Here is a 124095-nt window from a genome sequence, read left to right as displayed (position 1 = left end):
CATTGCTGTAAATCTCCCTGGGGCCAAGTTTTATTCATGTTCTGAAGCTATTATATAGCTTGGACATGTAGGAGGAAAGGCTATTTCCCTTAAATCATCAGGAAACATAATTCTAACCTAAAGTGTCCCGAGTGAGACATATCCTTTGCTTTTCAGGCTGTAGAACCTGATGTGTTTTCCTCATGAATAGTATTAATACTAAAGTGGCTTTGATCCTAAGTTCTGTAGTTATAGGACTCTCAATCTTTTTTATTTTTTCTCTCTCTAGGTTTCTAGATTATTATTGTCATTGAAACCACAAATATTGATTGAACACCTACTATGTGCCAGGCACTGTTCCAGGTGTTGGCCATACAGCAGTAAATAAATCAAAGTTAGAATTCATTACCCCTCAGATTTGAAGACTGTCAAATTTACAAGCAAAGCCAGTTTAACCTGACACAGCAGCTGCAGCACAACACGGCAGAGCAAGGAGTGGGTATGGCTAGATTTAGGTCAATGGCTGATTTTAATTGCTATTTGATTAAAATATGAAATCATGGTAAGACCAATACAGTGTTTTCAACTTCAAAAAGTGTTCGTTTTTTGAATTGTTGAAATTGATGGAGGCCTTACCCATCTCACGGTGGAAAGAGTGTTAGTTTGCAAATCACAAGATAGGAAGTTCTAATCCTGACTGCATCACCAACTACGTCTTTAGATGAGATCTGAACTAAAAGGTTATTAAGGTCTACTCTAGCTAAAAAATTCCTGTAAACTATGATTCGAATCTCATTACAATTTTTATTACCACTGCATGTGTAGCAACTTCAGCATTTAGGAAAATTATACTTTAACAAATACCATTGATAGCAGTACTCTGAGCAAAGATAAGTCAGAATTTAATCTGTGATAAATATCTTTTGTGTGTGTGCGTAAAGAAGAGCTGGGAAATATGTTACTGGTGGGGCTAAGTTAAGAAAACCATAAGTTATTTTCATGTTTAAATTACATCTAAAAGTGATCAAGATTTGAGATGGGTAAGGCCTCCATGAATTTCAACAAAAGTGCTTTTGTTAAACTTGGTTAAATCACATATACTTACAGAGTCACATACAAGAACACTAGTTTGACTTTCAGCACAGTCTGCTGTCAGCCCAGAACCTGTGAGCTGTGTAGCTACTACTCCCTAGTGGTGGGCAAAGATAAGTTCAAGACAAGACATTTTTAATTTTTTTTTTTTTAATAGGGAGTCTCATTCAGTATCCCAGGCTGGAGTGCAGCGGCGTGTTCTTGGCTCACTGCAACCTCCGGGGTTCAAGCGATTCTCCTGCCTCAGCCTCCCGAGTAACTGGGATTACAGGCACGCACCACTATGGCCAGCTAGTTTTTGTATTTTTAGTAAAGACAGGGTTTCAACATGTTAGCCAGGCTGGTCTTGAACTCCTGACCTCAAGTGATCTGCCTGCCTCGGCCTCCCAAGGTGCTGAGGTTACAGGCATGAGCTACTGTGCAGGCCCAAGACATTTTTTTTTTTTTTTGAGACGGAGTCTCGCTCTGTCGCCCAGGGTGGAGTGCAGTGGCCGGATCTCAGCTCACTGCAAGCTCCGCCTCCCAGGTTCACGCCATTCTCCTGCCTCAGCCTCCCGAGTAGCTGGGACTACAGGCGCCCACCACCTCGCCCGGCTAGTTTTTTGTATTTTTTTTTTTAGTAGAGATTGGGTTTCACCGTGTTAGCCAGGATGGTCTCCATCTCCTGACCTCGTGATCTGCCCGTCTGGGCCTCCCAAAGTGCTGGGATTACAGGCTTGAGCCACCGCGCCCGGCCGTAGGCCCAAGACATTTTTAATTATTTTGATTGGGAAAGAACAAATCATCCCTGTGAAGGCTGGCTGAAATGATCACTCATTTAGCAAATATACAGAGTTCTTACTATAGTCTGAAAACTGTGCTAGATGCTGGGAAAACACAAACCTGTTTCTTTCCCTTGGAAAACAGATATGCCAACAAGCAGTTGAATGCAATGTGATAAGAACTAAAACAGGTATAAAAATGTGGGCGCATAGAGGAGGCACTTGCCAGTTCTATATAGAGAAGTTGAGGAAAACTTCTCAGATAAATTGATATTTGGATTAGATCTAAAGGCATCTTACCAAGGAATGAATGGGAAGGGCATTTCAGTCTGTGCAAATATGTTCAGCATGAATAAAAATGGCATGTATGGAAAATTATGGCAATGTGATCAGTTAAGCTAGAGAGGACATTGTGGGTGAGAGTGAGGAAGACTGTATTTTTTTCTGTTTTTGTTGAGATGAAGCAAGATAAGGGAAATTTAAATTTATATAAAGAAAAAACATGGTTAAGTTTTTTTGTGTGTGAAAGGACTTGAATATACTTATATGCTGAGGGAAAGGGGTGAATGGAAAATGAGTTTTAAGATACAGGAAAGAAAGGAGATAACTGATTAAGCCAGGTCCCTGAGGAGATTGGGGAGTAGAGAATCCAGGGCACACACAAGTGGACAGGAAAAAGAATAGGTGAAGATGCAGATATGACTATGAATAGGGTGTCATTAAGTTGAGAGAGTTCGCATAAACTTTCTTTTCTCAGGGAAGTAGTAAGATATTTCACCTGTCAAGAAAGAAAAGGAGAAGACTTAGAGTTGAAGGCCTGAAAGGGCAGCAAAATTTGGAACAATCATTAAAGGGAATTAAAATAAAAACTAGCAATGGCAAATCTGGGTGTTAAAGGCAAAGCTGAGACTCAAACCCATAAACTTTTAGGGACACCAATCTTTATACTTGCGTGATTTGCTTTTGGAGAATGATGGAGGAAGATGGTTGGAATACCTATGACTGGAGTCTTTTGGGTTGGCTGTGATGGAAAGACAAAGAGGAAAGGAAGCTTAAGGATGCTGTCAAGAGAACTGTTGAAACAAGGAGAGGGGAGGAATAAAGAGGAGAAGGCTAACAATGTGCAGAACATGAAGAATAACAGGTGAGGTAGAAAAGAGAGGTAAAGATGGTTAGATTTATGTCAGGAGATTGTATAGCTAGGAAGAGTTAACTATATGGACTTCGAAATCTCTAAAAGATTTGGGAGAAGAGGAAGAGTGTAAACCAGTAAGAAGGTGAACCAGAAGCCACAATCCTCCAAAAATGATTGCCAGTGATAACACAGAAGAGAGAGAAAAAAAGAGGTACAATGTGGTGTAGTCATATGACCTAGGCTTCAGATGAGATCATAGGGTCAGAAATATGGAACAACAAGTAATAAACCACTTTTTTGTCTTTATTTTTAACATGTATTCAGTGAAGATAATAGCTATATAAATCTTAACAGAGAAATATATGGAGGAGAAAATAAATTTCTTTTCCCCACTTAGCCCTATATCCTTTGAAAGCCTTTTCAATGCATTTACATGCATACATATATAATTTTGGGGTGTTTTGACAAAAGTTGATAATGCTGTATGTTTTTTGCAGTTGGCTTTAAAAAATCTTGATCTCTTTCAATGGCTCTTTAGTTCAAAACATCTCATAGTAATAGATGTGCCATTAACCATTTTCCATTGATAGATGGTCATGTTGTTTCCATTTTTTTACTACTACAAACAATGCTGTAGTATTGTTGTACCTTTTTTGTGCGTATAAGGATTTCTCTACAATACTTATTAGTGAAACTGCTAAATGGAAGATTACGTCCAATTAATATTTTGATAAATTCTGTTAATTTCCCTTTTAAAAATGCTGTGCCAATTTACATTCCTGCCAACAGTGTATGAGATTAGACTATTCCTCACGTCCTCGCCGGGGATAAATATTGTAATTCTTTTTGAAATTTAAGATTTCACTTTCCAAGGTGGAGTAGACAAATTAGAGGCAGGTTTTCAACCAGTCAACAAAGTGATGAAGACTGCTGCTGTTGTAATGAGGAAGGCTTGAGTTCCTATCTCGGTTTTGCCACTTGCTATTTTTTTTTTTTTTTTTTGAGACGGAGTCTCGCTCTGTCACCCAGGCTGGAGTGCAGTGGCCAGATCTCAGCTCACTGCAAGCTCCGCCTCCCGGGTTTACGCCATTCTCCTGCCTCAGCCTCCCGAGTAGCTGGGACTACAGGCGCCCGCCACCTCGCCCGGCTAGTTTTTTGTATTTTTAGTAGAGACGGGGTTTCACTGTGTTAGCCAGGATGGTCTCGATCTCCTGACCTCGTGATCCGCCCGTCTCGGCCTCCCAAAGTGCTGGGATTACAGGCTTGAGCCACCGCGCCCGGCATCTGTACTAAGGTTGTGGTTAAGTTTACTTTTGGGGCGCAGAAAGATCATATTTATGGTGCGAGTTCGGTAGCATTTATCATCATAATAGAACTGGGAGCTAATAGCGGCCATTAGATAGTTCATTATGCTTCCAATTTTATCAGGAATTGGGTTGATCGCATTTAGAGTCTATTTAACAGGATTAAATTTTCCAAAAAGATAATCGAAATACACGCTGAAAGTGTGGCAAAACATTTTAACAGGTGTCGTCCTGAAAAATCGGAGATAAAGAGTGTAAGGCACTAAATCAAGTTGGGTGTTTTCAGCGTTTAGATTCTGGAGAGTTGAAATTCACCGTGTCTATGACCAGCTCATACATCATTCTCTGTAGGTATCTCGTCTGGCATTACCGGCTGGCGGATGCCTCTTTTCTGCCAGGAGACTACAGTTAGGAAGTGACTCCTGGAAGAAACTCCGTCAGGATTCAATACGGTCCTCGTCCTCGTGGGGCACTGCAGGAACCTGCCTAGAGTAAGATGGCGCTTTTCCTAAGCACCTCTCCGGGAGAGAGATTTCCATAACGAGAGTCATGCACTTGGAGGCATCTTTGCCATTACCCAAGATGGTGAGCCGCGTAGCCTCATCGTTTCCAGGTTTCAATATGGCTCCCCGCGTCACCGAAGAGGTTAATATCAGAAACGAACTTGAACTCGCGCGGAAGTGACGCAAGCAGAAGTTGTCGCGCTTTGCATCTCCGCCTCCCGTGCTCCGCCCCCGGTCTTACGTTTCGCCCCCGGCAGCGCGGACAACGGAGCCAAGATGGCGGCCGAGTTGGAGTACGAGTCTGTGCTGTGTGTGAAGCCGGACGTCAGCGTCTACCGGATTCCGCCCCGGGCCTCCAACCGCGGTTACAGGTACTAACCCCGAGGCGCTGCCGCACACGCGTACTTTGTCGCAGATGACAGCTTCCTCCTCAGCTAGCACGCTGCCTGTCCCTGCCACTACTACCTCTGTATTGTCACCTTGCTAGCCTCCCTACCTGGGTTGTCATCTCCCTGACCTCCTGCTCCATCTCCACTCTGGACTGTCATCACCATATTTCTGCCGTGTTGTTGTTGTTTTTTTTTTTAAATGACCACTCTGCATTATTCCACTCCGCCTCCCCCGTAACCCGCTGGGACACCCATCTGCTCCCCATCATCCACTTTCAGTCGTGCCTGCTCCGTCGCCAGTCCCCTTTCATTCGCTCTTCCCTGCGTCCTTCAGCTTATCATCCTCATCCTCTCTCCAGTTCCCCTTTCCAGTTCCCCATGCACATTTCCAGGTCACACACGTTTCCAGTTCCCCATGCACATTTATGGGTAATCGTGTTGCTTGCCACTCTCTGGATGATCCGATTTATTTTTTGTACTATTGTCAATTTCGTCACCAACTGTCATCATTCACCATTCGGTTTTTCCTTCAGCTGTTTTACCAGTGAGCAAAGGTTATGATCATAAGCTTTACAATGGTTGTTCATTCTGTTTCTTCTCATTGTATTTTCTTGATGATTAGATAGTATTTTCTGTCTTCCTTCACTACCTCCCTTCTTAACCTCTCCTACACCTTTTCCCTCCAAAGTTGAGGCAGCATTTTTCTCTGTAGGGCTTAACTAACCACCTTGTAATCCAATGACTGTGAGGTTCTGAGGATGCTGTAGGACATTATGTAGTTGAAAGACAGTTCACTGGTTTCATGTTAAACAATATGAGTGTGAGCCCTTTCCAAGCCTCAGTTTTCTCATCTGTAAAACAGAAAAAAAAAAACCTGTTAGTGATGATACCTGCGCTCTCCTGATAATGTACTTAACAAGGGTTTTTGGGAGAGTAAAATTAAGTCATATAATGGATATGAAAGAATGTAGGAAATGCAGTAAAGCAGTTATAAATACTATTTGTTAGTTTTTTTTTTTTTTTTTTTTTTTTGAGATGGAGTCTCGCTTTGTTGCCCAGGCTGGAGTGCAATGGCTCAGTCTCAGCTCACTGCAACCTCTGCCTCCCGGGTTCAAGCGATTCTCCTGCTTCTGGGATTACAGGCACGCACCATCACACCTAGCTAATTTTTGTATTTTGAGTAGAGATGGGGTTTCACCAAGTTGGCCAGGCTGGTCTTGAACTCCTGACCTTGTGATCAGCCCACCTTGGCCTCCTAAAGTGCTGGGATTACAGGTGTGATACTGCACCCAGCCGTCGGTTTTTTTTTTTTTTTAAGAGAGGTGGGGTCTCATTCTATCATCCAGGCTGGAGTGCAGTGGTGTGACCATAGCTCACTGCAGCTGCATACTCCTGGGCACAAGGGATCCTCCTACCTCAGCCTCCCAAGTTGCTAGGGCTACAGGCATTGCCTCACCATGCCTGGCTAATTTTTAAATTTTTTTTTGTAGACAGGATCTTGATATATTGCGCAGGCTGGTCTCGAATTCCTGGCCTCAAGTGATTCTCCTGCCACAGCCTCCCAAAATGTTGAAATTACAGGTGTGGGCCACTGCACCTGGCCAAGATACTGTTCTTATTCTTCTCTCTGACCCACATCATCATTGCGATTTTTCCTCCTGGCATTTATCATTACCTTGGCTGAAAAATTACCCTCTCCTTATGTCTATTATTTTTGCCCCTTACTGGAGTTTTATTAATCATGAATTGATATTTTTATGCTTGCTGACCTGTGCACTGGGCCCTGTGGGTTGCACCTTTGGCAAAGAAGTAGCAGTTCTGTTTTTAATAAGTTTTTAGTTGGACCCCAAACTGACCCTGAGTAGAAATCAACATGCTTTTATTTTTTATTTATTTTTATTTTTATTTTTTTATTTTTTATTTATTTTTTGAGACGGAGTCTCGCTCTGTCGCCCGGCCTGGAGTGCAGTGGCCGGATCTCAGCTCACTGCAAGCTCCGCCTCCCGGGTTTACGCCATTCTCCTGCCTCAGCCTCCCGAGTAGCTGGGACTACAGGCGCCAGCCACCTCGCCCGGCTAGCTTTTTGTATTTTTTAGTAGAGACAGGGTTTCACCATGTTAGCCAGGATGGTCTCGAACTCCTGACCTCGTGATTCGCCCGTCTCGGCCTCCCAAAGTGCTGGGATTACAGGCTTGAGCCACCGTGCCCGGCCAACATGCTTTTAGATGGTAGTTACAGGTACTATATGAGTCACTTAAACATCACCTTCTTTGGGGAGCCCTATGTGACCCTTCCATTCTGGTTTAGGTATGCACCCTGTGTGCTTCCATAGCACCTTATTCTTTTTTCTTTTTTTTAACTTTAAGTTCTGGGATATATGTGCAGAATGTGCAGTTTTGTTACATAGGTATGCATGTGCCATGGTGGTTTGCTGCATTTGTCAACCTGTCACCCTCGCTCCTACCCTGAGAGGCCCCAGTGCATGTTTTTCCCCTCCCTGTGTCCATACACTCTCATTGTTCAACTCCCACTTGTGAGTGAAAACGTGTGGTGTTTGGTTTTCTGTTCCTGCATAGCACTTTGTTCTTGTCTCTATTCCAGGGCTCTTCATTTTGTATTGTAATGGATTGTTTAGTCTCCTTTTTTCTCCAGACTGGACTGTGAACAACTTGAGATCTTTTTAACTTTATATTCCCAGGGTCTAGTACAGTATCTGGTACACTTTGGGCACTCTGTAAATGTTGACTGAAAGAAGAAATCAGCAGATTACACGGAGAAACCTAATCACATAAATTGGCATTAATTGAACTGTTAAATAAGGTGAAATAGCTCATTACTTCCAACTTTAGGAGTTAAGGATATGATACACATTGAAGTGGGATTATATTCTTTTTCTTCAAGTTTTTTTTTTTTTTTTTTTTGAGATGGAGTCTCGCTCTGTTGCCCAGGCTGGAGTGCAGTGGCACAATCTCAGCTTGCCACAACCTCCACCTCCCCGGTTCAAGTGATTTTCCTGCCTCAGCCTCCCAAGTAGCTGGGACTACAGGTGCACACCACCATACCTGGCTAATTTTTGTATTTTTAGTAGAGACGGGGTTTCGCTATGTTGGCCAGGCTTGTCTCAAACTTTTGACCTTGTGATCCGCCCGCCTTGGCCTCCCAGAGTGCTGGGATTACAGGCATGAGCCACTGTGCCTGGCCTACTTCAAGCTTTTTAAAACACCTCCCCTGTCTCACCCATATGCATTCTCTATCTTCACTTCCTAGTTTTCCACAACCTTTATACTTACATCAGTTAACTGCACTGAGCCATTAAAGCGGTTTCTTAGTTTTCCTCTTTTTCCTGTTATACTTCTGTGTTTTTCATGCCTATTGGCATTTTTTTATCCTCCAAGAGACATGTTATCATCAGTCACTTTTTAAGTATAGTACATGAAGAGAGCAAAATTAAGTTTGAATAACAATATTTATTTGCTGGGTTGCTTTTGGCAAATCACTTACCACTTTTGAATGTTAGTTTCTTCATTTGTAAAAATGACTGTAACAATACTTACCTTGTAGGATCCTCTCACTTAATTTTCTTTCTTTCTTTCCTTCTTTCCTCCTTCCTTCCTTCCTTCCTTCCTTCCTTCCTTCCTTCCTTCCTTCCTTCCTTCCTTCCTTCCTTCCTTCCTTCCTTCCCTTTCCTTTCCTTTCCTTTCCTTTCCTTTTTCCTGTCCTTTCCTGTCCTTTCCTTTCTTTTTTTGTTGAGACAGAGTCTTGCTGTGTCACCCAGGCTGGAGTGCAATGGTGTGATCACGGCTCACTGCCATCTCTGCCTCCCAGATTCAAGCGATTCTTATGGCCTCAGCCTCCTGAATAGCTGAGATTACAGATATGCGTCGCCATACTCGGCTAATTTTTTGTATTTTTAGTAGAGATGGGGTTTCACCATGTTGGCCAGGCTGGTCTTGAACTGCTGGCCCTCAGGCAATCCACCTACCTCAACCTCCCGAAGTGCTGGGATTACAAGTATAAGCCACTGTGCTGGGCCCTCTAACTTAATTTTCACAGGAATGGACATGATGCCTGGCACATAATAAATGCTTGATAAATGGTAGTTTTCTTTTTGTCTGTATAATCTTTCTTGTTTACCAGAACCCACTTATATTATAAGCAGGATTTATTCTCTAGGCCGACATTAAAGGACAAACTGGGCTTTTCAGAAAGTAGGAGGAATTTTTCCTTTGAGTGACTGATAAGATTAAGTAGAATAATTGACTTTAATTCACCTAGTGTAAGGTGTTCGTTCCCGGACTTTCACTGACCAGACTTCTAGACTATGAGAAGGAAAACTGGGGTTGAGAAGAAACTTACTAGGCCGAGTGTGGTGGCTCACGCCTGTAATCCCAGGACTTTGGGAGGCCTAGGCACACGCATCACTTGAGGTCAGTAGTTCCAGACCAGCCTGGCCAACATGGTGAAACCCTGTCTCTACAAAAATACAAAAAAATTAGCCAGGCATGGTGGCGCACGCCCCTAGTGCCAGCTGTTTGGGAAGCTGAGGCAGGAGAATCGCCGAAACCCGGGAGGCGGAGGTTGTAGTGAGCTGAGATCATGCCACTGCTCTCCAGCCTGGGCGACAGAGCACGACTCCGTCTCAAAACAAACAAAAAAACTTACAAATGCTTAGAAAACAGTCTGGGCGCGGTGGCTCACTCCTGTAATTCCAGCATTTTGGGAGGCCAAGGCGGGCGGATTACCTGAAGTCAGGAATTTGAGACCAGTCTGGCCCACATGGTGGAACCCCGCCTTTCCTAAAAATACAAAAGAAATTAGCTGGGCATGGTGGCCCAGGCCTGTAATCTCAGCTACTCGGGAGGCTGAGGCAACAGAATCGCTTGAACGCGGGAGGCGGAGGTTGCAGTGAGCCAAGATCGCGCCAGTGCACTCCAGCCTGGGTGGAAGAGTGAGACTCTATTACACACACACACACACACACACACACACACACACACACACACACACACACAAATAAATAAATGGTTAGAAAACAGTTCCAAGCCGGGCGCGGTGGCTCAAGCCTGTAATCCCAGCACTTTGGGAGGCTGAGACGGGCGGATCACGAGGTCAGGAGATCGAGACCATCCTGGCTAACACGGTGAAACCCCATCTCTACTAAAAATACAAAAACTAGCCGGGCGAGGTGGCGGGCGCCTGTAGTCCCAGCTACTCCGGAGGCTGAGGCAGGAGAATGGTGTAAACCCGGGAGGCGGAGCTTGCAGTGAGCTGAGATCCGGCCACTGCACTCCAGTCCGGGCGACAGAGCGAGACTCCGCCTCAAAAAAAAAAAAAAAAAAAAAAAAAAAAAAAAAAAAAAAACAGTTCCAACCTGTAAAACTATTTTTTAAAAATATTCTTCACTACCCTCTTCCCTTAGCTAAATCAATATTAACCTCTATAATGTGTTTCAGTGTAATGAAAGAATAATGGACTTTGAAGTTAGGCATTATTACTGTGTTTTCCTTTCCATCATTTAGAGAGAGAGAGGTATGATAGGCTTTTCATGCCTACTTCACATAGCTACTATAAGGACGTAATAAAATGTACATGTGGAATCTTACTGTGAATCATCGTAATGGTTTTTTATTTATATATATAAAGTTTTATTACTAAGGTAAATGAAAATTTGTGAGGTGAGTTTAAAGTATTGTCAGAGGACCAGCAAAATCAAAAGTTCTTTAGATTAGGTCTTGGAGTAGGAAAGGAATTAAGTCTCAAGGCTGAGGGAATCTGCTGCCACGACTATCCATTTATTTACAGAATTTGTTAAATATTGGGCACTAGATACACAAGGTAAATAAGGAACTCATCCAAGAAAAACACATTTAATAGGCTTGTTCCTAATTCTTTTTTTTTAGAGACAGGGTCTCACCTCAGCTCAGACTGGAGTGCAGTGGGGTGATCATAGCTCACTGCAACCTCAAATTCTTGGGCTCAAGCAGTCCTCCTGCCTTGGCCTCCCAAAGTGCTGGTGTTATAGGTGTGAGCCACCGTGCCTGGCTCTTCCTAATATTTTTAAGTAGCCCATTTACATTAGCTTTTGGTGGCATGATTATAATAAGTAATGACTCATTAAAAAAGTATGATAGATGAGGAACTTTAGAGCTCTGTAATCTGGATCAGATTTAGGTACTGGAGGGTTTTTGAGGGCAGGGAATCAAGAGGGAAGAGAATAGGAAGGGTTTATTTTACAGATCCTGTTCAAAACCTGTGCTAATTTTCACTTTCATTTTCTTCCTTTCAGCTTTTTACCTCATCTTGTTGAACTCATTCTTGTTCAGATATACCTTATTGTTGCTTTTCTAGCCTTTAAGTATTAGTCATTGGTTTCCTAAAAGATGAATTATTGCCGGGCACGGTGGCTCAAGCGTGTAATCCCAGCACTTTGGGAGGCCTAGACGGGTGGATCACGAGGTCAGGAGATCGAGACCATCCTGGCTAACACAGTGAAACCCCGTCTCTACTAAAAAATACAAAAAAAACTAGCCAGGCGAGGTGGCAGGTGCCTGTAGTCCCAGCTGCTCGGGAGGCTGAGGCAGGAGAATGGCATAAACCCAGGAGGCGGAGCTTGCAGTGAGCTAGATCCAGCCACTGCATTCCAGCCTGGGCAACAGAGCCAGACTCCGTCTCAAAAAAAAAAAAAAAAAAAAAAAAAAGATGAATTATTAATAACTTTTACTTTGCTAATCTCTTTTCCATACTCCTGGCAAAACAAATCACAAATACAATGTTTTGTAAAATTCATCATAAATAATCTTAGTTGTTGTTCAAGTTGATTATACCACATTTTATAATTTCTAATGTTTTCATGGACATTTGTATCTCCAGCCCAGATGTCTTTCTTGAACTCATCTCATGTATTTTACTACCTACTCTACATCTCTTGAAAATCTACTAGACATCTCAAACTCAGCATATTTAAAACTGAATCCCTGATCCTTCTTCCTAGACGTGTTCCACCTCATCTCAATAATTGGCAACTCCTTTGCTCAGGCTGAACACCTTGGAGTTGTCCTTGACTTCTCTTTGTGTCCTCTATCCCATATCTAATCCATTAGAAAATCCTGCTGCTTGTACCCTAAATATATCCAGAATCTAGCCACTTCTGCTACCATTGTGACTTTTCTAGATTACTGTAGTAGTCTCTTAGCTAATCCCACTGCTTCAGTCCTCTTATCCCTACAGCTTTTCTCCAGACAGCAGATGTAGTAATCTTTTTAGAATATAAGGGAGATCATGTCACACCTCTGCTTAAAATTTGTAATAGCTCTTTTTTCACTCAGAGTGAAAGCTAAAGTTGTTACTATGGCCCACAAGGCCCTGCATGATCTGGCCCTCTGTTACCTCTCCTACCTTGTCTCTTACTCTGTTCTAACCACAATGGCTTCCTTGCTGTCTCTCAAACATGCCAGACATGCCCCCACCTTAGCACCTTTGGGCTAGCTGTTCCCTATATCTAGAATGCTTTTCCCCCTAGATATCTGTATGGGTAACACTTGCTTCACATTTTAGTTCACATTTCACCTTAATGAGACCTACCCTAACCACCCTCTTGAATGCTACAACCTGTTCATTCTCCCACTGTCTTCTCAACCTTCCTAATTTGCCTCTACATTTTCTTTTTACCTTAGAACTTACCACTTTCTAAGATACTAATTATGCTGTTTATTTTGTTTCTTTTTTATTTTCTATCTTCTATTAAAATGTAAGCCTCATGAGGGTAGAAATCTTTGTTTTGGTTGCTGTTGTATCCCAAGCATCTAAAACAGTGGTGCCTCTGTCTTAATAAGTATTGTATAAATATTGATTGAATTCAGTGAAAGATAGTATATTTAGTGATTTGGGAGGGCGCCCATTATCTAGGATATTTAATTTAGTAGACTTTGTTGTTATCTGATTAGTAAAGCATTGTTATCTAGTATACCATCTATAGTTTGAAAATAGCATCGTTATGAGAAATTTTATTTATTTATTTATATGAGACCAAGTCTTGTTGTGTCACCCAGGCTGGAGTGCAGCAGCGCAATCTCGGCTCACCGCAACTTCCACTTCCCAGGTTCAACTGATTCTGCCTCAGCTTCCCAAGGGATTACAGGTGTACGCCACCATACCCAGCAAATTTTTGTATTTTTAGAAGACACGGTTTCACCATGTTGGCCAGGCTGGTCTCAAACTCCTGACTTAAGTGATCCATCCACCTTGGCCTCCCAAAGTGCTGGGATTACAGACTTGAGCCACCACACTCAGCCAGAATTTTATTTTTTATTGCTTGTATTCGTGCTTTTACATCTTTTTAATGATGCTTATTGGACTCCAAAGTCCTCAAGTAGTAGCATTGTCTTTTACTTGCTTTGGACTATATGTAACATGAAGCATCTAAATATATCATGAATTATTCTTGTTGATTAATAGGTAGAAAGAATAGGTAATCCAGGACAGGGAAATAGAAATACAGTAAAAGATTCTGAGTAGGCTTTAGTAAATTAAGCCTGAGCCTTCTTCTTTTCCTCTCCTAGGGCATCTGACTGGAAATTAGACCAGCCTGATTGGACTGGTCGCCTCCGAATCACTTCAAAAGGGAAGATTGCCTATATCAAACTCGAGGATAAAGTTTCAGGTAATCTTCACAGGTGACCTTCTAACATTAAGGATATTAATTTGGTGTGCTTTTATAAGTACCTTCAATTTGGGGACTGGAATGGAAATACTTGTTAATTGGAGTTCTGGATTTTGGCTTCCTTTGCTCAAAAAAGTCTTTCTCTTATCTGTCAGGGGAGCTTTTTGCTCAGGCTCCAGTAGAACAATATCCTGGTATTGCTGTGGAGACAGTGACAGATTCCAGCCGCTACTTTGTAATCCGGATCCAGGATGGTACTGGTAAGAGAACTGGGATTGTGAATGGAACGAAGTTAGGAAAACAGGTGAATGCGTGGCCGTGAAAAGTGGGTCCGATTGCATTTGTCTTTCTTTGGTTTGCTTCATTTTTTTCTTCCCTTTCTCTAAAGTTACTATAGTTGCTAAAGGAAAAGTATTCACATGTTATTTGTAATAGATATGAGCACAAGTTCAAGATGTGGTAATTCATATGTAGACTTAAATCAATCAAAATGCCACATCTAACAAAAGAATTAACACATTTTGCACTTTGGGAGGCCAAGGCGGGTGGATCACTTGAGGTCAGGAGTTCAAGGCCAGCCTGACCAATATGATGAAACCCCGTCTCTACTAAAAATACAAAAATTAGCCAGGTGTGGTGGCACATGCCTGTAATCCCAGCTACTCGGGAGGCTGAGACAGGAGAATCACTTGAATTCAGGAAGCAGAGGTTGCAGTGAGCTGAGCTCATGCCATTGCACTCCAGCCTGGGCGACAAGAGCGAAATTCCATCTCAAAAAAAAAGAAGAATGAACACTTTTTGCCCATTTATTGTTTGTGGTAGTTTTTGGTGGGGCAAAACTTGAATCGTATTATGTGTGGGGCAGTTATTCTCACTCTTCTCCATGGTCTATAACAAAGATTGGCAAACAGACAAATAATAAATATTTTAGGTTTTGCAGGTCAAGTGGCCTCTGTTGCAACTACTCAGTTTTGCTGTTGCAGTGTGAAAGCACTGTAAAAAAATAAATGAACACATTGATATTGACTATGTTCCAATGAAACTTTTTCTAGAAAACCAAGCTATGGCAGGATAAAGCGCATGGGCTCTATGTAGTTTATCAACTCTTGGTCTGTGAGAAGATGTTTCACAATCAGACTTTGTCTAGTTAGGGTGACTGTTATATTTTCATTGGGCAGAATTTGCCATAGAGCAGCAGTCCTCAACCTTTTTGGCACCAGGGACCCATTTTGTGGAAGACAGTTTTCCAGAGACCGGCATTAGGGGACGGTTTCAGGATGATTCAAGTGCATCACGTCTATTGTACATTTTATTTCTATTATTACATTGTAATGTATAATGAAATAATTATACAACTCACTATAATGTAGAATCAGTGGGATCCTTGAGCTTGTTTTCCTGCCACTAGACGGGGGTAAGGGGAGACCCCCATCTAGGGGTGATGGGAGATAGTGACAGATCACTAGGCAGCAGATTCTCATAGGAAGCACATAACCTAGATCCCTCACATGTGCAGTTCACAGTAGGGTTCACACCCCTCTGAGAATCTAATGCTGCCACTGATCTGACAGGAGGCAGAGCTCAGGTGGTAATGCAAGCAACGGGGAGTGGCTGTAAATACAATGAAGCTTTGCTGTCTTGTGTACAACTCACCTCCTGCAGTATGGCCTGGTTTCTACCGGGCCACGGACTGGTCCCGGGGGCTGGGGACTCCTGCCGTAGAGGGTACTTCCTATTCGAGTCTTCCTACCTTTTCACAGGGCGCAGTGCTTTCATTGGCATTGGCTTCACAGATCGGGGAGATGCCTTCGACTTTAATGTCTCCTTGCAGGATCACTTCAAGTGAGTGAAGCTTGTCCTTGGTTCCCAGGTTGAATGTTTATAGGTCTGCTGCTTCTCACATGAATGGGCAGTGTCTCTTTTCCTCCTGGTTTCTTTATTTCTTAAACTCTTTCATTATGGTTATAAATCTCCCCATTCACTTTTGTTTCCTTCGGTCATCTTTGCATCTATTCTGTGTTTCCTTTCCTTATAGCCTGCAGTATGTTTTAGATCCCTTGTGCAGTAGTCTGAAATGATGCTCTGTCGAATTTGCCCCATCTTTTTTCTTTTTTCTTTTTTTAAACTTTTAATTAAAAAGTAAACTTTAACGTCGAAAATGCAAACTTGGGGAAGGCAGAAAGGTGACACACAAGGCTGTCACTTCACACTTGGAAGATTGCACAGCAGCCGGGCAGAGGCGCTCCTCACTTCCCAGATGGGGCAGCGGCTGGGCAGAGGCGCTTTTCACTTCCCAGACAGTGGGCAGCTGGACAGAGGCACTCCTCACATCCGAGACGGGGCGGTGGCTGGACAGAGGCGCTCCTCACTTCCCAGATGGGGCGGCAGTCGGGCAGAGGCGCTCCTCGCTTCCCAGACAGTGGGCAGCTGGACAGAGGCACTCCTCACATCCCAGACGGGGCGGTGGCTGGGCAGAGGCGCTCCTCACTTCCCAGACAAGAATTTGCCCCGTCTTTTAGGTGGTAGAGGGAGGTCTACAGTAACAGCAGAGCTTTATGTGGGGAGTTATGTGCCACTCTTTTTACCTTATGTAGCTGATGTGTTTTGTGACTTTTGCAGTATTTCTTTAGCCCGCTTGATTTTGGTGCCGCTGTAGTTGACAGCACTGTGCACAGTCAGCTTCCTACCTCAAGAGCAAGCATATCCTTTTCTGCCTCAGGACTCTTTGAAGTTGTAGAAGGCTAAGAGCAAGGTTTAACTTGGAAAGACTAAGAAACTAACACCCCCTCAGGAGCAGCCCCCAACTGTGGGGAATGGGAATTGGTGGCTAAATGCCATCCTTTTGGAAGGGGCAAGTCTAATATGTATTCTGTGAGATTTCTCAGAGAGCCCCCAGTGGGACTGAACTCCAGTTGTTTTCTTTCTTGGCTTTTTTTCCTTTCTTTTCTCACTCTTTTTTATCTCTCACTGTGCTTTCTGGAATCCCATTTCATAAAAGTAAATACACCCAAATTTGTATGTCAGACTCTGCTTTCAGGAAATCTCAAACTAAGATAACTTGCTCTGTTCCCAAAGGTGGGTAAAGCAGGAATCTGAGATTTCCAAGGAATCGCAAGAAATGGACGCCCGTCCTAAGTTGGATCTGGGCTTCAAGGAAGGACAAACCATCAAGTTGAGTATCGGGGTGAGTATGGTTTTTAAAAATTTTGTTTTCCTGTGCTTCCATAAGCCTATCACATCTTTCTCTTGCTCTCCCTTTTTTCTTTTGTAGAACATTACAACCAAGAAAGGAGGTGCTTCTAAGCCCAGGACTGCAAGGGGTGGGGGCCTGAGCTTACTCCCACCCCCGCCAGGAGGCAAAGTCACTATTCCCCCACCGTCCTCCTCAGTCGCCATCAGCAATCATGTCACCCCACCACCCATTCCGAAATCTAACCATGGAGGCAGTGATGCAGGTAAATCTGATACTTCTAATTTTGAGAAATCCAATCTTATATTTTAATTAAGTAACACCTGTTTGTCAAAGAGAGTTAATGTTTTTGCTATGAAATAGCTCATGGTACTGACAAGGTGATTCTGGCAGCTTCTAGCAAGGAATCAAAGCTTTTATGGTAAACTGAGAGTCGTAGTATCTCATAGGTTCTTTGGCAGAAAATATATGCTTATTAAAAAGACAATTTCCTTCACTTTTTTCTTGGTTAGACGTTTATAAGCTTTTGAGTCAGATGGACCAAGATTTTGGTCATGGCTCTGCTACTTTATATTTGAATGTGCTTGGTAAACATTACTTAAGTTTTTTAAGTCTCAGTTTCCTTATCTACAAACTGGAGATGTAAAATCACCCCTACGGGAACCTTGGCTCACGCCTGTAATCCCAGCACTTTGGGAGGCTGAGATGGGTGGATTGCTTGAGCTTAGGAGTTTGAGATCAGCCTGGGCAACATGACGAAACCCCATCTCTACAGAAATATACAAACATTAATTGGATGTGGTGGTGCACGCCTGTAGACCCAGCTATTTGGGAGGCTGAAATGGGAGGATGGCTTGAGCCTGGGAGGCTGCGATGAACCATTATTGCGCCACTGTATTCCAGCCTGGGTGACAGAGTGAGACCTTGTCTCATAAAAAAGAAACAAAAATAAATAAATAAATAAATAAATAAGTAGATAAAATAAAAAAATTGCCATCCCAATGCTGTGAGGGTTAAATGATTTGACAGCACCTAGCATAGCACTTGGAACATGGTAACCATTTAGTAAATGTTATTTCTTAAACCTTCCCATTTCTTCACAAGAGCAATTGGGAGAAAAGGAGAAGAAATCTAGGTTTGTCCATACATTTTCATTCTTTTTTTCTGTCTGGTGGGAGAAAGAATAAATATAGTTACATCTTCTCATTTGAAAAGTGAGAGCATTGGAACTGAGAAAAGAAATTTTCTAAGATTAGGGAACTGTGTCTTACAATCTGAGAATTTTAACTTAATGTATTGGACAATACATTAAGGGCAAATACAGATAATTTGTTGAATTGATTACTAAGGCTAAGCTTTCTCTTTCTGGAATTTTTGAGGTGAAAATGTTACAGCCTGCTTCTTTTGGTAAGTGTTGCCAGAAGGCACTGGGGATAGTATCTAAGATTTTTTTTAAATTAAATTATTATTTTGAGATAATTGTAGATTAACATGCAGTTGTAAGAAACAATATGAAGAGATCCTGTTTGCCCTTTTCCCAGTTTCCCTCAATTGGTAATATTTTGTGAAACTATTGTCAATTATCACAAATCAAAAATTGACATTATACCACTTTCTCATCTTACTCGGCTTACACCATTTTACATGTTCTCATCTGTGTATATTTGTGTGGATCTGTATATTTAGTTCTATGCAGGTTTTTTTGTTTGTTTGTTTATTTTTTGAGACAGGGTCTTGCACTGTTGCCCAGGCTAGCGGTGCAGTCATAGCTCACTGCAGCCTCAAACTCCTGAGCTCAAGAGATCCTTCTGCGTCAGTCTCCCAAACATCTGGGACTATAGGTGCACACTGCCACACCAAGCTAATTTTTAAATTTTTTGTAACAACAGAGTCTCACTATATTGCCCAGGCTGGCCTCAAACTTCTGGGCTTCAGTGATCCTGTCTTGGCCCCCCAAAATGCTGGGATTACAGGTGTGAGCCACTGCATCTGGCCAGTTCTTTGCAGTTTTGTTGTGTGTAGGTCCATGGATCCACCATCATTTCAGGCTATAGAACAGTTTAATCACTACAAAGATCCCCTGTGTCAACCTTACACAACCACACCCATCTCCCTCTCATCCTTTCTTCCCCCATTCCTAACGCTTGGCAGTCACCAGTCTATTCTCCATCTTTATAATTTTGTCACTTCAGGAATGTTCTGTGAAAGAAATCATACAGCATGTAACCTTTGGGACAGGCTTTTCCCACTCAGCATAATTCCCTTGAGATTCATTCAAGTTGTGTATATCAATAGTCTGTTCCTTTTTATTGCTGAGTAGTATTCTGTGGTATGGATATACCAGTGTGAGTAACTGTTGCCCAAGGAATGACATCTAGGTTGTTTACAGTTTTTGACCATTATGAATAAAGCTGCTGTGGCATTTGTGTACAGATTTTTTGTGTGAACATAAAATTCTCATTTCCTAGATTTTGATTATGTTTTTCTTTTTTCTTTTCTTACCTTGTGTTTAGATATCCTTTTAGATTTGGATTCTCCTGCTCCTGTCACGACACCAGCACCAACTCCAGTTTCTGCAAGCAATGACTTGTGGGGAGACTTCAGCACTGCATCCAGGTAATGGGCATAGTGAAACTAGCGTACTCTCAATCAGCGTATAGAAGATATGTGCCGTCAATTGAAATCTTTGATCTGGAGAAGCAGTGGATATGCAGGTCACATAGAGTCTTTTGGAGGAGTTATAGGGAAGGAAATATAGTAGTGCTGGGAATGGTGGGACAAGAAAGCTGTAGGATGAGGTTTGAGTGGGATATTTCAGGCCTTGGTAAGTAGAATTGCCATGAAGTGTGGTTCTGGAAATTCTAGGCGGTGATTTCTTAGAAACTATTAAGTAAAGAATGGAGTTGTTATCCTAATATTATGTCTTTCGCTTTCTCTATTTTCCTGTCTTACAGCTCTGTTCCAAACCAGGCACCACAGCCATCCAACTGGGTCCAGTTCTGAATGGTATTGGCAGGACATTAAGGACAGACTTGAGGAATAAAAATGACCTTGAGGGCACCAATCTGTGAGGGAAGTTAGGAACCCATTTCCTCCCCAGAACCAAAATGACTGGACAATCTTTTTCATAGCTTCTCCATTACATTCAAGCTGGTTTATGTCACTCCCCTGTGTTGTTACTTGTACAGCCAAGAAAGTATCTGTTATCTCCTGCTTAGTACCAAGGTAGGGGACTAGTGGATCTTATCATAGTTTTGGCTGACTATGCAGGGCTGAAAAGGCCAGCGTCTGTTTGAGGGGGAATGACCTCTAACATCTGTAAAATTTGTGTCATCTTTTAAATTCTTTAACTTATTTCAAAATCATCTCATGACCCTTGTGTGCCTCTTTGTGAAGCCCTATTTAGCAATTTCAGGGGAGTCAAAAACCTTGCAACTTCCTTCTCCACTAACCCAGGACTAAAAATGGACAGGCTGACCTCAGTGTTTACAAATTCCGAATTTTGATAGGGGTAGATATGGAGAAAGGCCTATTTCCTGGGTCTCTGCTGTGTAGCCTCCTTCAGGCTTATTGTACTCAGTGAACATCCAGTGCTGGGTGCAGCTCCATCGCCCTCTTGTGTGTTTACATGTCTCTTTCTATGATAAGAGTTGTGTTGGTGGCACCTCCACTCTTCTTTTCTGTTTGTTGAATATCAATTGTGTAACATCTTTGACCAGTGGGTGTCTCTGTAATGAAGGAGGTTCAAGAGGCTGTGCTTTCCAAGTGATAGTCTATAGGAGTGTTTAATTTCTTGCAGCTCCATCTGGTTGCTGCATTTGAAGCATGGCATTAATTGGTATTTGCCCTGTTATTTGACCTAAAGTTGAAGGGTTTAGAGTTTTTAACCTGATCTGTAGAACAGAGAGGTTGAAAACACTTAACTCTTGTTTAGTACCCTCATTGCCTTGCTGCCTGGGTATCTGGCTCCTTTCCACAAACATTTCTTTTCAGTTCATGTAGTTCTTTAATAGAAAGCTGCTATTATGTATATTGTCATTTGTGAAGGAAGTTGAAGAGTCACAGCTTTACTGTGACAGATTTTGCCCAAGGCTTTGATACCTGTCACCCAGGGTATCTTAAAAGCAAGTTGTTCTCCCACTACTTTCCTTTCCCTCTGCCCTGCCATTCCTTTTACAATGCTGTGAAAAAAGTTCTGCTTCTTAGGTGAGTGGGTACTTTCTATTTTGTTTCTAAATGAGCAATTTTGAGGATGAAATGGGAAGATATAATTGCTTCCCTTTTGCACCTATTTGGGTATGTACATTCTGGCAGAAGGGAGTCCTTAGGTTTAGTTTCAAAATATATTACTTTCCTGGATTCCCTTCTTAACTTTTTCTGACTTGGGTCCATTTTCTTTTCTTTGCCTCCTTTTCCAGGCAGCTCTATTCTTGCAGAGCCATGGCAGGACATATTAAAATTCCAATAGAAAACACTAAAAGGAAAGTCTGTAGAATCACTAGTGACTAAATACTGGGAACCTATTTTCTCAATCTTCCTCCATGTTGTGTTCTTTGTATTCTCAAGATGATAATATATTATGTATTTGAATTCCTGAAAAATGGAAAATGTTTAAGATATATGTATATAAAGCATATGCTGTATTGGTGCAATAATGGTAATTAAAAATATGGAAAAAGTGTCTCTTTTATCTTTTAATTTGCTTATTTGATTACTTTTTAAATTTAATCGGCCAAACATAAATGGACCAGTAGGTAAAAAGGATATTTATATCACTCTTTATTAAGAAATAAGGCTTTTAAGAAGTTGAGACTAGAGCTTTGTGCTCATGGTCCTAAAATGACAGAGCACTCTGTGTCATCAATGAATATTCATTATTTATTTTCTGGTGCAGTTAATTTGCTTCCAATTATCTTCATGATCTAGGCCACTTCTTATATCTTAACTGTAATCAGCAGAAATGACAGGGATCAGTATAAGAGAAAGAACGAAGGTCAGAGCCACAGACTTTGGAAACCAGAAAAGATCCTGGGAGTTCTTGTTCAGTGATTGTCACAGGAGATTGATTAGCTAGATGTGGTGGTTTACTTCTGTAATTCCAGCACTTTGAGAGGCCAAGGTGGGAAGATTGGTTGAAGCCAGTTCAAGACCAGCCTGGGCAATATCGCGAGATCTCATCACTACAAAAAATATAAAAATTAGCTGGGCATGGCAGCATGTGCCTGTAGTGCTAGCCACTTGGGAGGTTGAGGTGGGAGGATCACGAGCCTGGGAGGATGAGGCTGCAGTGAGCTGTGATTGTACCACGGTACTCTAGCCTCGGTGATAAAATGAACTTTCTCAAAAAAAAAAAAAAAAAAAAAAAAAAAAAAAAACCATGAATCAAGGCTGGGCACAGTGGCTCATACCTATAATCCCACACTTTGGGAGGCTGAGGCAGGTGGATCACCGGAGGTCAGGAGTTTGAGACTAGCCTGGCCAACATGGTTGAAACCCTGTCTCTACTACAAATACAAAAATTAGCTGGGCGTAGTGCTGGGTGCCTGTAATCCCAGCTACTCTAGAGGCTGAGGCAGGACAGTCACTTGAACCTGGGAGGCAGAGGGTTGCAGTGGGCTGAGATGGCACCACTGCACTCCAGCCTGGGTGACAGTGAGGCTCCATCTCAAAGAAATAACAACAACAAAAAAACCAAAAAACCCTCCCTTGAAAACTGTAAAACTATAGCTACAATAATTTGTTAGTGGATACGTGGTATAAAAAGATGAAAATTGGTATCCAAAACAAAATGCGGCTGGGTGTGATGGCTCATGCCTGTAATCCTAGCACTTGGGGAGGCTGAGGCAGGAGTATTGCTTGATACCAGGAGTTCAAGACCAACCTAGCCAACATAGTAAGACCCTGTCTCTAAGAAAAAACAAAAATTATAGATGGGATGGAAATTTAAAGTGCAGAGTTTTTGTATGTGATTTAAATTATCAGCTTAAAATAGACCATTAAAAAGTGTTATGTAAACCTCATGGTAATCACAAAGCGAAAACCTGCAGTAGATACACCAAAGATAAAGAGAACAAAGGACTGTAGAAAATCATCAAATAACAAAGGAAGAGAGCAAGAGAGGAAGAAAGGAACAAAGAGCCCACAAAACAAAAAACAATTTTAAAAATGGCAGTAGTGAATCCTCACCTATTCATGATTATTTTGAATGCAAAATGGATTACATTCTCCAATCGAAAGACAGAGTGGCTAAATGAATTAAATAAACAAGACTCAACTGTATTCTGCCTACAAGAGCCTCACTTCACCTTTAAGGAAACATACAGACTGAAAGTGAGGCATGGAGAAAGATATTTCATGCAAATGGACACCAGAAGAGAACAGGGGTAGATATATTACTATATAGTCCCTCCTTATCTGAGGTTTTGTTTTCTGTGCTTTCAGTTACCTGTAGTCAACCATGCTTTGAAAATACTAAGTGGAAAATTTCAAAAATTATTCATAAGTTTAAAAGTGGCACACTGTTCTGAGTAGTGTGATGAAATCTCACACCATCCTACTTTGCCCTGCCCTGGATGTGAATCATCCTTTTGTCCAATGTGTCCATGCTGTATACATTACCTACCTATATGACGCTTAGTAGTCCTCTCGGTTATCTGATTGTTGTAGTAATGCAATGCTTGTACAAGTTCAGTTAACCCTTGTTTTACTTAATAGTGGCCCCAAAGCACAAGAGTAGTGACTCTGGCATATTGTTATATTTATTCTGTTTTACTATTACTTATTGTTAATCTCTTGCTGTGCCTAATTTATAAACTAAACTTTATCATAGGTGTGTATATATAGGAGAAACATAATGTATATAGGGTTCAGTACTATCTGTGGTTTCAGGCATCCATGGGGGATCTTGGAATGTATTCCCTGAGGATAAGGGGGAAATACTGGATGTATTTCAGACAAAATAGACGTTTAAGTCAAAAGCTATAACAAGGGCAAGAGACAGGGTCATTACATAAATGTAGAAGAGGTAAATTTTTTTTTTGAGACAGAATTGCCCTCTGTCACCCAGGCTAGAGTGCAGTGGTATGATCTCAGTTCACTGCAACCTCTGCCTCCTGGGTTCAAGTGATTCTCCTGCCTCAGCCTCCTGAAGCTGGGACTACAGCCACGTACCACCATGCCCGGCTAATTTTTGTATTTTTAGTAGAGATGGGGTTTTGCCATGTTGACCAGGCTGGTCTTGAACTCCTGACCTCAAGTGATCCACCCACCTCGGCCTCCCAAAGTACTGGGATTACAGGTGTGAGCCATTGCGCCTGGCCCAAAGAGGTAAATTCATCAAGATGATACAACAATTATATGTGCATTTAAGATTGGAGCATCAAAATATATAAAGCAAATAACATATTTTTTAAAAAAGAGAAAGCAAGTTTATTAACAAAGTAAAGGAACGAAAGAATGGCAGAACAGCCGTCTTAACAGACTTGAAGAGGGAAATAGACGGCAATAGAATACCCCACTTTCAACAATGGATAGGTCAGACAGAAAATCAAAGAGGAAACACTGAACTTGAGCTGCACTTTAGACAATATGGGCCTAAGAGACATGTACATAACGTTTATTCAACAGTAGCAGAATACACATGCTTCTCAAGTACACATGGAATGTTCTCCAGTATAAATAAATATGTTTGGTCACAAAACAAGTCTTAACAAATTTAAGATTGAAATCGTGTTGAGTATCTTTTGACTATAATAATATGAAATTAGAAATCAATGACAGGATGAAAACCAGAACATTCACAAATATGTGGAAATTAAAAAGTTTCCTGAACAACCAATGGGTCAAAGAATCAAAAAGAAAAAAAAAATCTTGAGACAAATTAAAGTGGAAACACAGCATATCAAAATTTATGGGGTACAGCAAAAGTGGTTCTAAAAGGGAAGTTTATAGTGCTGAATACCTACATTAAGAAAAAAGGAAGATCTCAAACAACCTAATGTTACACCTACAGGAACTAGAAAAAGCCCACAGTTAGCAGAAAGAAAGAAGTAACAGGCCAGGCACAGTGACTCACGCCTGTAAGCCCAGCACTTCGGGAAGCCGAGGCAGGTGGATCACGAGGTCAAGAGTTCGAGACAAGCCTGGCCAACATAGTGAAACCCTGTCTTTACTAAAAATACAAAAATTAGCTGGGTGTGGTGGCGTGTACCTGTAGTCCCAGCTACTCGAGAGACTGAGGTGGGAGAATCGCTTGAACCTGGGAGGGTTAGTACATTTTAGTAAGGTCAGTTCATTACCTTCAATGTTTTCTAGATGAGATACACCAGTTGTGACAAATGCTTGGTCTTACATTGAATTGCAAGTCACCTCAGAATAAATTAAATTCTATTTTCCTTTTTTCATTCCAGTGCATTTTCCCCATTTTTCCTCTGTATTGAGGATGGCAAACAGCTACTTTATGCCTTGCAAATAAATTGGTTTCTGTGGTCATCGTTACAAATCAAGCCAATTGGGTGCTGCTGTGCATATCAAAGCCTACAGCTTCTCCATGAATCCTAATATAGGCCAGTTGATTCTCTTCAAGAAACAATCAAACCATCCCTGCCTTCTCCACCATATCTTTGATGTTTCCCTGCGCCTTTTCTTTCTTTTTTAAAAAACTTCTATTTTAGATTCAGAGGTACATATGCAGGTTTATTATATAGGTAAATTGCATGTCATGGGAGTTGGATATACAGATTATTTTGTTACCTAGGTAATAAGCATAGTACTCGATAGGTAGTTTTCCAATCCTCTCCCTCCTCCTCCCTCCCCACTCAGGGACCCAATGTCTGTTGTTCCCTTCTTTGTGTCCATATGTACTCAATGTTTAGATCTCATTCATAAGTGAGAACGTGTGGTATTTGGTTTCCTATTCCTGCATTAGTTCATTTAGGTTTATGGCCTCCAGCTCTATCTATGTTGCTGCCAAGGACATGTTCTTTTTCTTTTTTCATGGGAGCATAGTATTCCATAGTGATTATATACCACATTTTCTTTATCCAGTCTACCACTGATGGGCATTTAGGTTGATTTCATGACTTTGCTATTGTGAATAGTGCTGCAGTGAACATATGTATGTGGCATGCATGTGTCTTTATGGTAGAATGATTTATATTCCTTTGGGTATATATCCAACAATGGGATTACTGGGTTGAATGGTAGTTCTAAGTTCTTTGAGAAATCACCACACTACTTTCTACAATGGCTGAACTAATTCATGTTCCCACCAGCAGTGTATAAATGTTCCCTTTTTCCCACAGCCTCATCAACAGCTGTTATTTTGAGTTTTTTATAGTAGCCATCCTGACTGGTGTGAGATGGTATCTTATTGTGGTTTTGATTTGTGTTTCTCTAATGATTAGTGACATTGAGCAATTTTTCACATGCTTGTTGGCCACATGTCTTCTTTTGAAAAGTGTCTGTTCTTGTCTGTTGCCAACTTTTTAATGGGGTTGTTTGTTTTTTGCTTGTTAATTTGCTTAAGTTCTTATAGATTCTGGATATTAGATCTTCGTCAGATGCATAGTTTACAAATATATTCTCCCATTCTGTTGGTTGTCTGTTTACTCTTGAATAGTTCATTTTGCTGTGCAGAAGCTCTTTAGTTTAATTTGGTTTCATTTGTCAATTTTTGTTTTTGTTGTAATTGGTTTTGGCATATTCTTTATGAAATCTTTGCCCGTTCCTATGTACAGAATGATATTTCCTAGGTTATCTTTCAGGGTTTTTATAGTTTTATGTTTTACATTTAAGTCTTTAATCCCTCTTGAGTTGATTTTTGTATGCGGTGTAAGGAAGGGGTCCAGTTTCAATCTTCTGTATATGGCTAGCCAATTATCCCAGCACCATTTATTGAAAAGGGAATCCTTTCCCCGTTGCTTGTTTTTTGTCAACTTTGTCAAAGATAAGATGGTTGTAGGTGTGCAGCTTTATTTCTGGACTCTCTATTCTGTTACACTGGTCTTTGCATCTGTTTTTGTACCAGTACCATGCTGTTTTGGTTACTGTAGCCTTGTAGTACGGTTTGAAGTCAGGCAACACAATGCCCCCAGCTTTGTTCTTTTTGCTTAGGATTGCCCTGGCTATTTGAACTCTTTTTTGGCTTCATATGAATTTTAGAATAGTTTTTAAAAAATTCTGTGAAGAATGTCATTGGTAGTTTGATAGGAATAGCATCAAATCTGTAAATTGCTTTGGGCAGTATGGCCATTTTAACAATATTGATTCTTCCTATCCATGAACGTGGAATATTTTTCCATTTGCTTGTGTCATCTCTGGTTTCTCGGAACAGTGTTTTGTAATACTTGTTGTAGAGATCTTTTACCTCCCTGGTTAGCTATATTCTTAGGTATTTTATTTTATTATTATTATTTTTTGTGGCTATTTTGAATGGAATTACATTTTGGATTTGCCTCTCAGCTTGGACGTTGGATTTGTGTACACTGATTTTCTATCTTGAAACTTTGCTGAAGTTGTTTACCAGATCTAGGAGTTTTTGGGCAGAGACTATGGGTTTTCTAGGTATAGAATCATCTCTTCTGCAAACAGATGATTTGATTTCCTCTCTTACTATTTGGATACCTTTTATTTCTTTTTCTTGCCTGATTGTCCTGCCTAGGACTTCCAGTACTATGTTGCATAGAAATGGTGAGAGTAGGTATCCATGTCTTGTTCCAGTTCTCAGGGAGAATGCTTCCAGCTTTTGCCCATTCAGTATAATGTTGGCTGTGGGTCTGTCATAGATGGCTCTTATTATTTTGTGGTATATTCCTTCAATGCCTAGTGTGTTGAGGGTTTTTAACATGAAGAAATGTTGAATGTTATCAAAAGCGTTTTTTGCATCTATTTACATGATTGTGTGACTTTTGTTTTTAGTTTTCTTTATATGGTGAATTACATTTATGGATTTGTGTATGTTGAACCAACCTTGCATCCCAGAGACAAAGCCTACTTGATAATGGTGGATTAACTTTTTGATATACTACTGGATTTGGTTTGCTTGTATTTTGTTGATGATTTTTGCATCTATGCTCGTCAAGGATATTGACCCAGTTTCCTTTTTTCTATTCTGTCTCTGCCAGGTTTTGGAATCAGGATGATACTGACTTCATAAAATGAATTAGCAATGAGTCCTTCCTCCTCAAATTTTTGGAACAGTTTCAGTAGGAACCTCTTCTTTATACATCTGGTAGAATTTGTCTGTGAATCCACCTGGTCCTGGGCCTTTTCTGGTTGGTAGACTTTTTATTACTGATTCAGTTTCAGAACTTGTTATTGATCTGTTGAGGGATTCCATTTCTTCCTGGGTCAATCTTGGGAGGCTGCATGTTTCCAATAATTTATCCATTTCTAGTTTTTCTAGGTTTTCTAGTTTGTGTGCATAGAGGTGTTCATAACAGTCTCTGAGGGTTTTTTTGCATTTCTGTGGGGCCAATGGTAATGCCCCTTTTTTCATTCTGATTGTATTTACATGGATCTTCTGCTGTTCCCCCCCCCCCCTTTATTAGTATAGCTAGTGGTCTATTAATCTTATTTGTTCTTTTAAAAAACAAATTGTGGGATTTCTTGATCTTGTGTATGGCTCTTTGCTTCTCATTTTCTTCAGTTCAGCTCTGGTTTTGGTTATTTCTTGATTTCTGTTAGCTTTGGGGTTGGTTTGTTCTTGTTTCTCTAGTTCCTCTAAGAGTGGTGTTAGGTTGTTCACTTGAGATCTTTCTAACTTTTTGATGTGGGCATTTAGCACTATAAATTTCCCTCTTAACAACTGCTTGAGCTGTGTCCCAGAGATTATGGTATATTATATATTTCTCATTAATTTCAAAGAATTTCTTGATTTCCACCTTAATTTTATTGTTTACCCAAAAGTCACTCAGGAGCAGGTTGTTTAATTTCTGTGCAATTGTATGGTTTTGAGTGAAGAAAATCTTATTTTTGTGCTTGAGAGCCAGTCAATATGAGAGAGCCAAGTAAGTAGTAATGAAGACAGATTTTACTTTGGTGCATAGACTTTTTGACCTGGAGAAGGAACACCAGGTATCATGTAGTAGAGTTGCTGATACATTTGGTAGTTTACTGTCTCATTTTAATTATAAGTGGCTAAAATTGCATTGCACTTTGCTCAAGTTTTAGTTTTTTTTAGCCTTTTCAAAAACCATTTTTAAAATTGCTTCTCAATTGTACATGAAGGAAATACATATGTGACTATAGGACTAATGTTCAGGAGTTCTCCATCAATCATATATTCTCCATCAGTCACATATTCGAAGGAAGGAAAGAGGGAGAATTTTATTTACTTGTTGTTCCTTAGCCTGGGTTTATATAGATGGTTTTCACAGCATTTTTATGGTTTGCATTTATTTCAAAATTTTGCTAGAACTGTCATCTCCAGTTTCCTTTTCAAAGACATACAGTACAGGGTGGTATATTTTCAAAAAAGCTCTGGTATACTTAAATTACCTGCATCTGAGCCGGTAGTGAAATAATTGTCCTTTGTGACTTCATGTTCTGCCTCATCAATCTAAGGATAACATCATCTCCTCAATTAAACAAAATAATGCATTAAGACCCACTATGGATTTTTTTGGCTTGCTTGTCGACATTTTCTTTCTTCCTATTATGTGTATTCTGCCAACGTACCTATTATTGGAAAAAAAAGTCATCGAGGTACTTAGTGTCAGTGCTGCATCTGGCTGCATATTAACACGGGACCACTAGAGGGCATGCTCCTCCTTAGCAACTGAAATAGTTGCAGGCGTTTGCTCAGACTCCTCGTGGCAGGGGAAGCATTTGTTTTTCATTTTTTATTTTCTTTTTCAACAATCTAAGATGGGACGAGAACAGGGGATGAATTTAAAAAGAAAGAAATGAAGACTGGACGGGACATTTAGTCTATGGAGTCTAAGCCTGTAACTGATCCAAAGTTTGTTGAGAAGGTAGAAAAATAGCTGTTTGGGCAGGCAGAAAATGAAGTATCAAACGATCCATTCTTCATACTTTAATACTTTAATAAATATTTGAATGGGGAATATACTTAATTTTAATGACACCCCCCTCCTCCTAGCTCCACTCATAATAGAGGATTAACGGGCAGTAAAGAGCTGTGGTCAGGAACATGGATTTGGGAGAAGACAGACTACTTTGCTACAAAATTTGTCTCTGCCACTTACTGGCTTTTTGACCTTGGAAAAATTAGTTAAACTTTGTTTGCCTCAGTTTCCTCATATACAAAATGAAAATAGTACCTATGGAATATTGTGACCGTAAAATAAATTTAAAAATTAAATTGCTTAGCTGGGCATGGTGGCTCACTTCTGTAATCCCAGTGCTTTAGGAGCCTACGGTGGGAGAATCGCTTAAGCCCAGGATTTTGAGGTTACAGTGAGCTATGATGGTGTCACTGCACTCCAGCTTGGGGTGACAGAGTGAGATGCTGTTTCTAAAAAATAAATATATAAAGTAATTAAAGTGCCTAGAACAGGGCCTGGAATATGGTAAGCTCCGTTTAAATATTTGTTGCTGGTACTAGTACTGCTTCTAGTTCTGGCTGTCCAGGTGTGTAATGAGATGGTGTAAGGGCAAAATCACAGGAGGTTTTTTTTTTTTTTTTTTTTTTTCATTGTCTTAGAAGTGAGGTAGATGCCCAAGATTGGGGCAGGAAGTAGGAAGAGTCATCTAATAGAGGAGAAATCAGGAATAAGGGATGATAGGGAGACACGCTTCTGAGACATGTTTCAGACGGATTCCATAGTAGGGATTTAAATTCTTATTCTGTCTTTGTAATCCTGCTCAACCCCCTTTTTAGCTTTTATACTATATACCTTTTCACATAAGTAAGAAACCCCAAACCAACTGTCTTCTTATCCTGTATTTTTTGAGCACTGATCATTTGCTAGGGACTAGCTAAGTGCTTTGTAAAGATCGTCTCATTCAATCTTCACACAAACCCCTGAGATTCTTACTTCTGGGATTTCTTAATTCTTACCCTCTGGGGTGGGTAGTAGGGTTATCCGTATTTCACAGATGAGGAAACAGAGACACAGAGAGGTTAAAAAAACTTTACTAATTTGTACCTAAAGTGACAACATGCTAGTGTCAAAGATAATAATTAATGAATTGATTGTGGCCTACCTCTGTACCTTCATTTTCTAAAAAGGAAACCGCCATATTCATATTAATATTCCAGCCAGACTGATCTAATTATATGCTGCACTATTTCATACTACAGTGCCTTTACACTCTCTGGTCTTTCTGCCTCAAATACTTCTTTTTTTTTTTTTTTTTTTGAGACAGAGTCTCGCTCTGTCACCCAGGCTGGAGTGCTGTGGCCGGATCTCAGCTCACTGCAAGCTCCGCCTCCCGGGTTCACGCCATTCTCCTGTCTCAGCCTCCCGGGTAGCTGGGACTACAGGCGCCGCCACGTCCCCCGGCTAGTTTTTTGTAGTTTTTAGTAGAGACGGGGTTTCACCGTGTTAGCCAGGATGGTCTCGATCTCCTGACCTCGTGATCCGCCCGACTCGGCCTCCCAAAGTGCTGGGATTACGGGCTTGAGCCACCGCGCCCGGCTCAAATACTTCTTTTCCCAAGTTCCTGTTCATCCACTACAGAACCTTTCCTCATAAGCTCAAGCAGAAACCACTTCTTTCTCCTTTGTGCCACCACTGCACATTGTATAACTAGGTCTCGTGCTTCTCCCATTGTATTGAAATTATTTATTTACATGCTTCTCTATTAGACATCAAGTTTTTAAATTAGGAATCATGTCCCTTCCTTCCCCCATCCCCTAACTCCTAATATAGTGTTTGTCACATGATAAAGACATCGTGATGAAGACATGATAAAGTATATAGAACAGTGTGGTTCAAGCGATTCTCCTGCCTCAGCCTCCCAAATAGCTGGGATTACAGGTGTGCATCACCACCTCTGGCTAATTTTTGTATTTTAGTGGACACGGGGTTTCACCATGTTGGCCAAGCTGGCCTTGAACTCCTGACCTCAGGTGGTCCACCTGCCTCGGCCTCCCAAAGTGCTGGGATTACAGGTGTGAGCCACCACACCTGGCCTTCTAGACATTTTTTAAAGCATTCTCTCTCTGTGTGTATCTGCCTATGCAAAGATCCTTTAATAAATAAAATAAAAATGACATGTAAATTATTTATATTATTATTTTAAAAATTAGTAATGTTGTGAAGTTCTTTCTTTGCCCATGCATTTGTGTTTACTTATGTTTAGTTTATGTTTAGAACTATTCAGGTTCTCCAATGTATAATATATTTAACCACTGTCCTCATTGATAGTAACATTTCTCACATTTTTGACACTAAATTTTACACTGAACATCTTTTACATATAAATATACTTAAATGAAAATTTAAAGGATAGATTCCCCAAAAATGGAGTTGGTGGGTGAAATGTGATTAATTAAAAAAAAAAATTTCAACTGTTTTTTTTTTTTTTTTGAGACGGAGTCTCGCTCTGTCGCCCGGGCTGGAGAGCAGTGGCCGGATCTCAGCTCATTGCAAGCTCCGCCTCCCGGGTTCACGCCATTCTCCTGCCTCAGCCTCCTGAGTAGCTGGGACTACAGGCGCCCGCCACCTCGCCCGGCTAGTTTTTTGTATTTTTTAGTAGAGACGGGGTTTCACCATGTTAGCCAGGATAGTCTCGATCTCCTGACCTCGTGATCCGCCCGTCTCGGCCTCCCAAAGTGCAGGGATTATTACAGGCTTGAGCCACCGCGCCCGGCCTCAACTGTTTTTTTAGGTTCAGGGGGTCCATGTACAGGTTTGTTATGTGAGTGTGTATATATATGTATATACACACATGTATATATGTGTGTGTATATGCACACATATATACACATCCATATATGTACATATATGTGTGTGTGTATATATATATACACACACACACACACATATATATATATATATATATATATATATTTTTTTTTTTTGAGACAGAGCTTTGCCCTTGTTGCCCAGGCTGGAGTGCAATGGGGCAATCTCTGCTCACTGCAGCCTCCACCTCCCGGATTCAAGCAATTCTCCTGCCTCATCCTCCCGAGTAGCTGGGATTACAGGCATGTACCACCACGCCTGTCTAATTTTGTATTTTTGGTAGAGATGGGGTTTCTCCATGTGGGTCAGGCTGGTCTCAAACTCTTGACCTCAGGTGATCCGCCCACCTCGGCCTCCCAAAGTGCTAGGATTATAGGCATGAGCCACCGCGTCTGGCCTACGTGGATAATATAGCATGATACTGAAGTTTGGGATGTGACTGATCCCATCACTCAGGTAGTGAGCATAGTATCCAATAGTGTTTCAACCCTTGCCTCCCTTCCTTCCTCCCACAACATTTAAAATTTTTATAGATTTATTTCTATATTATCTTCTGCCTAATTCATATACTTAATATAAATTCTGAGGTTGTTTGTTTCTCTATTTTGTCAACACATTATTTTAAAAATATTTAATATATTGGGTGAAAAATATATTCATTTCTCTTACTATAGTGAGATTGTGCTCTTTTCATATATTTCTTTATTATCTTTTTTCCATGTGTTGTCAGGTGTTTAAGTTTTAGTTGTGAGTTTGTCTTTAGTGTGTTTTTCTTTATTTTTTATTTATTTATTTATTTTTTGAGACGGAGTCTCGCTCTGTCGCCCGGGCTGGAGTGCAGTGGCGGGATCTCAGCTCACTGCAAGCTCCGCCTCCTGGGTTGACGCCATTCTCCTGCCTCGGCCTCCTGAGTAGCTGGGACTACAGGCGCCCGCCACCTCGCCCGGCTAGTTTTTTGTATTTTTTTTTTTTTTAGTAGAGATGGGGTTTCACAGTGTTAGCCAGGATGGTCTCGATCTCCTGACCTCGTGATCCACCCGTCTCGGCCTCCCAAAGTGCTGGGATTACAGGCTTGAGCCACCGCGCCCGGCCAGTTTAGTGTGTTTTTCTTATGGGCAATCCTGTTCTACCACAGTTGTGGGAGTATTTCTTTGGAGTGGTTTTGCATTTGCCTTTTCTAAGTCCTTAGGGTTATTATCAGATTGAGACCTAATTTTAAGTTAAATTCCTGGCTCAGAGGCTCCTTTATATCATAAGTCATGTAAGTTTATACTCCAAAATTACATATATTATAGATAATATAAGTTGGTACTCCAAACTTACATACAGAGGCCTGGAATTTTCCCTTCCACTTTTTATCATGAATATTTTCAAACAGAAGTTGAATGAATAATACAAATAATACCCATATATCCATCATCCATATTTAACAATTGTTGACATTTTGACAAATTTGACTTTCTGCTTAGGTGATTTGTTTTTGTTTTAGTGTTGAGTTGTACAGTCTTTAAATTCAGAAAATGTTCTAGGGAGAAATTAGCAATGTATTTGAAGTCTCCTGAAAGCTCTACCAAAGGCTCTGATGGCTTTTTGGTCCCCTAGCAGCAGCCATCTGTGGGTACAAAACCCAGATTCTCAGCCTCCTGCCTGCGCTCAGAATTAGCAAACCTCAGAATAAAGCAGTTGTAGCAATCTGCTCACCTTTCAGATTTCTCTCTTCTTGAATCTTATTGCCCTCTCACCCCCTACCCAGGTTCTTATTGCCTAACAGGAATGAGAGACTAGAAGAGTTAAATGGGGAAGAGGGAAAGCTAATACAAGGGTGCATTATTAAGTTGGTTACTGTTTTGGGCAATTGGGACTCCATTCTTCTGGAGCTCTGAGGAGCTGTGTAGAATGCACCTTAAAATTGTGTCCCCAAGTGATAAAAGAGGGGACAGTTTATCCACTAGCTTCCTTCCATCATTGGATCAGGATTTCCTCATGGGGTGTTGGCACCCGCACAGTTCCAGGTTTGTTCCGTACAGGGCACATCCGTACTTGTAGTGTCAGAGGAGCCCTGGGACAGAAAGCAAGAGATTCATGGTTGGCTGAGGCAAGGTGTTATCAGTTTGCACTTGCCCGAGGTTGGTTTCTGTAGCAAGAGCTGAAGTAAAAGGTGAAGATGTGATACTACAAAAGAGGCGTCCATACAGTGCCCACATTGCCCTAACATTGCCTAGTACCCTTCAAGCTAATTTGTTGCTTTTTGACATACTTGCATTCATGTTTGAGCAATTCCTTTATTTCTGATGGAACAAAATATTGTAGACTCACCTTGTACTTTCCTACAAATTTTTCCTTTTTCACCTAAAGCACAGGGAGAGGTATTACTTTCTAGTTTCCCTTTCACTTAATTTATAGTTTTGCAAAAATTATGAATTATATAGAAGTCTCAATTCCAACTCCTTGCTTAGTGCTTGTCCAAGGCCTTGTTCCCTCGTCTTTGTGTGTATTTAAATCCAAACCCTTAGCCATTACTACAGCTAATGATTTTCTACTCCAATTAGATGACTCTCAGCTCGTGAAGGTTACCTCAAGTTGCATCTTTACCTGTTGTCCCATGTTGATATATTCTGATTCAGCGAGGACCCAATAGCATTTTTCAAGAATAGACCAATTACTTGCTGAAAGGGAATGACTTGCTCTAAAATATCCTACTGGCCTCCTTTGAATTATCCTACCAATCTCCAGGTTGGTTTGCTTTAGGCTCCAATCTACATGGATTTGCCAAAGATGGTTCAAGTACCACTAATTTGTTAGGGCTAAGTGCAGACTGTCTACCTATGGCCTGAACCACCTGAACAGCCTTTTCAGTATGTCACCAAATCCTGGAGGGTTTTCAGTTTTCTAGCAAATATGTTTGAACACCCAAATGTGAAATATATTGCCTTAAAAATTCAGAGAGGCCTATGAATCCTGCCTTTTAAAATGGCAAATTATTTGATATTTTGGAGGGGATATTTAAGTGCTCCAGACATCAATCAGAATCAACTAAAGGACTGGTTAAAACACCAATTTTTGGGCCCCATCCTCAAAATTATGGATTCAGTACATCTAAGGTGGAGCCTAAGAATATGCATTTCTAACAAGTTCCCAGGTGATACTGTTGGTTTAGGACCACACTGAGAACCACTGCCTGATAGACCAAGACTTCAATGGCATGAGGCTTACCAAGGCATCTAGGGTACCATATTGTCCTGCTTTCCTTGTAGCATCTGTAGGATATCATCAATGGAGTGAACCAGCAGGATATCCTGTAAAATGGTGAGATGTTTAAGTTTTCTGCAGGATAAATGGTAGGCCAGATTGAAAGAGTTATATATATAGTTATCTGAAGAGTTATATAGGCCTGAAGATGATGAAGGTATGTTGTTTCTGCCAGGAGAAAAGCAATTTGATTATGATTTTTTGCTTATTTATTAACTAGAAGAAATAATATCCACCAGATAGTATACATATATGTCATATAGATACATATTTAATGTTTTCTAGACAGTCTTGCTCTGTTGTCCAGGCTGGAGTGCAGTGACACGATCACAACTCACTGCAGCCTCAACCTCCTGGGCTCAAGTGATCCTCCCACCTCAGCCTTCTAACTAAGAAGCTGGGACTATAGGTGTGTACCACCACGCCTGGCTAATTTTTAACATATATATATATATACTTTTTGAGACAGGATCTCACTCTGTCACCCAGACTGGAGTGCAGTGGTGTGATCTTGGCTCACTGCAACCTCTGCCTCCCAGGCTCAAGCGATTCTCCTGCCTCAGCCTCCTGAGTAGCTGGGATTACAGGCACATGCCACTACTGCCTGGCTAATTTTTGTATTTTTAGTAGAAACAGTATTTCACCGTGTTGGCCAGGCTGGTCTTGAACTCCTGAACTCAAATGACCCACCTGCCTTGGCCTCCCAGAGTGCTAGGATTACAGGTGTGAGCCACCGCACCCGGCCTAATTTTTATTTTTTATTTTTGTAGAGGTGGGGTCTTACTATGTTGCCCAGGCTGGTCTCAAAGATCTGGACTCAAGCGATCCTTCTGTCTTGGCTTCCCAAAGTGTGAGGATTTCAGGCATGGGGCACCGTACCTGGCCATTAATAGGTTTATATTAAGCGCCAAGTACTGTATTGACTTGCTCTAGACCTCCATTGGAAAGCAGCTACAATTGGAGTCACCCCCTGATTAAATGAATGGTCATCTACTCCCATTCTTTATGAACCATCTGTATGGGCAAGATGAGTGACTTAAATCAAGACTATAATAGGAATTGCTTATGCTTCAGTTTTGAATCCTTTGCTAGTGGTACTAATCTTTGTGATTTCATTATAGATGCTTTACTGCTTTTGATTTTATTTTACTAAGAAGGGGAGGTTCAGAACTTCAATTTGGTTTTCCATCATAACGGACCTTGCTTCACAGGTCAGGGAGATAGTGTGGGGATTCTGGACAACAGGAATTTGGGAGATAACCAGAGGGTGACTTCAGGCTCTCACTATACCTGCTGCTTTTGTGGGGATAGGAAACTTCGTGGACTTGGAGTGTTTGTGATGCTTTGGGCGATACACGAGTATCCTCCATATATTCCTTTATCAGTTCTTGAGATCACATTTTATCACAATCAAGCCTCTCGTTTTCACTTAAGAGACATAGCAAAGCTTGAATTCAACTGGATTTGCAATATTTAACCATAGAGTCCAACTAAAACTTTGGTTTTTGGCCTCTTCAGCGTGCAGCTACAAGCAATAAAGAATTCTTTTAATATAGTTATAGAAATTCTAGTTTTCAGTTTTTACCTTGGGCCAAGAATTTAGGATCTATTGAGTTTGTTACTCTCTTCCTTTGGGTTATCCAGTGCCATAAGAAGCAACTATTCTACTCTACAGTTCTTAAATTCTTTCCCTTGGGGTTGCTTGGGCTCTGTTTTTTTTTTTTTTTTTTTTTTGAAGTGGAGTCTCACTGCGTCACGCAGGCTGGAGTGCAGTGGCACTATCTTGGCTCACTGCAACTTCTGCCTCCTAGGTTCAAGCAATTCTCCTGCTTCAGCCTCCCGAGTAGCTGGGATTACAGGTGCTCACCAGCACACCTGGCTAATTTTTATATTTTTAATAGAGATGGGGTTTCACCATGTTGGCCATGCTGGTCTCGAACTCCTGACCTCAGGCGATCCACCTGCCTTAGCCTCCCAAGGTGCTGGGATTACAGGTGTGAGCCAATGCGCCTGGCCTGCTTGGGCTCTTAAAGGCTTATCTCCAATGGGAACTTTGTTTTAGGTGATAATGTGTTTCAATTTGCCTATTTTGTCATTGTATGACAAGGACTACCAAGTCCCATCTGTTAATACTAGTAGTACTTCCTCTTTTCTCAGCTTCAGCCAGATTGGATAATAAATCTCAAATTTCCTCTATTTCACTGAAGGTCTATAGCTTTCAAGTATTTATGGTACAGTTTCTGAAAGCAAATGCCTGGATTTGCAGCTGTTGTAGAATATGAAGGACTCTGTTTCATAAAGTGGGAATATTCTTCAAACAGAAGGAGAGTTAGATGCCAAAAAGAATGACAACCATTCCTTGTGTAAACCAAAAAGTGACTGAGGCAGGTCTCAACTGATTTACAGGTTTATTTTGCCAAGGTTGAGGACGTGCCCAGGAACGAAACACAAATCACAGAAGCATCTGCGATCGGTGCTTTTTCCGAAGAGGGTTTTGAGGACTTCAGTATTTTAAGGGAAAAGAGCAAGCAGGAGGGGAAGGAGGTAAGGGGGAAAAAAAGACAAGGCAGAGTAGACAAGGAGGCAGGTGGTTACTTTGTTGTGAGGCTCTGATTAGCACTCAGTGAATCTACATTTCACATGTGAAAAGTAGGAGTAAAACAAAAGTCATTTACGCGTTCATCTGGGAGTAGAAAGAGGGATGATTTCTAGTCTTATTCTTGCCTTCTACCTGTGAAGATAAGCTAATAATTTACATTGTCATGGTGAGATTCAACATACAGTGGAATATTATTTGTCCGTAAAAAAGAATGAATTACTGATTGCTGTGGTTTAAATGTGTCCCCCTCTGTGTTAGTCTATTCTTGCACTGCTATAAAGAAAACCTGAGACTAGGTAATTCATAAAGAAAAGAGGTTTCATTGGCTTACAGTTCTGCAGGCTATACAGGAAGCATAGCAGCTTCTGCTTACTGAGGAGGCCTCAGGAAGCTTCCAATTATGGTGGAAGGCAAAGTGGGAGCAAGGCACTTCACACGACCAGAGCAGGAGGAAGAGAGAGAGGGGTGAGGTGCCACAAAGTTTTAAGCAATCAGATCTCATGAGAACTCACTATGGCGAGGACACTACCAAGGGGGAAATGTACCCCCATGATTCAGTCACCTCCTACCAGGCCCACCTCCAACACCAAGGATTACAATTTGATGGGAGATTTGGTGGGGACACAGATCCAAACCACATCATCCTCCAAAACTCAGGTATTGCCAGTGTGATGATATTAAGAGAGGGGCCCTTTTAGAGGTGGTTAGGCCATGAGGGCTTTGCGGATGGAATTAAGGCTCCTATAAAACAGGTATCATGCATTGCTGGTCTATCGCTTGCCCATCTGCCTTCTGCCATGTGAAGACATGGAGTTCCTCCCCTTAGAAGATACAATCATCACCAGGTAACTGAACATTCTGGTGCCTTGATCTTGGGCTTCCCAGCCCCCAGAACTGAGAAAATAAATTTCTCTTCCTTATAAATTACCCAGTCTCAGGTATTTTGTTGTTACAACACTAATGGACTGAGAAACTGATCTGAGCTATAACATGGATGAACCTCAAAAACACTACGCTAAATGAAACAATCCAGACACAAAAGATCTGTTTTCTTAAGCAGTTCCTCTGAACAAAATACTATACCAGCTGAATTAACCAGCCTTGCTGCAAAAATGGTCTTACTCTCATCTTTGGTGAAAATAAGATAGATTTATTTGTTTGTTTGCTTTTGTTTTCTGAGACAGAGCTTCACTCCTGTTGCCCAGGCTGGAGTGCAATGGTGCGATCTCGGCTCACTGCAACCTCTGCCTCCTAGGTTCAAGTGATTCTCCTGCCTCAGCCTCCCTAGTAGCTGGGATTACAGGCATGCACCACCACGCCCGGTTAATTTTGTATTTTTAGTAGTGATGGGGTTTCACCATGTTGGTCAGACTGGTCTCGAACTCCTGACCTTAGGTGATCCACCCGCCTCGGCCTCCCAAAGTGCTGGGATTACAGGCGTGAGCCACCATGCCTAGCCTGTGTCTTTTTATTATGAAAGAAATACATGCTCATAAAATATCAAACAGTAAAAAAACTTTAAAGTAAAAAAAAAAAGTGCCCTATTTACTCCATCCTTACTTCTAAATACTGAGATTACTATCACAGCGAACAAAAGGGTCACTTGCCATCATATCAATATAAATAGTCTAACAAATATCTTGTTTTCATAAAATTAACAATACTGAGCTATTAAATTGACTTCTGATATCAACTGCCTGGACTTAGGCCAAATTTCACAGGTTGAGGGCATGGCCTTCATAAGACTGCCATTACTTCAGATACCAGCCACAAGTTCAGGGGTTCCCAGGGGTGTCCTCACTCCTGATCAACTGACTGCAAATTTGGGGATTCCCATGATCACTTCAGGTTTTATGATTTCCTAGAATGACTCACTGAACTCAGGATAGTGCCATGCTTATGATTGCAGTTATTATAGCAAAAGGATACAAATCAGAACCAGCCAGAGGGAGAGATGCATGGGGTAAGGCCCGAGAGAGTCCTAAGTGGAAATTTCCATTGACCCCATCAATATATCATTTTCTTAGAACTTTAATGTGTGATAATACACAGAGTATTGCCAACCAGGGGAGCTTCAATGTCCAGAGGTTTTATTGGGGTCCATTATGTAGGCATGATTGATTGAACCATTGGTCACAAGTTGAACTCAATCTCTAGCTTCCCTTCCCCACCTGGGCTGATATAACATGGCTCAAGGCCCCAGTGCTCCAATCACATGGCTGGTCTTTCCAGCATGGCCAGCCCCATCCTGAATCACCTTCTTAGCATAAACGATCTTGGAGCCCATCATGAGAGACCTCATCGGGCCCACCATGAATAACAAAGACAATCCTATTACTTGGAAAATTCCAAGGATTTAAAGGCTACCTCCCAGGAAGTGGGGTAAAATCCAAGCAAATTCTTTACTACCCAGGTTAACTGCAGCAGGGTACAATATTCAGAGAGTAAACAAACAAGTGAAGGCACACGGTCAACCTCTCAGAGTTGTGGAACTTCCAGTCTTCCCTCATAATAGGTGCCGTACCACACATGACATGCAATCGATACTAGTAAAGCTTATCTTCCTTAAAGCTTTAAATCAGTATAAATAGATGTTTAGTGTTTTATCTCTGTGCCTTAGCAGATCCTCTTTTATACTGCCTAAAGTACTTGCACCCTATTTTGGAGATCACTGCCCAAGAGATCTCTTGGATAAATAATTTAAAGGGATAGGGGGGTAGATTCTATTATTGTTTCCAAATGTTTATGTTCTCCTTTGTGAAAGGATTAAACTTTGATACCCTTGACATATCTTTCTGTAGACAAAGTATATTTCCCTGTCTCGCTTACAGATAACTTGCATTGGCCAACAGAATCAGAGCAAATATAATGTACACCTTATCTGAATAAAGGATGCTACTACATGGTTCAGCTTACAAGGAGCTATTCTGTGATCTCAGCTTCCAGAATGAGAAAACACTTGGAAAGGAACCAAGCAGAGTTGCAGTCAGCTCCACGGTGACCCTAAGCACATGTGTAATGTGAGTGAGAAATACATGTTTGTGTTGTAAGCCACTTGGATTTTGGGGTTGTTGGTGATACAGTGTAATCCAGTTATAATGTGACTTATTCCAGGGAAAGAGTTATAATTTTAGGAATATGGTTTGCTTTCTAATTATGAGCTTAGATTGTATAGCCTCTGAGAATCAATGATCATTATTTCAAGGAGTATGTGTGCATGTATACCTGTCTATGTGCACATGCTGGTTAGGTCCAATAATTAATTGTGGAGAACTTAAAATTCTCTTATCCTTCCCTTATGCTTTGTCATTCCCCTTTCCCTTTTCTTACTAAATAATTTGATTCTAAACAAAGCAGTAGCAGGAGAGGTGTCTGTGTTGAGGTGGCTGGGAGAGCAGGAGTGGCCTGGCTGGCACAGGGTGAGAGCTTTAGCAGGGTGAAAAGGGTGACTATGCAGGGTATTGGCTTGACAGTGGTGCTGGAGCCCAAGCAGAGTGAGAAGAACACCCCGTGGGGGTGGGAAAGCATTCTGGCACGGAGAACCAGAGCGAGGAGATGTCCACTCCTGACAACGGCCCAGTGCAGGGTGTCAGAGGATAAGATCGACGAGGGTGTCCATAGGAGGGGTAGCCTGATGTGAGAGGTCAGAGCCTGAGACGTGGTGGGAGAGTCAGGTATAGTGAGTTGGAGTGCAAGCAGGGTGAGGAGGGCATCCATGTATGAGGTCACCTTCTGTAGGGAGTCAGAGTCACAAGCAGAGTACTCTGGGGCCAGCCTGGTATGTAAGTCAGCATGTGGGAGAGGTGAGGAGGACACCCATGCCTAGTGTTGGCCCAGTTGGGGTTGGGACTCAGCACTTAAGCAGGATGAGGAGACAGAGCATCCTTGCAGAGGATAGACCTGGTGTGGGTTTCAGAGACCAAGCATGATAAGGAGGGTGTCTATGTGGTGGGGTAGCCCAGTGAGGGAACTCAGATCCTAAGCAGGGTAAGGTGGGCATTGTTGCTGGGGGATGGAGGACCTGCATGGAGTGTCAGAGCCCAAGCAGGATGAAGAAAGCTTCTATGCAGAGGGTAGACTTGGTGTGGGTTTCAGAAACATAGCAGGATAAGGAAGTGGTCCATGTGGTAGGATAGCCCACTAAGGAAGTCAAACCCCTCCAGGGTGAGGAGGGTTCCCACCCATGGGGTGACCTTGTGTGGAGCATTAGAACCTAAGGGGGTCTAAGTGGTGACTAGGGGAGCAGCATCAGGAATCAGAGTGCAAGCAGAGTGAGGAGGGCTTTCCTGCAGAGGAGTGGCCTAGCACAGGGAGTCAGAACCTCGGCAGGGTGAGGAGGATGTTTGTGGGGGGATGTTCGTGGGGTTGGGGAGTGGGCTGGCCCTTTGCCAGCACCCTCAGAGTGAGGAGGGAGGGCATCAGCACAGGGGATGGTGGCTTGGACTGAGGAGTTAGAGCCCAACTAGGAAGAGAGGGACATCTTAGCAGGTGGGAGATTGAAGACATCCAGGAGATTGATCAAATAAGGAGTAAGTGAAAGACAATGAAAGCAGGTTTCTTACTGTCACAGAAAGGAGTTAGGAATGTGGGAAGGGAGAAAACTAGAATGAATCCTGTGGTGTTAGTTTGGAATTAGAGGAATTCGTGTGAACTCAATTCAATATATTTAGATACAGAAATAATATAGAAATATAGAGGTGGGTGTTTGTGTGTGTGTGTGTGTGCATGCATGTATGCATGCATGTTATGCAGGAGAAGGAATCAGCTCGGGGAGATTAAAAGGAGGGTCATTTGCAGAGAGTTGAGAGCAGAGAATCCAGGTGTGAGCTAGGAGCACGTCTATGGAGAGATTCCACAGGAAGGATTTAATATTTGGAGTGTTTTCTTCTAGGCCTTTGGAAAAAGTTATATTTTGTACTTTAAGTTTATCCCCTTCTATATTGTGATTCTCTTTAATTATCCTAACTTTAAAAATAGTCATATATATTGGAGGTGGTGTGGGGATTAAAAGGCTAGGAAAGTGTGGAATAAAGGCTGGCCTTCCCGCTCCTCCAGCATCCAATAAAGGGAGCTGCTTTCTGGAGATTCCAGCAAGATGAATGCAGACTCTTGATAGAGCTAGTTACCAACAAGGAAACACAGAGAGCATGGAGAAGCAGCTTCAGAAGGCATGGGGTTTAAACTTTGCCTTCCCCACCATGCTAGAGGAAACTGATTCTTGAAGGTAGGGAGGCTGATACGTGAGTTTTGTGTGTATACTCTTAGAATGTGGTACCAACAAGTTGCCTATCAGTCAAAAATAAGATGAATGCAACCTAAGTCTTTGTTCAGGTTGTTTGGTCAAAAGTAATTACATTTGCATGTGGAAGCACACAAATTGTGTTTTTTACTGGTGAAGAACACGGTTTTCAAGAAAGACTTCTCTAATTGCTTGGTTCCTCTTTTTTTTTCTTCCTGTTTCCACACCCTTTAGCTTCCCACTTTGATTACATTTGCTTGCATTTGTTTCAAGGCTGTGATTCTCACTATACTGGTCCTGAGGAAAGGGCCTCTGTGAACTGAGGTTTTTGGTTTTTATTGTGATCCTTAGTTCTCAAGAGACCCCTCTTGAAGATATGTGCCTATCTGGTGCCTCTGCTGTCCTCTAGGTGAGTGAAAGGAAGGAGGTAGTTTACTACCATGTTTGGTTCTCGTTCATAAGCTGTTTTAAGAAAGATTTGAAACAAATTTTTTGAAGAAAGCAGACGGTCTCTTCCCATTATGACTTCGGAAATCACTTATGCTGAAGTGAGGTTCCAAAATGAATCCAAGTTCTCAGGCATCAACTCAGCCTCTTCTGCAGGTAAAGATCATTTTCTGGGGATCAGAGTGAATGATGAGATGAAGGATGAGGAGAGGGTTTATGAATAAAGCCTAGGTGTTGTGAGTTGCTGGTTCTCTGATTGAGTATGTCTGGGAAACACAAGAGTCCCAGAAGATTGAGTAGCCTGCAGATACACATTACGGAGTGTACATTTGTATTGTGGAGAACAAAAGATTTTGTGCCACTCTCTTCAGCCTCCACTCTGTTTACTGAAATAGAGGTGAGAGAAATCAATGCCAGTTCTGAGCTAAGGCGAGTGCTCTGATGCCCCTGTGTTTTCTTTTTCTTTTTTTTTTTTTTTTTTGAGACGGAGTCTCGCTCTGTCGCCCGGGCTGGAGTGCAGTGGCCGGATCTCAGCTCACTGCAAGCTCTGCCTCCCAGGTTTACGCCATTCTCCTGCCTCAGCCTCCCGAGTAGCTGGGACTACAGGCGCCGCCACCTCGCCCTGCTAGTTTTTTGTATTTTTTTTTTTAGTAGAGACAGGGTTTCACTGTGTTAGCGGATGGTCTCGATCTCCTGACCTCGTGATCCGCCCGTCTCGGCCTCCCAAAGTGCTGGGATTACAGGCTTGAGCCACCGCGCCCGGCCGCCCCTGTGTTTTCTAAGGGTGAGTGGGGCTGGGGTTAAGAGGTTGAATACAGCTTCTGAAATCATCAACCCAGATGCAGGGGGTCCTGATGAATTTGTGAGATTTGTTTTTTGATCAGTTAGAGGGAAAGAGTTTGGGTGGACAGTGGTGAGGGTGTATTTGTTGGTAATGGATGGAAATGTAACAAAAGGCCATTGCAAACGAAAGACTAGAAAGTCTACAAAGAAAGTCTCTTAAATCTCCAGGAAACATTTTCTGAAATCAGAGAACCTATTGCATGTTGCATCTCTGAGACAGACTCTGTTACGTTTGGGAGTAGATGCAAGGTAATTTGGGTGTCATGTGTGATATCCCAAGTATAGAGCAAAAGAGAGAGAAGAATGTATATAGAGTACAAGAAACTATGGGGGAAGGGGTCAGGACTATAGTTATGCTTTCTAAAATATCTCTGTGAAGGTGTGGAGAGCACTTAGGGAAATGTTTTCCCCTTAAAAACTTTGTATAATTTCTTTATTACACAAGTATTCATGTTCATTATAGAGTAAATTAGCCAGAGGTACACAGATATTTGAATTATAATTACTCTTATCATCTAGAGACAATTATAATTTGCAATTTAGTGAATATCTGCCACATACAAATACATATCATGTGCATATGTATTTTACTAAAAATGTAATCATATTACATAATACTGAAGATTTCCCCCCCATCATTTGACAAAATATCATAACTTTAAGAAAGCAATTCCTAACCATGAGATGGCAACCATGGATGATTATAAAAATTTATTTGCTATAGCATTATTTAAAGTTGGAAACAATCTATTATTCAAGTACATGATGAAATACTATGCAACCCTAATAAGGAGTGTTAAAGAAGAAAATATAATGGTATGAAAAATGTTCATGATACAGTGTAAGGAAAATAATAGGTCGGATATCAGTATTTATGGTATGTCAATCATGTGGGAAATTTGCATATATGTATATATACATTCAAAAAATTGCTAGAAAGATATATATCAAAATATTATGGTATATTATAACTTATATGGCATAACAGTTATCCTCAATTGTAGGAATTTGTATTTTTCTATATTTTCTAAAGTTTCTAAAGTGAATATTATTATAGCCTTTCTATTCCTGTTCTCATGTGATTTCAAATGTCATACCGTTAGTAATTGTGTGTCATCCAAGAAAAGGGAAGGAGGAGGAGGAAGAAGAGGAAGTAAAGACAGAACGTATTACTGATAAAACTAATTTGGCTGCTTCTTCAGCTTCCAAGGAGAGGACTGCTCCTCACGAGAGTAATACCGGGTTTTCCAAGCTGCTTTGTGCCTCGTTGATGGTACTTTTCCTGCTATTGGCAATCTCATTCTTTATTGCTTTTTTCAGTAAGTATGCCAACCGGACCAATAAGCAATATCTGCTGTACATGAAGAGAGGGTATCTTTTAAAAATCGACTTTTGAAAATGAGTTTATCCAGAAATCCGAAGTGAAATTTTCTCTGGGGAGACATAATTCATGGGAATCCACTGTGAATTTTACTCTTTATTTGGATTTAGTCACTGTCCTGTAAAAATAATGGAATCTATTCTCATTTAGCGAAACTGAAGCGTAAATGTGGGTATATGTGTTTGTATTGTAGAGTGAAATCTAAGAGGCATCATCTCTATACTAGACACTATGTAAGTGAGGACAAATCTATATTTCCTTGATAGCATTTATCAGGCCAGTCTTATTTGAATGCACAGACACTTATCTTTTGGGATGAGCAGGTAGACAACAAGGAGATGGGAAGACATATTTCAGGAGGAGTTCTCCACTGACTTTTACTCTGATTATTCCTGTCCTGCTCAAGACTGTGTGGGATCTAAAAGCCAATTTAGCAGATTAGGTGGATTGCTGCATATCTTTGGCTTTCAGCATTTGTTGGACTCTTCCCCCCTGCTCTGTTAGCCAGGCTGGGGCGCAGTGGTGCAGTGTTGGCTCACTGCAACCTCCATCTCCCAGGTTCAAGCAATTCTCCCATCCCAGCCTCCCAAGTAGCTGGGATTATAGGTGTGCCTCACCACATTCAGCTAATTTTTTTTTGTATTTTTAGTAGAGACAGGGTTTTCTCATGTTTCCTGGCCTTGTCCTGAACTCCTGGGCTCAAGCAATTTGCCTGCTTCAGCCTCCTAATGTGCTGGGATTACAGGCATGAGTCAACATGCCTGGCCCCAAATTTTTAAAAGGCATCAAAACCAGTGTACATTTAGGTAGATTCTCTATTAATTTCTTTGGTCATTTCATAAGTATTGTCCATCTACTGTATGTCAGGCACTGTGCCAGACAGAGAGTCAAGACAGAGCCACAGCACCTGGTCTCAAGAAATTTAGAGAATGGTAAAATGAACCAGCGGTTATAACATTGTATGGTAAGTGTTGTGCAGTTAAGAAGTATAATAAGTGCAAGAGGCTGAGGTAGGCTTCCTGGAGGAGGTGACATCTAGAGCTGTGTATACCAAGAATGACCTAGAGATGAGAGAGTGTGGAATTTGGGGAAATGTAAGTATGCATGACTGGAACATATGGCGCTAAGTAAAGAACTAAGAAATGAAGTTGTAGGTGGCAGAAATAAACAGGACTCAGACCATGAAGAGTGCTGTATATCATGATAAAGAGTTTGGATTTTTTTCCCTCCTAAAGGTTATTTTATCAATTATCTTTTGCTGGTTAATAAGCCAATCTAAAACATAGTAGATTAAAACAGCAACTATTTATTTAGCTCATACATCTGGGGCTTGGTAATTGAGACTGGCATCAGTTGGGAGATTCCCTGAGTCCTGGCTGAACTCACTTATGTATATGTGGTTGGGTATTGGCCACAGGCAACTTAGCTTCTGAGGAAGAGATGTTAGCTGGAATGGCAGGAGAGATTTTGCCACATTTCTCTTATCATTCATCAGGCTAGCCTGGGTTTGTTCACATGGCAACTGGCAGGCTTTTAAGACTGAAAGCCGAAGTAAGCAACGCCTTTTGAGGTCTCAACTTGGAACTAGCGCAGAACTCACCTTGGCCGAAAGAAGTCTTACAGGCAGCCCAGATCCAGGCAGTGGAGAAATAGACCACGTCTCTTAAATGAAGAAACTGCAAAATCACATTGCAAAACAGTGTAGATACAGGGAATGTTGAAAGTTGTAGCCATTTTTGCAATTTTTAAAATGGAAGAATTTTAAGTAGGGAATTGATATAATTGGATTAGACTTATGAAGAAGTGCCCAAAGTGGAATAAATTACACCAAAAGTAGTAATGATGTATAAAGATTCAAAGAAAATCAATCGAAAGAAACGAAAACACATAAATATGCAATAGCTAAAAATATCAACAAATAATAAAATAATAAATAACAAAATAAAATGTTTTTAAAAGCAAAAAAAAAATAGAATGTTGACAGAGGTGTGGAAAATGGATATATGAGGACAAATTTGGAGGGAAAGAGAGGTTAGAAGGATAATTCGCTAATTCAGTTGAGAAATATTGTCAGACTGGTCTATGGCTAGTGTTAGCGCAAAAAGAGAAGGTGAAGTAGTTTTGAATGATAAAGGAGGTAGAGGCTTGATGAATATTCAGTTCTGGGAAATAAGGGACCTAGAGAAGTAAAGTGTGGCTCCAATATTCTGACTTTGTAAACTCAGAAATCATTAAGTTTTTCGAAGAGGTAGACAATATAGGATCAGTAGCAGGTTTGGGTTGGAAGATGGTGACTTAAGTTTTGGGCATGTTGAGTTTTACATGACTGTGAGAACCTCAAATGGACATGTCTGCTGGTCCATTTGTCTGGATTTAGGGGGAGAGATCTGAGCTTTGGAAGTCCTTCACATAGAGGTAGCAGGTGATGCCATGAGAATATATGATATCACTCAGGGATATAACAGTATGAGAAAGAGGGATAAGGATGGAACTCTGGGATATGTTACATTTTAAATGAGGTGGATGGAGGAAAAGGGGCTTACAGAAGAGTGTAAGAAGCAGCAGCAAGAAAGGTAAGACAAAAACAACAGAGAGTAGTGTCCCAAGAGCTGAGGGGAAAGGTAACTGGGGTCAAGCCTTTAAGGAAGTCAAATAGGAAAATGACTAAGTAACCCTAGGGTATTACTGAGGATCCATTTTAGGGATGGTTTTAGTGAAATAGTGAAGTAAAACCCAGAATATGATGCATCAAGGAGCAAATGAAAGGTAGGGAGGGAAGAGAAAAAGTTCAGTTTCTTTTTTTTTTTTTTGAGATGGAGTCTTGCTCCCTCACCCAGGCTGGAGTGCGGCGGTGCGATCTCGGCTCACTGCAACATCCGCCTCCCAGGTTCAAGCAGTTCTCCTGCCTCAGCCTCCCAAGTTGCTAGGATTATAGGCACCTGCTACTGCGCCAAGCTAATTTTTGTATTTTTAGTAGAGACGAAGTTTCACCATCTTGGCCAGGCTAGTCTCGAACTCCTGACCCTCCTTGACCTCCCAAAATGCTGGGATAACAGGCGTAAGCCACCATGCCTGCCCAAAAGTTCAGTTTCTAGAAGGAGAGGTGGGTTAGTTTTAAATTGGGAGAAACATGGGAGCGTTGGTGTGCTGAGGAGTAAGAGCCAGTTGGGATGGAGAGAGTAATGGAGAGAAGAGGAAGAAAATCATGCCCTCTTGATCCATGTGGGGTTCTTTTTAAAATTCTCCATTGTCCAAGGTGACCCAGAACTCCTCAGAATTAATTTGCCCTTCTCCCCTCCACTCCAAAGTCCCAAGGTGTGCACATCCCCAAATACAAATGTTTATTGCCCTCCATCCCCCCACCCCCAAGAGTTAGCCTTTGCATGCATCTTATATTAAGTATTGAAGGAGAACGTGGGGGGACTTTAGATCCATTATGATGGAACTGTTGTGTCCTCTTCCAACTACTGATCTTTTAGATATTCCTAGAGATATCTACAGTTTCAAAATGGGGAATCTTTTCCCTCTACTCAAGTAATATGGCACTTGTAAGTTTTGTTTCAATAAACAATGCAAGAAAGTAACAATAAAGAGCAAAGTCATAATGCTACCAGGAAAATAAATGGTCTTTATTCTCTTTTCCAGTTTTCTTTCAAAAATATTCTCAGCTTCTTGAAAAAATGACTACAAAAGACCTGGTTCATACAACATTGGAGTGTGTGAAAAAAAATACGACCATGGAAGGTAAAAGTTAATGTGCCTAGAATTCAGTTGCTGACTATACTATGTAGGGATCCCAAATCAGTATTTCCAGTAAGATTCCCAGGTAGATCATCTGAGAAGTTGAGTCTCACAATAATTTAAGCTACAAATATACAAACATATAGGACATGCCGGGCATGGTGGCTCATGCCTGTAATCCCAGCAGTTTGGGAGGCCGAGGCGAGTGGATCACAAGGTCAACAGATCGAGACCATCCTAGCCAACATGGTGAAACTCCGTCTCTACTAAAAGCACAAAAATTAGCTGGGTGTGGTGGAGTGTACCTGTTATCCCAGCTACTCGGGAGGCTGAGGCAGGAGAATCGCTTGAACCTGGGAGGCAGAGGTTCCAGTGAACCGAGGTCGCACCACTGCACTCTCCCTGGCGACGGAGCAAGATTCCGTCTCAAAAACAAAAACAAACAAACAAACAAACAAAAAACACCCAAAACCAAAAAACAAAAAGCAAATATATAGGACATAACATTCTTTTGTTGTTGTTTTTTTGAGACAGGGTCTGACTTTGTTGCCCAGGCTGGAGTGCAGTAGTGCAAACACAGCTCACTACAGCCTCAACCTCCCAGGCTCAAGTGATCCTCCTATTTCAGCTTCCTGAGTAGCTGAGACTACAAGCACATGCCACCACACTCAGTTAGTTTTTGTATTTTTTGTAGAGATGGGGTTTCACCCTGTTGCCCAGGCTAATCTTGAACTCCTAGGCTTAAGTGATCTGTCTGTCTCAGCCTCCTGAAGGGCTGGGATTATAGGCGTGAGCCACCGTGCCTGGTCCTAAAATTCTTTTTATGTACTCATATATCTTTAGTTTGTCTAAGGTAAAAAATAGAAGCTTAATTGTGAAAAAGGTTACATTGCTTTCAGACGTCTTCAACCTTTGCTTCTTTCTGAACTTTCTATACACATTTGCTCTTTTTCTCACATATCAGTTAAAACCATGTGATGAAAATGTGATGATGATTTTTTTATGGATGTGAATTATTTAAATCTTTATATTAATAGATTATTATTATTTTTTTTTTTGAGACAGGATCTCACTCTGTTTTCCAGGCTGGAATGCAGTAGTGTGACCACAGCTCACAGTAGCCTTGATCTCCTGGGTTCCAAGTAATCCTCTACCTCAGCCTCCCAGTAGCTGCGATCAAAGGTGCCCGCTACCATGCTTGACTGATTTTATTTTTATTTTTTGAATTTTTGTAGAGAGAGGGTCTTGCCATGTTGCCCAGGCTGGTCTTGAATCCCTGGCTTCAAGCAATCCTCCCACCTCAGCCTCCCAGTGCTGAGATTACAGGAGTAAGCTACTGTGCCCAGCTAATAGGTTATTTTTAAGAGCAGTTTTATATTCACAGAAAAATTGAGCAGATAATGCAAAGAGATCTCATTTTACTCCTGTTCTGCATACATGCTGTCCCCTGTTGTTAACATCTTACACGAATATGGTATATTTCTTACAACTAATTACCTAATATTGGTATATTATTATTAATTAAAATTCACAATTTTCAGGTTTCTTTAGTGTTCACCTCATGTTTTTTTTCTGCAATAGGATCCCCATCCAGAACACCACATTACATTGAGTTCTCATGTCTCATGTCTCATGTTCTCAGTACCTCTTGGGTTTATCAAGGGCATATATTATCAAAAGGATTCTTGTCTATTGATGTTGACCTTGGTCACTTGGCTAAGGTAGTGTTTGTCAAGTTTCTCCACTGTAAAGTTACTCTTTCCCTCCCTGCCCCTTTCCATACTACACTCTTTGGAAGGTTCAGTCCATACTTAAGGATTGGGGAGTTATGCTCTCCTTTCATGAGGTGGAGTATGGTATCAGTCATGGTCAGCAGGCTGGAGACTCAGGAGTAAGAGTTGCAGTTTGAGTCCAAAGACCATCTGCTGCAGAACCTTGAAGAGCCAGTGCTGCAGATGAAGTGCAAAGATGGTCCACCGAGTTTCCTCTTGCTCAGAGGAGGTCCTCTTTTTGTTCCATTCAGATCTTCAATTGATTAGATGAAGTCTACTTACATTATTGAGGGCAATCTGCTTTACTCTAGGTCCAGCAAATTTAAATGTAAATCTCATCCAAAAACATTTTCACAGAAACATCCAGAATGTTTGACCAAATATCTGGGTACTGTGGCCCAGATAAGTTGACACATAAAATTAGCCATCACATGTATCTATATATTTGAAATTTTGTCCAGGTGATATTTGCCTCTTTTATTCCATTTATTTATCCAGTCATTTATTTATATCTGCATGTACTCATGGATATATATATATATATATATATATATATATACATTTCTTCAACTTTCAAGTTCAGGGGTACATGTGCAGTATGTGCAGGTTTGTTTCATGGGTAAATGTGTGCCATGGTGGTTTGCTACACGGATCAACCCATCACCCAGGTATTAAGCCCAGTATCCATTAGCTGTTCTTCCTGATGCCCTCCCTCCCCCAGCTTGCTCCCTCCACCACAGGCCCCAGTGTGTGTTGTTCCCCAGCGTGTGTCCAACTCATGGATATTTATTTTAAATTTTGGTTTATAATCCAATACTACTTTATTCTGTGGCTCCAGCTTTGGACATTGGGAACTCTTTCATTTGACTCCTGTGACCCTTCAACGTATCACCAGAATGTGTTTTTTCTTTTGTTTTGGTGCAGCACTTCCTCACTTTCTGGGACTGAAAGTGCTGGAGACTCACATTGTACATTTCATGTCCCTATCCTAGAATCAGATATTTCTTTGAGGAGCCCTAGTTCCTTTGATTGAAGAAGAGTATCTTATGAATTTTGATAATCTGTAATGTCATTTTCATTCAGTTCAATGTATTTTTAAAAATTTCCCTTTAGACATCTCCTTTGATTCATGGATTATTTAGAAGTGTGCTATTTAGTTTCAAGTGTATGGAGATTTCCCTGTGTTCTTTCTTTTATTAATTTCTGGCTTGTTTTCACTGTGGTTGGATATATGATTTCAGCAATTTTAAATTTGTTGAGGTTATTTAATGTCCCAAGATAAGGTTTGTTTCAGCATATGTTCCAGGGGCACTGGAAAAGAATGGGTATTCTGTTGTTGGGCGGAGTGTTCTATAAATGTGGATTAGAGCCCTGTATTGATGATGTTTTTAAGTTCTATGTTCTTGCTGATTTTCTGTGTGGTTCTGTCAATTGTTGAGAGAGAGGTGTTGATGTATCCACCTGTAATTGTATATTTTTCAATTCCTCCCTTCAATTGTATCAGTTTTGCTTTATAGATTTTGCAGCTTTGTTTGGTTTGTACACATTTGGGGTCATTTTACAAGGTTCTGTTTATTTTTATTTATTTATTTATTTCGAGACAGAGTCTCACTCTGTCGCCCAGACTGGAGTGCAGTGGTACAATCTCAGCTCACTGCAACCTCTGCCTCCTGGGTTCAAGCGATTCTTTTGCCGCAGCCTCCTGAGGAGCTGGGGTTACAGGTATGCGCCACTACGCCTGGCTGATTTTTGTATTTTTAGTGGATATGGGGTTCACCATGTTGGCCAGGCTGGTCTCAAACTCCTTATCTCAGGTGATCCGTCCATCTTGGCCTCCCAAAATTCTGGGATTACAGGTGTGAGCCACCACACCCAGCCTTGTTTTGGGTATTTTTAGTACAGGGTTTTTTTTAGAGACAAGGTTTTGCCATATTGGCCAGGCTGGTCTTGAACTCCTGACCACAGGTGATCCGCCCGCCTAGGCCTCAGAAAGTGCTGGGATTATAGGCATGAGCCACTGTGTCTAGCCTTTTCTGTCTAGTTTGTTTCTGTTGTTCGGTTGACAGATTGTTTTGTCTTCCAATTCACTAATCTCTCTATCCCCTTCATTCTGCTATTGAGTCCATCCACTGAGCTTTTTATTTTGGTTATTATATTTTTTAATTATAAAATTTCCATTTGGTTTTTCTTTATATCTTTTATTTCTTTGCTGAAACTTTCTAGTTTTTCATTTGTTTCAAGCATGTTTGTATCTTCTTGTTGAAGCACTTTTTTTTTTTTTTTATCATGGCTGCTTTAAAATCATTGTCAGATAATTCTAACATTTTTGTTGTCTTTTTTTTTTTGAGACAGGGTCTCACTGTGTTGCCCAGGCTGGTCTTGAACTTCTGGGCTCAAGCGATTCTCCTGCCTCAGCCTCCAAAGAGCTGGGATTACAGGCGTGAGCCACCATACCCGGTCCCATTTTTGTTGTCTTGATTGTAGGCATCTATTGATTATTATTTTTTATTAAATTTGAAAACTTACTGGTTCTTAGCATAATGAGTTATTTTCTATTGAACTCTGGACATTTTTGCATTATATTCTGAGAGTCTGGATCTTATTTAAACATGTTTCATTAAGAGCTGTCCTTTTCAGATAGCACTTCAGCAAGAGAAAAGGGGCCCTGGCTCATTACTGCCTGATTGAGGTAGACTTGGCTTCCTTGACACCTGAGTGGCAGGGGGTCCTGGTTACATCTGAGTGGGGATGGGAGTTCCAGCTTCCATGTGTTCTCCTTTGGCTCTTAATTTTAATAATATACACACTTTTAAAAGTGATTATTTATACTGCAAGTATGTGCACCTCTTCCCAATATAGAGACAGCCTGGAGCTGTTGCCCAAAGAATTGGAAGCCGTTTGGTTCCAACTGCTACTTTATTTCTACTGAGTCAGCATCTTGGCAAAACAGTGAGAAGGACTGCGCTAGAATGGAGGCTCACCTGGTGGTGATAAACACTCAAGAAGAGCAGGTACTTTCTAATAGATAATAGAACTGTGAGCCCTGCCTGATCTTTGTATATCTCTCTTGGCTGCGAAGGAGGTTTTTGCTACTTTGGGATATTTGTGCTGTGGCAGAAGGCTTTAAATAAAATAAATAGAAAGAGTTCCTACGCCTTTATATTCCATACCTCCTTCCTGCTTCAGTAAAACTAACCTCCCCGAAAGAAATTGTGGCATTAAAGATATATGAGGGTTGAATGGAAGGATGAAAATGTTTCAGTCTGAAATATCAATTTGTTATTTCAATAAGTAAATGTTTTATACATGATTAACTATTTAACAGATAAGTGGTGTTAGGTTGAATAGAGAAAAGAAAGTTAGCTCATGATGAATCACAATCAACACTCAGGAGTGAAAATAAATAATCCCTAAAGTTATGAAAGGAAAATGACTGAATCTGCCAAAAGTTTCTCATGTACAACTTTGAAGAACGTAATCTCTTAGTGAAGAAAAGAGGGGAAGTAAACCTAAGATGAGAATTCATTCTGATCATAGAAATTGTTTCCATACTGGCCGGGCATGGTGGCTCATGCCTGTAATCCCAGCACTTTGGGAGGTCAAGGCGGGCAGATCACTTGAGGCTGGGAGTTCAAGACCAGCTTGGCCAAAGTGTTGAAACCCTGCCTCTACTAAAAATACAAAAATTAGCCAGGCATGGTGGCACACGCCTGTAGTCCCAGCTACCGGGGAGGCTGGGGCGTGAGAATTGCTTAAGCCTGGGAGGCAGAGGTGCAGTGAGCCAAGATTGTACCACTGCACTCCAGCCTGGGATAGAAGGTGAGACCCCGTCTCAAAAAAAAAAAAAAAAAAAAAAAAAAAAAAATTCCTTCTATATGTACTGAACATCATGCTCACAAGTGATTCTTTGATTCTGCCCTGCTCAGCCAGAGACCTCCATTCCTACCTAGAACTCCAATGCGGCTGTTGCTGGATCCTCTCCTTTTCTTCTCGTTTCTCTAAGGTATTAAGAATTCAGTTCGAGCTGTGAAAAATACTGTAAAGGCTGTGACTCTTTCTTTTCCCCCCTCAGGATTTCATCTTCCAGAATCTGCAAGAAGAATCTGCTTATTTTGTGGGGCTCTCAGATCCAGAAGGTCAGCGACATTGGCAATGGGTAGATCAGACACCATATAATGAAAGTTCCACGTGAGTATAGAATGAGATAAAAGAATCTTGGGTCGTGGATCATGCAGAGAGCTTAGGGTATTCTAGCTATCAGCTATAAAAGTAGAATAGCTCACTATTCTTTTAGCTCTTGGGCACTAGGTTAAATAATTTCATTATCTCATTTAATCTGCACAAGAACCCTATGAGGCCCACATTGTTATTTTTCCCACTGTAGATATGAGGAAATTGAGCTTGGAGAGTGTAGATAATTCAGCTAAGGTCACCCAATGGTGTCAACAATAGTTCTCTCTCTCTCTCTTTTTTTTTTTTTGAGATGGGGTCTCGCTCTGTTGCCCAGGCTGGAGTGCAGTGGCGCAATCTTGGCTCACTGCAGGCTCCGCCTCCCAGGTTGACACTATTGTCCTGCCTCAGCCTCCCAAGTAACCGGGACTACAGGCACCCGCCAACACGCCTGGCTAATTTTTGTATTTTTAGTAGAGATGGGGTTTCACCTTGTTAGCCAAGATGGTCTTGATCTCCTGACCTCGTGATCCACCCGCTTCGGCCTCCCAAAGTGCTGGGATTACAGGCGTGAGCCACCATGCCTGGCTAACAATAGTTCTCAAATGGGGTGGATCTTACTGTGCTTTTAACCAGTATATTTACCTGTCTCTACATAGTGAAAATCTATATTGATTAAGATCATAACCAATTATTAAGATTTGATAATTCTTTTTTTCTTTTTTGAGACAGGGTCTTACTCTGTCAACCAGGCTGGAGTGCAGTGGTGCAATCATGGCTCACTGCAACCTTGAATTCCTGGGCTCAAGGGATCCTCCCACCTAAGTCTTCTGAGTTGCTAGGATGACAAGTGTGTGCCACCACACCCAGTCAGGCTGAAGATTTAATACTTCTTATGAAGCAAAAATGCTAAATTCTGATAATCTTACATCTCATATTTATGTAATTAATTACATACATCACATACTTTACATATATTACATAAATTACATAAAATACATACTTTACTGGATTACCACCTTTGATCTTCATATCCACTGTATGAAATAAATAGTGATATTACTCTAGTCCTCATTTTTTAGATAGAAAAATTGAGAATCAAGGAAGTTCAATTGCTTTTCCAATAACAGGGATAAGTAGAAGATCCAAAAGATTTTACTAGTTCTCTAGACTTTAAAAATAATGCATTAAAAAAAGGAAAAACTCTATTGATAAGTGGGAACAGGGTGAAATCTTTTCATCATACAAGGACACCCTATAGGTTGACGGACCCATAGGGATAGGACATAAGGATGGACAAAGAGAAGAGAACCTCTAGAAAATCTGTGGTGAGGATATTCAAAGCAGTAAGATAGAGAACATTGAGTGACGTAGGCAGAGTTTTCAAAGGAAATGCCGGAAATGTAGATGGAGGAGAAGCTGCATGATGAGTGGCTGAAAGGTGGATTTGGGCATATCTGACCCTACGTTCCATGAAATTCATCCCTAGCTCCTCACTCAACCTCTAACTCTTTTCAAAGCTCTGAAGAAATGCCCTCATCTTTTTTGTCCCTTTCAGATTCTGGCATCCACAGGAGCCCAGTGATCCCAATGAGCGCTGTGTTGTGCTAAATTTTCGTAAAACATCCAAAAGAGGGGGTTGGGGCTGGAATGATATTTATTGTGTTGTTCGTCAAAGGTCAGTTTGTGAGATGATGAAGATCCACTTATGAATTGAACATTCTCCATTAACAAGTGGTTGGATTGGCATCTGTCATTGTAGGGATAGATAATAAGCTCTTCTTATTTATGTGTAAGGGAGGTCCATATAATTTAGGTGGTCTGTCAGCTATTCTACTTATGAAAGAATTGGTCTGTACATTGATTCACTTTTTCATAAAGTGAGCATTTATTCATATGCCAAAGCCTGTACCGAAGACCCCCATTGTGCACACATGGAGAGAACATGAGTCTCTCTTAATTTTTGTCTGGTTGCTGAAGAATTATTTACCAATAAAATTGTATGATGTGGTTTCTCCTCCTGTCTGGTTTTCTCTTCATCCCTACTATACTGATGTATAATTGACAAATAAAATTGTATATATTTAAGGTGTACACTGTGGTGATTTGACATACATATATTATAAAATGATTACCATAATCAAGTTAGTTAATCCACACCCATTATCTTAAATAGTTAACAATCTTGTGTGTAGTGAGAACGTTTAAGATCTACTCCCTTCTGGCCATTGGTATCAACAAACACAAAGAAAGATCTACTCTCCAACAAATTTCAAGTGTACAATGCATCATTATTAACTATAGTCACCATGCAGCACATTAGATCTCTAGAACTTTGTCATCTTAGAACTGAAAATTTGTATCCTTTGACCAACATTGCCTGATTTTCTCCACTGCCCTCCATCCCCTGGCAACCATCATTTTACCCTCTGTTTCTATGGATTGACTTTTTACGATTCTATTTATAAGTAGAACTGTACAATACTTGTAATTCTCTGTAGGACTTATTATATTTCACTTAGTATAATGCCCTCCGGATTCATCCATGTTGTGCAAATGACAGGATTTCATTTTTTATGGCTGAATAGTACTCCATCGTATATACATAGTACATTTTCTTCATCCTTCATCCATTGGTCAATACTTGTTTCCATGTTTTCACTATTGTGAATAATGGTCCAATAAGTATGGAAGTGCAGATATCTGTTCTAGATAGTGATTTCATTTTCTTTTGGTATATACCCAGAAGTAGGATTGCTGGATCATATGATAGTTTTATTTTTATTTATTTGTTAATTTATTTATTTAGAGATGGAGTCTCATTCTGTTGGCAGGCTGGAGTGCAATGGCGTGATCTCAGCTCACTGCAACCTCTGCCTCCCAGGTTCAAGTGATTCTCCTGCCTCAGCCTCTCAAGTAGCTGGGACTACAGGTGCACACCACCATGCCCAGCTAATTTTTGTATTTTTAGTAGAGATGGGGTTTCGGCATGTTGGCCAGGACGGTCTCGATCTCTTGATCTTGTGATCCACCTGCCTCTGCCTCCCAAAGTGCTGGGATTATAGGTGTGAGCCACCATGCCCTGCCAGATAGTTTTATTTTTAGTCTTTTGAGGAACTTCCATACTGTTTTCCATAATAGCTGCACTAATTTATATCCCCACCAACAGAGCACAAAGTTTTCCTTTTATCTACATCCTTACCAATACTTGTTAGCTTTTGTCTTTTTTAACAATAGCTATTCTAACAGGTGTGTGGGTGGTATCTCATTGCAGTTTTGATTTGAATTTCCCTAGTGATTAGTCATGTTGAACACATTTTCATGTACCTGTTGGCCATTTGTATGTTTTCTTTGGAAAAATGTCTATTCAGGTTCTTTGCCTATTTGTAAATTGAATTATTTGTTTTTTTATTGCTGTTGTACAAATATCTTACATCAAGCTTGTCCAACCTGTAGACTGCAGGCCACAGGTAGCCCAGGATGGCTTTGAATGCAGTCCAACACAAATTTGTAAACTTTCTTAAAACATTATGAGATTTTTTTAGCTCATTAGCTGTTGTTAATGTTAGTGTACTTTATGTGTGGCCCAAGACAATTCTTCTTCCAATGTGGCCCTCAGAAGCTAAAAGATCGGACACCCCTGTCTTACATATTTTGAATATTAACCCCTTGTCAGATATATAGCGTGCAAATATTTCCTCCCAGTCTGTAGGCTGCTCTTTCATTTTTTGATTGTTTCCACTGCTGTGTAGAAGCTTTTTATTTTGATGCAATCCTATTTGTCTATTTCTGCTTTTGTTTCCTGGTTTTCTTTTTTTAAATGAAATTGAATATTTTATTTCTTATTTTGCTGCAAAGCTGTTGCTTCACTGTATAAAAATAGCACCAGCAAATGTACTATCTTGAAAAATTAAGATAGTGTTGTTCTTCATCTGACACTGTACATCCACTGACAAAAAGTTCTCTACTCCCTATGACTTCCAATGGAAAGATGAGTTAGTATTTTGACCCAAATCCAGATATTGATATAAGCAAGCTACAGTAGTATATTAGGTTTAAGACAACAATGGTATCTTTGAATTACATAATATTAATAACTAGGTTTTGCCATAGATAATTTCATGAATTCTGAATATTAGAACCTAGTCTAAAAATCATAGGGTATTGTGAAAAAGAAGCATATTGTATTTATCCGCAATCATTAGAAATTTTTTTTGTTTGTTTTTTGTTTTATGAGATGGAGTCTTGCTCTGTCACCCAGGCTGGAATGCAGTGGCTTGATCTCGGCTCACTGCAACTTCTGCCCGCTGGTTTCAAGTGATTCTCCTGCCTCAGACTCCTGAGTAGCTGGGATTACAGGCATGTGCCAACATACCTGGCTAATTTTTGTATTTGTAGTAGAGATAGGGTTTCAGCATATTTCCCAGGCTGGTCTCAAACTCCTGCCCTCAGGTGATCTGCCTGCCTCGGCCTCCCAAAGTGCTAGGATTACAAGTGTGAGCTGTAGTTCATCTAGTTCTGAAGGGTTACTGAGTGTCATCGTGATCATCCAATCATCTTCATAATAAGATTTGTGTTGTGGGAAGTCAGGGGACTGGCTGGAGCCGAGGCAGAAGAACATAAACTGTGAAGATTTTGTGGACATTTATCAGTTCCCAGAATTAATACTTTTATAATTTTTTATGTCTGTCTTTAATCTCTTAATCACGTTATCTTCGTAAGCTGAGAATGTACATCACCTCAGGACCACTATTGTACAAATTGATTGTAAAACGTGTGTTTGAACAATATGAAATCAGTGCACCTTGAAAAAGAACAGAATAACAGTGATTTTCAGGGAACAAGGGAAGATAACTATAAGGTCTGATTCCCTGAGGGGTTGGGCAGAATAGAGTCATATTTTTCTTCTTGCAGGGAACCTATAAACAGATGTGTGAGTAGGAGAGATATAGCTGAATTCTTTTCCCAGCAAGGAATATTAAGAATTAATACCCTGGGGAAGGAATGCATTCCTTGGGGGAGGTCTATAAATGGCCACTCTGGGAGTGTCTGTCTTGTGTACTTGAGATAAGGACTGAAATAGGCCCTGGCCTCCTGCAGTACCCTCAGGCTTACTAGGATTGGGAAATTCCAGCCTGGTAAATTCTAGTCAGACTGATTATCTGCTCTCTAATGCTGTTTCCTGTTAAGATGTTTATCCAGACAATATGTGCACAGTGGGACATAGACCCTCATCAGCACAGTGGGGCATAGACCCTCATCAGTGATTCTAATTTTGCTCTTGCCTTGTGATCTTTATTGCCCTTTGAAGCATGTGATCTCTGTGACCTACTCCCTGCACATACATCCCCTCCCCTTTTAAAATCCCTAATAAAAACTTGCTGGTTTTGCGACTCAGGGTCATCACGGTCCTACCAATATGTGATGTTACCCCTGGAGGCCCAGCTGTAAAATTTCTCTCTTTGTACTCTTTCTCTTTATTTCTCAGACTGGCCAACACTTAGGGAAAATAGAAAAGAAACTACGTTGAAATACTAGGAGCTGGTTCCCCCAATAGATTTGTTGACAACTCTGGATTTTCTTCAAGGGATTCTGATAAAGGAGAAAAGAGTTCATTAAGAGCTTTCATACTTTCCAAAGCACCAAACTCAACTTGTTTGTTCAATTTTGTCCCAACTTCAGGCCGACTACAGTAAACAACAGCTCCCAAAGATTCCTGGGCAAATTGCTGATTCTCACTGTTCCAATACCATTTTCTGTTATTATGCATTCATGTTTCTCTGTGAATTTATGCAGTGAGAGCAGAACGTGTCTAGAAGGCACCCACCCTCAGCCACCAGAGCCTCTGCAGGCAAGGCCCAGCAGGTGCTGAGGGTGCCTGCAGGCTACATACCACTGCCTGCAAACTCCACGCCACTCTCCGTGCCATGTTCACAGGAGCTTTTCTTCTTGTATCTATTAAAAAAATAATTCTCCAGAAAAATGGCAAGTGGCTTTTTTCCTATTTTTCTTTCGATGAATTTTATGGTGTTAGGCCTTACATTTAAGTCTTTGATACATTTTAAATTAATTTTCATGAGTGGTGGAAGATAAGGTTTCAATTTCATTCTTTTGCATGTGGATATCCAGTTTTTCCAACACCATTTACTGAGGAAACTGTCCTTTCTTATTTTGTTTTCATCTTGGCACCCTTGTCAAATATTAGTTGACCATATACCTGGGAGTTTATTTTTAAAATTATTACTAAATAATCACTTAAAGCAGTTAACTATTTTTAATTATTAAGAAATAACATTATTACATAATTATTTAAAATAATTATTATTTAAAAAATTTCCAAAACTGTCAAAAAGAACAAACTACTTAGGAATAAATTTAACCAAAGAGGTGAAAAATCAGTACACTGAAAATTATAAAACACTGATGAAGGAAATTTAAGACACAAAGCAATGAAAAGATATCCTATGTTTATGTGTTGAAATAATTAATGTTAAGATGTTCATACTGGAGTAATATTAGCAAGCTAACCTACACTAGAAGCCTTTAGTGCTCATCCGCACACAAGGAAAAAAGCATGACTAAAAAACTACATCTTGATGAGAATAGCTAAAAGAGGGCACCAGAGTACAGCAAAGGAGAAGCAGAAACCCTGTAGAGTACAGAAACCCAGGATGGTCTCAGAGAATGGAAGGAAACACCTTGGCTCTGCCACCTCATCCCCCAGTTGTGATCAGGTGAACCAGGAAGGATTTCTCACTGCAGAGAAAAGGTAAGCAAGAGGCCCTCAGCAGCCTCTATCACCACATTGGACACCTATAGTCCTCACCACTGGAAACTCCTGCAGTTGTCACAGGTGCAAAGCCCACCTGAGGGAGCTTCTTGGAGTTCACATGACTGTGCTCCTCCCAAAGGAGTTGACACTGTGCATCATTCATCATGGCTGATGGGGCTGCTGTACTGCAGCATCTTGGACCTGGAACCACTGCTGGAGGGTGTCCTGCTCTACATGTGAGAGACTATGGCACAATTCTGTCTCTGAGACTTTGTTGCCACTGAACCACCCCTGTTTGGTGGAATACCATCCCTGAGCTGAGTTGCTGCTATGCTCTAAACTGTGGAACTAACCTGCGGCAGAGCTGCATCATCTGCCCCTCCCAGTTGCGGCTGTGCCCTGCTCCTAGGGGCATGAGCTGAAGCAGCACACTACCTCCCAGGGAAATAGTGCGTTGGCCACCCAAAGCACTTGCAACCCCCTGTGCCTGAGCTGAAATGACAGCGTGTCTCCTGGGGAAGTGGTATCTTGGCTTCCCAGAGGAATCATGCTCCTGAGTCTGTTCTGAAATGGCACTCTGTCTCCTAGGGAATTAGTGCCTTGGCCACCCAGAGCAGCCATGACCCCTGGGCCAATATTGAAGCAATATATTGCCTCTTGGGGAGTTGGTATTTTGGCTGAGGCACACATAGTCATCACTGATGTTGACTGCAGCCAAAGAAGCTGCACAGAGGCTATGCCGCTGCATCTATCAGGAAGTAGAGTCACCACACCCTTCCCAATGGGTACACTAAGGCCCATCTGCAAGTGAAAGCCTTTCCTATTAAAGCCACTCTGTAATATTCAGAGGTGGTGAATGATCCACCAGACAAAGAGACGTCAAAGCAGGGACACAAGAAACATGAAAAAGCAAGAAAACATGATACCACTAAAGAAACACAATAATTCTGTAGTAACTAACCCCAAAGAAAAGACTAAGCAGACAGCCTACAGAATGGGAGAAAACATTTGCCAACTATGCATCTTACAAAGGTCTAATGTACGTAATCTATAAGGAACTTACACAATTCAACAAGCAAAAAACAATCCTACTAAAATGGGCAAAAAACATGAACAGACACTTCTGAAAAGAAGATATGCATGTGGCCAAAAAATATATGAAAAAATGCAAATCATCACTAATAATTAGAGAAATGCAAATCAAAACCACAGTGAGATACCATCTCATGCCAATCAGAATGGTTGTTACTAAAAAGACAAAAAATAACTGACGTCGATGAGGCTGTGGAGGAAAGGAAACATTCTACTGGTGAAAATGTAAATAGTGTTGCCTCTGTGGAAAGCAGTTTGTAGATTTCTCAAAGAACTTAAAACTACTATGTAACTCAGTAAGCCCATTACTGAGTATGTACCCAAGAGAAAACAAATCATTCTATCATAAAGTCATATGCACTCATATGCTCATTGCAGCCTTATTCACAATAGCACAAACATGGAATCAACCTAGATGCCCATCATCCATTGACTAGATTTTTAAAAATGTGGTCCATATACACCATGGGGTACTGCACAGCCAGATAAATGAAATCATGTCTCCAGACACCTCATACAGGAGCATTCTGGCTGGCATCAGATCAGTGCCCCTTTGGGACAGAGCTCCCAGAGGAAGGAGCAGACTGCCATCTTTGCTGTTCTGCAGCCTCCACTCATGACATCTCCAGGGGTGGGAGGGAAACAGGTGAATAGGGTCTGGAGTGGACCCCCAGCAAATTATAGCAGCCCTAGGAAACAGGGGCATGACTGCTAAAAGAAAAACAAACAGAAGGCAACAACAAAAACATTAACAAAAAAGACCCCACAAAACCCCCATCCAAAGATCAGCAGCCTCAAAGATCAAAGGTAGATAAACCCAGGAAAATGAGAAAGAATCAATGCAAAAACACTGAAAACTCAGAAAATCAGAGTGCCTAAATGATCACGACATGTCTCCAGCAAGGGCACAGAACTGAGCTGAGGGCTGGGATGAATGAATTGACTGAAGTGGGCTTCAGAAGATGGGTAATAATGAACTTGACTGAGCTAAAGGGGTATGTTCTAATTCATTGCAAAGAAGCTAATAATGATAAAAAAAACTACATGAGCTGTTAACCAAAATAACCAGTTTAGAGAGGAACACAAATGACTCAATGGAGCTGAAAAACACAACACGAGAACTTCACAATGCAAACACAAGTATCAATAGCTGTATAGACCAAGTTGATGGAAGGATATCAGAGCTTGAAGATGATCCTGTGGAAATAAGGCAGGCAGATAAGATTAGAGAAAAAAGTAAGAAGAAACAAACAAAACCTCTGACAACTATGGGATTGTGTTAAAAGACTGAACCTACAACTGACAGAGATACCTGAAAGACACAGGGAGAATGAAACCAAGTTGGAAAACACACTTCAGGATATCATCCAGGAGAACTTCCTCTACCTAAAAGACAGGCCAACATGCAAATTCAGGAAATACAGAGGACCCCAGTAAGATACTCCATAAGAAGATCAACCCAAAGACACATAATCATCAGATTCTCCAAGGTAGAAATGAAGGAAAATATGTTAAGGGTAGCCAGAGAGAAAGGCCAAGTCACCTATAATGGGAAGCCCATCAGACTAACAGCAGACCTCTCAGTAGAAATCCTAGAAGCCAGGAGAGATTGGGGGCCAATATTCAGCATTATTAAAGAGAAGAATTTCCAACTGAGAATTTCATATTCAGCAATACCAAGCTTTATAAACGAAGGAAAAATAAAATCCTTTTCAGACAAGCAAATGCTGAGGACATTCATCACCACCAGGCCTGCCTTGTGAGAGATCCTGAAGGAAGCACTAAACATGGAAAAGAAAAAGCATTACCAGTGACTACAAAAACACACTGAAGTACACAGACCAATGACACTATGAGGCAAATACATAAACAAGTCTGCAAAATAACCAGCTAACATCATGATGACAGGATGAAATTCACACATAACAATATTAACTTTAAATGTAAATGGGCTAAATGACCCAATCAAAAGACACAGAATGGTAAGCTAGATAAAGAGTGAAGATCTATTGGTGTGCTGTATTCAAGAGACCCATCTAACATGCAAAGACACGTATAGACTCAAAATAAAAGAATGGAGAAAAATTTACCAAGCAAATGGGAAACGGAAATAAGCAGGGGTTCTAATCCTAGTTTCTGACAAAACAGGCTTTAAACCAACAAAGATCAAAAGAGGCAAACAAGGGCATTATATAATAGTAAAGGGGTCAATTCAACAAGAAGAGCTAACTATCCCAAACATATATGCACCCAATATAGAGCATCCAGATTCATAAAACAAGTTCTTAGAGACCTACAAAGAGACTTAGACTCCCACACAATAATAGTGGGAGACTTTAACACCCTACTGTCAATATTAGATCAACAAGACAGAAAATTAACAAAGATATTCAGGATCTGAACTCAGTTCTGGATCAAGTGGATCTAATAGATATCTACAGGACTCTCCATCCCAAAACAATAGAATATACATTCTTCTCAGCACCACATGGCACTTACTGTAAAATTGATCACATAATTGGAAGTAAATCACTCCTCAGCAAATGCAAAAGAACTGAAAGAGTAATAGTCTCTCAGACCACAGCACAATCAAATTAGAACTAAAGATTAAGAAACTCACTCAAAACCACACAACTACATGGAAATTGAACAACCTGCTCCTGAATGACTCTTGGGTAAACAATGACATTAAGATGGAAATCAAAAAGTTCTTTGAAACCAATGAGAACAAAGAGACAACCTACCAGGATCTGCGATGCAGCTAAAGCAGTATTCAGAGGGAAATTTATAGCACTAAATGCCCACATCAAAAAGATAGAAAGATCTAAAATTGACACTCTAACATCACAACTAAAAGAACTATAGAACCAAGAGCAAACAAACCTCAAAGCTAGAAGACAAGAAATAACCGAGATTAGAGTGGAACCGAAGGAGATAGAGACACAAAAAACCGTTCAAAAAATCAATGAATCCAGGAGGTGGTTTTTTTGAAAAAATTAATAAAACAGATAGACTGCTAGCTAGACTAGTAAAGAAGGCAAGAGAGAAGAATCAAATAGACACAATAAAAATAATAAACAGGATATCACCACTGAAACCAAAGAAATACAAACAACCATCAGAGAATATTATAAACACCTCTACACAAATAAACTAGAAAATCTACAAGAAATGGATAAATTCTTGGATACATACACCCTCCCAAGACTGAACCAGGAAGAAGTTGAATCCCTGAGTAGACCAATAACAAGCTCTGAAATTGAGCAGTAATACATAGCCTACGAACCAAAAAAAGCCCAGGACCAGATGGATCTACAGTTGAATTCTACCAGAGGTATAAACAGGAGTTGGTACCATTTCTTCTGAAACGATTCCAATTGAAAAGGAGGGTCTCCTACCTAACTCATTCTATGAGGCCAGCATCATCCTGATACCAAAGCCTGGCAGAGATACAACAGAAAAAGAAAACTTCAGGCCAATATCCCTGATGAACATTGATGCAAAAATTCTCAATAAAATACTGGCAAACTGAATCCACCAGCACATCAAAAAGTTTATCCACCACGATCAAATTGGCTTCATTCCCAGGATGCAAGGCTGGTTCAACATATACAAATCAATAAACATAATTTGTCACATAAACAGATCTAAAGATAAAAAACATGATTATCTTGATATATGCAGAAAAGGCCTTCTATAAAATTCAACATTCCTTCATGTTAAAAACTCTCAGTAAACTAGGTATTGAAGGAACATACCTCAAACTTATAAGAGTTATTTATGACAAACCCACAGCCAATATCCTACAGAATGAGCAAAAGCTGGAAGCCTCCCTCTTGAAAACTGGCACAAGACAAGGATGTCCTTTCTCACCATTCCTGTTCAACATATATTGAAAGTTCTGGCCAGGACAATCAGGCAAAATAAAGAAATAAAGAGTATTCAAATAGGAAGAGAGGAAGTCAAACTGTCTTTGTTTGCAGGTGACATGATCCTATATTCAGAAAACCCCATCGTCTCAGTCCAAAAGCTTCTTAAGCTGATAAGTAACTTCAGCATAGTCTCAGGATCCAAAATCAATGTGCCAAAATCACAAGCATTTCTTTTTTTTCTAAATCATACTGTATGTTCTAGGGTACATGTGCACAACGTGCAGGTTTGTTACATAGGTACACACGTGCCATGTTGGTTTGCTGCACCCATTTACTCGTCATTTACATTAGGTATTTCTCCTAATGCTATGCCTTCCCCTGCCCCCACCCCACAACAGGCCCCAGGGTGTGATGTTCCCCACCCTGTGTCCAAGTGTTCTCATTGTTCAATTACCACCTATGAGTGAGAACATGTGGTGTTTGGATTTCTGTCCTTGTGATAGTTTGCTCAGAAGGATGGTTTCCAGCTGCATCCATGTCCCTGCAAAGGACATGAACTCATCCTTTTTTATGGCTGCGTAGTATTCCATGGTGTATATGTGCCACATTTTCTTAATCCAGTCTATGATTGATGGACATTCGGGTTGGTTCCAAGTTTTTGCTATTGTGAATAGTGCCACAATAAACATACATGTGTGCGTGTCTTTATGGTAACATGATTTATAATCCTTTGGGTATATACCCAGTAATGGGATGGCAGGGTCAAATGGTATTTCTAGTTCTAGATCCTTGAGGAATCACCACACTGTCTTCCACAATGGTTGAACTAGTTTACACTCCCACCATCAGTGTAAAAGCATTCCTATTTCTCCATATCCTTTCCAGCATCTGTTGTTTCCTGACTTTTTAATAATTTCCCTTCTAACTGGTGTGAGATGATATCTCATTGTGGTTTCGATTTGCATTTTTCTGATGACTAATGATGATGAGCCTTTTTTCATGTGCCTGTTGGCTGCATAAATGTCTTATTTTGAGAAGTGCCTGTTTATATCCTTTGCCCACTTTTTGATGGCGTTGTTTTTTTCTTGTAAATTTGTTTGAGTTCTTTGTAGATTCTGGATATTAGTCCTTTGTCAGATGGGTAGATTGCAAACATATTCTCCCTTTCTGTAGGTTGCCTATTCACTCTGATGGTAGTTTCTTTTGCTGTGCAGAAGCTCTTTAGTTTAATTAGATCCCATTTGTCAGTTTTGGCTTTTGTTGCCATTGTTTTGGTGTTTTAGTTATGAAGTCTTTGCCCATAACTATGTCCTGAATGGGATTGCCTAGGTTTTCTTCTAGGGCTTTTATGGTTTTAGGTCTAACATTCAGGTTTTTAATACATCTTGAATTATTTTTTGTATAAGGTGTAAGGAAGGGATCCAGTTTCAGCTTTCTACATACGACTAGTCAGTTTTCCCAGTACCATTTATTAAATAGGGAATCCTTTCCCCATTTCTTGTTTTTGTCAGGTTTGTCAAAGATCAGGTAGTTGTAGATGTGTGGTGTTATTTCTGAGGCCTCTATTCTGTTTCATTGCTCTATATCTCTGTTTTGGTACCAGTGTCATGCTGTTTTGGTTACTGTAGCCTTGTAGTATAATTTGAAGTCAGGTAGCGTGATGCCTCCAGCTTTGTTCTTTTTGCTTAGGAATGTCTTGGCAATGTGGGCTTTTTTTTTGGTTCCATAAGAATTTTAAAGTAGTTTTTTCCAATTCTGTGAAGAAAGTCATTGGTAGTTTGATGGGGATGGCATTGAATCTATAAGTTACCTTGGGCAGTGTGGCCATTTTCATGATATTGATTCTTCCTATCCATGAGCATGGAATGTTCTTCCATTTGTTTGTGTCCTCTTTTATTTTGCTGAGCAGTGGTTTGCAGTTCTCCTTGAAGAGGTCCTTCACATTTCTTGTAAGTTGTATTCCTAGGTATTTTGTTCTCTTTGAAGCAATTGTGAATGAGAGTTCACTCATGATTTGGCTCTCTGTTTGTCTGTTATTGGTGTATAGGAATGCTAAAAATCACAAGCATTTCTATACACCAACAATGGGCAAGCAGAGAGCCAAATCATGAATGAACGCCCATTCACAGTTGTTACAATAAGTATAAGTTACCTAGGAGTACAGCTAACAAGGGAAGCGAGGGACCTCTTCAAGGAGAACTACAAACCACTTCTCAAGGGAATCAGAGAGGACACAAACAAATGAAAAGTCATTCCATGATCATGGATGAAGAGAATCAATATTGTGAAAATGGCCATACTGCCCAAAGTAATTTATAGATTCAATACTATTCTCATTAAACTACCATTGACATTATTCACAGAATTGGATAAAACTACTTTAAAGTTCTCACGGAACCAAAGAAAGAGCCCACATTGCCAAGACAATCCTAAGCAAAAAGAGCAAAGCTGGAGGCATCACGCTACCTCACTTCAAAGTATACTACAAGGCTACAGCAAGCAAAACACCATGGTACTGTTACAAAAACAGATATATAGACCAATGGAAAAGAATAGAGACCTCAGAAATAACACCACACATCTACAACTATCTGATCTTCAACAATCCTGACAAACTAATCAATGGGGAAAGGATTTCCTATTTAATAAGTGGTGCTGGGAGAACTGGCTAGCCATATGCAGAAAATTGAAACTAGACCCCTTCCTTATACCTTACACAAAAATTAACTCAAGATGGATTAAAGACTTAAATGTAAAGCCCAAAACTATAAAAACCCTAGAAGAAATTCTAATTCAGGAACCATTCAGGAACGTAAGCATGGGCAAAGATTTCATGACAAACTTGCCTAAAGCAATTGCAACAAAATAAAAGTTGACAAATGGGATCTAATTAAACTACAGAGCTTTTGCACAGCAAAAGAAACTATCTTCAGAGTGAACAGGCGACCTACACAGTGGGAGAAAATTTTTGCAATCTATCCATCTGACAAAGGTCTCATATCTAGAATATACAAGGGACTTAAACAAATTTACAAGAAAAAAACCACATGGCCCCATTAAACCCCATGGGCAAAGGACATGAACAGACATTTCTCAAAAGAAGACATTCATGCAACCAACAAATATTTCAAAACAAGCTCAACATCACGGATCGTTAGAGAAATGCAAATCAAAACCACAGTGTGATACCATCTCATGCCAGTCAGAATGCAATTATTAGAAAGTCAAGAAACAACAGATTCTGGCAAGCCTGTGGAAAAATAAAAATGCTTTTACACTGTTGGTGGGAGTGTAAATTAGTTCAACCATTGTGGAAGATAGTGTGGCAATTCCTCAAAGAACTAGAATCAGAAATATCATTTGACCCAGCAATCACATTGCTGGATATATACCCAAAGGAATAGAAATCATTCTGTTACAAAGATACATGCATGTGTATGTTCATTGCAGCACTATTTACAATAGCAAAGACATGGAATCAACCCAAATGCCCGTCAAAGACAGACTGGATAAAGAACATGTGGTACATATACACTGTGGAGTACTATGCAGCCATAAAAATGAATGAGTTTATGTCATTTGCAGGGCCATGGATGGAGCTGGAAGGCATTATCCTCAGCAAATGAATGCAAAAACAGAATACCAAACGCCACATGTTCTCACTTATAAGTGGGAAAAGAACAATGAGAACATATGAACACAGGGGGTGGAACAACACACACTGTGGCCTGTTGGGAAGTGGGATGGGGAAGGTAGAGCATTAGGAAAAATAGCTAATGCATGCTGGGCTTAATACCTAGGTGATGGGTTGATAGGTATAGCAAACCACCATGGCACACATTTACCTGTGTAACAAACCTGCACATCCTGTACATGTACCCTGGAACTTAAAATAAAAATAAAAATGAAGAAAAGCACATCACAAAGAAGAAAAACTCCACCAAATGGATAGTAGAACTGAATAACAATTTTAAGTAAGTTTTAGGGTACAAAGCAACAGGAAAAATCAGTAGCATTTCTCTTTACCAATAATGCCCAGGCTGAGTCAAATCAAGAACACAACCCTATTTACAATAGCCACAAAGAGAATAAAATACCAAGCAATACAGCTAAACAAGGACGTGAAAGATTTTTACAAGAAAATCTACAATACACCACTGAAAGAAATCAGAGATGATGCAAATAAATGGAAAAACATACCATGCTCATGAAGTGAAAGAATCAATATCATTTAGATAGTCATACTGGCCAAAGCAATTTACAGATTCAATGCTATTCCTATCAAACTATCAACATCATTCTTCACAGAATTAGGAAAAACTATTATAAAATTCATATGGAAACAAAGGAGAGTCTCAATAGCCAAAGCAATTCTAAGTAAAAAGAACATAGGAAGAGGCATAACCCCACCTGACTTCAAATTATATTGTAAGACTACAGTTACCAAAACAGCATGACACTGGTACAAAAACAGACCCATAGACAAATGGAACAGAATAGAAAGCTCAGAAATAAAGCTACATACCTACAACAAACTGAACTTCACTACGGCTGACAAAAACAAGCAATGGGGAAAGGACTCCCTATTCAATAAATGGTGCTAAGATTGTTGGCTGGGCATACACAGAAGAATGAAACTAGACTCTTACCTTACACCGTGTGGAAAAATTAACTTAAGATGGATTACAGATTTACATATAAGTCTTCAAACTATATCCTAGAAGAAAATCTAGAAAATACTCAACATCTTGGCAAAGGATTTATGGCTAATTCCCCTAAAGTGGTTGCAACAGAAACAAAAATTGTCAAGTGGGACCTAATTAAACTAAAGAACTTTGGTACAGCAAAAGAAGTGATAAATAGAGTAAACAGAAAACATACAGAGTGGGACAAAATATTCACAAACTATGCATCTGAGAAGGGTCTAATATCCAAAGTCTACAAGGAACTTAAATCTCTAAGCAAAGCATAAATGACCCCATTAAAAAGTGGGCAAAAGATATGATCAGAGACTTCTCCAAAGAAGACATACAAGTGGCCAACAATATGAAGAAATGCTCATCATCACCAATCATCAGATAAATGCAAATCAAAACCACAATGAGATACCATCTCACACGAGTCAGAATGGGTATTACTAAAAAGTCAAAAAGCAACAGATGCTGGTGAGGCTGTGGAGAAAAGGCAACACTTAAACTCTGCTAATGGGAATGTAGCTTAGATCAGCCACTGTGGAAAGCAGTTTGAAGATTTCTCAAAGAACTTAAAACAGAGCTACCATTCAATGCAGCATTAAAGTATATATCCAAAGGAATACAGATTATTACATCAAAAAGGCACATGTACTCATATTTTCATTGCTGTGCTAGTCACCATTGCAAGGACATGGAATCAACCTAGGTGCCCATCAGTGGTGGATTGTATTAAAAACATGTGGTACATATGCAACGTGGAACACTACATAGCCATGAAAAAAAAAAAAAAGGAATCATGTCCTTTGTAGCCACATGGATGGAGTTGGAGACCAAAATCCTAAGGGAATTAACACCAGATCAGGAAACCAAATACTGCACGTCCTCACTTATGAGTGGGAGTTACACATTGAGCACACATGGATATAAACATGAAAACAATAGACACAGTGGACTACTAGTTGGGAGAGGGAGGATGGGGGCAAGGTTTGAAAAACTATCTTTTAGGTACTGTGCTCACTAGCTGGGTCCAATATACTCAATGAACAATCCTACCCATGTACCCACTGTATCTAAAATAAAAGCTGAAATATAAAGAGAAAACAAAGGACCTTAATATTTACATAAAAATTAAAAAGAGACACTTTTTTGGGTAAAAATAGCTTATACTGTTTATGTTAATGAAGTTAATTTTTGATAAAAATATTATATATAATTTATGTGTTATGTATTTATGAAAATAATAACCTGTTATTGACTCAAAGCTTTAATCAGAATCTCACATGGGTCACTGGCCCATAAGAGTTTAATAATTACTTACCTAGATTGATTTCAACTTCCCAACAACTCAACTCCACTACTCCGAAACCCTGATAAGGGTTAAGGGAAAACGAAATCATTTAGGGTTACCCAAATGAGCTGTCCCACTTCTAGTAATGGTGAAGCAGCTTGTTGTAGACCAACTCTTGCACAGAGAACAAGTAACAGGACAAAGTCGGCTTCAAAGCACTGGGGAGGTATTATGGCACTGAGGGCTTGGGGCACATGAGACTACAGATGTGACCAGTATGGATCCATGAACTAAAAACTGCCACTTTTTGCTCCTTCAATTTATGGATCTACATAATCTCTAGAATCTTGACATAATCCCAGGGACAGAGGATAGTTCCAAGAATGACTTCCAAGGAATTTCTTATTAGCTAGTGGTAATACGAACCACCACCACCAACAAAAACCTAATACATTGAAAATAATGAGACGCTGTATGTTTTGTGTATTTGAGGATGTATATACATATATCTCTCTATATATTATTTTAATTTAAAAATAGACTTTACTGTTGAAAACGCAAACTTGGTGAGAGCAGAAAGGTCACAGACAAGGCTGTCACTTCACACCTGGAGGGTTGCATGGTGGCGGGTTAGAGGCACTCCTCACTTCCTAGACAGTGCGGCCACTGGGCAGAGGGTCTCACTTCCCAGATGGTGGGGCAGCCAGGCAGGTATTTGAGGGTATTTTATGCTAATTTGTGTGTACCTCATATCTAAGTCTAAACATGTCCTGGGGCAATGTTTGTCACCAGCAATCGATGTAATTGTTTTTATCTCAATTCAGATACAAGAGAATCAAGTTGTGACTGCTTAGTTCAATCATGGACACTCGTTTTCAAAAGAACAACCCAATACTACTTTCAGGAAAAGGATTTGGTTCATAATTTTAATTCAGCTCTCACATCTCCTTTAAAAGAGATCAGGCCAAAACAACAATTTTCACTTTATCTCTGTCTACTAGTATACTAGTATATGCTTTTATTTTCAATCTCTACTAGTTCCCATCTTCTCCATTGCTTGTTTTTGCATTACTCCCTGGACAGGCTCAAACAGCTTACGTTTGTCTGGAGATGTGACCTGAGCCTGCACACAATTCTGCTTTTTCTCTGATTTAGCATTCTTTCTCTTGATTTTGTTTTATATTATATTTTATATTGGTATATCTCTTCCTTTTGCCTTTGCTCCTGCTATTTCAGCACTCTTGATTCAAAGGCATGACACTGTAATCTAGAAATTTATACAGGACAAAGAAGTGGAAAGAAGCAAAGAGAATGGAGCTCGGGTTGCTAATGGTCAAGACCAGAATGTGATTCGGGGAGCATAAATAGGAGACAGATGAGAAACAAAGGGGTCTTTAAACTACTTTACTTCCAGATAGCTAAGGAGAATGTATTCTTTTACTGGACCACCAAGTGACTCAATCCTTGCATTTGTGTTTGTCTCTAAGGGGAACTGGAAACAAACGTTGATGTCTTATAACCAGTTCTTCCCCCTTGTCCTTTTATGATCAAATGCATCTCAAATTAACCATTGGGGAAGTTTTCTGAGCTTTTATCTTGTTTCTCAATGTGTATTTCATTATTCGCTATAGCTATAACTATCTTGTCACTTAAAAAAATCCCTGTTCAGTTTAAAACCATTGTTGAGAGTTTTTATGGAGGCTAAATTATGAAGGCATGTTTGGTTACATCTTTAGCCATTAGTGATTGAACTCAATCACCAACCCTTTTTCTTCCCTGGAGGAGTGGGGCTGAAAGTTTCCATCCTCTAGTCACATGGTTGGTTCCTCTGGCAACCAGCCCCTATCCTGGAGCAGTCTTGGGGAACATCAAGAGTTACCTCATGAGCCAGGCTTGGTTAAAAGACACCAGGCTTGGTTAAAAGGTCTTGTTATGAATAATAAAAGACACTCTTTTCACCTTAAAATTTTTTTTTAATGTTCAGCTAGGTAATTATTGTTAATTTTTTTCTTTCATCTTTATTGACCTCGAGCTGTTTCAGAAACTGGGAACAAAAAACAAATAGATAACGTAAGCTGTTTCTCGCACCTTTATTACTCTAGAACATGATTGAGAAGCTGAGGACAAAACCCAAATATTATAATCAAAGATGCTCTTATCATTTCTATCAACCAGGAAGTTTTAGGGTTTCAGAAACTCTGTGATGAACAACAATGAAATATACATGTTTCTTATAATATCACAAGTTCAATATTCATAGTAGATTTTCTTGTATTCAATACTGCTCACTTGAGAATGTGGAGATGTTTGTGATGTTAATAGAATGATCTACATTTTAGAGACTGTATGTGAATGATGAGGTATTTCAAAGCCCTTGGGTAATGATTGGAGGAAACCAAAATAAACTTCTCTAAGATAACTGCATATTGTTGAGCTGAAAAAGGTGGCAATGTGGGAGAACATTCTTCCCCTCCTTCTGCTTGCCTGTTGGCAGAACAGTTTACAAAGACGAAGGTCTTCCTGCCCTCCTTTCTACTTTTCCCAGCTAAGGATTAGCTCCTTTATGATACTTGTAAAAGGATTTAGAAGCAGACTTTACTCTTCCTGTAAAAATACCTATCCGGTATTTCATTTCCTTTTGAAATCCTGAAGATACTCTCTTGTCTTTTCACTATCATCCTAAAGGAAGTAGCTGAAGCCACATTAATACAGAGAGTTTATTTGGGCCAAGGTTGAGAACAGCTACCTCGGAAAACACTTCCAAGTTGCCTTGGGACATGGTCTAGAGAACAAAGGAAAGACTGAAGATTTTAAAGAAAAAAGAATGAATCTGCAAAATCACGGAACCATCCCAAATGCTCATCAATCAATGAGTGGATAAAGAAACTGTGGTATAGATACACAATGGAATGCTACTCAGTCATAAGAAGGAATGTATTAACAGCATTTGCACTGACCTGGATGAGATTGGAGACTATCATTCTAAGTGAAGTAACTCAGGAACGGAGAACCAAACATCATATGTTCTCAATGATTTGCGGAGCTAAGCTACGATGACACAAAAGGCATACGAATGGTACAATGGACTTTGGGGACTTGTGGGAAAGAGTGGGAGGGGGACGAAGGATAAAAGACTACAAATATGGTGCTGGGTATACTGCTTGGGTGATGGGTGCACAAAAATCTCACAAATCACCACTAAAGACCTTACTCATGTAACCAAATACCACCTGTACCCCAAAAACTTATGGAAAAATAAAAATTAAAAAAATAATGAATCAGGAGAGGGAGTGATTTGAAAAGTTACTCATCAGTAAATTATCATTGGTTTACAGAAACCACACTGATTAGTAATTGGCTATACACTGTTAAACTGTAGGGTTCAATTAGTCTAGAATCCACATAGCAAATGGTTTCAAGAGGTAAATTTAGCTCAAGGTGGGAGTGAGGCACAACTCCTGTCATGTCTCTCTCATGAGTCCACTCTGGACTTGATAGTTTCAAGGCACTCACATCCTCAAATAAAGGTTTTTTTTAATTTTTTTTTTTTTTTTTTTTTTTTTTAGGCGGAGTCTCGCTCTGTCGCCCGGTCTGGAGTGCAGTGGCCAGATCTCAGCTCACTGCAAGCTCCGCCTCCCGGGTTTACGCCATTCTCCTGCCTCAGCCTCCCGAGTAGCTGGGACTACAGGCGCCCGCCACCTCGCCCGGCTAGTTTTTGTATTTTTAGTAGAGACGGGGTTTCACCGTGTTAGCCAGGATGGTCTCGATCTCCTGACCTCATGATCCGCCCGTCTCGGCCTCCCAAAGTGCTGGGATTACAGGCTTGAGCCACCGCGCCCAGCCTTTTTTTTTTTTTTTTTTTGAGACGGAGTCTTGCTCTGTCGCCCAGGCTGGAGTGCAGTGGTGTGATCTCGGCTCACTGCAAGCTCCGCCTCCCGGGTTCACGCCATTCTCCTGCCTCAGCCTCCCGAGCAGCTGGGACTACAGGCGCCCGCCACGGCGCCCGGCTAATTTTTTTGTATTTTTAGTAGAGACGGGGTTTCACCGTGTTCGCCAGGATGGTCTCGATCTCCTGACCTCGTGATCCGCCCGTCTCGGCCTCCCAAAGTGCTGGGATTACAGGCTTGAGCCACCGCGCCCGGCCCTGTTTGTTTTCTTTCTCACCACTCCATAAGATTTATGGCTCTTTGTTAACATACTATTTCAGCAAGGCCTGTAAGCCACTGCCTTGAAAGAGATAAATAATTGGAACTGAGTTCTCTCCTGAGTGATGGGTATAGCACACATTGATAAACTGCTGTTTTTTCTCTTGTTTCTCTGACTTTTGTTTTCAGGAGAGTGTCTCTACTAAGAATCTATGAGGACAAGAAAGCAAATCATATTTTCTGTGCTACAATATAAAATTCATGAAGCCTGTTTCTGATTTTATATCACTTCAGGCTCCCTTTTACCTAATCAGGGAGATTACAAAATATCACTGTCATCTGCCCAGTACTAGTCTGGATGCAATAAGAATCTTTCATTACTTTTGCAGAGTGATTTCAGAATGTTTCGTCTTGCAATCACATTCCTTAACAATGTTCATGCGTTTTGTTGTTTACTATCTTACCCTTCGTCTCTAAACCATATCCATTCAATCAGACTTTTGCTTACTTCTGAGGACACTGTTCAACACAGGGATTAAGGCTTGCATAAAATAAGTAACCACTGTAAAGGTTAGTTAGGGAGCACTTAATTTACCCAAGGTCTCTAAACGGATTTCTTTTGGGAGATACGAAATTTTCTATTTTGCATGCCAGAATGAATAGGAATCAGACAGAGAAATTTTATATTAGGAACTGAAGAAATGATCTAAGTATTCTTGTCAAAGTTCTCATGAGTGGTTTTCAATGTTTCTCAATTCCTCTTTTTTCTTTTTTTAATCCCATGTTTCAAAATCACTGGAAACTTTAGTTGTAACTGTGACTTCTTCTTTTGAGGTACACTTAATGTTAGAAGTCTCTTAGTCCTATGAGACTGTGTAGCAGTTTGTCCCTGAGCTCTACCTTTTTTAAATGAAGCTGGGTCTCTGGGCAGCATATTCTGGGCAAGAGATACAAAAGGTTCCCGGACCTTCTCAACACAGGGAGCCTGCATAATGATGCAAGAGCGGCAACCTCAAAGTACAGGTGAGTATTTCCTCTGTTTCCGAGGAAAGTGGAAGTGTATGATGAAATAAGATCACCTGGAGAGAAGAAGTAGACAAAGAAGAGATTGAAGAGCTAGTGATTGGACCAACATAGGAGACAGAAAGGAATTTGAAAGAGTCATTCTTCAGAGCCAGAGCCACAAGCAATTGAAAGGATAAGAAAGCAAATATTTTTTGGGAGGTTTGTATCAGATTTTATTGAAAGTTTAGGGAGACAGAAAAGATTTACATGATAGAAGGTAATCAGGGAAATAATTGATTATTAGATATCTGCTCTTAAAAGTCTTTTGACTAATCTTGAAATCCAGACAGCAGTATTCTTTCCAATTACCCTGAGTTTGTTTTTGTACTTGCTTTTCTAATTTTTTTGTAAGAAAAAAGCTTCCCATTTTTAATGCATGAAAATTTGACTTTAGCTTCAACCCTTTGCATGTCCATCAATAATGTTTAAAATTTTTTTTAATGGATACAAAATAGTTGTGCATATTAATGGGCTCCATGTGATATTTTGATATAAGAATATGATGTGTAATGATAAAGTCTGGAAAATTAGGTTATCCATTACCTCAAATATTTATCATTTCTTTGTGTTTGGAACATTCCAAATCTACGCTTCTAGCTATTTTGAAATATACAATAAATGATTGTTGGGCTAGGCTCAGTGGCCCACACCTGTCATCTCAGCACTTTGGGAGGCTGAGGTGGGTGGATCACTTGAGGTCAGGAGTTCGAGACCAGCCTGGCCAACATAATGAAATCCCGTCTCTACTAAAAAGACAAAAATAAGCTGAGCATGGTGGCATGTGCCTATAATCCTAGCCACTCAGGAGGCTGAGGCAAGAGAATCACTTGAACCCAGGAGGTGGAGGTTGCAGTGAGCCAAGATTGCCTCATTCTACTCCAGCGTGGGTGACAAAGTGAGACTCCATGTCAAAAAAAATAAAAATGTTAACTACAGTTGTCCTACTGTGCTAAGGGACACTAGATTTTATTTCTTCTAGCTAATTGTATTTTTGTAGGCATGAAACAACCCTTCTTTATCTTCTTTTCCCCATTAACCTTCCTGGCCTCTGGTAACCACCATTCTATTCACTACCTCCGTGAGATCAATTTTTTTAGCTCCCACATATGAGTCAGAACATGCAATATTTGTCTTTCTGTGCCTGGCTCATTTCACTTAACATGATGTCCTCTGGTTCCATATATGTTGTTGCAAATGGCAGGATTTTATTCTTTTTTATGGGGCGATAATATGCCATTGTATATATTATACATTTTCTTTATTCATTCATCTGTTGATAGACACTTAGGTTGATTTCATATCTTGGCTACTGTGAATAGTGCAATAAACATGGGAGTGCAGATATCTCTTGGATATACTGAAGAAACCAAATATCAATACAGGGATATGAGAAATGGGAGACAAAAGTGATGTTTTGAGAAAGGAAATCAATGGAAACATGATTAGGTTTAACCTAAATGGAAACATTTAGGTTAAAAACCTAAAGCAAGAAGAAAGAATAAAGATAAGGAAATTCCAGTTGGTTGAGCATATGTTTTACCTGTATTCTTTGGGGCCACAGAGCTACTACCCGGTTATTTATTCTGAGGGAGTTTGTAAGCTTTCTTCTTGCTTTAGGTTTTTAACTGCTCTGAGGTTCTTCATCTAGTTTGTTCATTGCTGTAAGCTTCCTGGGGGTTTTGGCTCCCCGGCCCCCTGGTAACTGCATTTGTTGTCTTCCTGATTGGACAGAGAAAAGAGGCTGGTGGTCCCTGAGACTCTGGTCTGTGGCTGGGATTTCCATTGCACTCCTCAGTGCTTGCTTCATTGTGAGCTGTGTGGGTAAGTTCTTCACTGAGGTGCATTTTCTTTGCTTCTTTTCCCTTGAATATTCCATACAGGTTTCCTAGGATATATTCTCCTCTGCCCCATTAATACATCAGTTCTTACTTGGAATGTCACACTTTCCTTGATTTCTCCTTTTCCCTTTGTTGTTCTTCTTCTATCTTTTGAAAACTGAATTCTTGTAGATTTAGTTTACCTGGTTTTATGAGCATTTTCTGAATCATGGCCTCATATATCCATGTTGTTCCTTGTAGCCATCATCTAAGACACCATCTTTCAGGACTGGATTCACTGGTAATCATGTGTTCCCTAGTCACAAAAGTCTTGTATTGGGAGTGCAACTCTAATTGCTGTCATAATTGTGATATTCTATATTAGATTCTTTGATTCATGTACAGAACCTTTCCAATGTGAGAGGAAAAAGTATTCAAATGTAATGATGGAGATAAAGAGAATACAATATTTCTTCCCTGTTCTGCTTGCCTCCAAATACATGTCTCAAGTTCATTGTGTGAGAAGTCTTAAAGACCTTTTTCTTCTCTGATTCACAATTTGGATTTCTACTCATTGATAAGGTGATTAAAAATAGTTGTTGAATAGTCTGGGAGGGAATGAAAGTGACTTCCCCTGTCAATCAGGTCATAGATGTAGCTCCCTCAGAGATTTAAATAAATCTTACAATATTTAGTAAAATACAAGTAATTATCACCAAAGTTAGAATCTGTTTTACTTTTCAGAATCAAGTGCAAGAGAGAAGGGGTTTAAGAATAGATATTTCATAAAAAGAAACACAAATTCAGGATCTCAAAACATGAACTAAGAGCAGGGCAGAAAGATTTGACTGTACTGAGCTTTTGTTATAGAAGGACAAAAAGGAAATGAGTGAAGAATCAGATCAGATCCTGAGAGATAAAGGGTCTTGCTGAAAGTGAGCATTAACATAAAAGTTAATGTTCATACAGCTGGGCGCGGTGGCTCAAGCCTGTAATTCCAGCACTTTGGGAGGCTGAGATGGGCGGATCACGAGGTCAGGAGATCGAGACCATCCTGGCTAACACGGTGAAACCCCGTCTCTACTAAAAATACAAAAAACTAGCGGGGCGAGGTGGCGGGCGCCTGTAGTCCCAGCCACTCGGGAGGCTGAGGCGGGAGAATGGCGTAAACCCGGGAGGTGGAGCTTGCAGTGAGCTGAGATCCGGCCACTGCACTCCAGCACGGGTGACAGAGCAAGACTCCGTCTCAAAAAAAAAAAAAAAAAAAAAAAAAGTTAATGTTCATTTGAACATTAAAAATATTTTTATAAATGTTTAAAATTTCCTCCTTGGTTGTTATTTAGCCCATCTGTTGATGTGTGGCTACCTGCAGCTAGAATTATTTAGAAAACATCAAAATAACCTGTGTGCTTGCATCAAGGTTATTAAGGCTAAGGAGAAGCAGATATCCAGTGAGTCAATAAATATTTATTGATGACTTTGTGACAGTTACCCTTTTAGGTGTTTGTGATTAAAAAAAAAAGATCAGTTTTCACCTTCAGACTTCCTCCTTTTTTTATAATAAAATATTTTTGAATTGTTATTTTAAAATCGTGGGTATATAGTAGGTGTATATCTTTACGGGGTATATGAGATGTTTTGAAACCTTTAAGTTGTGTTTGTGATTAATTGTTGTGGGAAACAGGCAGAATCTCTGTTCAAGAGTATGGAGCCTAAATTCTAATAGTGAAAAGACCACGAAATTAAATGGGAGATATATATAAAAAAACAAGTAAGATAAATGAATACAAGCAAATAGTAATTTGGCATGGTATTTATTGGGCTTGCAGAGAGAAAGAGTGATGGGGGTCAGAGGTAAGCCAGCACTGTACAGATATAGAGCTCAAGGCTTTATAGCAAAATAATAGATGGACACTAATCCTCCTTCTTCCTTCCCAGTAACTTACCATTTTACATATGGCAAAACTGGCAAAAGGCTGTCTGAACTACGCTCATATCATTCAAGTCTCACCTGCTTCAGTGAAGGGACAAAGGTGACAGGTAAAGCTTTAAAATGCTTACATAGACTTTCTTTTTTCTCAGGGAGAGAACAGGGTTGAGCTCAAGATTGGTTATTCTATTGTGCATTTGTGTGTGTATGTTTTATGAAAGTCTCTGCTCGGATATTTTCATAATTTCTCTAAACATACATGCTCATATCAGGCTCTAGACATGCCCCCAAAATAATTCCTTCTTCACACTTTTTTCTCAGGGAGAGAACAGGGTTGAGCTCAAGATTGGTTATTCTATTGTGCATTTGTGTGTGTATGTTTTATGAAAGTCTCTGCTCGGATATTTTCATAATTTCTCTAAACATACATGCTCATATCAGGCTCTAGACATGCCCCCAAAATAATTCCTTCTTCACACTTTTTTCTCAGGGAGAGAACAGGGTTGAGCTCAAGATTGGTTATTCTATTGTGCATTTGTGTGTGTATGTTTTATGAAAGTCTCTGCTCGGATATTTTCATAATTTCTCTAAACATACATGCTCATATCAGGCTCTAGACATGCCCCCAAAATAATTCCTTCTTCACACTTCTTGAGCTTGGTAAATATTATAAACCTACATGCATGTAATTTGCTCAGGCCAACCCTGGAAATTATTCATAACAATTCTTACAGTTTTTACATTCCTCTCACCCTCCATCAAATGTGTACAATATTTTTTTCGACATTTAAGGTTTCCAATTAATACTACCCATCTCCATCCCAAATACTAGCATTAGTCCTGGTCAAATTGGTTCAGGATGAGACTGATGCCTGTCCAAAATATACTGTTGTTAACTTCATATGTGGAGAGTTGGCAGAGTTGAATTTAGGATTATGGTTGGTGTATTAGTCAGTTTTCATGCTGCTGATAAAGACATACTCGAGACTGGGCAATTTACAAAAAAAAGAGTTTTATTGGACTCACAGTTCTACGTGGCTAGGGAGACCTCACAATCATGGTGGAAGGTGAAAGTCACGTCTCACATGGCAGCACACAAGAGAAGAACGAGAGCCAAGTGAAGTGGGTTTCCTCTCATCAAACCATCAGATCTTGTGAGACTTATTCACTACCAGGAGAACAGTATGGGGGAAACTACGCCCACGACTCAATTATCTCCCACAAGGTCCCTCCCACAGCACGTGGGAATTATGGGAGTACAATTCGAGGTGAGATTTGGGTGGGGACACAGAACCAAACCATATCAGTCAGCTTCATGGAAAAGGGTAAGAGCCTTTCCATCTGGCGGCAGCCATCAAGTAAGTCAAGATGGGTGCATACAAGTACATCCACCAGCTATGGAAAAAGAAGCAGTCTGATGTCCTGAGCTTGCTTCTGAGGGTCTGCTAGGGGCAGTACCGCCAGCTCTCTGCTCTCCACAGCTCTCCACAGTGCTCCCCACCCACCTGGCCTGATAAAGCGGGCCGACTGGGCTACAAGGTCAACCAAGGTTACTTATATATAGGATTCGTGTTCGCCGTGGTGGCCAAAAACACCCAGTTCCTAAGGGTGCAGCTTACGGCGAGCCTGTCTATCATGGTGTTAACCAGCCAAATTTCGCTCCAAGCCTTTAGTCTGTTGCAGAGGAGCGAGCTGGACACCCCTAGGGGTCTCTAAGAGTCCTGAATTTTTACTGCCTTGGTGAAGATTCCACATAAAATTTTTTGGGGGTTATCCTCATTGATCCATTCTATAAAGCTCTCAGAAGAAATCCTGGCACCAAACCAGTCCACAAGCACAGGGAGATGCGTGGGCTGACATCTGCAGGTTGAAAGAGCCATGGCCATGGAAGGGGCCAGAAGTTCCACCACACTATTGGTGGTTCTCATCAGGCAGCTTAGAGAATGCGCAATACTCTCCAGCTCCACCGTTACTGCTAATATAAGTAAAGTTTGTGAAATTCATACCTAATAAGCAATTTAGGACAGTCAAAAAAAAAAAAAAAAAAAAAAAGAAAGAAAAGAAAAAGGGAAAGAGAAGTGGAGTGCATAGTCTTCTTCCTACCTATGTGGAACACTGCTTCAACAAGTAACATTTGAATGAATATTTTCCTGGAAGCAACAATGGGCACTTAGCTTTTGCCTTCCGAATGCCCTGAAATGGGACAGAGATGGATATTAATTAAATTAACTCCATATCCATCTGGTATAAGAGACTGTTAATTTGCCCCCTAAGTATATCCAATATAAATGACCAGTCAAGCTGTTCAATACAACTACTTAAAGTTACAGAAAATCTTATGTGATAAAATACAATTGTTTTGTATAATACCATGTCAGTAAATAAAAATGCTCCAATTTTAACAACATTCTTTCAAATCATCATTACAATGAAAAATAAAAATAAAGCCCATACACAAAATTTCCATTTTGATTAAAGTTAAAAAATAACTTACATCCACATCGTATCTTGTTCAGTTTGTTTTCCACTCGGTTGCAGTCAGAGTGTGGAGACGTTCAGCTGCAAAGGAAGAGCTAGAGTCCCTTCAATCCCCCTGCACTCTGCCTAGGCCAGTTTTCTTTTAACTGTTTTGCTTGTCAGTCCCCAAAAAGGATTCTGAAAACATATGTACCCTCCGATACAGTTTAATTTGACATCAGAATTTTCATCATGCTATAGAAGCAAAAGCTTTAATTTCTGGAACGTTGTAAATATTGACTTTAAAAAACAAAACTGTTATTTCTCTCTTAAAATGTATTTACTTGTGTGTAAATACTATTTCAAAGTGTTAACCCCCATCACCCATTAAAACAAAAATAAACATGTATTATTTAACAGTTGGATGTTTTACATCATTTCTTCTATCTCCTTGAACTAAAATTTACATGATACTTTTCTCATCTGCCAAAATATGTAGATAAACATGCCTAATATTTTAATTTCTTGTGGACCTTTAGGCTTCGAGTGTTATAAAATGTGTTCTGAATTGATTTACTATCTTAATTATTATCAGGAGATGATATCAAAACATCACAAAGTTATTATAGATTTTGATAAATCATCAATAATTAAGTAAAACTATTGGAAGTCTACATCTTAATGAGATTAGTGGAACTTTGAAAAAATGCTATCAAATGTAATTATAATATTATTGCTAACATATTCAACACCAATTCAGCTCCTATTTTCCAGTTTAATGACATTAACTGAAAAATCTTGCTCACCTAAGTCAGTGGATGAGAATGAAAAAGGCTTTGTTTGAATGTCACTCAATTTTTGATATTCTTTCAGCATTGTCTGCTTAAGATGATATAGTGATCTATTGTCAAAAATTATTTATAATGGTTTGTAAACTGAGAATTTGATCAGGTTACTCCCAATGTTATAGAAAGTAAAGAATAAGAAATATTATAGAACAATTTTGCAAAAGATTTGTTATTTCTCAGTAGTTATTTACTTTCTCAAAAGTATACCAAAAAGTGTTCTAATAAGGCTTACCAAATGATTGTGATTTACATCTGTTACTTTCTACACTTGCAAAATGACTTGATCAGCTCATTATTCTCAGCATAAATTGAGAAAATAAAATATTATTAATGTTAGTATACCTTTTTGACAGATGCTTTTACTGATCACAGCTGACAATATTTTTTGTCGGCCTTGGAGCTGGCAATTTCACATGTTCAGCTTATAAAAAATGTTTGGCGTATATAGCTCAATTGGCAAAGTCAGTCAAATTTGACTTTCAAAATTCAAATCATATGTTAATACATACTTTGAGATTTAAATTTAAAGCAATCATTAATAATGAGCAGAATGCACAGTGGAGGTATATTTCTAAAAGCAGCCAATATGCAAATAATATAGATATGGTTAATCTCTTTTATTCATTTTATAATATTATAAAAGGAAGAATAAGCTTTTCGGTTTTTAATCACTTAATATGTAATGATATAATAATGTAAAAAATGAATAAAATAGAACTATATGTAATAATATGGATGAATATTAGCAATGCAAAATAAAAAAATAAGCCCAAGAAGATCACATATATTATAATTGCTGTTTAAAATTTCAAAACCAAACAAATCTAAACAATTTACTATTTAAGCATACATATATATTTGTTTAAACTATATGTAATCAAAATCATATTGATTATAAATATAATCAAAATATATCAGTGGATTTATATATGGCTAGCTATGGATTTTTTTAATCCTAGAAGAGTGGCAAACTGGTACTTGTAAGGGGAGAGAACTGCTAATTGTTTAAGATTCTTAAGCATTTAATACTGTGTGAAAATTAGTAATAGGTAACATTTATTGAGCAATTATTCTATGTTAAGCATCTTTTAAAATGCTTTATACATATTATGTGATTAAATACCCCTGTGAGGTTGGCACTATTATTATTTCCATTTTAGAGATGCAATAATTGAGGCTCAGGAAGGTTATGAATTTGCTCGAAGACATACATGATAATTGGGGGAGCCAGAATTCTAATGAGGCATAATTCTAATTCTCATAACCAACCTGTGAATAGTTATCATTTTGAAAATCCAAGGCTTTGTGGCTTGCCCAAGATTACTGAGCAGAACTGGGTTTCTAGGTTCGTCTGTGTTAGTCATTTAAAATTCTGAGAGGGCTTGGTGCTTATAATGTACAAGGGACATGAAAAACAAAACTCAATAATGACTTTTTTCTTTTTTTTTTTTTTTGCAAAAAAGAAAATGGAGACAAATTCTGCAGGTAAACTTTAGTAAATATTGAGGACTTAATGCTAAAGAATATTTATTTGAAATCAATTCTAGGGCCTCAAATTATATAATTCAGGAAACAGTAAAAACATGAATTAAGAAACTGTCTCTACAAAGCCCGCAGATCCTTCATCTTATTTATCACATCTTTCACTCACTCTTTTTTTTTCATGTAACACAAAACTAGCCTGGGGATGTTGCCCAGCTTCTTGGAAGTCATTTGGTTCCAGTTGCTACTTCATTTCCAGTGAAAAGAACGTTTGGTCCGAGAGTGAGCAGAACTGTGTTGAGATGGGAGCACATTTGGTTGTGTTCAACACAGAAGCAGAGCAGGTACTGTTTCCACTGAAAAAATTATCTAATTGTAGAAAAAACACATAACACAAAATTTACTGTCATAACCATTTTTAAGTGTACAGTTCAGTAGCATTTACTATTTTCACATTACTGGGCAACAGATTTCTAGAAATTTTTCATCTTGCAAAACCGGAACTCCCCACCCGTTGAACAACAACTAGCATTTCCCCATCCCTGAAAGCCCTGGCAATCACTCCTCTACTTTCTGTTTCTATGAGTTAGACTATTTTAAATACTGTATACAAGTGAAATTATTTAGTATCTGTCATTTTTTGAATAATCTATTTCATTTAGTATAATATCCTCAAGATTCATCCATGTTCTCATATAAGACAGGACTTTCTTTCACTTTAGGGCTCAATAACATTCCATTGTATGTGTGTCTCACACTTGTTTTTGTTTCTTTGTTTTATTTGATTTCTTATTTTCCAGGTTTATTGGAGTGTGGCTGACCACCAAAAGTAGCATATATTTAAGGTGTACACTGTGATGATTTGATATACAAATGTATTATGAAATGGTTACCACAGTCAAACTAATTAATATATCTATTACCTCATATATTTAGCCTTCTTTTTCTCCTTTTTTGTTGTGAGAACACATAAGATGCCACATTTCCATTCATTTACTTGTCAGTTGTCATTTAGGTTTCTTCCACTTTGTGGCCATTGTGAATAATTCCACTATGAATGTGGATGTGCAAATAATCTTTTAGAGTTTCTGCTTTCAATTCTTTGGATAAATACCCACAAGTGGGATTGCTGGATCACATGTTAGCTCTATTTTTAATTTTTTGAGGAACCTTCATACCGTTTTCATGATGACTGTGCCATTTAACATCACCCACAAGAGTACCCAAGGGTCTCACTTCACATTCTGGTGAACACTTGTTCTTTTCTGTTTTGCTTTTTGAATAGTGGCAATCCTAATGGATGTGAAGTAATATCTCATTGTGATTTTGATTTGTATTCCTTTAACAATTAGTGATGTTGAGCAACTTTTTTTTTTTTTTTTTTTGAGACAGAGTCTCGCTCTGTCGCCCAGGCTGGAGTGCAGTGGCGCAATCTTGGCTCACTGCAACCTCTGCCTCTTGGGTTCAAGCAATTCTCTGTCTCAACCTCCCAAGTAGCTGGGATTACAGGTGCCCACCACCATGCCTGGCTAATTTTTGTATTTTTATTGAAGACGGGGTTTCACCATCTTGGCCAGACTGGTCTTGAACTCCTGACTTCAAGTGATCCACCCACCTCGGCCTCCCAAACTGCTGGGATTACAAGTGTGAGCCACCACATGTGGCCTTTAATGAGATTATTTTCTCAAGTTTCTTTTTAGATTGTTTATTTTTAGTGTTTAGAAATGATACTATTTTTTTCTACATTGATTTTCCATTCTGAAACTGCTGAATTTGCTTATGAGTTCTAAGATATTTTTTGTCGAATATTTAGGGTTCGTTAAATATAAGATTATGTCATCTGTGAACAGAGATAATTTTACTTCTTACTTTCTGATTTGGATAATTTTTTTCTCTTCCTTACCAAGTTGCTCTGGCTAGGACTTCCAGTACTATGCTGAAAAGAAGTGATGAGAATGGGCTTTCTTGCCTTGTTCTGAATCTTAGAGGAAAAACTTTTAATTTCTCAAAATTTAGTATGATCCAGGGATGCAAGGATGGTTTAACATCTGCAAGTCAATAAATGTGATACACCATATAAACAGAATTAAAAACAAAAATTATATGATCATCTCGATAGAGCCAGAAAAAGTATTTGACCAAAAAAACAGCATATCTTTATTGTTGAAACCCTCAGTAAAATCAGCCTAGAAGGGACATAGCTTGAGGTAATAAAAGTCATCTATGACAAACTTATGGCCAACATTATACTCAACAGGGAAAAGTTAAAAGCATTCCCCCTGAGAACTGGAACAAGACAAGGATGCCCACTCTCACCACTTTTATTCAACATAGTACTGGAAGTCCTAGCCAGAGCAATCAGACAAGATAAAAAAACCAAAGGGCATCCAAATTGGTAATGAGGAATTTGAACCATCGCTGTTTGCTGATGACATGGTTATACCTAGAAAACCCTAAAGACTCATCCAAAACGTTCCTAGAACTGATAAATGAGTTCAGCAAAGCTTCAGGTTACAAAATTAATGTACACAAATCAGTAGCTCTGCTATACACTAGCAGTGACCATGCTGAGAATCAAATCTAGAACTCAACCCCTTTTACAGTAACTGCAAAACAAAAACATTTAGGAATTTACTTAACCAAGGAGGTGAAAGACCTCTCTAAGGAAAACTACAAAACACTGCTGAAAGAAATCACAGATGACACAAGCAAATGGAAACACATCCTATGCTCATGGATGGTTAGAATCAATATTGTTAAAATGACCATATTGCCAAAAGCAATCTACAAACTCAATGTAATTTCCATCAAAATACCACCATCATTCTTATCAGAACTAGAAAAAAAAATCTAAAATTCATATGGAATCAAAAAAGAGCTGCATAGCCAAAGCAAGACTAAGCAAAAAGAAGAGATCTGGAGGCATTACATTACCTAACTCCAAACTATACTATAAGGCTATATTCACCAAAACAACATGCTATTGGTATAAGAATAGACACATGGACCAATGAAACAGAATAGAGAACCCAGAAATAAAGCCAAATACTTACAGTCAAACATCTTCAACAAAGCAAACAAAAACATGAAGTGGGAAAAGGACACCCTATTCAACAAATGGTGGTGGGATAATTGGCAAGCCACATGTAGAAGAATGAAACTGGCTCCTCATTTCTCACCTTATACAAAAATCAACTCAGATGGATCAAGGACTTAAATCTAAGAACTGGAACCATAAAAATCCTAGAAGATAACATTGGAAAAACCCTTCTAGGCGTTGGCTTAGGCAAAGACTTAATGATCAAGAACCAAAAGCAAATGCAACCTAAACAAAGATAAGTAGTTGGGACTTAATTAAACTAAAAAGCTTTTGCACAGCAAAAGAAATAATCAGCAGAGTAAACAGACAACACACAAAGTAGGAGAAAATCTTTGCAATCTATACATCCAACAAAAGACTAATATCCAGAATCTACAAAGAACTCGAACAAATCAGCAAGAAAAATACGAACAATCCCATCAAAAAGTGGGCTAAGGACATGAATAGACAATTCTCGAAAGAAGGTATACAAATGACCACAAAACTTATGAAAAAATGCTCAACATCACTAATGATCAGGGAAATGTAAATCAAAACCACAATGAGATACCACCTTACTCCTGCAAGAATGGCCATAATCAAAACATCAAAATATAATAGATATTGGCATAGATGTGGTGAAAAGGGAACACTTTTACACTGTTGGTGGGAATGTAAACCAGTACAACCACTGTGGAAAGCATTATGGGGATTCCTTGAAGAACTAAAAGTAGAACTACCTTTGATCCAGCAATCCCACTACTGGGTATCTACCCAGAGGAAAAAAAGTGATTATATGAAAAAGATACTTGTGCATGCATGCTTATAGCAGCACAATGCACAATTGAAAAAATGTGGAACCAGCCCAAATGCCTATCAATCAATGAGTGGATAAAGAAAATGTTATATAATATATATATATATATATCCCCATATATATACTCCATATATATGTATACACACACACACACATATATATATAACAAAATACTGCTCAACCATAAAAAGAAATGAAATAATGGCATTGGCAGCAACTTGGATGGAATTAAAGACCATTATTCTAAGTGAAGTAACTCACGAATGGAAAACCAAACATCGTATATTCTCACTCATAAGTGGGTGCTAAGCTATGAGGATGCAAAGGCATAAGAATAATACAATGGACTTTGGGGAGTCAGGGGAAAGTATGGGAGATGGGTGAGGGATAAGACTACACATTGGGTACAGTGTACACTGCTTGCATGATGGGTGCACCAAAATATCAGAAATTATCACTAAAGAACTTATTCATGTAACCAAACACCATCTGTTCCCCCAAAACCTATTGAAACAGAAAAATTGAGTATGATGCTAGTTGTAGGCTTTATATATATGACTTTTATCGTGTAGAGATACTTTCCTTCTGTTGATACTTTCCTTCTCTTGTTTGCTGAGTGTTTCTATTAGTAAAGGATGTTGGATTTTGTCAAATGGGTTTTATGCACCAGTTGAGGTAATCATGTGGTTTTTGTTCTTAATTCTCTTAATGTGGTTTATTACGTTGACTTTCATGTGTTGAACAATTTTCACATTCCAGAAATAAATCCCAGCTGGTCATTGTGTTTAACCCTTTTAGTATATTATTGGAGTGGTTTGTAGTATTCTGCTGAGAGTTTTTATATCAATCTTCATCAGGCATATTAGCCTGTTGTTTTATCATAGTATCTTTTTCTAGTTTTGATACCAGGAAAATGCTGACCTCATCAAATGAGTTCAGAAAGATTTCCTCCTCTTCGATTTTTTGATATCATTTCAGGAGGATTAGTGTTAATTCTTCTTTAAATGTACGGTAGCCACTAGTGAAGTCTTCCGATTCTTGGCTTTTTTTGTTGGGAGGTTTTGATTACAGATTAATTTCCCTACTAGTTATTGATCTATTCAGATTTTTATTTCTTCATCCATCAGTCTTGGCAGGTGGTATGTTTCTAGAATTCTATGAATTTCTTCTGTTACCTAATTTGTTGGCATATAATTGTTCACAGTAGTCTCTTACAATCCTTTTATTTCTGCAGATATTTTGTAATATCTTCCATTTCACATCTCATTTTAGTCATTTGAATCTTCTTTCCGTTTTCTTACTTACTGTAGATAAGCATTTATCAATGTCTCCTAATCATACCTTAGCTCCCACTTATTGTGGTGGTGTCTATTTCTCCCTTTACTTCTGTAATGTTTGTCTTATATATTTAGGTGCTCTGATATTGGGTGCATATATATTTATAATTGCCATATCTTCTTTCTTTCTCTCTTGGGGCAGCTTTTGAGTTAAATTTTATCTGTCTGATATAAATATGGTGACCCGTGCTCTCTCTTTGTTAACATTAGCATGGAATATGTTTTCCTTTCTTTTCACTTTTGGCCTGTGAGTGCTTTTGAGCTAACGTAAGTCTTTTGTATACATATAGTTGGATCTTGTTTTTTATTAGTCATTGCACCAATCTAGGTCTTGGGAAGTTTAATCCATTTACATTTAAAGCAATTCTTTATAGAGAAGGAGTTAATATTGCTGTTTTGCTCAGTATTTCTGTATATCTTGTGTATTTTGTCCTTTTGTTCCTCTCTTGCTGCTATCTCTTGTGTTTCATTGATTTTCTGGAGTGGTATGTTTTGATTCCTTTCTCATTTCCTTTTGTGTATCTTCTATAAGTATTTGTTTGTTGTTATCTTTATGGGGATTACATAAAACATACTAAAGATATTAAAATTATAACCATTTTAAGATGAAAACAACTTAACTTCAATTGTATACAAAAAGCCCTCTATTCCTTCAGATATTCCCCCATCCCCATTTATGTTACTGGTGTCGCAAATTACTTATTTTTACATCATTCATTTATCATAGATTTTATAGCTATTTTAATACATTTTTAAAGAAATGTATTAAAAGAATGTAAGAAAGAATCAGTGAATTTGAGGACAAGTCAATTGAATTCTGTATGAGAATTAAAAGTGATTTATGCACTAACATTACAATATTACAGTATTCTGTATTTATGTATATATCTACTTTTACCAGAAATCTTGCATATGCTTTCATGATTCTATCTACCAGTCTTTCACTTCAACTTAAAGGATTCCCTTTAGTATTCGTTTTAGGGTGAATCTAGTGGCAATGAATTCTCTCAGCTTTTATTTATCTGGGAAATTCTTAATTTCTTCACTTTTTAAAAAATTTTTTTTTGAAACAGAGTCTCCTTCTGTCACCCAGGCTGGAGTGTAGTGGTGTCATCTTGGCTCACTGCAACCTCTGCCTCCCAGGCTGGAGAGATTCTTGTGCCTCAGCCTCCTGAGTAGCTGAGATTACAGGCATGTGCCACCACACCCGGCTAATTTTTTCATTTTTAGTAGAGATGAGGTTTTACCATATTGGCCAGGCTGGTCTTCAACCCCTGGCCTCAAGTGATTCACCTGCCTCAGCTTCTTAAAGTGCTGGGATTACAGATGTGAGTCACGGCACCCAGCCTCTTCTTCACTTTTGAATGATAGCTTTCCCAGATACAATTTTCTTAGTTGGCTGTTTTTATTTTTTTTAGTATTTTGAATGTATCATAACAATCCCTTCTGTCCTGTAAGGTTTCACTGAGAAATCTGCTGACAGTTATGGGAGCTTGGTTGTATATGAGAGCACTTTTCTCTTGCTGCTTTTAACATTCTTTCTCTGTGGCTTTTGACAGTTTGATTAAATACAGTTAGTATGAGTCTCTTTGGATTTGTTCTAGTTGTAATTGAGCTTCTTGAACTTGTATGTCCATTTCTCTCATGAAATTTGGGAAGATTTTGGTGATGATTTCTTCAAATAGATTTTCTTCCCCCTTTTTTCTTTATTCTCCTCCTATGACTCCCACAATGCCTATTTTGGTCCACTTCATGGTTTCCACATGAAACCATGTGGAAAGTCCTCTCCACTTTTCTTCATTCGTTTTTCTTTTTGCTCCTATGACTTGAAAATTTCAAAAGACTTGTCCTCAAGTTCACCGATTGTTTCTTCTGCTTGATCAAGTCTTCTGCTGAACCTCTCTAGTGAATTTTTCAGTTCGTTTATTGGATTCTTCAGTTCCAGTTTATATTTTTTTTTAAATTCAATAGATCCTATCTGTTGATATTCTCATTTTGTTTGTGCATCATTTTCCACATTTTGTTTAGCACTGTATCTGTGTTGTCTTTTAACTCATTGAGTTTTTTTTTTTTTTTTTGAGACGGAGTCTTGCTCTGTCGCCCAGGCTGGAGTGCAGTGGCCGGATCTCAGCTCACTGCAAGCTCCGCCTCCCGGGTTTACGCCATTCTCCTGCCTCAGCCTCCCGAGTAGCTGGGACTACAGGCGCCCGCTACCTCGCCCAGCTAGTTTTTTGTATTCTTTTAGTAGAGACGAGGTTTCACCGTGTTAGCCAGGATGGTCTCGATCTCCTGACCTCGTGATCCACCCGTCTCGGCCTCCCAAAGTGCTGGGATTACAGGCTTGAGCCACCAGGCCCGGCCACTCATTGAGATTTTTAAGATTGTAACTTTGAAGTTTTTGTCATGTTATTTACAAATCTTTTTTCTTTAGGTACAGTGTCTGGAGATTTATTTTGTTCCTTTAATTTAGCCTTGTTTTTTTGTTTAATTGTATGTCTTGAGATCTTTTGTTTACATTTGGGCATTAAAAAAACACCTATTCTATTGTTCATTGTCTGGCTTCATACAGACCTTCACCAATTAGCTGGACATAGATTCTAGGAGTCTCTCAAACTTTTTCTGGTGATGCATCTTCTCTGGACCTGTGTGTGTACTTTTCCAGATAAAGTAATTTACACAGGTTTCATTTTTAGGAGCTCGTATTCTCTTGCTTTACCTGGTGTCTATATGCAGTACCAGTCTCTCTAGAGCAGTAATAAGCTGCCATGCTTGCTTCTGTTCTCAGCAGCCACCAAGTCTCCCAGATATGTTGTTTCCCATTAGTAGTCTGAATTAGGTGTGACAGAAACCAGTCCCTAAGGCAGTCCCCTGGAAAGCCAGAAAGTTGATGCAGGTTTCACTCTTCTCTTTCCCTTCCAAGAGAGATGCTTAGAGATGGGAGTTTTTTCTCTATTGCTTTGTGTGCCAGTATGAGGAAGGATTATGGCAAGTAAATGCAACAAACTTTCTTACCTGCTTCAATGCCAGTTTTCTCAGCTTTGGTCTTACCAGTGGGGCTGCAATCTTTTAACTATTTTTCTGAAGTTCACAAAGGCAATTTGATTCATATATTGTTGAGTCAGTGTCTTCATGGGGGAATTAGGGCATGGGGCTTTCTATTCTGCCATCTTACTGATATCAGTGGAGCATGTACTTTAAAAAAAAACTTCAACTTCTATCTTAGATTTAGGAAGTACATGTTCGTGTTTGTTATATGAGTATATTGCACAATGCTGAGGTTTGGGGTACAATTGATCCTCTTACCCAGGTACTAAGCATAGTATCCAATAGTTAGTATTTCAACCATTGCCCCACTTCATTCTTCCTCCCTTCCTCCTCTACTAGTCCCCAGTGTCTATTTTTGCTATGTTTATATCCATGAGTACTCAATGTTTAGCTCCTACTTCTTATAAGTGAGAACATGTGGTATTTGGTTTTCTGTTCCTGTGTTAATTCACTTAGGACAATGGCCTCCAGCTGCATTGATGTTGCTGCAGAGGGCGTGATTTAAATCATTTTAATGACTATATAGTATTCCATGGTGTATATGTATTATATTTTCTTTATCCAGTTCACCATTGATGGGCACCTAGGTTGATTCCATGTTTTTACTATTGGAAATACTATTGCAATGAACAGATGAGTACATATATTTTTTGGTGAGATGATTTATTTTCTGCTCGATATATACCCAGTAATGGGATTTCTGGGTTGAATGGTACTTCTGTTTTATGTTTTTTGAGAAATCTTCAAATTGCTTTCCATGGAGGCTGAACTAATTTACATTCCCACCAGCACTGTATGTAAGTGTTCCCTTTTCTGTACAGCCTCTCCAGCATCTGCTGTTTTTGACTTTTAAGTAATAGCCATTCTGACTGCTGTGAAATGGTATCTCGTTGTGCTTTTTGTTTGCATTTCTCTCATTATTAGAGATGTGCATTTTTCCAGATGTTTGTTGGCTGCTTATATGTCTTCTTTTGAGAAGTGTCTGTTTATGTCTTTTGCCCATTTTTTAATGGTGTTGTTTGTTTCTTGTTTGTTCAATTATTTAAGTTCTTCATAGATTCTGGATATTAGACCTTTGTTGGATGTGTAATTTGTGAATATTTCTCATATTTTGTGGGTTGTCTGTTTGCTCCATTGATAGTTTCTTTTACTAAGAAGCAGTTTAGTTTAATTAGGTCCCACTTGAGAATTTTTGTTTTCATTGCAATTGCTTTTGAGGACTTAGTCATAAATTTTTTCCCAAGGCTGATGTCCAGGATGGTGGTTCCTAGGGTTTGTTCTAGGATTCTTATATTTGAGGTCATATACTTAAACTTTTAATCCATTTTGAGTTAATGTTTGTCTATGGTGAAAGGTAGGGGTTCAGATTTATTCTTCTGCATATGATTACCCAGCTATCCAGCACCATTTATTGAATGGGGAGTCCTTTCTCTATTGCTTTCTATTGTCAACTTTGTCAAAGACCAGACGGCTTCAGGTGTTTGGCTTGATTTCTAGGTTCTCTATTTTGTCCCATTGGTCTATGTGTCTATATTTGTAGCAGTACTCTAATGTTTTGGTTACTGTAGCCTTATAGTATAGTTTGAAGTTGGGTAATGTGATGTGTCTGGCTTTATTCTTTGGAGCAGGTATTTTTAAAAATACAAATTAGTGCCAGGAAAACTTTCCTAACATTTTTGACTGAGAAGCACTACTCCCCACCCTGGAATATTAGGTTATGTCAGGAAGCCTCAGAGCAATACACGACAAATACTCATTAAGCCTTCAGGTTCAATTCAAAATTAATTTCCATTTGCCTTGATAAAATTACTTATAGGAAAACAATCTGGACATAGCTAAAGGTATTTTAGAGGCTCAATTGAAGAGATGAGAAGAATTATTTTTTATGAAATAAATAAATCAACTATAGTTAAAACCTAGTGAGCTCTCTATTATGTTTAACTTTTCCAAGTAATTTGCTACTCACTTTCTTTTTTTTTAAATTATTCTTTAAATTCTAGGGTACATGTGCACAACATGCAGGTTTGTTACATAGGTATACACGTGCCATGTTGGTTTGCTGCACCCATTAACTCGCCATCTATATTAGGTATTTCTCCTAATGCTATCCCTCCCCCAGCCCCCAACCCCACAACAGGCCCCAGTGTGTGATATTCCCCAACCTGTGTCCAAGTGTTCTCATTGTTCAATTCCCACCTATGAGTGAGAACATGTGCTGTTTGATTTTCTGCCCTTGTGATAGTTTGCTGAGAATGATGGTTAGTCATTTGCTGCTTTCCAGGGAAGAAGTACTCAGGGGAGTAGAGAAACAAATTTGTATTTTAAGAACCCCAATGCAATTTCACTGAAAAACAATAGGAAATTAATATGGAACACATCTTAGCAGTCAATGTGCTCCAGAAAAACTTTCTCTCTCTCTATATATATACACACATATGTATATATGAAGAGATTTTTATGAAAAAATTGGCTCACATGATTATGTAGGCTAAGAAGTCCTGCAGTCTGCCATCTGGAAGTAGGAGACCCAGAAAAGTCGGTGGTATAGGTCCAGTTTGAGTTCAAAGGCCTGAAATCCAGGGGAACCAATGGTGTAAATCTAGTCCAAGGGTAGTAAAAGATCGATGTCTCAGGTCAAGCAGCAGGCAGCCAGGAAGAAATTTAAAAATGGATGAATTTCTCCTTCCTCTGCCTTTTTTTTCTATTCAGGGCCTCAACAGATTGGCTGATGCATACCCACACTGGCGTGGGGGCAATCTACTACTGAGCTTACCAATTCAAATGCTAGTCTCATCTGAAAACACCCTTACTCTCATCTGGTCACCCCTTGGCCCAGTCAGGTTGATACATAGAATCAGCCATTACACCATCTGAACATATAAAATAAAAAAAAGATTGAAAACACAAAAATAAATTTATGTACATTTAAAGACAATTCTGTTCCTTGGTAAAGAAAAGAATGAAATTCTGAGACAGGAATTCCTGTATTAGGACAGTTTCTTCCCTGTAATGATGTTGGTACTTTTGGCCTGTACTCCTGGTCAGTAGACCATCGTGTGACTGCTCCTTGCACCTTGTGTTTTCTTCTATAGAATAGCTCTGAAGGCTATAAGGAAACTTTACTTTGTTCAATCTGGAAATACCAAAGTCTTTGACTCCTTTTTTTTTCCTTCATGCAGAATTTCATTGTCCAGCAGCTGAATAAGTCATTTTCTTATTTTCTGGGGCTTTCAGACCCACAAGGTAATAATAATTGGCAATGGATTGATAAGACACCTTTCAAGAAAAATGTCAGGTGAGTGCAGATCTGGGGCCTTGTTTACATAGAAAATCTAGGGAAATTTTGTTAGGAGTGACTAATAATGTTAATATTGATAATTATGATAATAGGATCCAACAATTATTAAGCATTACTAAGGATATGCATGATCTCACTTAAACTTCATGAAAACATCTCTTTTTCTGCACTAATTTTACAGATGAAAAATTAAATAACTTGCCCCAAATCAATAAACTAATAAGATGAGAAACTGGATGTCAACTCCTTGTGTATCTGACTCAAGAGGTGGTGATCTAAACTATTATATTTTGCTGTTTCTAAACACCAGTAGACACTTAAACTGATCTCTAATTAATAAAACTTAAAATATCTAGGTCAGAACTATGTACAATTTTAGTAGAAAAATTACATAATAATACTATTTACTTGTGGCTTTAAAAAAGAATTCAGTTATACATTATCCTATTTGATTCTTTCACAATCTCGTGGGTTAGTTAGGGACCTTATTATAATTCCTATTTTTAAAGATGAGGAATCTAATACTTGAGGAGATTGAATTACTTGCCCAAGATAAAAATGAGTGAGTATCAAAAACAGGTCTTGTAATTCCAGAAGTTATGTCCAACCTCCCACTCTTTACCCAGAATGTATTCCCTGGAGGCAGGGTAACTTTTACATCCAGACTCAGGCATCCTAACATTCACTTAAGGCAGATCCATGAGAATAAAGAAGCTTAGGAAGATGATAAGAATACACAGATATAAGGAGATAGCCTCTTTATTTCATGTCAGTAAGAAAGAAATTATTTAATAACCCCAGCCAGGATAAAGGCTCTGTAAAGAGGAAGATGATTGCAGCGGAAAGATCTAAGAATAAACCATCTCATAAAATTTTGCCAGGAGAATGCTAAAGGAACAAGTGTAAAAGTATGTGTCCATACTTAAGGATGTGAGGAGGGCAGTATGAGAAGGAGGAACAATCTTTGGAACGTTCTCTCTTCCTAAGTCCCACTCTGTTCACTCCAAACGTTTATACTTTCTAATCATTCACCATGCATTCATTGAAGATGTCTACCTACCTTTTTTTTTTTTTCATTTAGATTTTGGCATCCAAATGAGCCCAATCATTCAGCAGAGAAATGTGCTTCAATAGTCTTCTGGAAACCTACAGGATGGGGCTGGAATGATGTTATCTGTGAAACTAGCAGGAATTCAATATGTGAGATGAATAAGATTTACCTATGAGTAGAACTTTTTTCGGTGATGTCTTTAAAATTGAAACCTATTCTGATATGATAATTTCTTTCTGTAATTTACGCATAACCCTTATGTTATAGAGGTTCATAGAAATGGAAAGATACCTGTTTCCCTTTAATCAATCTTCTAGTTTCCTCCTTCCCACTAATGATAGAATGCACCCTTCTTCTCTTTGTTCCATTCTTTCACTTGTTATTCATTTTTTTCTTTCTTCACACTTCATTACACAAACATTTATTGTTTCAGAGACTGTTCTATTTTGTTTGTTGAAAGATTTATAAGAAAGCATCTTTTGCAAAGTATGACTTTTCTTCCTCAATATACCATAAAGAAATCTTTTTGGTCAAGATGGTAGTTGGAAGTACAATCATCTGAAGGCCTGACAAGAGTTGAAAGACCTGTTTTCAGATGATTCACCCTCATGGCTGGCAACTTGGTGTTGGCTATTGCTAGGAGGCCTCAGTTTCTGACCATGTGGAACTATCCACAGGGCTAACTGAATCTCCTTACAATATGGTGGCCAGCTGCTATTGGAACAAGTGATCCAAAAGAACAAGTAAAAGTAGTAATGTCTTTAATGAACTACACTCAGCAGTTATGCACCATAACTTCTGCTCTACCCCATTGGTCACAAAAAACAGATCTGATATAATAAGGAAGGGGAATACCCAAAGGCATGAATAACAGAATGTGATAATCACCAAAAGCCATCTTGGAGGCTATCACAGCAAAATTTATTTTAAAAGATACGAAAAAAAAGTGTAGTGAAAAATAAATTAATTTAAAAAATCTCCTACACTAAAATTATGGACTTCTGTTCATTAAAACATCATAAAGAAAATTAAAATAAAAATGACTGGAGGAAGATATTTTAAACACTTATAACTGATACAGTATTAATGCCAAGCATATATGAATATCTATCACAAATTAATTAGATCACAAAAAAAATGAGCAAAATATTTGAACAAGCACTTGATGAGGAAATGCATACAAAAAGCATGCTTTTATAGAGATGCTCAGCTTCATTCACAAAGTAATAACTGTAGGTCAAGAAAATAAGACATCATTTTATTCCAATTTTAATGATGAAATTAAAAAACATAATTCCAAAAGTGGGAGGAAATATAGATCAATAAGATCCCATATACATTATTGATTTGTGTTTAACTTTGTAGAACTGCTTTGGAAAGTACATAAATATACATTTTCCTTACATAAATTCTACTCAAAAAATGCTGTATTGAGAGATATTCAAGGTCTATGACATTTGGGTATTAAAATGAAGAGGTGTTCTAAAATTCTAGTTTTTGTATTGGGCAGTGAAGTTAACATAAATATCAAACAAAACAAAACAAAATGAAACAAGAGTGTAAAGAGGATAGCATAGGATGAATCTAAAATTATGATCAGGTCGGGCATGGTGGCTCATGCTCATAATCCTAGCACTTTGGGAGGCCAAAGGGGGCCGATCACCTGAGGTCAGGAGTTTGGGACCAGCCTGGCCAACATGGCAAAACTCTGTCTCTACTAAAAATACAAAAATTAACCAGGCATGGTGGTGCGTGCCTGTAATCCCAGCTACTTGGGAGGCTGAGGCAGGAGAATTACTTGAACTGGGAGGCAGAGATTGCAGTGAGCCGAGACTGTGCCATTGCACTTTAGCCTGGGAGACAAGAGCAAAACTCCATCTAAAAAAAAATTGTGATTAATATGCTATTGTGCAAAGTGCAAATTTGAAAAATAATTGGAATATAAAATCCACTGGAGGCTAGATTAATGGAAGTTTGGGGTTCTTGACTGATACCTTTGTCTTCAAGATCACACTGAAATTGTTGTGCTCCTGGGATCCAGAAAGTGTTGTCTTTGTCTTCATGCCACCATCACCATAATGAAGCTGGTGACTAGACACTGGGTACTCCATCTAGCCATAACAAGGACATCTGGAAAATCACAGTCTGTGATCTTGTTCATCAGCAGAAACACCAGCAAGAAATCAGCTGCTGCTTTGTTTTTACTTCCCACACCTCATGCTATTGAATTTAATAGGTTCCACATTTACATCAATGACATAATTGGAAGAAAGTCTAAAAAATGTTGTTCATAGCTTTCCAGACTTTGAAGCACTGGCAGGCACAACAAAGGAGGTGGAAATGGGTGTGAGTGCTGATTGGCTACATCCGGTATGGTTGTGCTACAGCATTCTTTAAATACATTGTTATATTTGGCCTTAACATCACCATCCTTAAGTGAGATGGCCCATATTTTTCCTTTTGGTGCTATCCTAGTTTGGAATCAGTTTATGCTAGCTTCATAGAATGAGTTACAGTGCTTTTCATCTTCTGTTCTCTGAATAATTTGGTTAAATTTGTCTGTAATGTAAGTGTATATTTCTTAGAAGTAGTTAAATTTATCTGTAAAATTCTCTGGACTTGCTCCCTATTTAAGACTACTTCTTTGACCATATTTTTCTTTTCTTCTATGATTTTGAGACTTAGGATTTCTAACTCTTGTTAGTTAATATAGTATTTTTTAGACAATCATATATTTCACATTAATTTTTAATTTGTTGATTTAATCTGTGAATAGTGTATGTATATAATTTGAATCTACCCTTGCATCTGAAGAATGTGTAGCATTTTTATTTTTAATTAATTTTGCATGTATCTTTCTTCTTTTAACTTGATCAAGCTTGTCAAAGTTATATTAAATGTGCTTTATAAAAGAGACTCAGCTTTTCTGATTATATGTACTTTTTTCTAATTAATTAATGGCTGTTTTTGTTATTAATTGATTCTTCTGTCTTTGGATTTATTTTAATTTTGTTTATCTAGCTTCTTAAACTAAATTAATATAAAGGAATTCATTGATCTTCAGTCTTTTTTCACAAATAAAATATTAAAGGCTACATTTTTACTTTGGGTATTATTTTAACTCAACAGCTTTCAAAATTTAATGATCTCATTATTTCTCATTTTTACATAGTGATAATTGTGGGAACAACTTTTTCTTAGTCTAGGAGTTATTTAGTACAGTGTTTTAAAATTTTTATGAGAATAGATCAGTTTTTGGCTTCTATATTGAAAATTTCTTCCTACATTTTGTTTAAAGAATGCAGCATATGCATTCTATAATACTTTTAAGAGTTTATTATATTTTCTTTGTGGCCTTGAATTAATCCAGACAAGAAAAGCTAAACTGTGTTAGAAAATCGGTGAGGATAACTGCTTAGGCTTAAGCAGTTATCCTCACTGCTTTCATTCGGGTTTATTACGTAACAGGAAAATAAAAAATGCAATGAACAAACCTCCTCCTCAGTGGAGAGTATTCACATGGATTAACAAGTATCCTTCATACGCTGAGTCTATTCTGAGAGGCATAACCTCATACCTCCTTCCCAAACCTCCTTGATATTAATTCTGCAACTTTATTCTTTCAAAGCCCCTGAGCACCCAGCCAGACCATCAGGCACTAACTGTGAATCGATATAGAACCTTATCTCAAGCCATCTTTCCTTCTAGGCAAAGTGAACCATCAGATGTACAGTTTGAAGTTACTCCCAGTGAGAAGGTTTCCATTTTTCACAGACTTTCTTTTCTTTTCTTTTCTTTTTTTGAGACGGAGTCTCGCTCTGCTGCCCAGGCTGGAGTGCAGTGGCCGGATCTCAGCTCACTGCAAGCTCTGCCTCCTGGGTTTACGGCATTCTCCTGCCTCAGCCTCCCAAGTAGCTGGGACTACAGACGCCCGCCACATCGCCCGGCTAGTTTTTTGTATTTTTTTAGTAGAGACGGGGTTTCACTGTGTTAGCCAGGATGGTCTCGATCTCCTGACCTCGTGATCCGCCCGTCTCGGCCTCCCAAAGTGCTGGGATTACAGGCTTGAGCCACCGCGCCCGGCCTTCACAGACTTTCAGAGCTAGTTCTGAGTACAGCTATAACTTCCAGCAGTCTACCTCTAGTAAGTGCCAAATAATGAGCATAACCATCTGAAAACAAAACTTTCTCTCCTTCTGAGATAACTAGTCATAGAGAACTCCCTAGGAGGTCACAGGGGAGGATTTAGGGAGAAATAACATTATAGCAGGAATAAGCATACGGAGATCGTGAATCACTGTGTTTTGAAACCAATTTATGTCTAATCCTATTTAAAATGCTCCAATATTTCCCATGATATATCAGCTATCACAGTTGATGAAGGTCTTCATAAGTGGTGATATGGTTTGGCTCTGTGTCCCCACCCAAATCTTATCTTGAACTGTAATCTCCATGTGTCAGAGGAGGGGCCTCAAGGGAAGTGATTGAATCATGGGGGCAGACCTCCCCCTTTCTGTCCTTATGATAAAGTTCTCACAAGATCTGGTTGTTTGATAAGTGTGTAGCTCTTCTTCCTTCTCTTGCTCTCTCCTGCCATCATGGTAAGATGTATTTGCTCTCCCTTTGCCTTCCACTATGATTGTAAGCTTCTCAAGGCCTCCCAGTCATGCTTCCTTCAGTCTGCAGAACTGTGAGTTGAACCACCTTTCTTCATAAATTACCCATTCTCAGGTAGTTCTTTATAGCAGTGTAAAAATGGACTAATACAGAAAATTGGTACCAGGAGAGTGGAGCACTGCTATAAAGATACCCCACATGAAATTCCACATGAAAATGTGGAAGTGACTTTGGAACTGGGTAACGGGCAGAGGTTGGAACAGTTTGGAGGGCTCAGAAGAAGACAGGAAGATGTGGGAAAGCTTGGAACTTCTAAGAGACTTGTCAAATGGTTTTGACCAAAGTGCTGATAGTGATATGGACAATAAAGTCCAGGCTGAGGTGCTCTCAGATGGAGATGAGGAACTTGTTGGGTACTGGAGTAAAGATCACTCTTGCTATGCTTTAGCAAACAGACTGGTGGCATTTTGTCTCTGCCCTAGAGATATATGGAACTCTGAACTTGAGAGAGATGATTTAAGGTATCTGGCAGAAGACATTTCTAAACAGCAAAGCATTTAAGATGTGACCTGGCTGTTTCTAAAACTGTAGGCTCATATGTGTGAACAAAGAGATTATCTGAAACTGCAACTTATCTTTAAGAGGAAAGCAGAGCACAAAAGCTTGGAAACTCAGTAGCCTAGCCATGTAGTAGAAAAGAAAGACCCATTTTCTGGAGAGAAAGTCAAGCCTGCTGCAGAAATTTGCATAAGTAAAGAGGAACTGGAGCCAAATGCTAATGAGGAAAATGTCTTCAGGTCATTTCAGAAATATTCTCAGTAGCCCCTCCCATCACAGGCTTGGAGTCCTAGGAGGGAAAAGTGGTTTCACAGGCTGGATCCAGGGCTCTGCTGCTCTGTGCAGCCTTAGGACATGGTCCCCTTTGTCCCAGCTGCTCCATCTCCAGCTATGGCTAAAAGGTCAAAGTACAGCCCAGGCCATTGCTTTGGAGGGTGCAAGTCCAAAGCCTTGGTGGCTTCCATGTGTTGCTGGGCCTGTGGGTGCACCCAAGACAAGAGTTGAACTTTGGAGCCTCTGTCTAGATTTCAGAGGATGTATGGAAACACCTGGATGTTCAGGCAAAGTCTGCTCCAGCGGTGGAGCCCTTATGAAGACAATCTCTACTAGGGCAATGCAGAGAGGACATGTGGGGTTGGAGACCCCACATAGAGTCCCCACTGGGGCACTGTCTGATGGAGCTGTGGGAAGAGGGCCATCATCCTCCAGACCCAAGATCTGTATCCACTGACAGTTTGCACTGTGCACCTGGAAAGGCTGTAGGGACTCAATGCCAGCCTGTGAAAGCAGCTGCAGGTACTGTACCCTGCAAAGCCACAGAAGCTGAACTGCCCAAGGCCTTGGTAGCCCACTTCTTGCATCAGTGTACCCTGTATGTGACACACGGAATCAAAATAGATTATTTTGGAGCTTTAAGATTTAATGAAGCTGGGTGTGGTAGCTCATGCCTGTAATTCCAGAACTTTGGGAGGCCAAGGTGGGCAAATCACCTGAGCTCAGGAGTTTGAGACCAGCCTGGGCAACATGGCAAAACACTTTCTGTATGAACAATACAGAAATTAGCCATGCGTAGTGGCATGTACCTGTAGTCCCAGCTACTTGGGAGGCTGAGGCAAGAGAATTGCTTGAGTCTGCGAGGTGGAGGTTGCAGTGAGTTGAGATTGTGCCAGTGCACTCCAGCCTGGGTGACAGAGCTAAACCTTGTCTCAAAAAAAAAAAAAAAAAAAAAAAGATTTAATAACTGCCCTGCTGAGTTTTGGACTTGCACAGGGCCTGTAGCCTCTTTATTTTGGCCAATTTCTCCCTTTTGGAATGGGAGCATTTACCCAATGTCTGTACCCCCATTTTATCTTGGAAGTAACTAACTTGTTTTTGATTTTATAGGCTCATAGGCAGAAGGGACTTGTCTCAGATGAGACTTTGCACTTAGACTTTTGAGTTAATACTGGGATGAGTTAAGACTTTGGGGAACTGTTGGCAATTGGCTTGCAAGAATTAATTCTGACCTGTTGACAATTGGTTTTGAAATGTGAAAAGGACATGAGATTTGGGAGGGACCAGGGGTGGAATTATATGGTTTGGTTCGGTGTCCCCACTGAAATCTCATCTCAAACTGTAATCCCCACATGTCAGAGGAGGAGCCTGGTGGGAGGTGACTGAATCATGGGAGCAGACTTCCCCCTTGCTGTTCTTGAGACAGAGTTCTCGTAAGATCTGGTTGTTTGATAAGTGTGTAGCTCTTCCCCCCTTCTCTCTCTCTCTCTTTCTCTCTGTCTCTCTGTCTCTCCCCCACGACCATGGTAAGACATGCTTGCTTTCCCTTTGCCTTCCGCCATGATTGTAAGTTTCCTTAGGCCTCTTATCATACTTCCTCCAGCCTCCAGTACTGTGAGTCAATTAAACCCCTTTTCCTCATAGATTATGCTGTCTCAGGTAGTTTTTTATAGCAGTGTAAATACGAGCTATTACACATGGTCAGGTATTCTGTCTCTACTAGGGCCCTATATTAGATCAATAATTATTTTTTAAGAAGAAACTAGTTGCTTGTTAAAGAGGGCATGACCTTACTCCAAGCCAAAGGGCCCACAGATGTGGTTCTTTTAAAGAGGCTTGACAATCTCAACTCAACCTCTTGATTTGCCACAGTCACTTTGACAATATAGGATCTGCTTGGTCATAAGTGCCCAGTGGCAGAATTACATGCTCTGCATCCTGAATGAGCTGGAGATCCTTCTCTTATGCTTGGTCCCTCTCAAAGCTTGAAGGATTTAATGCCAATTGGTATATGGACCAGGATAGCACACGCAAATGAGGTGTATGTTTTTTATCCAAATCCATAGTGGCCCAATAAATGTCATGTCATTTTATTGGTGGTAGGTTGGTACAGGTTTAGCAACTTAACCTTAATTAGATACCTTAATTAGATGTTTAGCAACTTACCTTAATTACATGCCAGAAACTTCACTGAGGGTCTGTATTATAAACGTCATAACAAGCCATCTATGATATTTTATGGTCCATGCTAGTATATTTTTAATAACATTTATGAAGAATTATTTCAAGCAAATATCACCACTCATGTCAAATACAAAATATTGTCAGAATCCTAGAAGCCTGTTGCCTAGAAGCTTTTCCTAATTCAAATCCTTTCTCTCTCTTTTTTTTTCTTTTGAGCCGGAGTCTCACTCTGTCACCCAGGCTGGAGTGCAGTGGCGCCATCTCAGCTCACTGCAAGCTCCGCCTCCTGGCTTCAAGCCATTCTCCTGCCTCAGCCTCCCGAGTAGCTGCGACTACAGGCGCCCACCACCACACCCCGCTAATTTTTTGTATTTTTAGTAGAGACGGGGTTTCACCATGTTAGCCAGGTTGGTCTTGATCTCCTGACCTCGTGATCTTCCCGCCTCGGCCTCCTAAAGTGCTAGGATTACAGGCATAAGCCACTGCGCCCGGCCATCCTTTCTGGTTTTTAAAGGTAGCCACTTTCCTAACTTCTATTGTAATCCATTCCTTATACTCATTATATTTTTTGTCTCCTAAGTTTGCATTTCTGTAAAGTACAGCTTATATTTTCCTAGTTTTCAAAATGATTTCATGTCTTTGAAACATATTAAAATCATTTTATGACTCAGGAAAAAATTAACTTTTGTAAATGTTTAATGTGTCCTGGAAATAAATTTTATTCTGCAGTTAGGGGTTTGGCATTTTATATATGTTGATTCGATCAAGTTTGGCAAGCATGGTGTTAGATACTGCTATATCCTATATTATTGGTTTACTTGTTTTATTTCTGAGAAATAGGTGTTAAGATCTCTCACTGATTGGGAATTTGTCTATTTCTCATTTAAGTTTTGTCAAATCTTTCTTTGCTTGCAAGCATCTCTTGTTACCCAAATCTAATCTATTCCTGAAAATATGATGGTTAACAAAGTTTGAGATAACTAGAACCTGTAATTCATCATTTTAAATGGCAATAATAATGATAGTTTATTTTTATTTTATATAAAAACCTCATCAAATTTTCTAAACAACTACTCAAATGGTCATTAATATATATCCACAAAGGATTTCTGCATAATATAACATACTTTAAAGCAAATTACCTAATTATTTAATACATATTAAACTTATTAGTGGGCATGACTATACGCAAAAGTTGCGTGATATATGATACAACTTATGTTATTCTTTTTCATTGCACTGAAAATATCATAATATAAAGAAGAAACCCATCATCCAGATTGAGCCTATATTGATTGATACTCCGAAGTATCTGGCAGTAGGAGCCTATAAAGGGATAAGCAATTGGGGAAAGGATTGGGAAGTTGGTAGTACTGAACATCTTCTCACCTGGACTCATGAGCAACTTGAATAGTTGTTACTGTGATGCATATGTAGATTCTAACATATTTTTCCCCCTTGAATAGAAATATGGCATAACAATTTTTTAAAGTTAATTTAGCAAATATTTGGATATTAAAGCTTCCTACAGAAAGAGATACCTGTATACTGAAGCCATGATGAGGTATATACAATGTTATAATTATTACTTGTACATGGCAAATTAATTTTTTTATCATTGTGGAGTCACTTTCTTTAAATTTAGTAATACCTTTGGCTTTAATTTTTCTCTTGATATTAAAATAGATATAGTAAATTTCATTATGTTAGTGCTATAAAACACTTTTTTTTCCATCTTTTATTTTTGACCATTATCTTTATATTCCACATGTGCTTCTTATAAGTAGCATATAGTTAAATTTTAAAAAATCCAATACGACAATCACCTTTTAGGTCAAAAATTTAATCCATTTACATTTGTGACAATTCAACATATATATGGTTCTAAATCTATCATCTTACTAGGTGGTTTCCATTTCCTCTGCTCCAACATATTTTTTTTACAGCTTATAACACAACTTTTATTAGAAAAGTTATACGTGACATAGCATCAACTATTTTCAAGAACAAAATGAAACCCAATAAGCAACGAAAACCATACTAACAAAATGTGTAACAAGAAACTAATGACCTTTCTAAAATCAAACATTTAATTATCTGCAATGTCTATTTACAAACAGGGAAAACTCCATGGTTTACAGGCGTGTCATATTGAAAATTAAGCTGCAATAGCATTTTATACAATTATCACTCTCAAGAAAATGAATCATTAAGATAGTAATTAGGAGTTCACAAATTTAAAACATTTCACATAATTTTAAATTATTGTCTTCAATAATTTTAAATTATTGAAGTCTGAGTTTCAAAAGTGATTTCTTTTTTCCCACAAAGGTGTCAACACTTAAGCTAGAACTTTCAGTGTTAATTTTGCCCTAAAAGTTAAGACATATTCTGATAATCTAATAGTCACATGATTTCTGATGCTATCTGCTGTTAATAATAAAGCCTTTACACATGAATATCTATGTAACAAATCTCCATGTTCTGCACATGTACCCCAGAACTTGAAGTATAATAATAATAAAACATAATAAAGCCTTTATTTGGATGTGTTTTTCTTTAATTAAATTATAGGAAACTGGATATAGGATTTTGTTGCAAAGCTATTAAAGTTCCAAACACAGGAGTGTGCAGCACTGGAAAAGGAGATCAGTACTAAAACTTATAATAAATATCAGAGAAATCATTAGCTTTTACAGCATTGTCTGTTTAAAGGTTAAGTATAATTTCCCATCAGTCTGTTCTTACGGTAGGCAGGGCAATTTCTATTTTCATGATGTGAATACTCAAATATATCCAAACATCTTTTTAAAGCTTTGATTTAGAGCTCCTAGAAAGTTATATTTTTTAATAGTCACTCTACTGTAATGAAGCCTATTTCTGCTCATTTTGGAGCCTCACTAAAATAATAGATTTCAGGATAGCCAAGTTCATCAGAAAGACTCAAATGGAATGATTTACAAAATAGAACACTTTAAACCAAGTCAGTCCTATCTTTTTGTAGCTGAAGCGCATCAGTCACAACACAGTTTCATGTACACCTAAGTGTCATTCCATAATGACACTTAAAACGAATCTCAAGAGGGTGACCTTTGTTGTTTCAGATGCCATCCCTAAGGAGAATGGTAAACAAGAAGATTGCCAGTGTTACTGATGGAAAGGCTTTTTTTTTTTTTTTTTTTTTTCTTGTCAAAGACTTATACCATAGTTATAAATTAAACTGTCAGGCATTTTCCTAGACAGGTTTTCCTTCTTAATGCAGTCATGAACAACTAAGATAAAATCCTGACTTTTGACTGCTACTCAACATTATTACTTGCACCAATATTGTACACATCTGTTCTGAACTGTTAAAATAATCTTCTGAGTGCTTGGGGTGCTGTTTTCTCCATTAGAACACAAACACAACTCATCTAATCAGTTTCCCTCCAGGATGAAATTGACAAATTTAATACACTGGAAAAAAATGAAGAAAGAAAAAGGCAACGATTTCGTACAGATAAAAATCTGTTTTCTCAAAGGGTTCTGTGTTGCCTACACATCGGGGCAATTTGCAGCACTAGTGAAATGAACACTAGCTATAATGCTTCTAACTCCTCATATAATATGGAACCTTGGTCCGGGTGTTGCGTTGATGTCACTGTATGGTTCTTCCTGTGTCAGCTCAATAGCTTGCAGCTTTTTAAGAACCAAGAAGCTGTAGAACTTTGTGACAGCTTGTTTTCTGTTCGTGTTTCAACATAACTCAAGCAAACTGAAAGATTCAGCTCCAGTTTTGGCAAAAGCTCGCTGAAGACCACGAAGCACCTGCTGAGTCCTTTTGTTCCATCTTCTTTCTTCCTGATCTTGATCATCACCTGAAACATCTTCATCCTCTTCCTCTTCGTCATTTTCTTTTTCTTTCTCTTTCTCCATCTCTTTTTCTGGCAGAAGTTCTAACTCTGGTAGTAGCTGACATATTTTGTAGGTTTTTCTGGGGGAAGCTCTACAGGTGGTATTTACATCTGCTCCACCTGCTGAGGAAGCATCACAGGCTCTGGGTCACTTTGTCCAGCTTTTCGCTTAACTCCCTGAGGTGGTGGTGGAGCCATAGTTGACTCATCCAGGTTTGTTCTGCCGGCCTCCATCACTGACTCCTGGAGGTGGCTTGGCTCTTCCAAAATGGGCTCATTGAAAACATCATGCTGCTGATGCTGCTGTTGCTGGTCCTCTCCAGAAACCTCTGGATTTTCAAATTCTTCGAGGAACTCATCCAAATTATCTGCCTCTCCTCCTTTCCTCCTTTTTCTACGATCTTCTGGTAGAAGCAGTGTAAAAGAGCGTGTAAAAAGCTTCAGTAGTGTATTATTCCACAAAGGCTGAGCAGGCAAATAAAACAGTTTTTCTACTCCTCCTGTCTCTTTCCACATCATCAGTTTCTTGGTGGGTGGTGCCACATCCAAAGTAGTAACAGTATCAGAATAATCACTGAGTCGGGTTCTGATTGTCTTGCTATCGGAGTCTTTGACACTGTCAACAATTAGCTTCCTCTTCCTCTCGGCTTTTGTTTCTTTAACAGTTACATCAGTAGGTTCCAATGCAAATGCTTCTTCCTCATTTGGAACCGGTGTTGTTTGATCAGTCATAGTTGGCATTTGCTCAGTGGATCCACTAAATTAGGGCTATCAGGTCCACCCATTGATACATTATCCTCATCCATATCATCGTTGTAGGCTGCTCCAGCAACATCACCCATGCCTCAGAGAGGGCAGGGGGATCATCAAAGATACTGCTATCACTATTACTAGTAAGTTTGGCATCTAATATTCCACCATCATTTCCTTCTCCAAGATTATCATCCTTATATTGGTCTTCATATTCTAAATGGTTAATTTTCTCATTCAGATTGCTGGTGCTCTGTTCAGACTCTAATAGGAGGTTAGATGCAGTAGTGCTTACTAACATGTCCTCACCGTCAAAAGCACTGCCTTGTCTCACTATCTAACAATCACCCTTTCCAAAATCGCCAAATTCATTTTCTCGTAAAATACTGATGTTCTCAATTTCTTCTCTCCTGGTTATCTCTACCACTCTACACTGATTTAAGCTGAACTGCTGGGCCGCATCAATGTCATCTAAGTCAGGCAATGGCTGATTAAAGTCATGAAATTCTTCAGGTAAAGTAATAGCATTATAAGCTGCCTCCCGATTTTCCTCAGGCAGGTTAACAATGCCTGACAGAAAAGCCATCTTTATCTTAATGAATGCTTCATTACAGTCTGCAAGAAGGTATTTAGCTTTCCTGTGAGAGATTCGAACTACTCCCAGTAAGAGACGTCCTGATGTCCGTAATGCTGTTTTCACCTTTGGTAAGGTGATAACTTTCCACGCTCCTCTCTAAATTACACTCAAACACATGGGCTTTGGTTAGCCTTTTATCCCAATGGGCTGCTAGTCAAATTTTGGCCAGATACCCTCTTTTACTGAGGACAAAATGTGCTTAGAACATTGTTCTGGTTGGCTATGAAAATAGAAGGAAACTTTGCTCTCCGCTGGGAGTTGGGCGGGCTGGGTGGCCCGGGGAGGGGAAAAGGGTCGGGGGAGGGGACAGGGAAAGGGGGCTACCCTTGTGAGGTATAGCTTCCAAGCAGCTCCCACCGCGGACACAGCCGCCGCCTCCTTTCTGATTCACTCAAGCAAACAAGATGGCTTGCTACAACGTATTTTGTTTCCTTTTTTTCTTCCTGCTGCCTTGGCTTCCTTTAGATTGATTATTTTGAAAATTATCGTTTTCCTCCTTTGTCATTTTGGGAGTCACATGCTTATTGACTACTCAGAGTGGTTACTCTAGAAATTACAACATGCAAGAATGACCTATCAAATCTAACGGTAACTGGTGCTTTGGCTGTTCTCCTGAACAATATGAGAATCTTTGAGCGCTACTCCATTTGCCACTTCTCTCTTTTATAAGCTAGGGTTGCTATGTATTTTAACACTATGTTTTCTTTACACTTTACAAGATTTTACAGTCAATGTCCACGCAGATTTATCTACATATTTATAATTTTTATTTCTCTTCATTGATTCCAGAATCTCAGGTCTTATAGTCATTTTCCTTTTGTCTGAATAATAGTCTTTATATTTTTATTTAGGGTCAATCTTCTCATGACAAATTTTCTCAAAGTTTGTTTGCTTGAAAACGTTATGATTTTACATTTATTCTTGAAGACAGTGTTTGCTGAGTATAGAATTCTCTGTTGATGGTGATTTTCAGCTCAAGGAATTTATCATTCCACATCTTCTGGCCTCCGTATTTGTGCTAAAAAAGCTAGCAATTCAACTAAATTTTGCTTCTCTGAAGGTAATTTCCCTTTTTCTCTGGCTATTTTACAGATTTTCTTTGTCCCAAAATGTGGCACATATATACCATGGAATACTATGTAACCATAAAAAAGGATGAGTTCATGTCCTTTGTAGGGACATGGATGAAGCTGGAAACCATCATTCTGAGCAAACTATCGCAAGGACAGAAAACCAAACACTGCATGTTCTCATTCATAGGTGGGAATTGAACAATGAGAACACTTGGACACAGGGTGGAGAATGTCACACACGGGGGCCTGTTGTGGGTGGGGTGAGGGGGGAGGAGGGAGGGAGAGCAATAGGAGATATGCCTAATGTAAATGATGAGTTAATGGGTGCAGCACACCAACATGGCACATGTATACCTATGTAACAAACCTGCATGTTGTGCACATGTACCCCAGAACTTAAAGTATAATGATAAAAAATAAAAATAGAAAAATAAAAAAGTTTTATTTGTCTCCCTTTTTGAATTTTATCAATTTTAATTAATTAATTATTTATTTAATTTATTTATTTTTATTATACTTTAAGTCCTGGGGTACATGTGCAGAATGTGCAGGTTTATTACATAGGTATACACAAGCCATTGTGGTTTGCTGCACCCATCAACCCATAATCTATATTAGGTATTTCTCCTAATGCTATCCCTCCCCTAGCCCCCCAACCCCCATCAGGCCCCAGTGTGTGATGGTCCCCTCCCTGTGTCCGTGTGTTCTCATTGTTCAACTCCCACTTATGAATGAGAACATGTGGTGTTTGGTTTTCTGTTCTTGTATTAGTTTGCTGAGAATGATGGTTTTCAGCTTCATCCATGACCCTGCAAAGGACATGAACACATCCTTCTTTATGGCTGCATAGTATTCCATGTGCATATGTATTATATTTTCTTTACCCAGTCTATCATTGATGGGCATTTTGGTTGGTTCCAAGTCTTTGCTATTGTGAACAGTGCCACAACAAACATACGTGTGCATGTGTCTTTATAGTACAATAATTTATAATCCTTTGGGTACACACCCAGTAATGGGATTGCTGGGTTAAATGGTATTTCTGGTTCTAGATCCTTGAGGAATTGTCACACTGTCTTCCACAATGGTTGAACTAATTTACACTCCCACCAAAAGTGTAAAAGTGTTCCTATTTCTCCACATGCTCTCCAGCATCTGTTGTTTCTCACTGTTAATGATCGCCATTCTAACTGGTGTGAGATGATATCTCACTGTGGTTTTGATTTGCATTTCTCTAATGACCAGTGATGATGAGCTTTTTGTCATATGTTTGTTGGCTGCACAAATGTTTTTTTTGGAAAAGCGTCTCTTCATATCCTTTGCCCACTTTTTGATGGGGTTGTTTCTTTTTTTCTTGTAAATTTGCTTAAGGGCTAATATCCAGAATCTACAAAGAACTTAAGCTAAAGGTTTTGCGGCTAGCTACAGCAAAGTTGAGTTTGTGCCCAGCATCCAGGAATTTCTTTGCCACCATCATTACCCTGTTTCTCCAGTAGTTGGAACCTTTAGCATTCTTTTCATAGTCCACATCATAGTAAGCAATAAGTAAGTCCTTGCCCTGTATCAAATCTTTATTGTCTTCTGTCATGTGAGGGCAGATACCGAAAATGTTTTCCTGGATGACCTTTTTAATTTTGCCACTGGTCATTTTTTGCTCTGTATATGCCACAGTCTTGTCCTCAAACTTGTCAGTCAGATGTCAAGGACGAAATAAGATGATACCCTCTCCATTATCATCATACTCGTTCACCAGAGACTTAACATTCGTATGTGCAAATCGGTAGTTATCCCTCAAGTTGCTGGCTGCTTTTAGGAACTCAGAGTGAGCTTCACTGAATAAATCGTCGAAAAAACCTACTACAGACGCATCTTTATCACTAATGAATTTCTTAAATTCTTCCTCAGTCCTGAGAGGCACTGAACCTGATCCTGCCTGCTTCTTCAGGTGGCTGACAATTTCATCAGCAGTCCTAGGTCCATCATAAGCACCTGCTTCTTCACCATCTCTAAATATCTTCAGGGTTGGATATCCACTGACTCCGTATTTATTACAGGTGTTAGTGTTGGCAGTGCAATCAACCTTTGCTAATGGGACTATTCCTTTTAATCTGGTAGCTGCAGCTTCATATTCAGGAGCAAGTCTCTTGCAGTGTCCACACCAGGGGGCGAAGAACTCTAGGAGCATGAGGCCCGCAGAGCCCGTGTCGGAGACGCGACTCTGGAAGTTGTCGTCCGTGAGTTCTAGCACATCGGAGGCAGCGGCGAGGCGGGCCGCGGCGAGAAGCAGCGCCACGCCCGGGAACAGCGCAGGGCGGCGAAGGCGCATGGCGGCGAGGTGGGGTGGAGGCGGCCGGAAGGGTCGCGGCTGGGCTGGGACTGCGGAGGTCGTGTGCGCGACCACACACCGGCTGCCTGCGCTCGCGCGTCTGGCCCAGGCCTCTTTGTTTCTTAAGACCAACTTCTTTGTACTTCCTTGTCTCCTAGCTACCTGTTCTGTAAACAACCTTCCTGCCTTTGCTGTGTTCAGACAAGCCCAGATATCGCTTCCGGCCTTGTAACGGACAGTCTCCGGCCTTGTAACGGACAGTCCCTCTTCCTTCCCACCTAATAAACCCTATTCAATTTTAACCTTAGTCAATCAAGTTAGCTTTAGATTGTGAGGTCCAACCCCAGCCAATGGGGAAAGGACACAGAAGTGCTAGGAACTGTGTTAGCGATAAAAACCCCTGCCCTACCCTGCTCAGTGTGCTCTTGCGATCGTAACTGGCACAAACTGCACCCTTCTGCAGAAGTAAATTTGCCTTGCTGAGGAATTTTTTGCCTACATGCTGGTTTTCTTTGCAGTACCAGACACTTATGTCTAACACTGCTGAGAAATCTGCTGTTAATCTGGTAGGTTTACCTTTATAGGTTACCTGACACTTTTGTCTCACAGTTCTTAAGATTCTTTCCTTTGTCTTTACTTTAGATAACCTGATGACAATGTGCCTCGGTGACGATCTTCTTGCGATGAATTTCCCGGGTGTTCTTTGTGCTTCTTGTATTTGGATGTCTAGGTCTTTAGCAAGGTCAGGGAAATTATCCTAGATTATTCCCCCAAATATGTTTTCCAAACCTTTAGATTTCTCTTATTCCTCAGGAACACAGATTATTTTAATGTTTGGTCATTTAACATAATTTCAGACTACTTGGAGGCTTTGTTCATATTTTCTTATTCTTTTTTGTTCGTCTTTGTCAGATTGGATTAGTTCAAAGACCTTGTATTTGAGCTCTGATTTTTCTTTCATCTACTTGTTCAGTTCTATTTCTGAGACTTTCCAGAGCATTTTGCATTTCTATAAGCGTGTTCAATGTTTCCTGAAGTTTTGATTGTTTTTCCTTTATGCTATCTATTTCCTTAAATATTAGTCCTTTGACTTCTTGTATGGTTTTTTGAATTTCCTTGCATTGCCCGTTCAGTACGATATTGGCTAAGGGTTTGTCATAAATAGCTCTTACTATTTTGAGATATATTTCATCAATACCTAGTTTCATTCCCAGGATGCAAGACTGGTTCAACATATGCAAACCAATAAATGTAATCCATCACATAAAGAGAACCAATGACAAAAGCCACATGATTATCTCAATAGATGCAGAAAAGGCCTTTGATAAAACTCAACACCCCGTCGGGCTAAAAACTCATATTAAAGTCTATTTTACCTTATGTAGCATAGTTCTCCCCTGTTCTCTTTTGGTTTTCAGATGCATAGAATATCTTTTTCCATCCCTCCACTTTCAATCTATGTGTGTCCTTAAAGCTGAAGTGAGTCCCTTATAGGCAATATATAGTGGGGTCTTGTTTTTATCTATTCAGCCACTGTATATCTTTTGGTTGGATAATTTATTTTCATTCAAGAGAATGATTAATAGACAAGAACTTACTGTTGCCATTTTAATTGTTTTCTGGCTGTTTGTAGATTCTTTGTTTTTTTCTTCCTGTCTTGTCTTCCTTTGTGATTCAATGATTTTCTGTATTGGTATGTTTTGATTCCTTTATCATTTCTGTATCTACTATGGATTTTATTTTGTGGTTACTATGAGGTTTACATATAATATTTTTTAGTTAGAATAGTCTATTTTTAGCTGATAACTGCTTCACTTTGATAGTACATTAAAATCATATTTTTTTATTGTCCCCCCAACGTTTTATATTTTATGTTGCTACAACTTACATCTTTTTTAAAAATTATACTTTAAGTTCTAGGGTACATGTACACAATGTACAGGTTTTTTATATAGGTATACATGTGCCATGTTGCTTTGCTGCACCTATCAACTCGTCATTTACATCAGGTATTTCTCCTAATGCTAACCCTCCCCTAGCCTCCAAACACCTGACGGGCCCCAATGTGTGATGTTCTCCGCCCTGTGTCCATGTGTTCCTATTGTTCATTTCCCACCTATGACTGAGAGCATGCAGTGTTTGGTTTTCTGTCCTTGTGATAGTTTGCTGAGAATGATGGTTTCCAGCTTCATTCCATGTCCCTACAAAGGACATGAACTCATCCTTTTTTATGGCTGCATAGTATTCCATGGTGTATATGTGCCACATTTTCTTTACCCAGTCTATCATTGATGGACATTTGGGTTGGTTCCCAGTTTTTGCTATTGTGAATAGTGCCACAGTAAACATCCGTGTGCATATGTCTTTATAGTAGCATGATTTATAATCCTTCGGGTATATACCCAGTAATGGGATGGCTGGGTCAAATGGTATTTCTAGTTCTAGATCCTTGAGTAATTGCCACACTGTCTTCCATAGTGGTTGAACTAGTTTACAGTCCCACCAACAGTGTAAAAACGTTCCTATTTCTCCACGTCCTTTCCAGCATCTATTGTTTCCTGACTTTTTAATGATTGACATTCTAACTGGTGTGAGATGGTATCTCATTGTGGTTTTGGTTTGCATTTCTCTGATGGCCAGTGATGATGAACTGCTCTAAATTATAGATATGCTTCAATTTCAAAGAGAAAAAAATCAGAATTTTGCCTCATAAGTGGAAATCTAATAAAAGGGGTCGATTTCAGAGAAAATTAAGTGTTTAAAATTTCAAAAGCACAAATTTGGAAAAATAATTAATTTTGCTGACGGCAGAGCTCTAGGTTTAAGATCCATGAATGCTTTTGTGTCTGAGATTCTCCAAGCTACATTAACCCCATCCTTGTGGGGCCTGGTTGTGCTGCTCTATGGATTCTGGGAAATTCACAAGTAGCCTTCCTATATATTCATTTTTCATTAGCAGTTTTTAGCAAGCTTCTTCGTTTTCTTTTCTTTTCTTTCTTTATTTTTATTTTTATTTTTTTTGAGACAGGATCTCACTGTCACCCAGGCTAAAGTGAAGTGGCATGACCACAGCTCACAGCACAACCTCCTGGGCTCAGGTGATCTTCCCATCTCAGCCTCCCGAGTAGTTGGAATTACAGGCAAGCACCACTACGCCCAGCTAATTTTTTGTATCTTTAGTAGAGATGAGATTTCACCATGTTTTCCAGGCTGGTCTGGAACTCCTGGGCTCAAACAATTTGCTTACCTGGGCCTCCCAAAGTGCTGAGATTACAGGAGTGAGCTACCATGCCTGGCTCACAAACTTATTTCTGTCACTTACAAATGAAAATATAACACAACACACAAATTATCTAGATAACAAGAAGTAGGGAAATGATAACCTGAGATGGATTAGAATGAAATATAAAATTGTAGTGCTTTGGGGAAATGACTATGACCTTGAAAGGAAAGTTAAGTATGCCCATGTCTATAAAAGAACTAGAGATATAAATGTATAATCTGTGTTTCCTAAGGAGTTCATCTCCTACATATATACCGCAGCAGTAGCCTGGAAGTATGGATGCTGTCTCACTACTTGAAGACAGTTCTTCTATTTAAAATGTCTCTGACTGCAATCTGCCCTCTAGAATGTGTCAGAAGTACTTTTGGAAAGAAAAAGTGATCTTTACTCTAAGTCTAGACAAACTCATTTGTAAACATTTCTGAGTTACCCCGGCCAAGAAACGTATTACCCCAGATCACTATTCTTTACATTTTCCACCCAAAGAGGAAGCTGTGGGTCCCCTTTGAGTCACTGAACTGCTGCTGTGGTTTCCATCTGACTTACTGATACCAGTTACATCACCACGATTGTTGGTATACATCTGTTCCTTCCTCTGCTTCTTACGCAGTCTCCTTTTCTAGTCTAGTCATGAATTCCAACATTTGATTGCTGGATATTTTCTGATGTTTTAAATTTATCTGTTAGTGTTTATTGGTGGCTTTTTAACTCGTAAGTTGTCCTTTTTTTTTCTCAGAGGATTATAACCTAGAGGTTACCAATATGAGCTTGAGTGTTATGTAGCCTAAATCTGAATTCCAGTTCTAGCATATTCCAGCACTCTTCAGGAGCTCAGGCAAGTTTTTAACTTTTCAAAGTGTTGGGTATGTTATTTGTAAAATGGCAGTAATAGCATTTACCTCATTTTGTGAAAATTAAACAAGTTAATTACTGTTCAGTGCTTAGAGCAGTGCCTGACATATCAACATATGTTACCTATCATTGTTTTAGAGGTACATCTTCCATAATGCTCCGAGATTAGAACTCGCATCAGCTGGAATGCATCTTCTTATTGGTGTATTGCTTAGGATACTTGTACTAAGTTTTTTTTTTTTTTTTTTTGACCAAGGAAATTCTTTTTTGTCCTTCTCCATGAATTCTCCGTGAAAAAACCAATATTTAAATTAAAAAGTGCTCAGAGATTTTCTCAAGCAGACTAAATCTTTGTTTTTTTTTTATATATACTTTATTTTTTAAGTTCTGGGGTACATGTGCAGGATGTGCAGGTTTGTTACATAGGTAAATGTGTACCATGGTAGCTTGCTGCACCTATCAACCCATCACCTAGGTATTAAGCCCAGCATGCATTAGTTCTTTTCCCCAATGGTCTACCCCTTCCTATCCTCTCCTGACAGGCCCCAGTAAGTGTTTTTCCCCTCCGTATGTCCATGTGTTCTCATTGTTCAACTCCCACTTATGAGTGAGAACATGCGGTGTTTGGTTTTCTGTTACCGTGTTAGTTTGCTGAGAATGACCATTTCCAGCTTCATCCATGTCCCTGTGAAGGATAGAAACCCATTCTTTATTATGGCTGCATCGTATTCCATGGTGTATGTGCCACATTTTCTTTATCCAGTCTAAGTTGGAACCCACGTTTGGGTTGGTTCCAAGTCTTTGCTATTGTGAATAGTGCCACAGTAAACATACGTGTGCATGTGTCTTTACAGCAGAATGATTTATAATCCTTTGAGTATACACCCAGTAATGGGATTGTTTGATCAAATGGTATTTCTGGTTCTAGATCCTTTAGGAATTGCCACACTGTCTTTCACAATGGTTGAACTAATTTACACTCCCATCAGCAATGTAAAAGCATTTCTATTTCTCCACATCCTCTCCAGCATCTGTTGTTTCCTGACTTTTTAACAATCACCATTCTAACTGGCGTGAGATGGTATCTCATCATGGTTTTTATTTGCATTTCTGTAATGACCACTGATGATGAGCTTTTTTTCGTATGTTTGTTGGCCACGTAAATGTCTTCTTTTGAAAAGTGTCTGTTAATATCCTTTGCCCACTTTTTGATGGGGTTGTTTGTTTCTTTTCTTGTAAATTTGTTTAAGTTCCTTGTAGATTCTGGATATTAACCCTTTGTCAGATGGATAGATTGCAAAAATTTTATACCGTTCTGTAGATAGACTGTTCACTCTGATGATAGTTTATTTTGCTGTGCAGAAGCCCTTTAATTTAATTAGTTCCCATTTGTCAATTTTGTCTTTTGTTGCCATTGCTTTTGGTGTTTTAGTCATGAAGTCTTTGCCCCTGCCTATGTCCTGAATGGTATTGCCTAGCTTTTTTTCTAGAGTTTTTATGGTTTTAAGTCTTACATTTAAATCTTTAATCCATCTTCAGTCCATTTTTATATAAGCAGGATGACTGAATAGGAAGAGCTCTGGTCTGCAGCTCCCAGCAAGACCAACGCAGAAGGTGTGTGATTTCTGCATTTCCAACTGAGGTACCTGGTTCATCTCATTGGAACTGGTTAGACAGTGGGTGCAGCCCACAGAGGGTGAGCAGAAGTAGGGTGGGGCATTGCCTCACCTGGGAAGGGCAAGGGGTCAGGGAACTCCCTCCCCTAGCCAAGGGAAGCCATGATGCACCCTGTGGTGAGGCATTGTGCTATCCAGCCCAGATACTAAGCTTTTCTCCCATGGTCTTTGCAACCCACAGACCAGGAGATTCCCTGGGATGCCTACACCACGAGGGCCCTGGGTTTCAAGCACAAAACTGTGGCTGTTTGGGCAGACACCGAGCTAGCTGCAGGAGTTTTATTTTTCCTACCACAGTAGCATCTGGAAAGCCAGCGAGACAGAACTGTTCACTCCCCTGGAAAGGGGGCTGAAGCCAGGGAGCCAAGTGGTCTTGCTCAGTGCATCCCACCCCCACAGAGCCCATCAAGCTAAGATCCACTGGCTTGAAATTCTTGCTGCCAGCACAGCAGTCTGAAGTCAACTGGGAGGAGCTTGGTAAGGGGAGGGACTTCCTCCATTACCGAGGCTTGAGTAGGCGGTTTTCCCCTCATAGTGGAAACAAAGACTCCCGGGAAGTTCGGACTGGCATGACGAAGCCACCGTAGCCAGACTGCTTCTCTAGATTCCTCCTCTCTGGACAAGGCATCTCTGAAAGAAAGGCAGCAGCCCCAGTCAGGGGCTTATAGATAAAATTCCCATCTTCCTGGGACAGAGCATCTGGGGGAAGGGGCAGCTGTGGGTGCAGCTCACTCTCTTGTTAATAGTGGCTATTTTCATCAATAGAGAGGATCAAGTAAGATGCTTTCATTTACATTTTCTAAGCCAAGATGAATGTTACTTAAAAGCCGGTTTCAAAATATCTTACGCTTTGTTTTGCTTTATTGGCAGTTATTGAAATGAAGTTCATCAGTCTGCAGTGAATAAGTGTTGTACTCCTTCCCATGAGGTACATTTCTGCTTCTTTTGCAAACCCTGGGGAGCCTATTTCATCTTTCTAGAAGATGTACTGAGCCACCCAGAGACTTGAGTGTGCTATTGACATGCTAATTTGACAATTGTGGCATTGCCTCAATTCATGATTTTCAAACTTTACACTTGGTTGGCCTTTTGCTTCAAAAAAATTTGACTGAATTTGCCTTCACCACTACCATCAAGGGCTTTTTGGTCTCATTTACATGATTTCAGTTTAAGAACACTTGAACTAGAAAACTATTTTCCTGCACTGCAATAACAACAATGATGTGACTACTCATACAGCACTAAACTTACACTGCCATGGCCCAAATTCCTTAAAATAATTTACGTAAGTTTATTTTTAAAACTCCTTTCATTGAAGATGGGGCAGAGAAAGCCAGAGTTATGTCCTTAGGGGTTATAAACTCTTGACATATAATGTTAGTGGTGGGAGGGCAGGGGACAAACACATTAAAGATCCAACAAAAGATCTAAATAATGAATCAGACACACAACCTGTAAGACCACTTTATTAGGAATCAATTTCCAAAGCATCCATATGTGTCGGTCACTCCTTTTACTCCAACCTCTTCTGGTTGTATTCACCAATATCGTCTTTT

General features: G+C 39.5%; 4 protein-coding genes and 3 pseudogenes across 8 annotated transcripts; 4 read left to right on the top strand and 3 right to left on the bottom strand.

Annotated features, from left to right (window-relative positions):
• The first annotated feature begins 4978 nt into the window (after positions 1-4978).
• NECAP1 (NECAP endocytosis associated 1) lies at positions 4979-44102 on the top strand. Of its 2 annotated transcripts, XR_004059535.1 has the most exons (9): positions 4979-5145; positions 13722-13822; positions 13978-14082; positions 15583-15664; positions 16898-17006; positions 17094-17277; positions 19526-19628; positions 41567-41755; positions 43791-44102. XR_004059535.1 is itself a non-coding variant. In XM_010376731.2 (8 exons), the coding sequence occupies exons 1-8, from the start codon at positions 5051-5053 to the stop codon at positions 20013-20015; spliced, it is 828 nt and encodes a 275-aa protein (XP_010375033.1). In that variant the 5' UTR covers positions 4979-5050; the 3' UTR covers positions 20016-21693. The 2 variants fall into 2 exon arrangements, 1 of the variants encoding a protein (XP_010375033.1); XM_010376731.2 differs by lacking the exons at positions 41567-41755; positions 43791-44102 and adding an exon at positions 19967-21693.
• Positions 44103-44243: 141 nt separating this feature from the next.
• Positions 44244-58340, top strand: CLEC4A (C-type lectin domain family 4 member A). 3 transcript variants are annotated; one of them, XM_030938651.1, is made up of 7 exons: positions 44244-44383; positions 44473-44577; positions 46467-46583; positions 50291-50389; positions 55018-55169; positions 56231-56346; positions 57887-58338. In XM_030938651.1, the coding sequence occupies exons 2-7, from the start codon at positions 44496-44498 to the stop codon at positions 58038-58040; spliced, it is 720 nt and encodes a 239-aa protein (XP_030794511.1). In that variant the 5' UTR covers positions 44244-44383; positions 44473-44495; the 3' UTR covers positions 58041-58338. The 3 variants fall into 3 exon arrangements, with proteins under 3 accessions (XP_030794511.1, XP_030794510.1, XP_010375032.1); XM_030938650.1 differs by having other exon boundaries at positions 46368-46583; XM_010376730.2 differs by having other exon boundaries at positions 44252-44577; positions 57887-58340.
• A 2085-nt stretch (positions 58341-60425) lies between these two features.
• Positions 60426-62257, bottom strand: LOC104672874 (annotated as a pseudogene).
• Positions 62258-78997: 16740 nt separating this feature from the next.
• Positions 78998-103217, top strand: CLEC6A (C-type lectin domain containing 6A). Of its 2 annotated transcripts, XM_030938351.1 has the most exons (7): positions 78998-79214; positions 80988-81077; positions 83012-83113; positions 87989-88134; positions 99248-99363; positions 100448-100566; positions 102425-103217. In XM_030938351.1, exons 1-7 carry the CDS (start codon positions 79184-79186, stop codon positions 102709-102711), a joined length of 891 nt encoding a protein of 296 aa, XP_030794211.1. In that variant the 5' UTR covers positions 78998-79183; the 3' UTR covers positions 102712-103217. The 2 variants fall into 2 exon arrangements, with proteins under 2 accessions (XP_030794211.1, XP_010375028.1); XM_010376726.2 differs by lacking the exon at positions 102425-103217 and having other exon boundaries at positions 100448-100592.
• Positions 84372-84943, top strand: LOC115899895 (annotated as a pseudogene).
• An 8210-nt stretch (positions 103218-111427) lies between the features above and the next one.
• Positions 111428-113537, bottom strand: LOC104672850 (annotated as a pseudogene).
• Positions 113538-115786: 2249 nt separating this feature from the next.
• LOC104672873 (protein disulfide-isomerase A3-like) lies at positions 115787-116836 on the bottom strand. Its single transcript, XM_010376739.2, has one exon. The coding sequence runs from the start codon at positions 116726-116728 to the stop codon at positions 116102-116104; it is 627 nt and encodes a 208-aa protein (XP_010375041.2). The 5' UTR covers positions 116729-116836; the 3' UTR covers positions 115787-116101.
• Positions 116837-124095: the final 7259 nt, after the last annotated feature.

The sequence above is a fragment of the Rhinopithecus roxellana genome, chromosome 10 (genome assembly GCF_007565055.1).
Source record: "Rhinopithecus roxellana isolate Shanxi Qingling chromosome 10, ASM756505v1, whole genome shotgun sequence".
NCBI classification, from domain to species: Eukaryota; Metazoa; Chordata; class Mammalia; order Primates; family Cercopithecidae; genus Rhinopithecus; species Rhinopithecus roxellana.
Note: the sequence above shows the minus strand (reverse complement) of the source record. Positions and strands in the feature narration are given on the sequence as shown.

Excerpts from the sequence above, each read along its gene's own strand:
- CLEC4A (XM_030938650.1), top strand. The coding sequence starts at position 44,496 with ATGACTTCGGAAATCACTTATGCTGAAGTGAGGTTCCAAAATGAATCC. Across the intron at positions 55,170-56,230 it reads TAAACACTCAAGAAGAGCAG|GATTTCATCTTCCAGAATCT; the intron begins GTACTTTCTAAT and ends TTCCCCCCTCAG. Across the intron at positions 56,347-57,886 it reads CCATATAATGAAAGTTCCAC|ATTCTGGCATCCACAGGAGC; the intron begins GTGAGTATAGAA and ends TGTCCCTTTCAG.
- LOC104672873 (XM_010376739.2), bottom strand. The coding sequence starts at position 116,728 with ATGCGCCTTCGCCGCCCTGCGCTGTTCCCGGGCGTGGCGCTGCTTCTC.
- CLEC6A (XM_030938351.1), top strand. The coding sequence starts at position 79,184 with ATGATGCAAGAGCGGCAACCTCAAAGTACAG. Across the intron at positions 79,215-80,987 it reads GCGGCAACCTCAAAGTACAG|AGAAAAGAGGCTGGTGGTCC; the intron begins GTGAGTATTTCC and ends CTGATTGGACAG. Across the intron at positions 99,364-100,447 it reads CCTTTCAAGAAAAATGTCAG|ATTTTGGCATCCAAATGAGC; the intron begins GTGAGTGCAGAT and ends TTTTTCATTTAG.
- NECAP1 (XM_010376731.2), top strand. The coding sequence starts at position 5,051 with ATGGCGGCCGAGTTGGAGTACGAGTCTGTGCTGTGTGTGAAGCCGGAC. Across the intron at positions 5,146-13,721 it reads GCCTCCAACCGCGGTTACAG|GGCATCTGACTGGAAATTAG; the intron begins GTACTAACCCCG and ends TTCCTCTCCTAG. Across the intron at positions 17,278-19,525 it reads CCATGGAGGCAGTGATGCAG|ATATCCTTTTAGATTTGGAT; the intron begins GTAAATCTGATA and ends CCTTGTGTTTAG.